The sequence below is a fragment of the Pelodiscus sinensis genome, chromosome 23 (assembly GCF_049634645.1).
Source record: "Pelodiscus sinensis isolate JC-2024 chromosome 23, ASM4963464v1, whole genome shotgun sequence".
NCBI lineage: Eukaryota > Metazoa > Chordata > Testudines > Trionychidae > Pelodiscus > Pelodiscus sinensis.
In genome coordinates, this window is record NC_134733.1 from 17558415 (window position 1) to 17665223 (window position 106809).

Below are 106809 nucleotides of genomic sequence, written 5' to 3' on the forward strand. Positions count from 1 at the left end.
TCAGTTTGAGGGCAGGATGGGGGTGGGAGAGAGGATACAGGCACAGGAGGGAGTGGGGTGCATGAGGATGGGGGGAGTGGATGGCAGGTGCTACCCTTACCTGGGGAACCTCCTTCTGGCAATGGCTCTTGGGGATCGGGGGTCTCTGGGTGCTGCCGCCTCTGCACACTCTCCCTCCACGCTCCCCTGACCTCCTGCCAACCTGCACGCTTCCCCAGGCCCCACCAGCAGCCCCAAGGTGATCTGAAATGCACAGGAAGCCCAGCTGTCACCACCAGCAGCACAGTGGAGTTAAAGAGGCTTCTAGCCACTCCTTCCTCACAGGTGCCAGCAATGTCTCGCCTCCCCCTGGCTGCAGGGATGCACATGCTGCCAGTTGGGGTGAATGGGTGGCTGGAAGCTGCTGTAGTCCTGATGGGGCATTTTAAATCACCAGGGGTGGCAGGTGGGGGTGGGGAAAAATGGGGGGAGCATGTGGGCCAGCAGGGGATCTGGGGGATGTAGGTCCAGGTGGCAAGTTTTCCCAGAGCCCAGGCCCAGAACATTCCTGGTACTGGGGCACCCATGAGAACAGGTGAGAGAGAGGAAGGTTAGACCCCAAAGGTTCCAGTCTTCTCCTGGGGGGAAAGCACTGACTGGAGCATTGCAGCCAGGTTTTTAAACACAGCTTGTCTCAAACTCATCCCAGAGTCCTCACCATTGACTCCCCAGAAAAATAAATGACCAGCCAGTACAGATATTTTCTTATAAAAATGACTCTCCCCAATGTATTTAGTAGGGATGTAATAGTGTAGTCGATTAACTGATTAACCGATAAGCAAAAGCTTATAGGTTAATGCTATAGGCTACACACATTTCTACCCCTCCCCGCACCAGTAAATTATTTAGCAGGCTGGCCAGCAGCCTGGCTCAGTCCTGGCTTGCAATGGGTCCAGGACCTACCCCTACTGTGGCTCTGCATTTAAAGTGTATTAGGAGCTATGCGGGCAGGCAGCCTGGTTCAATCCTGGCTCACACCAGGTCTAGGAGCTCAGAACTCCCCTTGACAGGAGCTGCTGCCACCCCGCACTGCTGCCTCTGTATCAGAAGCAGCAGCACAGGGTGAAAGGCAGCCAGTCCATGAGGGGAGCTGGTTTTTAAACTGGCTCTCCTCATGGACCAGTTCCCGCCTGGCACTCTGTGCTGCTGCCTCTGATACAGAGGCAGCAGTGCGGAGAGGCAGGGGGCTTCTCAGGAGTGGGGCCAGAGCGCACCCCTGGGTACTATAGAATAGTCGACTAACCAATAAGAATTAATGAGGTTAATTGACTATTCCGATATTTAACATCCCTAATATTTAATAGTGAGGGTGTGGTCACCAGCAATGTTCCTCTACTCTTTTCCATCCATGTTCAGAACAATGCTTATGTGCCCCAAGGCACGGCTGAATGTGCAGCACCAGGAGAAACAACAACAACAAAAACTAGCATGTGGGCACTTTGCTCATCAGCGGGGCATCATTGGAATCTCTCCTGAGTGGCTGCACAAGTGCCAGATTTCCAGGGAACGTTGGTCACCATAGGGAGTAGTGGTGTAACAGGATCCTGTGAAAACACGCAGCCCTTGTTATCACATAGCGCTTTCATCTTGAAAGCCCTGCTCTGTCCTTTCACCTTGGTGGAACCTAGGTGTAAGTTGTTTCGGAAGCTAATTAGAGAGATGAAAACAGATTTTTTGGGGTGCGGGGTGCAAGTTGTTTGTTTTTTGTTCTTTGTCCCATAATGGCATTCAATCAGCCTTCCTTATATAATAACTTCTGTTATATAATCTCCATTCTGTAAGGCACAGTCATTAACCTACTAGCGGGTATGGAAAAGACCAAAATACTGTCACATAATTAACATTACTAAATTGTGTCCTCAAATTAGAACATAAATTGCACTGCAGATTAACGAAAAGTGTGCCCATAAAAGATTTGCTATCCTGGATCCCTTGTACCAGAGGCACAAAAGCGGGGTGGAGAAGGGGGGGCTATTTCAGTTCAGTCCTTTCCAAAGGAGTAGTGTGAGGATGTATAAGGCTCTTTCTTCACCCGACCCAGTCTGGGCCTGGTCTCACGTCTCCGTGAGCTGTGAAACAATGTCTATGGTCTATCTGCAGATTGCTGTGATGCAGCCAGTCCTCTGCTATTTGTAGACGAGAGGGGGAGCATTTTTAAAGTAACAAGCAAGCTAAGCCAAAGCAGAGAACAGTTGGCTCTAAAATGAGTCTCAAGGAATCGTGCGCGCTTTGCTTTGGAATGCTTGGCTGACCCACAGCCACTCCAGCATGGCTGAAATCCTATCCAAGCCCACAAGCTAGACTGGGTTGATTCTGTGGCAAGGTCCTTACCCAGACCCCTCACCATGGGACATCTTCTTTGTCCACAAATCCCCAGAAGGCCCTTTCTGGTGCAGTCACCCATGCCAATTTCCCACCACCTTCTATTTACAGAGCTCTTGTTCCCAACAAACTCAGCCAGCCTCTCCTGGTTTGCGGGCACACTCAACTACACCCTGACACCTCCCCCTTTCACTTTCCCTCAGGCTGCCTTATCTAGCCCCCTGGCTAACGAGGCCCACAGCTGTTCCATTAGCCCAGTGGTTCTCAAACTTTTTGGCATCACGCCCTCTTTTTGATTTTTGAAAAACCCTCATGCCCCTGCCCCATAGTAAAACTTGTTGAGAAAAAAAAAAGGAACTGACCGGGGCAGCACAACTTGATGGGGGAGGGGGCTGGGTCACCTCGTGCCCGCCCCCCCCCCCCCGGAATTTCTTCAGGCTCCCCCCCAGGGGGGCACGCCTCCCCAGTTTGGGAACCCATGCATTAGCCCTTCAGGCCTGGGCTTGCTCAGTTGGCTGCAATTGGCCTTTTCAGCCAGGCTGTTAGTGGCAGAGCTCTGGCTTAGCCAGCTCTCAGGTGCTGTCAGGTAATTTGGTAGGTGGCGCTCTTCCCTCCGAAGTCACTTCTGCACTAGCTCTCCACCCTGCCCTGTTCAGAGCTGCCATCTCTAAGCAAAGCTCCTGATCATGCCTGATCAGAAAAGATGCCAGGGGCGTCTCTCATGAGAGTAGAGCTCTTAACTGACTCTCAGCCGGCAGGTAGAACAGAAGGTTTATTGATTCACAAGGACACCGCGTAGCACAGAATTGTTGTTAACACAGGAACCAGGGGCATTCAAGGGCCATTTCTCTCGGAGAGCAGGGACTCTGGGCCCCGTTCCCCCCTTTCTGTGCTAAGCCTCCTCTCTCATCCTAAACCAGCCGAGATGGACTCATCCACCCAGGCCCTAGTCCCCAGCCAGGTTTCAGCCCCGCCTCTCCCTTCGTTCCCCTTCCTGGGCCCAAGGTGTGTCACCTGGCCCTCAGTATGTGAGAGACTGGGCATTGCTTCCATAGTGAGTCATGACCAGCCTCCCCTTCCTCATCCAGATAACGTGGTGTGCCCAGGGAAACTGAGGCACGCACACACACACAGGCTACATCTACATTGGCATGATCTTGCGCAAATACTCTTTAACACAAGAGAGCGTCTACAGTGGCATGTGCCTTTGCGCTAGAGCATCCGCGCCAGTGTAGATGCTCTCTTGTTCAAGAAAGCTCTAATGGCCATTTTAGCCATCGGGCTTTCTTATGCAAGAAATTCATGTTGCCTGTCTACACTGGCCTCTTGCGCAAGAACAGTTGCTCAAGAGGGCTTATTCCTGAGCGGGAGCATCATAGTTCTTGTGCAAGAAGCCCTGATTTCACACATTAGAACGTCAGTGTTCTTGCGCAAGAACTCCCCGCCAGTGTAGACGGGTAGCATGTTTTGCGCAAAAGCAGCCGCTTTGGCGCAAGATCGAGCCAATCTCGACACAGCCATAGAGTTATTACAGAGCAGCACAGGACAGTAGGAACCACACGCAGCATAACGAAATAAACAGTCAATGCAAAACCAGAGCGACCACCGCAACCACAAGAGTGAACACCATCCCCACTACGTCATAGTCCTGAACTGGCTGCTCTGGCTAATGTTGGTCTCCATATGCTGCAGTTTGAGCTGGACTGAGCACTCTCCACATCCCATGTTCAACAGTTGGACCATGTTGCTGCTAAGCAGCGGACATATGTCACCCTGTATGTATGTATGTTCTTGCTAGCCCAAGAATTGTCAAGCCCGTTGGGATTCAGGTGGACAGAGGAACCTACATAGATTTAAGTTCCTCTCATCGATCATCTTGATCAGTAAGGTGGAATCAGTCTCCTCGCCAGTGCATGCGTGAAGCAATTGTCCAAAGAGGAATTCCTGATCAGTCAATGCCACAGGAGATCATTGAGTGGATTTACATGAGAACGGCCAGACTAGGTCAGATCAAAGGTCCATCCAGCCCAGTCTCCTGTCTGCCGACAGTGGCCAGCACCAGAGGGAATGGACAGAACAGATAACCATCAAGTGATCCCTGCCCTGTCACCCATTCCCAGCTTCTGGCAAACAGAGGCTAGGGACACCGTTCCACCGATCCTGGCTAATAAGCATTTCATACAAAGTACGGTGTTTTCAAGAGGGCACAAACCACTTTTGTGGCTTTGTTAATATGGTCAGGGCCGGCCTTATCATGAGGCGAACTGAGGTGGCTGCCTTAAGTGCCAGACTGTGGGGGGGCGCCACTAGGACCCAGAGTTTGGAAAATTGTGTCTGCTGCTGGTGGAAGGGAGTGTGGGGGCATCATTTGAGCTCCCCGCCTCAGGTGCCAAAATGTCCGCTGGCCCTGAATATGGTTGATGAAATCCCAAACTTTAAGACTGGCCAGTGGGATCAGAAAGAGTATGTGTATACACACATGCACTAGCTAGATGGGGCCAGGAATCTCAGGTGTTTCCTTTACTCCACAGTAGATTTCTCCTCCAGCACTGCCTGCTATATAATCTTTATTTGTTTTATTGCTTTATCTACAGTCCTCTCCTTTGCCTGATCGTTTTGAAGTCTAGCACTCCCTCAGGTTTATCTCATACACCTGCTTGGAAGCTGACATCTGGATACAAGGTGTTGTGCTAGGTCCTTAGAAAGGCCAATTTTTGTGCAGGTTTCACTGGGCTCGGTTTCACAAGGCTCAGTTATTCTGATAAGTAATTGCATTGTAGACAAAGCGCCTGCCCTGTGCAGCTCTGTCTGCGTCCAAGCTTTTCCTTAATGAAACCTCCCACTCGTCACACGGCGACCCCTGGTAGCACAAGCAGAGACCAGACTTCCAGGGTGCCACAGTGTGACATTCAGTTTGTGCGCCCCAACACTGGGGTGGCCAATAGGACACTGGAGTAGACAAGGTGCGAGTGTTTTGTCTGCCATGCTCAGAGCAGGACTCCACCACACCACCATTGACATGCTGTTAGCTGTCTAGCTTAGCACTCCCCCCACAGCTACTGCCACCAGTGTTGACCACGGGGCAAGGGCAGTGATTGGAGTTTTCAAGATAAAACTGCCTGGAGACAAGGTGATGGTGTTTGACCTGACAAAAGCAGATTGACATTTGCTTTATTTTTTCATTTAACAACAGAGGTTGTTTTGGTAGCTGACCAGCTCCGCTCCAGCTTCAAGAGTCAGGGGCTATTTGGGTAGGGCAGGCTTTCATCGCCCCACCGCGGACACAAGGGACACCCATGATATTTGTTGAATGGCATCAACCTCTTGGAATCAGGGATCACCTAGACCAGTTTTTAAACCAATGTAAGTCAATGGTAAGGATGTTTAGATCCATTCAGACGAGAGTGCTTATCCTGGCTCATTGCTGAGTTATTTCCAGAAACCCATTTGCAAGACGTTATCCTGACGCCTGACAAAAAGAAGGCGCCTTCATCAAACTTTATGAGGCTCGTGTACAAGTCGAGATAAAGCAGCACCACAGAAAAAGCAAAGACTCTGAATCACAAGTCACTTGGGCAAAAAGTGGGATGTTAAACTGCAAGCCGGAAACGCCACACACAGCTCCATAGCTCTGACAGGCACTAGGAGCAAATCCCCAAACCAGTTAGGGGCGGGACCAGCTTGGGGAGAGAAACCCGGAGGAGTTCTTATAGGTAGATGACCTTAATATACAAGAAATAATGACAACTTTCTAGAAGCAAGGCCTTGTAAACACACATCAATAGGAGAGATTCTTAAATCAATGTGGCTTTTCATGGGAAGTCGATGTAGGGAAAACAATATTGACAAAATATAGTCACTAACTTTAGAAAGAAGAAATCACTGTGAGGAATCAGTCCCTTCTTCTGGGTTGATACATACTGGAGAGATGAACCAGGACCACAGCCCATTCTGACTAACTGAGGGCTAAGCAACCGTATCCAAGACCCCAGAAGGAGTGTTATCCCTTAATTATTATTCCTAGCTGGATGTAAAGAGCAGCAACTGCAGAATGAGGAAAACTGATGGAATTTTCTTCAGCTCAGAAGACAGCAGCATATTCCAATTATTGACTAGGCAGGTGGAGATGGTAATCTACTATATATCTGAGAGAGTTTGTGCATCTGTCTGTGTAGCCATCCATGAGTCTAGTCTGTTTGTTCAAGAACTCCTGAATGGTGACAGCTAGGGTTCACATTGGGTATGGGTTATCAGAACCCAAGCAAGTTTGGTCATGCCAGGACAATGGGATGTGCCTGGAATTCAATTGTTTCTCATAAAATGGAATGAGAGGGATCTGATAGGAGGGACAGTTATACTGTAGAATGGCCACAGGGGTCAGTAAGAAGCCAGAGATGGGGACCAGGACAGTTATAACCCCATTGGGCCAGCAGGAGATAGCTGCCCCTGTCTCCACCCCTATCTACTAAATATTTCAGAGAGTTTGTTTGTGTGTCGGACTGTCCCCGCGCAAGGAGACATAGACCCCTCCTCTCTGACTGTACCTGCTGCAATAGCTATGGACAGACGCGTCTCACTTGGCCCCACGCTGCTGTAGTGAAAGAGGGCTGGGACACCTGGTTGCACCCCCCTCCCAGGCTCATGCTACAGAAAACATCAACCACTGTGTAGGTCAGTGTTTCCCAACCAGGGTTCCGTGGAACTCTGGGGTTCCACAGACCATCGTCAGGGGTTCTGAGAGAAATCATGGAATAAATAAATAAAAATTTTGAAACACCGCAAACAATTCCAAATATCGCTCTAAATATCACAGGAATTTTTGTCCGGCAATTGGCAATACTGGAGTAATCTTTGTACACTATCAACTGCCTCTTTGTTTTGGTCAGTTCGTATCTAAGGTAGGGGTTCCTCGGGATATGAAAAATTATTTTAGGGGTTCCTCCATGGGATAAAAGTTGGGAAATCACTGGTGTATGTGCTAGGACTAGAGAAGCCTCCCTCAGTGAGAGTCACAGCCGAAATTCCCATTCTGATCTAGGTATGGGTGCAGTGCCTAGGGAAACTGAGGCACACACAGGGCTACCACAGGACAGTAGCACTCACATGCAACGTAACAGCAAACAAAGCCAATGCGATCCTCACTTTGTCTCAATATATAGCTTAGCTGGTCTTTGTATACTCTTGTTAAACCTTCAAGCAATGTCAGAATATCCATACAATTAAAATGCTGCATCTGCTACAAATCTCTTTCACTCAGCTATCCCAACGATGATATGCAAATATTAAACTTGCTATTTAGAGATTCATCCTTTCCCCGCCCTCTTTCATCCCCATTGATCTAAAATGTATCTTGAAAGCCAATTTTTTGGCATAGGAGGTTACTAGGACATTGACTGCTCAAGGCAGATTTAAAAAGAAAAAGAAGGAACCTTTGGGGTTTTTCTGGGCCCAACCCCCTTATTGTGGGTTTTGACAAAAATAGAAGACATTAGAGGCAAAGAGAAACATGTTTAGCCCTGATTTACACTAGGCCATTATTTCAAAATAACTCCCCTTAGGTCGAATTTATAAGTGGAGAGTCCATAGGCCACTTATTTCAAAATCCATACTCCTGCTTTCCTTGGGGAATAATGCTAATTTCAAAATAGTAATTCTGAAATAGCAGTAGTGTGGAAGCTCCGGTGCCTCTATTTCGAAATAACTACTCCTGAGTAATTCAAATGAATTACTCCCCAGTGCTTCCAGGGGCTCTAAGTCGAGGTAGCACATTGACGTTAATGGAGCCTGTGTCTGACTAATTACAAAGCTTTCCCATAGCGGGGGACTTCCTATTTCGATTTTGTAACATTGGGAGTTAAGTCAAGTTTAGTTATCTTGAAATAATCTCCTAGTGTAGACATGCCCTTCGAGTATAAATATTTAGAGTACAAATCCATCTTTCCATTGCCACCATATAAACTTAATTCAGAATCAAGTGTCAGCACAAGAACAGCTCAAGACAAGAGTAGAACAAGGTACGAATGGGAAGCCATCATTGTGCAGGGCAGTTAGAATCACTTTTCATTGGGTTGCAGGCAGTGATCCTGCAAGCTGAGTGCTCGTGTGGCCACTCAGGAGAGATTCAATTCAAATGCCACCCAGCAGATTAGCAGAGCCCACAGCTAGGTTTTTTGTTTTTATTGGTGGTGCACAAACATTTATTCCACAACATGGATGGAAAAGCTGAGGGGGTGCATTGGTTGTGGGCCCCTCAGTGTTAGTCTACACAGTCTTTTTTTTTTTAAAGTGACAAAGCATATCTGAGGATATTGTACATGGCCAGTGAACATGAGTTTTGTTAGCTTCCATGTTAAGTACATGTTCATATAAAATATAGATACAGATCCAGGTGATCTTCAGAGGTATCCTTTTTGAGTGCATCGGAATATGTTGTGCAGGTGTGTGTCTAGAAGGAAAGCATCCTGATAGCTCTTGCCATTGTCTGGATTCAGGTATAGAATTTGAATAGTTCAGCCAAAAATTATTCCATTTGCCAAATGGCTCTCATGCTGTTCTTGCACCTAATGCATGAGCCACTTGAATCTACTCCTCCCCTTCTCGCTTTCCCCCCCAAATTTACACAAAAGGCTTTGATCTAAAAGAACACTCTGGCATGTGGGATGCTACAGAATTACGGCCTCTTTTCTAAGTTGTGCTTTGTCACTCGCAGGTGGAATTTAACCTGGGAGCAAATTTTTATTACTGAGGCAGGAAATAAATTGCAATGTCATTGGCCTCCAAATTTCATGAGCTAAGCTGCATGCTGAAACATGTTCAGTGAACAGCCCTCTGAGTAAACAGGTTTGTATATGAAGGGTGAAGATGGAAGTGGGATACACAGGGAGGCCAAGTTTGCCTGGGCCTCCAGGCAAGGAGCATGTGGGGACATCTCCATGCCACTGGAAAGGACTGAGCCATGAGTTTTAGAGGAGGGAACAGCAGCAGCTAGGTCTCAGACTTGCATGGACCATGGTGCTAGGGCCCCCAAGCCCTCAGAGTTACATGGAGTGTGCAGTGCAGCATGCCAGCAATTTAAAGGATCCAGGGCTCTGGACACTGCCTTTAAATCATTGGGCCCAATGGCAACTGCCCCCTTTGCACCCTGCTGTTGGCGGGCCTGGGGATACAGCTCCATGCAAGGTGCTTGCTTCTCCTTGCCCGGGGTGCAACTTCACAGAGCTTCTGGGGGGGGGGGGGGGGGGAGGAGAGAAGGGGGAAAGTAATAATTCTGCTTCACATTTTTGTTCTCTCAAAATGACTGCGGGTGACAGATGCATGGAACACCTTTCTTAAAGGGACCCTCTAAGCATCTCTCTGACTGCAAGTATTCCCATAGCAACCAGCTATGATGTCACAAACTGATGAACGAGCAGAAGCAGATGAAGTTGAATGAAATCTTGCCTTTAAGTAGTCTCAAGGCACAAAAGGAAACAGGATGAAAATGTATTTACTACGCAAGCAATACTGCTTATAAATGCCACGGTTTTACCTCCCCTCTAGTCAAAGGAATGTACTTGCCCTGGTATTTTTCAGAGATGGGTTCTGTTTGTAACTTTTACCTTTATGGGAGGGAGAATGGTGTGTAGATATTTCAGTGACAGAGTTTTCTATGAGCAGAGTATAATTTAATGGTTACTTAGGACATTCCTGGAAAGCAGGTCAGCTGACAGAATTGTGGCTTTTCACGCCAAGTAATGCAAATCATAGCTCATCCATTGCACAGGCAAAGGAGTCAGAATTTCTATGGTGCCCTTGATGGGACAGAAAGCCGCAGTCAAGAGCTGCGGGGTGCAAGCAGCATGGTCAGATACTTGCATCAGATTTACCTTAAAAAAAAAAAGTCACATCTTTGAACTGTCTGTGTATTTGTTACAGTGATTAGGAAAAGTGGCCACATCCATACAGGCTTTTTATGCCTAGAGCTCAGAATGCTTCACAGAGGTGGGTAAATATCTTTTTATAGATTGGAAAGCACTTAAGCCCTTGCTTAACTTAAATGAGATTTCAACATATGCTTAAAGTCAGCAGAGCTTTAAGCACATGCTCAAGTGCTTTTGTGAAATGGGGGTGGGGAAGTGTTTTATCCAAGATTACATAGCAAGTCAATGGGTGAGCCAGAGAGAGAACATAGGAATCCAGATTCCAATGCCAGTGTCATTTTAAAATAAGCAAGCACCTTTCAGTTCTTCTCTACATGTATGATAAAGCACAAAGGATACAAACCTAATCTTCTCTCAGTCTTCTTTATAGGTTACCTTTAAAGAGCTATTATCAACGGGGGATTCTCATCTTTACCCATCCTGTAGCACCTCACTTTTCATTCTTTATCTTCTAATAAATTACTTCACTTTTCATGATTTATGCTTTTCAAATTTGGCATTTCCTTCAGTTTGAGCAATACAATTATGTTGTGCTTCTCTTCATAAACAGTGATAGGTCAGTTTTTGCTTTGCAGGTAGAAACACAATCTTTTCTGAGACCATCACACTAGAGGGCATTTTCAGATTGAAACATTTCCTTTTGTCATGGAATCATTCTTATTTCTAGACTTTACAGTTTCCCATTCTTTATATGGAACACATCTATTTACCTGTGGCTGTCATTATAGTATCTTAAGGCCTCAAAGTCATTATGTGACCCTCACATAGCACACCTTGGTTTTAAGGGACATAAGAGAAATGATACTGAGATAGAGTAAGGCTCTGATTCCTGCAAGGAGAGGGGCATAAGCATATCCCCCCAAACTTACAGAGTCTAGCTGACCTCAATATATCTCACTGAAGGATCAGGCACTTTGCAAGTCACCCAAGGTCCATATATGAAGGCTTGGAAAGAACCAGGACTAAAAACTTGTCCCATACCCTCAACACAAGTTCATTTGCCTGAGCCCATTTTCCTTTACTGCCGTCTTAGCTCCCTTTACTTCCATCACAAGGAACCAACATGCTTTTGTTCTGAAAACAAACCGATAGGGAAGAAATGGAGATTTTCATTTTTATTGGATGCTTCCAATGTCATATCTAATAATATACAGATACTCATTTACCATTCACATCTTCCAGCCATTCAGTCAGTCACATTAAAATAAGAAAAAAAAATGCACAACTGAAATAAAATAAAAGTGTAAGCTGGAAAAATACAATATAAACTGTATCATACTCAAGAAACATTCTCTTTATAATTAAAATCCCACTTGTAACAATTAAAGTAGGATTTAAAAAAATCTTGATTTATTTTTAAATAGGTGGCCTTTATGTATATTTTTGCTCATTTGCATATATACAGTTCAGCAGGTTTCTCTGCCTGCCTGTGGCAGAACACCTGAAACGTAAAAACAAACACTGAAAAGGAAAATTATTAACAAAAAAGCTTCGACGTTCATCTTCTGGGAAAGTACAGTATGGTGAAAACTTGACACGCATGCTTCTTTCATCTGCATTAAGGCCTATGAAATGGACGTGCTTTAATAAAAGCAGACAGTGTGAAGAAAAGTCCTTCCACTTTTCTCTTCAAATTCCTGTAACAGCTCATCTATTTCATTTTCCATGTCTTCTGTGTGTTGTATCTGAGAAGATGAAAACCACGTCAGTAAATGACATCGGATGATGCTGATGGAGTTTGCAACAAAGCAGCTCCTCTTGCTTTATTTCTAAATCTGAATTTGGGGTGAGCCAGGAGTGAAAGTAACTTACATTTCTCACAAGTACTGTTGTATTGCAGGTTCTACTCTTGGGAAAGGGCTCAGGACAGGAGGTGTGGGGAGAGGGCTGGGAGTGTGGCTACCACAATGCCTGACCACCAGGTTCCCAGGGATGGGTTGGGTAGCAACCATGCTGCCTGGCTGCCCTAGCTCTGGGCCTGGTGCCTGGGTGTGCTGTGGTTGCTGGCTCAGGCTCACAAGGGCTGGGACCTCGCCGCCCTGCCCCCAGCTGTCTGGTGCTGTGGCCAAGGGCCTTGGCGGGGGGTGGGGGAAGGGAAATCACTCCAGCCTGGCTTGAAACAGACCCCAGCACCTGGGCCTCCCACTCCCAGCCCCCACTGGAGAAGCCCCTGTCCACAAGAGACCTGCTGCGGGACTGGAGCAGCCCCCTGCCCACAGCAGGCAGAGAGCTGCTCCAGCCCCCACCGCCTACAGTTAATCTTTCACATCCCTAATTCACACTGCAAGCAGAACCGTTTTTCCATCCCAGTGGCCCCATACACATTAGAAGGACCATTGGGGCAGGCAGCAGGTGACAATACTGTCGTCCCCAACCTAGTTACAACTTAAGTTCCATTTGGCAATGCAGACGGCACCTTAACCCTCTCTCAACACACATCCAAACTTTAGTCTGACTACAAAACACAAAGTGCCATCTTGTCCCCCTTGTCCTCCATTAGCTGTGGAGGCTTTTAACACTGTTTCTCAGTGTGAACAGGAATTATTTTTTTGTCTGAGGACAAGACGTATGACAGAGACAGACTGTATATGACCTAAGAAAATTAAATCTACTGCCCTTCTAGCTCAGCTCAACTCAACAGATTGGTGATATTTTTATTCTGGACTGAACTGGACAAGAATAGCACAAAAAACAAACCAAATTACTTAGAGCACATTCTTGGCAGCTTTAGACAGGAGCATACTCCTGGATCACGCAACATGAGGTGACCTCTCCTCCACCGGACCCTACATTCCATGTGAAAGAATCAGAATAACTGCAAGTTCTGCACTAGGTGCAAGCACACACAGGAGACTTTACAGCTCTGCCACCTCATCAAGCCTACAGAAGATTTTGGAGGCTGGAAGAACGTGTGTGGGCGGCATCAAGAGAATAGACCAGACTTCCCACGGAATATCCGCTGCCAAGATGGTGAATATCTAGGCTTATTAGCCTGTGGAATAATTTGCCCTTTGCCTTCCTGAACACGATGCTAGAGTCCTATAGAATGTAATGCATCCGTGAGTGAAGATACAAGTGTTGCTTAAATAAAGTGGTAGGGCTAAGAATACGGAAGATGGAAAACAGGGGGTACCAGCTGTTTAAGTATTTTCCCCCCCTCTCCATCACCACACACACGAAGGGTTTGTTCTGTGCAACACCCTGAAGAGAGAGACTTCTCATTCTTATGATGCTTCAAAATAAGGACAATTATTGTATATTAAAAGCTTGCTTTGCAGCAAACATAAGCACCTCAAAGTATAAATAGTTTCTATGCACACAATGTGTTCTAGGCCCATGTGGGGTTCAATATTTAATGAGTGCTGATGGGCGCAGGCTGGGCAATATTGGATTTAAACAATAGCCGCTAAAAACATTTTGTATCCATACCAGCACAAACACCCATAGCTAATTATATATTTGCTTTAAACTTTTTTTCCTCCTAGGAAAAACATTAATTCAGCGATGATTCATCCATCTACACAAATCCGCTCTGAAGAGAATTCTAGGCAAGGATTCTGGAAACGTCAGTATATCAGTATGGATTTTGCTTTAGGTAAAGATTCACACAGGTTAATTCCCTAGCATAGGCAGTGCTCCAAAAAGCAGCTTTTAAAATTAATTAAAAAAACAAAACAAAAGCCTTGTAATCAACTAAGACCTAGGTGCAAATAGGGCATGAGAACTTGCTACTTACACATTGACATAGTTCACAAATAAGGAAAGCTCCCAGAGTTGCCTCCTCATGATTATCTTGGATGTCCACGTTAATCACATGTACGGGTTGGCAGGTCTCCTGTTCTCTGGAATTTAAATCTAGTTGGGAACACCACACAAAACAGCAACATGTTAGAAAACTGTCACACTTCAAATGGGCATCTAAGAAAATATTTGTAAAGCCTTCCTGGGGAGGGAAGGCTTTAACAACAAAACTGGTCTTGTGCGGTCTCAGTCCTCCTGAATCTTGTTTTAAGAGGCTGAGCTAAGGTATGGTTTTCTATTTTACTGCACAATATCCCCAAGCATTGGGGAAGCAAAAGGAGACTGACTAAATAAAATAATTCAACCCTGCTAAAGGATATGGGAGCTCACATGCCCAGGCACAAAAGTTACTTGGATGATCATAAAGATCCAGGCCAAGATTTTCTGAAGGACTAGTAATTTTGGGTGCCCAACTTGAGATGCCATGATGAGGCCGGGTTCTCAGGCAGTGCTGTGCACAGACCTCTGCAAATCAGGTCCCTTTAAGCAAGGACTGACATTCACCAGTCGCTTTTGAAATAACTGGTCTTAATCTGTTTCACCCACAGATCAAACTCTTCCCTCGGGAAGCAGATTTTGCAAAGCTGTGGAATATCTATTGCTGTGGTGCCTCACTACTCTATTAGCTTCCTGTAGCGTGCCCTTCGTTAACGAGAGGCTCTTCTTCCTTCCCACCCACCCACCCACCTCCTGTAACCTCAGCTTGGCACAGCCAACCAAAAGCTCCAGTTAACATTTCATCATCCATTCACAGCAGGTGCTATGCAGCAGCATTCAAACCCTCTTTCATTTGCCTATTATGAATAGTCTCACACGGGGAAAGAGGTGCACAATGCAGAAACAGAATGAGCAGTTGCCCACCATCTCCGACTCTCCTGAAGGGAAAATGCTCTTCTAAAATACAAGGACTGTTCTCTGTGAGCAGCAGGTGCTGAATTTAGTGGCAATTCATTCAGCTCTCAGGGCACTTACACTCAAAGCCATCAAAGTGGTTCCAAGCCAGCTCCCTTAAAGCACAACTCTGTGACAGCACAACTGACAAATACTTGAAGTAAATACAGAGTAGCTGGCAACTTGCTGAGGAGGGACTAAATACAGGCAAAAACTTTAATTTAAATATATAAGATACTTGATTTGGTTGGCTGCTTTATAAATTTAAAGAGCGTCTCACCATTCACAGGTAAGTCTAGGATGTTTTCCACAGAAGTTGCGGAAGTCACGGAATTTGAGCGATCTCTATGACATCAGCCCATGGTGGCTGGGCACTGCAGAGTCCCCAGCACCCATGACCTAACAGGGTACTTCTGTCTGGTAGGGTACTCTAGAACTTGTGGCTAGCACAGGTGGCAGAGAGCCCCCTGCTACTCCTAGTGGGTCTCAGCAACTGCCTGGCTGCTACAGGTGGTGTGGGGACCCTACAGCTGAACTCCCCATTTTGTCATGGATATTTTTATTCAAAGTCACAGGCTTCCATGAATTTTTCTTTACTGTCCATGCCTTTTACTGTGACACAAATTCTTGGCTTTATTCATGGGATATTGCATGGCTAGTGGTTACTCAGGCTGGTTCTGTTCCTGGTACAGACACTGGCTGCATAGCCACAAGCAAGTGATTTAGCCTCATGGTGCCCAAAGTCTCCAATTCATAACATGGGGGTAGCCTCCCTCCCCTCATCAAATGAAAAGCACCATGCAAGTGCAGAGCCTTATTACATCTGTTCTATATTGTCATACTCTCCCTATGCCCCATCCATTCTCCATGCACATTTTAGCACCATTTGTTGGGGCCACGCACTGAGACTATTAAGGGTACTTATAAGGATGTTTAATACAGGAACTTTGTCTCCTGTGGAATAAAGAGACCCTCCTCATGAAACCAGAGTGCATTCTCCAGAATAGATGGCAAAGCTGACCAAAGATAAATCCAGGGCAACAGTTCCAGCAGAAACTCCTCTAGTGACTTTGCTAGCTGGGCTCTGACAATAGGTACAGAAGCAGGTAAAGAGAGCTTCAAGGAAGAAAGGAGCACCATGAAAGCTATTAAGCTTCAATTTATTTGGGAATGTCACCTCTTGGCTTTGTTTATCCCATCCACTAAGATGGAGATAGTAGGTCTCTGCCTCTCTAGCACATTAAAAGGATTATTTCAAGGCCTTTAGCCATAGAGAAGCTGTGTATGCATTGAACATTCATAACTGCACAATTGCTTACTTAGTGTGACATGAACCAGCTTTCACTTCTCTTAATAAAAACCAAACAGTCTTAACATTTCGTGATACCATTACATTTCAGAGACAGCACTCCTACTGAAAGCCATAGCATGGATGAGTCTGTTTATAGTCAGGTTGTAACGCAGCTGACTCCATATATCCACGTGCAATGTTGTTAGTTCATGACGTCTGTTTTGGCATACCTTCAGGTGAGGTATTTCCAGCAGAGACAGGGGAATGTTAGTACCGTTATACAAAGCACTGGTGAAACCTCATCTGAAATACTATGTGCAGTCCTGGACTCTATGTTTAAGAAAGAATAATTCGGTTTGGAAGAGGTGCAGAGAAGGGCTACTAGGGTGATCAACCAACTGGGAAACCAACCTTGAGGGAAACAAGAACTTAGCTTGTTTAGCCTTGCCAAAAGAAGGCTGAGGGGAAATAGGACTGCTCTTTATAAATATAACCGAGGGATAAATACCAGGGAGGGAGATTGGTTATTTTAATTAAGTGCCAATGCTGAAACAAGCAAATGGATAGAAACTGACCACCACCAAGTTTAGGTGAAGGTTTCTAATAGCTTTGGAAAAGCTTTTGAAGGGCAAAAACGTAAAGAACTTCAATACTGAGCGTGATAAGTTTATGGAAGGGAGGCATGATGAAACTGCCTATAATGGCCAGTCTGCAGTTTCTAGTACCAAATAACCCCAATGAAGGATGCTGGGAACTGGATGGGCAGGGCTCTGATTTACTACGAAGAATTCTTTTCCAGGCATCTGGCTGGTGGATCTTGCTCACTTGCTCATGGTCTAACTCAGTGGTCCCCAATGTGGTGCCCGCAGGCGCCATGGCGCCCGCCGGAGCACTTGTGTGTGCCCGCCAAAACATCTGGGCTGGCCCCGCCCCTGGCATGCGGCACATGCATGGTGCCGGCCCCAGGTGCGTGGCACATGAGCAGCTCCTGCTCCGGGCGAGCAGCACATGAGCGGTGCCAGCCCCCGGACACCCGGCGCGTGAGTGGCTCTGCCCCCGGGCGCTTGGCAGCCACGAAAGGTTGGGGACCACTGGTCTAACTGATCACCAGTTGAGGTTGTGAAGGAATTTTTCCCCAGGTCAGACAGACTCTGGGGAAGGGTTCATCTTCCTCTGTAGCACAGGACATGGATGTTTAAACTCATGCAAATGGTGGATTCTCTGTGCCTTGAAGCTTTAAATGATGATGCGAAGAGTCCAGTAACTCAGAGGTTAGGGGTCGATCACAAGAGTGGGTGGATGGGGTTGTGTGGCCTGTGACGTGCAGAAGGGCAAATTAGATGATCAGCCTTAAAGTCTATGAGTCTTCTCACTGTCAAGATTTGCCTGGGGGAGGGAAGGGCAATCATCACAAGGAGCAATGCTCTGTAAGAGCACCCACAACCCTCTGGCCCTGGCAGTCTTCAGCTGAATCAGTAACCCGTGGAAAATCCAGACAGCTCACCTAGAGCATACAGACCCAGTCAGTCATGTATTGTGGAGATGCAGACAGGCCTATATAGCTGGTGAGACACTGCTGTGTGGGGGGACAACCTGTGCTTGCCATAGTTAAGCCAGAGCCTGAGTGCTCTTAATGTAGTCTGAATTGTTGTAGAGACGGGCAACTGACACACATGAACTTTTGTACGGACTCATTTGCAAACAGCATCTTCTACTTTCAGGGAAGTAGGTAAGTGTTGTCTTGCATATCCCACCTACAAGATGACACCGTCGCCATAAAGCCAGGATGCCCTATATTCATCCTGTTGCATTTCCATCCCCAGAAGCATTTGGGATCCAAGTCTGGAAATGTACTTTACTTTCAGGGTAGCTCTTCCAACCCTTTATCTGCACTGCTGGCACCTGCACACCGACTAGCACTTCACAGATATGCAGTTGGCATTCTCTCAGCCAAATACCACCTTTGTGATGCATCTAACCCCAGGGACTGGTAGTTTTCCCATGCACATCTTCCAGCTGATGCCAGATAGGGAGGATACAAATGTTTCCAATTTGAGAGGGATTAAAGGTTAATTGAAGTAAACTTAGTTTAAACCACCCAAGATTCTTACCTTCTACTACTTGATCATAGACTCTCTCTTCACAAGTTAGAATCAAGTCAAACACATCTTTGCAGTTCTGGAATCTTTCCGGCCGTGGCTTGATTCTCTTATTTCTGTCCAACATGTGTAAAATTCCATTCTGTGTATATCTGAAATTTCTAGAGTTAAGTAACTTGAAAAGTAAAATTTGTATTTTCAGTAAAAAAAAATGTTTCTATTAATTTGACTTTGTTTCCTTAGAAGCTACTAATTAGGACAAAAAATCCCAAACAAACCCAAGGAGGAGCTTAAAAAAAAAAAGTCTCCTGTTTGAAAATATAGTCGGTGAACTTAACTGAATGCTACAGCAATCTCCTAAAAGTTCATAAAACAACACATTCAAGAAAACCCATACAATCTCTGGAATATACAGCCATCTTTGCAGAAATTTACTATTACTGTCAGTACAAAACCAAAGACGATACTCGAAGGCTCTTGGAAAATGAAGACGCTTAAGAAATTTCTGTCTTGCATGGAGTGGATTCATACTTGATTATCTGCCCTGTTTTATATATGTAAAAAAATGGTATATTTGCATGCAATATTTCCCTGTATGTTACATGGGCAATAAGGGTATGTCTACACTACAGCGCTAATTCGAACTAACTTAGTTCGAATTAGTTAATTCGAACTAAGCTAATTCGAACTAACGCATCCAGACTAAAAAACTAGTTCGAATTAGCGTTTTGCTAATTCGAACTAGCATGTCCACATTAAGTGGACCCTGAACCGGGGTTAAGGATGGCCGGAAGCAGTGCCGGCAGGGCATCAGATGAGGACTTAGAGCGTGGAGCTGCTGCCTCAGGCTAGCCGAGGGCTGAGCTTAAAGGGACCCGACCCCCACCCCGGACAGACAGTTCTCAGGGGTGCCCCACTTGCAAAGCAGTCCTGGCTTGGAGTGCCCTGAGTGCCCACACTGGGCACATCGCAGCACTTGGCCATCAGCCCAGCTGCACTTGCCGCAGGCTGCCATCTGGGGAGAGGGGGCAATTGGGGGGCTGTAGGAGAGCTTCCACCCCCAGAAGCCCGCAGAGCCAGCCCAGTCCTCCCCATCAGAGGCTCGTACCCCATTCCTCCCTCACCCCCTTCCACTTACCCTTCCCTAGCCCCCCTTCCTGATGCACAAAATAAAGAAAACGTGTGGTCAAAAATAGAATCTCTCTTTATTGAACAAAACTCGGGGAGACTGGGAAAAGGAGGTGGGAGAGGGGAAGAGAGAGGCTGGGAGAGAGGAGGGCAACTAAAATGACCAAAGGTTTGGAAGAGGTCCCATCTGAAGAGAGGCTAAAGAGACTGGGACTTTTCAGTTTAGAAAAGAGGAGATGGAGGGAGGATAGGATAGTGGTCTATAAAAGCATGCGTGGGGTGGAGAGGGTGCATCAAGAAAAGTTCTTCATTAGTTCCCATAATAGAAGGACTAGAGGACACCAAAGGAAAGGAATGAGTAGCAGGCTTCAAACTAGTAACAGAAAGTTGTTCTTCACAAAGCAAAGAGTCAACCTGTGGAACTCCTTGCTGCAGGAGGCTGTGAAGGCTAGAACTAGAACAGAGTTTAAAGGGAAGTGAGATCAAGTCATGGAGGTTGGGCCCATGGAGTGGAATTAGCCAGGGGGTAGGAGTGGTGTCCCTGCCCAAAGTTTGTGGAAGGCTGGAGAGGGATGGCATGAGACAAATGGCTTGGTCACTGTCTTCGGTCCATCCCCTCCAGGGTCCCTAGGGTTGGCCGCTGTCGGCAGATAGGCTACTGGGCTAGATGGACCTTTGGTCTGACCCAGTACGGCCATTGTAAGCTCAGGGGTCTCAGTGGACCACCTTGATTTTCATGCACACCTGCTCCTGGGTGGCCAGGCTGGCAGCTCTCCTGCCCTAGACGGCCACTTTCCTGTGCCTAGTGCGGAGGTCGTGGACGAGGTGCACGATGTCCGCACTAGACCAGGCGGGTGCCCGCCTCTTGTGGTCCTGGGCAAGCTCCCTGGAGCCGTCAGCCTGGTCCCGGGAAGAGGCGGAGGGCTGGGGGGGTATCAGGTGGCTGGCTCGAGCCGTGCCAGGTGCAGGGTCTGCTAGCTGGGTGCTGGCAGGCTTGCACCTGGCACGGGCATCGTAGCCAGCCCGGGCCCCTTTAAGGGCTCCGGGGCTGGGAGGGGGGCAATAGAGTTTCTCTGGTGTTGGCCAGAATGGCCACCAGGGAAAGCTGGGGAGGGTTAACCTCCCACTAGTTCAAATTAAGGGGCTACACACCCCTTAATTCAAACTAGTAAGTTCGAACTAGGCTTAGTCCTCGTACAATGAGGTTTACCCAGTTCGAACTAAGCGCTCCACTAGTTCGAATTAAGTTCGAACTAGCGGAGCGCTAGTGTAGCGCCTATCAAAGTTAATTTGAACTAAGGTCCGTTAGTTCGAATTAACTTTGTAGTGTAGACATACCCTAAGGGCCTATATATTACAAGCCAGTGATATACAACTCTTAATGCTAGTTGCAAAAATACACAGGACCTACTTAGAACTGGGTTTGTAGACCCGATCTTCCTAAGGGAATTAAAATACCCAGAGGGAAAATAGTGCCCTGAAAACGTGCCACCAGGTCTGGGTGCACCTGGAGAAAGACACTGATTTGTGCTTCCTGGAACTTTGTGTATACAATCTCCAAGTGTAAGGGATGAATTTCATCTCTTTCATTGTACCTATTTCAGTGGTATGACTATAGGGCCAGGATTCACACTGCATTCCAATTCCATACAGTAATGGGATGTACTGCTGTCAACACCATCATTATCTTCCCAGGCTTTTGCAGTATGCCCTTTCAGTGAGACATGCCAGCATCCAGAACTATTTCAACCTGTGGCTCATCTAAGCTTTTAGTCAAACCACAAAAGAATTAAACCTCTAAAATTTAATCACAGATTTTTTTTAAATCGACTGCTCAACATACAAAGTCTTGCTATATTTGAAACCATGATAAAAAAGGCCACTTGTTTATTTCCAGACATCCCATTTGTAAAAATAGGTATTTTCTGAAGGTAATGAACCAAACTTAAAGTCCTTTGGCAAAACCCCCTAGAGGCAAAGTTTCAGAAGTGAATTAGGAACATAAAATATGTATTATTCAATGCACATCTCTCTTCTCACCTTAGAAGCAGCAGTGACACTAAGTCTTTAGAGAATGCAAGTTGCATTGGTAATAACCAGTACAAAGGAGCACCCATTGTCAAATGTGACTTTTGTGTAAGAAAATTCCTGTCTTTACTTGCCAGACCCTTTTTGATCTTGAATCTTGCAAATGTTGACATGAGCAATCTATTCTTTACAGATTCATACTCTCCAAGATCTCCTCTAAGTTCTATTCTAAAGAACCCAGATTTAGTTTCTAACTCTTAGAAGTAATTTAGGACTCAAATCCCTGCATCTTTCATTCTGGTTATCCTGACATCTAAAAATCTCCTCAGCTGCCTCGGTAATCAGATTTATACAGACTATCCTAAATCTATTCTCCACAAAGTCCCTTCCTCATCATCCAAGTCACTCCCTGTAACTTACAGCAGATGCTCATGTATGCTCTCTTGGACTCTGAATTATATCTAATGTCTAATAAAACCATTATGAATTGCATTAAAAATTAACCCCAGCTTTTCCGCCTTTTGGGTGTTCTGTTGTATTTAGAGTGGATAGTCTATTTATTATTTCGGTCTTTTTTATTAGCTTACATTCTCTACAGTGTATTGCCCAGGTTGCTTATCCACCAAAGAAAATATTATTTGGAATTTCTTTTGCTCTTAAAAAAAAATTAGGCTGCCCATTTTGTATCATCAGCCAGTTGTCATCTCACTGCCCACCTCATGATAATCAGTCTTCAAGCCTTGTGCTATTCTTCATCAAAAATGCATCCACATGTTATTATGATTGGTCTGCAGAGGCCAATTAGTTATCCAGTCAAATAGTTCTGCAGCTGTTACCAAGTCCATAGTTTCACAAGGTCACTCTCCGTTACGTACTTAGAAAGTTCTGTTGGATTTACTAGCCACATTCTTCCTTTTGGATGTTAGTTCCCTGGACCTGCCTTAGACATATGCTCTCCTCTCTGTCAAGTATGCCCCCATTAGCCCTCCTTGCCAAGGTCTGCTTCCTTCAGAATCCTGCGTTGGAACCCATCTGGTCCTGGATTTTTTTGTCTACATACTCTCTTAATCACATGCTCTGGCACAAGTTCAGGTTCTCTTGGGTATGTTTCCTTCCTAAGATAAAATATGGCTCTGGCATCTGTCCTCTGCCTTAGTGTTCAGCAAAGAAAGCTAGAGAATTCAAATTTACTAAAAAGCCCACACAGTCAAATTTTACCTCTTCTGCCAACTTACTGCTACTTTCTCCAGGGGCCATCTGCCTGCATACAGAGTAAGAGGCCAGCAATAAGTATTTTAAGACTCATGCCATTTTCATGTATGCTCTTCTTATAAACATTGCACCTGAAAACAACTACACTGTACTTTCAACAAGTGAAGATGGCTATGGTGTGCATTTTGTATTCATGGTCAATTCCTTTTACTCATCACAAGCTGGGGCGAATTTCAAGATGCCTTGGTGGTGTGACACTTCCGTCACTCCCTCCTTATGCTTGCCCAGCAGCTTGAGAGTCACTGGAGTCAGATCTTTCTCTTCTGCCCAGTGTCCCATCCCCACCATCTCCTACCCTCTACATTCCACACATTTTTTGGCATAACCACCTCTCCAGATGATATCCAGAAAATTGTGCTCTGACTTATGAAAAACAATGCTAGCTTTCAGCAATAGCTGCCATCTTCCCACTATGATGCTCAGCAAGTCAATAGTAGAAGCATATGCATTTCTCTAGTATCTTTTCAACCAAGACAAGCTACTGCTTATCAGTTATATTATGTCCATTTTACATCCTTGACCCCACAGCCTTTTATAATGGGTTTGATTCTGATCATATCACACCGCCTTACTGAAGTCGATGAAATCCCATTGGTGGAACTGAAGCATGACTTGAAATAGCCCCAAATGTGTTTGACTAGGCAGAAAAATTGCCTGCATGCACAATTTCTCCTATACCCTTAGCACTATATACTATTTTATAGTCAATAGGTCACAAGCTATTTCCATGAACAGTCTCTTGATTTTACTGAAGACATATAAGTTCACTTCTCGGTACAGAGAAACTCTTTAGGTCTCCCTAAAATGTAAAGAACTCTTAAGGCATCAGCTTTCCATCACTCATTCCACACAAAGCCAAAAAGATCACAACAAACAATAAAACCCCTTGAATTTAAACTAAAGTTTGGTTTTAAAAGAGATCACCTCATAGCAGATGATTCTCAGTCCTACTTGGTGCATTGTCCAAAACAAGAGTAAACCCACCCACTTTTTGCCCCTCTAATTAGTTCATTCATAACCTCTCTACACATAGGATTTAGACACATACAACTATAGAATATTTCTGTGCTGTCAGTATTAGTTGGCTGATAATACATGCAAGTCCTCAGCAAAGTGAACATTTTACATATTACTAACTATAGGGATTGAAGTATCCTAAACCCTCACAAGCAGTTCAGCACAGCTGGCAGCGCGTGTGCTGAACAGATGATGGAGGCTAGTTTATTCCCAGCTCAAAGTCTAATTCAATGCCAAAGCCAGGGGAAGTACCTGCCTGAACATGCTTAGGCGATACCCATGTGTCACACTGACACCTCCTTTTCTTACTCCTCTCAGACAGAGCTTCTAGTCCAACAGTCATGCTTTCAACCATGCAAGAATCTATTCAGCACAGCAAGAGGCTTAGAATCTGATGTCAAGAGGTATTGTATAGTAAGGGCATACACTGGTATATTGCAATAAAGTTTTATTCTTGTACCAGTACTAAAGTATTTAAGATGGCCACAAATTCTTTGTAGCCAACTCTGAAGAGTGCAGCAATGTCCTACCATTATATAATCAGCCACTAAAATATAAAAAAATCTTGGTTTTCCAAGCTCTAGTGATTTGATTAAGGAAATTCAATAAAGCAATCACTTTCTCACCACTCAAACACCTACCCAAAATACCTTCTACAGGTCTGACTATATTGGATTTGTTTTGCATGAAGCACTAGCTAGTGGCCAACCTGTGCTGCTGGCTTCTCCTGTGCCATTGTTGCTGATTGTCTTTCTTCTTAATGGAGTCCAGCTCTCCTCATTTAAATGAGAAGGAATCTGGAGTAACTCCATTGTAGTCAGGTGGAAATGTGCAGATGTTGACACTATAAACAGAACGAGGCTCAATGAGTCAATACTTAAAGACAATGGAGTGCAACCTGACCTTTTTACAGATTCTCAGTTGGAATTCTGTGTCAACATTTATCTAAATTCTAAGTTTATCTAAACATTTTTGCTTCTTAGTTCAACAAAGTTCCAAAAGATGCATCTCTGCATATTCATCCTAAAGAAGGTCTCATTAAAAATTTAAAGAAATTTGCTTTATCTAAGTTTCAGTCATCGCTCTCCCTTACTACTTTGTGCTTTTAACCAAGGTTAGATGTGTGTTCTTTTTCCTATTTACAATTTCCCAATATAAAGTTTCCAGAGGCCTAAAGATTTATAGTTCCATGATTTGCAACTACAGGCAGTCCCCGGGTTACGTACAAGATAGGGACTGTAGGTTTGTTCTTAAGTTGAATTTGTATGTAAGTCGGAACTGGTACATATTGTAGGGGAAACTAGCCAAACATTTCTCCAGAGCTCAGTTTTATTCTCCCACACCTCACTTCCCTCAGTCCTTTATTCTCAAGCTGAGGTGTCTGCTGAGAAAAGCCGCTCCGCGTCTCCCTAGTCTGCTGGGGGGGGGGGGCGCTAGCTTCGCGTCTCCCTGGTCTGCTGGGGAGAAGCAGCTAGTGCAGGGTTGCCTCACCCCGTTTGTAAGTAGGGATCCGATGTAAGTCGGATCCATGTAACCCGGGGACTGCCTGTATTTAAAAAGTTGCCAACATGTTTAGTGACTCTCATAATAAAACACAGATACTGTGATTTAGGGTGTCTTTTTTAACATATAGCTTGAATATGTTAAAGCCAGTCTCTCTGTTTATACCACAATAAAATTATTTACCACCTTTGAGAACTGCAGCTATTCTATTTCAGAAATTAAAATAAGAAGATAGAGCATGGCCTTTAGTGCATGTGAGTAGGTTCTCTCCCCAGGCATTACAAAGGAGTCTAGTAAGAATAATATTATCCTTTGTGTAAAAGATGTAAAATACTGATAGTGCAAATTTCTGTGAGGTGGGATAACACCCTTCTGTATGGTTCCCAAATAGTTTTGCATCAACAATCCTGGAACAAGGCAATACAGAGATTTTAAACAAATGTGCGTTGCCTTCAGAGAGGGCAGAAGTCACAGCGAATCTCTCACTCAGGACCTGGAACTGGTACTAAGTATAGCAGCACTAAATGGAAGAGATGCCTCAGAAACTGACCTAATGTTAATATCCACGTATTTTCTATCCTCTCCTCTCATAATAAAGATGCCTTTACAGCCTTACCTTCACAGCCAAAAATCAGACCTAATCCAGCTCATTTGTGGATACCATTTTAAAGGATTAGGATTTTAAGTGGAGAACACTTGGCCTCCTTGTGGATCTGTACACAAGTTGAAACGCTCTAATGTGGAACTCTCTGGTCCGGCATGATTTTAGTTATCATGGGTGTGGCTGAGTTTCCCGCAGTCCCATAAAGTTTGTTTACAGCCACCAGGCCTGGCTTTGTGTTCTGTGCTGTTATTTAGTTCTAATTTACCCTTGACTGTCGTCTAAGAGCCCAGTAAGCAGTGAAAGTGTTGGTAACGCTGCTAGACAATACTGACCTCCAGTGGTTTGTCAAATTCTCTGGTTCGGCACCAGTCAGATCCTGAGGATGTCGAACTAGACAGGTTCAATGTGTACAATAAGAGGAAAAGAAGCTCAGGAGCAAAGACGAGGTGGCATTAAAGAGAAACTGCCAAATGCAAGTAAGGGGGCGGCGGGGGGCGGAAATTCCCACCATATAAGCTCACAATGATGTAAAACTCTGGTTTTACTTTTGTAGCAAGGTGACAGCAAAGCTGTGATCTTGGCTTGAGCATCAGATTTGGAGCACAAAAAGCATCTAGCCTGAACAGAGCCCATTCCTTTGGTGTTAGAATCAGGGTCTTGCATTTGATGGGGACAGCAGATTTCTTTTAAGCACACTGCATTGCTTTAAAAAATGGGGGGGGGGGGGAGGTCAAAAGTTTGCTGAGAAGAGAATCAGATTGGTAGAAAACTCTCAGATACCACAGAATAGATGTGTTCTGCACATGTTAAAGTGAGGCTAGATTCCTCACTTCATACTAGCAAGAATCAGCTGTAATTAGCTCAGTTAACTTCAAGGGGAGCTACTTCAAATTTACACCAGGGTAACAGATAAGGATCTGTCCCTCCTTTGGTTTGAAGCATGAAAGGGTTTGATCTCTCACACACACCCCCACCCAGCAAAATGGCTTCTGAAAGCTCTACCCAATGGTTCTCAAACTTTTTGACTGATTCCTTTCACATAGCAAGACTCTCTGAATGTAACCGCCCCCTTAAACATATTAAATCTATGACACTGTTTAAATGCTAGAGGCAAAGCACGGTTTGGGGTGGAGGTTGACGGCTCACGACCCTCCATGTAGTAACCTCGTGACCCCTGGTATGAGAACCTCTGGTTGAACCCAAAGCTAATGCGCAATGCTATTATTTTTTCTCATGAATTTACTACTGCACCATGAAGGGGTGAGCACCCCAACAAGGGAGATTGAATTAAAAGAACTTCTGCAATACCACACAAAATATACAGACATATTGTGTATTAAATAGTACAGCAGACTAATAAGCCTCCCATTAATAGCAGGACATTTGTCCAACTCCCAAAACTGTCCTGCAACCGGGCATCATGGGGAAATCTCATGGCATAGTAGACTAGCAGGAATACCGAAAGTCAGGACATAAGTACATTAGCAGATGTGTTCATAAAATGAGTCTAGCACATGCTTTTATCAGTCCTGTCAGTTACAGCTTTGCTATGTGTTTATTAAATCCAGCATGAAGACAATCCTAATTAGTACAACCAACTCAGTATAATCTTATCTTGCAATGAAAAGGGATGAAGTATTACACTAACATCCTGTTAGATTAAATAAAAAGCTACAGGGGAACTAGATAACTCAATGAACCAGTAATGAAATAGAGAGCTCTACACTATAAGGTTGTCAGAAGTGACCACTGTCTGATGGCCAGAGAAAAAAAATGGGACCTTCCAGTTAAGTTTCCAAACTTAGAAGAGACTACACCATGTGCGTGCACATCCTCCCTGCCACCCCCACACAAACACAATCTATTAGCACTTGCCTTTGGACCCACTGAGAATAGTCTTCAAGAGACCAAGAACAGAAACTGAACTTTCATACCCATGAATATGGACCATTCAGAGAAGGACTGAAGCACATTGGCCATGGCGGCACGTGGGAAGGATCCAATGGCCATAATACTCATTTTATGGATAAAGGCTTGCATCCGTCTCTAAGACTGTCACCCCACCACCTTTCAGAAGCATTAAAATAATGAAGTTACTATAGATATATAAAAATATAAAAATCAAAATAAAGGTTATCCTTGTCAGTGTCATAGAATATGGTTTCCTGTGCTACCTCAAAGCTAGACTGCGGCAAGAACTCTTTTTATATAAGCAGACAATTTTTGTAACAATGCTAGTTATGGTAAAGAAGAAAGTAATTTCAAATTCAATATAAAATAGGTCACGAAAAGTTGACCCAAGTCTGTTATTCCATTTTTCTTTGGGCTTGTTTTTGCCCTCTAGTTATAAAGTGGGGATCATGAGCCACCAGTTATATCAAAACAAAGAGGATCCTGTGTGAAACACAGCTGGAAGGACATTGTAGTTGTACTGCAATTGTTGCTGTATAGGAGGGTTGAATTCCACATTGATCGATGTGGTACAAAAACCTCCTATGTAGAGAGGACAGTAAAACACTGACTGTATGGTTTAGAGCAGGGGTGGGGAACTGAGGGCTGCTGATCCACTGAAAAATCAGTTGGAGGCCAGCTACCCCCCCACACACACGAGAAAAATAAACCCCAAACAAAACACCTCATTGACATGGCCCCTGACCAAGAAGCAGAAAGACACTTCCCACATTCCCTTTGCACACCAGAGCCTATGGGGGATCCAGGATAGTAGGTTATATGCTCCAGCCCCACACAGGATGGCAGGCAGCCTGGACCACAAGCGCAAGCGTCCCAATGTGGGGAGAGGGGGAGGCCCCACGCCTTGGGGGCCAAATCCAAGCAGCTGGGGGCCACATCCAGACCCTGGGCCTTAGGTTCCCTACCCCTGCGTTAGTGGTAAAGACCATCAGAGTTCTTCCTTCTTAAAATACGACACAGGACATTCTTCATCTCCATTTCCAGATGCAACTGACTCTGCATTTAGACTCCACCCACCTAAATTTTGTCTGCTCATTGTCTCTTGTGGTTAGCTGAGCATTTTACACACAGTGTATGTACAAGATAGATGGAGCTGCAGGATACAGTCAAAAAAGTTCCTTTTCTTTAAAAGCCCTTGGAGATTTACTTTATGACTGAATTCTAGGGCCTAAGTGACCAGTGATTTTGCACAACTAATTTGAGACAAGTTAGACAATACTGTCCTCCCGTGGTTTGGCAAATTCTCTGGTTCAGCACCAGTCAGATCCTTAGAAGGATAATTTCCAGACATTGCTGAGCACCCTTGGAGAATCAGGTCCCTTTAAGATGTGACAAGTCGGGCACCTAGGATAACTAGTAGTTTTTGAAAAAATTAGTCCCCTCAGTACACAAAGAAAATGGTTTCACCTTTAAGAGGAACAGCTCTTAGCCTGAACAATGGCATAGCTCACACGGGATAACTTTATTGGGTCACTACTTCAGCTGTAAACTCTTTGTGGGAGGGGCTTTTTTGTTCTCACACAATGAGGTCCTGGTACGTGATTAGAGCTTCTAGGCACAACCATAATATAAATAAGAAAAAAAAATTGCTAGAGTAACTAAGGAGGGGCTGAGGATAATGAAATGGGAGGAGCAGGAAATAAAACTGGGTTTGTAGAGGTCTGCCCAGGGATAGGATTTGAGTGAGGGAAGGAGGAACAGATCACTAATGACGGTACAGCCTGATAGCATGACTTTTCCATTAATTCATGTACTATTCATTCTTTGTCCAACTAGATTTAGAATAATCAGTTTCTTCATAGACATTTCAATAGCATCTGAGCTACAAAGCTCTAGTTAATTAGAGTTGGCACACACACAACAATGCAGAGATTATCTTCCTAGGCCAACTATGCTTTAAAACAAACAGCTGTAGTATCTGATGCATTTAAATTTCAAACACATCTAGACAATCGTGTTTATAGCACACAGTATGAAGAGGCAAGGGCAATACATGCCATGGGTACGTCATTCTGCCACCCCTTTCCAGCATATGAAGCCATTCTTGTATTAGAATATCCTTTCCTATTTTAATTTCTTGCCCTTAACTATTATGCTCACAAGGGGCTGCATTTCAGCCCGCTGTGAATATATGGTTTAATATGGTGTATGGTTTAACTCTGGAAAGCCTTTTGAAGACCACAAAAGGCATTATATGCAACAACTACTCTATTAATGTTCTGTACATATTACCAAGTGAAGCTTCAATCCACACAAGTATTTCAGATGTTCCATTTTATACATCTACCAAAAGAGACTTAAAAAAAAATTGGCAACTGAATTAAGATGAAAATGTATCTAAATTAAATAGATAGCTACCTAAAATATCCTGGTGATTATTTATTTAAAACATTGCGGTAAATTGTATCCAGCTTTTTAAGTCTGCATATAAGAAAGAGGTGGATACACTTTTGGTGAAAATATATTTTCATAACTATCCCTGGCATGCAGGTTTTTTAAATCTTTAAAAACAAAAATTTGACATGCAAAGGACTCATGCTCTGGGTACAGAAGTCAACATAGTGGTACAGATAATTTTTCGTTGTGGAAAACAAGTGTTTTCTTTTGCTATGCAGACAAGACATGTATAGGTGTTTGAAATGGTATTTACAGTTCTCAGCTTTCTGACTACTTTTTACAAAGTCAATATCGTGCGTGCGTCCTACTAGCAGAAATAAAATCAAACATTTCTAAACAGATGCCTAGGGGGAAAAAAACAACAAAACACAACAAAACCCTGAATTAGCTTTCCAGTAGTTTAAGAGCTTTCCTATTTTTCTCCAGGGAATAAGACTGAAAAAGAATTAAGATTCAAGATTCCCCACTGCAGCCAGTTGCAATTTACTTTTCCAAGAATATGGCTAGATGCACTTCAGTTTGCATGGAAACATGTTTTTAAACGCATTTATGCAATTCAGACTTTGTCTATAGAGCTTTTATTGTGTAATATAACTCAGGTTCTAAATATTAGATAGAATGACTTAAAGCTACTTTGGGATTAACAAATATTTGAGAAGTTTTTCTGCCTGAGTCAATGCCTCTCACAACGCTGGAATAAAGTTAAAATTTCAAGGTTACTTCTCATTAATGCCAATTCTTGATTTTTATATTACTCTGCATTTGGGCAATGAAAATAAGACTAGTCACTTTAGTTTTCTGATTCATGTGCTAGTAATACTACAAAGTTTGGCTTTGCTATCAGTGCTGGGGAATGTTAACATGGTTTTGTTAAGTTGTAATCACAAACTGCAGGCAACCCCCTGCACTTACGACCTAATTGGTTCCTGGAGAACCATTGTAATTCGAGCCGTCTAAGTTGAACCCTTATTTCCCATAGGCACAATGTTATAAGTGGCGGTTCCGTTCCTGGAAACCCATGTCCTACCTTAAAAATACAACCAGGCAGGGCGCTACTGTAGCAGAGCCAGCCACAGTTCCCAGCCCCTCCTGCTGCGATTCCCATGAGGCCACTTGGTGGGAGAAACAGCCATCCGCTTTGCTTCCTGAGAGGAGTTGTTCCCAGCATGCCAGGCTTGAGAGGCCATACTGGGTCGGAGCAGGGCAGTCGTCAAAGACAGGCTGTGCAAATGTCCCAGGCCTGCAACGGCACTGATCAGGACCTGGGGCAAGCTTGGCGGGACCCCAGTTCAAATGCTGCTGGCCAGCACTGGTATTGACACTTGGAAGTTTCCGTTGAAAATGCGGGGGGGAGGAGGGAGTCGTAAGTCAGGCTGTCGTAAGTTGGGGGTCGCCTGTATAGGAATCCTTTAACTGATCTTCGGTTTCGTAATTTTTTTAAAATAAAAATAAAAATTTAGGCCTAATGTAACAAGCGATCCCCGATATGTGTTCAGTTGTTCATAACCTTGAAATGATCTAAGAGGGATGAATGCAGTGGACTGGACTGAACGACCCTCTCAATATCCCTTCCGGTCCTATAATTCTACATTTCAACTCAAATAACCTTTGGCTTTCTTACTCCCAAACATCATGCAACAATCATCTTGCATTCCTCTGGTGCCTCACAAAAGTACTGGATTACACAGAGGAATTGTCTCATCCTACACTGAACTGCAGCTCCTCTGGGGTAAAAGACAGAAGCAGCCCAGTAATGTACAGTAACACCACACAAAAGGCTGTAATAGGAAGTGAAGATTAGCTTAAATATCAGGAAAAACTTTAACTCTCAGGGTAGGATAAGGTCTGGAACAGGCTACTAGGGAAGGTTGTGGAATCCCCATCACTGGAGGTTTTAAAGAACATGTTAGACAAATATCTGGGGATGGTCTAGGTTTACTTGATCCTTCTTCAGAAGGACGAAGAGAAGTTGACGTTCCTTTCCTATCCTGCCATCTCTAGTTTGAAACTGCAGGGGAGAAAATCTTGGGGGTAGGGTTATATGCAATTCTGAAACTGGAATTTAGAATGGATGGTGCTACCCTCTATCTTTGTGATAAGGGCCATTTGGCTACTGAATGCCACAAAGGATCAGCACCCCAATTTTAAATCATACCAGAAATACAGAGTGCCTCAGGTCTTCCTCAGGACCTGATTCCAGCAGAAATAGAGCTCCTACCCATTGAATCACCAGAACCACATGGTATTTCCTCAGAGATCTCATCACAGCACCAGGTGGAATGCTAACAACATGGGTTTTCAAAGAACATGTTTTGCTGGAGGGAAACCAAGAGCATTAAAGATCAAACCAAACCAACATACTCCTTATACTAATCTGTCTAAGGTCATATATTGTATTCTATTGCATTGGATGAACTTTCAGTATGAAAATGCAGAGCTATTCATTATGCAAATACACCTCTTCCAGGTTTGCCCAGAGTCATCTGTATAACTTCAGTTTTCTTCGGGGAATAGCTGTGCGATTAAGATACTCCTTGTGATGTCAGTGGCTTTTAATCTTTAATTTAAAGTTTTGTTCCTTAGTTCTCCTAACAAGGACTGTCTTGACAACCCTGGAGAATGAAACCCTGTGTTTATCCATAGAATGGGCAACAGCAAGGCTGGCTTCTCTAACAGCTCAACTTTATCTGGAGAGACCATCTCTGGCTTTCTTTAGTCTTCACACTCATTCAGCCTTTGTCCTGTCTTCTCCGTCTGCTGAGAAGGGGACAGGTTACGTCTCCCCACTTCTTTTCCTTATCCTGTGGGTCTTGCCTCTAACTTCTCTGTCCTCTCATCTCTAGCAAGGTAGTCTTTCAGTCCCAAGGAACTGTCTTTCATCAGCCAAGCCTCTGTTTACACTACAAGCTTCTGACACCATAGCATACCTAGCCCAGGCGTGGGAATAGGTGTGATCCCAAACTGACAGCTATGCCAGCAGAAGTCTCTACTCTAGACACAGCTATAGTGGTAAAACTGCACTTTTGTTAGTATGGTTTGTTTTACACCTCAGGGCTGGTTTTACCCATCCCCCCCACCCCCGTCTGTAAACAGGGAAAATAGGGAACTCCTTTGTAAGGTGCTTTGAGATCTACGGCTGAACAGAGTGACATACAAGAGCTAGGTGTTATTGTCATATTGACACAAAGTGCAACTCCACCTGTCTAGCTGCCCCAAACTAGGAGCACAATGTAGATATAGCATACTGGAATTCCTAGAACAGTTGTAGATTGAGTTCAAGTACCAAGCCCTGTAAAGACTTCCCTGCCTTATGCAACACACCCATGGTAGGGCCTAAGCTCTGGTCTTCTGTCCTATGAACAGAGCAGCACAATTTTGATTGCTCCTATGTGGAAAAGCTTCTCACTTGTTTTCGCATTTGGCATTTTAACGTAAATTGACTTCTAAAATTGGAGCCTTTGGAGGGAGTGTGAATGCTAACAGACAATCAAGTAAAATCCAACCCTCGGCTCTCATATCTGTGGAGGTGCAACTAGGAGTAATGGGATGAAATGGAGCAAGGTAAAATTGAAGATAAGTAACAGAGAAACACTTCCGACCAGCAAATGCTATTAGACTGTGAAATAGTCTCCTGAGGGAAGTAGTGGACGCACCATTGCCGGAGTCATTTATAAAACACAGACAGGGACAAAATCACCTCTTCCAAGGAACAGCTCAGCATTGGGTTTAGATGAGTTGCATATGCTAATGAAAAGGCATTTCCCATGGGACAGGTTTTCTTACTGTGCAGACTGGTCTGCAAACAACTTAGCACATAGGTCATTTGCAAAGAGGACAATTGCCCTCGTCTACTCCTCATGACTTTGCCTTTCCACTGCAAAGTTTAAAAGAGAAAAATAGAGTTTGTGTTGATCGGTTGCATTGCTTGCTAGCCTGCAACACTGCTAGTGCTCCAAGAGCAAGCTGTTTTCTACCCACACCTGGCCAGCTGTAATGGTACTAATGTGTCCCATGAGGTTTCTACTACTGCCACTCACAGCAAAAGCAGCACCAAAGCATTACCACATTAACAGCATTTTTGAAAGCCAAGCTGTACTGGGAAAAATCCTTCCAGATTCCATAGCTGCTGCTTTGCCCACTCAGCCTAGCAGGATTTTGCTGGGCCCCCAAGATTTCCCTCACAGCTCGCTTGTTAGCACTGTTTCCCACAGATTAACTCTGGGGCAGGATATTTAGAGTAAGCAGGGTGAAGGGGCTTCTAATCAGTCACCTAGCTTGTCAGCATTCTGCCATTCCCTTGCTAACAGTGAATGGCACATTCACTGGGTAGCAGTGGGAAGGGAGTTGGGAATGAACAAAGGATCAAGCATCTGAGATGAAAGGGAGCCCATCATAAGGTTCAGAGACGTGGCAGACTTTGCTTCCAACAATCTTTTGACTGTTTCACCATCAGAGGAGAGAGGCAGGGTGAGAGTACAACCACAGAAGATACCAAAGGTAGGCTTCCATTTAAGGTAGGGGAGTTTGGAGGGATGAGGAAGGCCACGTCTGGGTAGATTACTGCAATGATAAAGCCTTGAGTACAGGGATCGAGGCAGGAAGGCACAGCAGGATTTTAGGGTGCGCTGATGCTGACACCTCCCTGTGTCAGAGAGCTGTGGTATTTAGTTTTCTAACTCTGCACAGAACCTTGCTCTCTGGTGACACCAGTCACAATCTCTCAAGCTGGTTTCAGCTGTCCAAAACTGCTCATTACCTTTGGAAGGTCTCTGGAAGTAAAAGTCTATGAATGAGGACAGACATTTGCCCCACTGATGATCAGAATAAATGCAAGGGAGTAATCTGGCACAGGTTAGGAAATGCCCCACGGGAAACAAGTCAAGGGTTAATTTCCTATCCATTCCCAATCCAATTTTTCAAACAGCACCTGTCATGAACATGGCAGCTTTAAGAGTCTGCATAAGCCTGCATCATTGCAGAAGCAGACTTCTGCTGGCTTCAGCTGATACTTTCCTCCGTAGGAGCATCCATGGAAACTGCTCAACACCTACTCATAGCTACTCAGCTGAGCTGAGCTAGCTATTGCCCTAGTCCGACTTTCCCCCATCCTCCCAGCTCCAGTTGCAAAGAATGATTTGGGAACATAAAAGGGAATTTCAAAGAGATTTTCAGAACTGTATTTGGTAAAAAAGTAACGCATTGAAGAGCAAGGTCGGCTTATCAACGGGTCTGCTTTGTCATTGTAGTTCAGGGGTTAGCAAACCTCAGTTCTCAGCCCATCAGGGGAAGGTGCTGGCAGGTCGCAACATTGTGTGTATCTGGAACGTCTGCAGGCACAGAGCCCCTCAGCACCCAGTGGCTGTTGTTCATTGTTCACAGTCACCAGCAGTGGCGGGAAATGGAGGCCAGCACGCCTCTCGGCACGGCTGCTTCCTGCAGCTCCCCTTGGCTGGGAATGGCAAATTGCAGCCACTAGGAGTGGAGGGGCTCCGTACCTGTGGATGCTCAAAGTACACAAAATGTCCCATTGTGCCACAGTTTACCCTGATGAGCAAGGAACTGAAGTTTGCCAACCACTGAAATACAGGGTCAGCTTATGAAAGGTTAGTGTTTTGCCATTTTTACCTATTCATGTTGGGGGGAAGTGGTCAGCTTATGAAAGAACAGGCTAATGAACAAATACACATGGTAATTATTTAGCTGGGTTCTAGCTATTTCCTGACCAGCATGAAGAGGAGTTCCATTTTGAGAAGTTTTGTGTGCAGCATTACCCTACGTTGCCTACAGCAGTTTTAACATGCTTTCTAAACCAAATCCATTTCACATCAGTTCTCAGTGGGTCTACTCCTACCGTGAACATGCTTGTAATGTTGCTGGAGAAGGCCAATTCTTCCACTGGGCAGCAACAATGCATGAAAGTCTAACCTCTCTCTCGGTCACAGGACCTGGGGCAACAGCTGAGAAACTGCATCTTGAAAACATGGATCCCTCCTTATCTTTGCCGTTCCCCACTCAAAAAAAAAAAAAAAAAAAAAAAAAAAAAAAAGATAGCCAACTTATTTCTAAGCTGCCTAGCTTCAGTCCACAACTAACTGCAAATAGTCCTAAGATTCTTCTTCCACATGCTGCAACAGTAAGTTGGCTTCAGCAGATATATCTTGCTCCGAAAGGAGAGTTTTAGCAATAGGTTTATCTTTATCCATTGAGTTGCACCAGTCTAAAGAATCCATTCTGCAGTGCTACTGCATTCCCCTCACCTCCTATCTCCCCCCCCACACCCCAAGGTTGCCATCTAAAGCAAGTGCGTGCTGCTGCTCCATATGGAACTCAACATCTCTTATTCCTAATCAGAGGATTAACAACATTTTCCCCCTCTTGTTCATAAATTGCCATGGCAGTGCAGATGACAGTTTGCAGGCATTTGCATAATGCTATTTATAATCACACCCGGCCATTTGCTGCCTGCCCTTTATCTCAGAAATTCACTGTAGAGAATCATTTCAGAAAAAAATGCTGCTTTTTAAAGACATTTATCAGAGCTGATTAAGCACTTTTATCTGGGACAAAGCTCTTCCAGACACTTCTGGCACACATGCTGGTAGCATACATTAATGGTGAGATCAAGTAGACTGCGTTAAAACCTGGGGTAATTTCATATCTAGAATGTTTTGTTCGGTGCTTTTTTGGGGGGGAATACTGTTGAGACAAATTGTTTTCTTTACAGAGGCTACTCCACATGCATTTGCAACCAGCAATGCATTACATATCCCTCTCACTCCCATAATGGTCTTCCTACTCACATTGCCAGGTAGAGTATGCAGCATGATGATCCTTTGCCATAAAAAAGGATATGATCCTGTGAACTCCTAGGCCTCTCTCCCAGAATAAAGGAAACAGTGCCAGAACATTCACATTACAAGCACAGAGCAAGCACTTTCCCTATACTTGCTGTAAAATATATTGTCCCTCCAGTCTAAACAGCAAACTGAACCTCCTCGGCCTAGAAGTCCAGCTACACACCAGAGCACAGGATCAGATACGATGATGCTGACTCAGAAAGGCTCTGATTTTTCCAGCTCCTACCCTCTTCCCGATTCCTCCCTTCCCAAGATGGGTAAAAACGTCAAAAGTACCAAGTGACTTAGAAGCATAAATCTCATCCAAATCAATATAAATTTAGGGTCTTAACTGTCTAAGTCACTTCTGAACGCAAGACAGGGATTTTAGGCAATTTTGAAACGTTTACCCTGTGGGAATCTAAGATCCACCACATTTGCCTGCAAAGCACCTCACAAAACAAGCTACACAGAAGTTTATGCTCAATATATTTTAGGGAAACATGTAACTTATACCTAACCCTCCCTTAGATGCAAGTTTATTGCGAGAGGAATTTTGTTCTGTTCACACTGAAATTCAGCATCCTGCATCTTTTAAGTGTATTGTTACTTTACTCCACTTAACATTTGTGATCTGAACCACTGCTGAAAAACTCTCATCATTTAGGGAACACAACCAGTCTGGACTGGATTTGAACCAGAAGACTCCATTACTAGTTCCTACTGGAAGTCTCACAGAGATGCTTGTTGTAATCTGTTTCAATATCATACATGAATATATCAAATTTGGGAGCAACTGCCCCACAGACTTGGCAAAGCTCAAAAGTGCGCATGAATTTTTAAAAATTGAGACTCAAGACTAGGTTTTTTAAAATAAGAGGTCTTTCCTGTTAGCTTTCAACTGTAAGCTAGAGTTGCAGTCTGGGAAGAATATACCCACTGTTGGTCCAAGAGTCATTGACCCGCTTTGAAAGGTCTCTGCACACTTCATGCTTTGGCAGTGATAAAGTTATTTACATAAGCAACATAGTTGTTACAGGTGCTCTGTCTTGTCTAAGGCTGCTTAAGTAAACTATGTTGTGATGTGAACAGAAGAACAAACACGCAGTAATGGGGGATTTCAATCTGCTGATGTAGCAGAGCAGTGTGGTGCACTTAACATACAAGCTGGAGTGCAGGGGAAGGTTTGCTTTGTAAATGAAATGATAAATTATGCTATTGAGGAATGCACTTAACACATGTACACACCCATTAAATGGCTTGGTGATTTTAAAATGACGACATTTCACAAATCTAGATTTAATTTTTGAATAGTTCAGATCCCAAGAGCCCAACATAGCTCCAAGATGGTCACATAGCTCTGAAGAACTTAATTCCTATGTGACTTGTGAAAAATACCTGCTTTGGGCCACTACTGTTTTGCCTACATAGAGTTCCAATTCACCCAGCTGCTACACTGAAAAATTCTTTCTTCCCTCTTCTGATGCCCCATACGGTCTCCTTGGCATTTTCAAGGCAATGAGAGGCCAACCCAAATTCTTCTAGGGAACCATTTCTTGTGAACAAATGGATCTGCTGCTCCATTCTGTGATAAGAGTAGCCTTTAAATGGATTAGTTCCAACAGCTATTAGTCAAAATATCCAGCATTTACAATCATGCTAAATGTAAGGCTCAAGTGTCATGGTTATGAAAGAATATCTAGATATTGTAAAATTTTTGTAAACATCTGTATGCAGCACAGTTCTGGCCAAGGCAAGCATCTGCTACCAGCACAGAAACTAGACACCAACAGAACCGGCCCTTTGAAGAATGAACTTCAGACAGGACAAAGCTCAAATTAGTTCAAACATGATGGAGAAGCAGAAGGTATCTAAAATAAGCAGCGGCCAGGCAAAGAGCAACCTGAAGTAGCAATGACTGAAGTCTCAGCTCACAGTGGCAATTAGCTAAAAAAAAAAACAACAACAACGACAAAGTCTTTTCTACATGTAAAAATGGTATCACTTTCTCTATACCACTATAGTTAATGTGGTACAAACATCCCAGTGTAGACAAAAATTAATGTCAGTTTAGAGATGCCTTGTACAAGTATTCCCATTTCAGACAGGGAAGATGCTATATTGGCATCAGCTCTCTATACACTAGTTCAGTTGCATTTACACTAGAAGCTATACCGATTTCATTATTTTGGGCAGGAGTGAAATAGTTAAAAGTTGGTACAAGAATTGGTGTAAAGCAGACCTACAGTTCTACAGGACAATAGTGGATATCAGGACAAGGAAGAGGAGCGCTCATAGGTCTTGCCTAGAAACTTGCATGCAAACTAAAAATAGAAATAAAGTGGTATGACATAGCAATGTAATTGGTTATAAGAGTGAATCTGTTATCCTACTGCCACATTTAGAAGCCACTGTCAGCTAGCCTGAATCAGAAGCTTTCATTTAAGACATTTTTACGTAAAGATAATGGTAGGGAAAAGTGATAAACTTAACCTTCTGGAGATGCCTACTGAGGCAGAGCCCAGAGGAAGCATCTTTGGGAGATAAGTGTCAAAATACTGTCACAGGGCCCATGCTCATTGTAATTACTCTTCATTACACTAGGATTGATGGGAGGGTCATCCTCTCATGCCTTCACTCTTTTCAGAAAACCCTCAAGTGGAAAACGAGGCTCAGGCCCTGCCTGGATTAGAAGAGTTGCCAGTGTAGCTGCTGGCCAAACTTTCCTAGTGGAGACACCACTTACACCAGCAAACAGTTCATTTGCTGGAAGAGCTAATAGTTTCTCAAACTAACTAAGCTATTTGCATCTGCACTGGGGCTTCTGCTGGCAAAGCAACGTTGGTCAGGGGCACCATCCCCTCCCCCACACTTCTAACACAGCTACACCTAGAATCATAGAATCATAGAATAATAGGACTGGAAGGGACCTCAAGAGGTCATCGAGTCCAGCCCCCCGCCCTCAAGGCAGGACCAAGCTCCGTCTACACCATCCCTGACAGATGTCTATCCAACCTGTTCTTAAATATCTCCAGAGAGGGAGATTCCACCACCTCCCTTGGCAATTTATTCCAATATTTGACCACCCTGACAGTTAGGAATTTTTTCCTAATGTCCAATCTAAACCTCCCCTGCTGCACTTTAAACTCCTTGTCCTGTCCTCAGAAACCAAGAGGAACAATTTTTCTCCTTCCTCCTTGTGACACCCTTTTAGATATTTGAAAACCGCTATCATGTCCCCCCTTAATCTTCTTTTTTCCAAACTAAACAAGCCCAGTTCATGAAGCCTGGCTTCATAGGTCATGTTCTCTAAACCTTTAATCATTCTTGTCGCTCTTCTCTGTACCCTTTCCAATTTCTCCACATCTTTCTTGAAATGTGGTGCCCAGAACTGGACACAGTACTCCAGCTGAGGCAAAACAATTAAGTGTAGACCAGGCCTCAGTGGCAGTAGAGGAAACTGATGCAAAGAGAATGAAAGGCTCGAAGGGGGAGGAGGGAAAACAGGAAAGAGAGGACAGAAGAACGCTTCTCAGAGCCACGTGCACCAGGAAGCACTGCAGACACTGTGCAAGTTACCCGGGGGAGAGGCCAACAAGTAACCCCTTGGTTATATGGGGCTCAACACTAAAGAAACAAACACTAATGATTGATTGTTATTGTGCCTGATAAATATTGATGCAATAGTGTGATTGCTTAGAAAGAGTCATGATTGCCATACAAAGCAATGCATCTATAAAAGTTTAAGAGCACATTAATGTACAGCCGTTCCCTGAGTTGCAAATGGTCGACTTACGACTGTTCGCAGTGATGACCAAAGCTGTTGTAAATGGCGGACCCTGAGTTACCAACGTGATCCATGCTTACAAACACTGCGGTCGTGTGTAACTCTATGGGGTCCGACTTATGAATGAACCGAGTTACGACCAATTGCTTGGTCTGTAACCGGTTCGTAAGTCAGGAAGAGGCTGTAATTAAATTTACACTGGAACCCTTCAGAATGAAATTTAAGAGTGTTTTACAAACTACAGAGCACCACTGAAATGCAGCCAGATCTGGAATTGAGCAACTCTACCAATCACATAGCATGTTGCCTCAACATCAGTAGCAAAGAGAGAGAAGAGGTAGTCATTGTGGCTAAAGTCATCAGGTCAAATTCCTCAACGCCCCTTAGGATCTTAACTGTTTGCCTAGAGTAGATGTGACCAACAAAAAGTCTCGCTTTTACTTTGAGTATGCTATTTTTATGGACTATCTTTTAGTCTGCTTTTAAAAAAAAAGTATACATTCATCCATCAAAGCTGCCTGGCTGACACACATTTAATTTGATATCACTGAAATTCAACCAATCAAGGAACTTCGATATGCATCACACCATTTTTAAAGACTTCTTAAATATCAGTTTTACATATGAATGAGTCTCAAGCTCTGGATCTTTTGGGTATATCCCTGAGCTGCTGAGACTCACTATGACAAGAGGAAACATTTGAGGAAAATTTTTGAAGGAAAACAGGTTGATGTTTAGTCTTAAAAAGATAGTCTTGATCCTTGAATGGGGCCTGTAGTTAATGTTGCTCCTTGAAATGGAAATCCAATCTAATAGCCTTTCCAAAGAGGCGGTCTTTGTAGAAAAAGAGTCCAATTTTAAAAGCCTCTAGTAGTGAACAGTTTGAGAACTTTTTTTCCTTTAGGGTTCTGGCCCTTCTCTAGTGAGCTCTCATTCCTGTCAAAGACTAGAAACTTTCTGATATGCAGAAAGCTGGACCTTTTCAAGACTGTTCAAATCCCATTTTTTAATATTTTCCCTCAATTTAGTTTCAGACATCCAGAGTCTTCTAGTGAAGAAATAAACAGCAAAGAGTGAAATCTTAGCCCCATTTAATGCAAATCAGTTCTGCTGTTGACTTCCATACAGCCAGAACTTCAACTCAAGGATTTAAAGCCTTTCAAGTGTCAAGTATCAAAAGATTTGTGCAGCACAGCACAAGCTCTACTCAGCGGTCCCCCAGCAAAAGGCATGTAGCCATGCAGGCCGGCACCTTCTATCCAGGTGAACCTTAATGTGCTCTCCAAACCAACTACAGGAAACCATCACCCACCACTGAACGGCAGCCACTTTACAGCTGTCATCTTCCACCTACAGAGTATCTATAGACAACTGAAAATATAGGGGAAGTTTAGAGAGGCAAAATATCACCATCCAAGGTAGAATCTGGCCAAGATATTCTTATGGAACATGCAAGTCCTTTTAACCCTTTTGGCATTCAACCACTTTCTAGGGGTTCTGACAAGGAGATTAATGGACTCTGAGGCACAAAGGAGGGGTTCTGAATAAAAGGGAGGCCTGAAAGCGGGCCACACTGTCCCTAGCCACGTCCCCCAGTCTGGTCCCAGCTCCCAGGAGGCCTCTCTCTCAAGTCTTGAAACATCTCTGGTAACTTTTCTCTCCATTACATCTCAGCAGGGAAAACAGAGCTGAAAGCTAAAGCTCAACTGAGGACATTAAAGGTCAGGAGTGACGGGGAAGTGGAAGAAAGCAGAGTTTACTCAAGTAAAGAAGTCCTGAGAGTTAGGTTTCATTCAGGAAATGGTACTTCAAGCAGCACAGCCCCTTGAAAAATTTTTCTTGGGACAATGTTTTCGTATTGATTCAGAAAGGATAGAGAGTCACCACTTCCATTCCCTTGGCATTTTCCTTGGAAGTTTCTGATCCCAGACCTAACCTGGTTCTGCCTTGCTTTGCTCGTGATATCTACTGGACAACCAAAGCTGGTATGACCATTTTCACTGTAAGTTATTTTATATCCATTTAATTCTGTTCTCTTTACTAAGGTATCTCCCACACTATGTCTATTCACCCCCCAGATCCTGATGCTTTCTCCAAGATACCCTGGTAAAGCAGATGTATATTTATCTTTGAGATCTAAGTTCTGTAAATTTCATGAAAAATATTTAGCTGCAGTGGTATTTACATGTTCAATTTAAAAGGCTTTAGCTATTTTTGCTCAAAGAAAATGTGCATTTTCTGCAGGGCAATTTCAAATCATACATAAGAATAACTGCAAATAACCAAGAAAATAAAGTGTTCAGTGAACTAGATTGTACGGTTTTGTAAAGAATTACTCTGTTCTCAAGCTAAGCTCAGCCTCCATTATTGTAAATTGTAGGCAATCTTTATGTCAGCAGTATGCAAGTAGTATTAAGTAGATTCAGTCAGACAGTATTTTTTAAGTTACATTAAGGGTGTTACTGATGAGTGGAAGAAAATGTAAAAGACTAACATTCTTAACATATTGTCAGATTCTCCCCATCCCTCATCGCAGCAGGTGTGCAAGACTGTGTAGCAGGCTTAACCGAATTGCTGGGCTCTCTTCTCGCTGTGCTACTCCTTACTTCAATATACTTGTTATTGTCTGAAGTTCTATTTTAGTCCAATCCCACATTCATAATACTCAGCGGGAGCCTCTGGGTGCACAAAAAACACATGAGCTGCCCTTTTAGCACTGTAATGTCCTTGGAAGACAAGATTTTTTAAAAAGTCCAACAGCCATGCACTAGAGATTGGTCTGAGACACAAATAAATTTATACCTAATGCCTCCGTGGAGGTACTAATTATTAGGTGTATATAGTTTGCCTTTATCTCTATACATTTCAAAGTGTATGTGACATATCCCAGAGACATTTTACTAAGACTGAGACATTGATTACAAAATTCCCCTTACATTTGTGTCAGGAGCTTGACAAATCAGTTAAGTGGCTATAGCCTATCAAGCCAATCCGACTGCTACATCTGCACACAGGAGAGCCCCTAGAACTATCCATGCTGCTCTTCAGGTTTTATGTTTGTACATTTCCCAGTACAACAGGACTCCAAGATGGTACGATAATCAATATTTATTAACAAGGCTCTGCAAAGATCAGTGATCTTAATATAATGTAAGCCTAGCAAGTCCACTAGAAGCATTTACATTATGAGTCTAAGCTCTGTTCACCTACATAACTGGAAGGGCTCCCCACCCTAGATATCTTTACCAGATTAAAGAGATTTCATATCTCCTGACTGTAGATGATTAGGGCCCTAGCAAATTCATGGTCCATTTTGTCCTACTTTATGGTCAGAGGATTTAAAAAAAATAATCAAACAGGGTAGGCCCACTGGTCAGTGAGGAGGGAGTAACAGGAAACTTGGAAATGGCAGAGATGCTTAATGACTTCTTTGTTTCAGTCTTCACTGAGAAGTCTGAAGGAATGCCTAACATAGTGAATGCTAGTGGGAAGGGGGGGAGGTTTAGAAAATAAAATAAAAAAAGAACAAGTTAAAAATCACCTAGAAAAGTTAGATGCCTGCAAGTCACCAGGGCCTGATAAAATGCATCCTAGAATACTCAAGAAGCGGATAGAGGAGGTATCTGAGCCTCTAGCTATCATCTTTGGAAAATCATGGGAGACAGGAGAGATTCCAGAAGACTGGAAAAGGGCAAATATAGTGCCCATCTATAAAAAGGGAAATGAGAACAACCCAGGAAACTACAGACCAGTTAGTTTAACTTCTGTGCCAGGGAAAATAATGGAGCAAGTAATTAAGTAAATCATCTGTAAACACTTGGAAGGTGGCAAGGTGATAGGGAACAGCCAGCATGGATTTGTAAAGAATAAATCATGTCAAACCAATCTGATAGCTTTCTTTAATAGGATAACGAGTCTTGTGGATAAGGGAGAAGTGGTGGATGTGGCATACCTAGACTTCAGTAAGGCGTTTGATATGATCTCGCATGATATTCTTATCAATAAACTTGGCAAATGCAACTTAGATGGGGGTACTATAAGGTGGGTGCATAACTGGCTGGATAACTGTACTCAGAGAGGTTATTAATGGTTCACAATCCTGCTGGAAAGGTATAATAAGTGGGGTTCCGCAGGGGTCTGTTTTGGGACGGCTCTGTTCAATATCTTCATCAACGATTTAGATATTGGCATAGAAAAGTACACTTATTAAGTTTGCAGATGATACCAAGCTGAGAGGGTTGTGACTGCCCTGGAGGATATGGTCATAATTCAAAATGATCTGGACAAATTGGAGAAATGGTTTGAGGTAAACAGGATTAATTTTAAGACAGACAAATGTAAAGTGTACTTCTTATCAAGGAACAATCAGTTTCACACATACAGAATGGGAAGCAACTGTCTAGGACGGAGTATGGCAGAAAGGGATCTAGGGGTTATAGTGGACCACAAGCTGAATATGAGTCAGCAGGGTGATGCTGTGGCAAAAAAAGCAAACATGATTCTGAGATGCATTAACAGGTGTGTTGTGAGCAAGACACGAGAAGTCATTCTTCCGCTCTACTCTGCGCTGGTTAAGCCTCAGTTGGAGTATTGTGTCCAGTTCTGGGCACCGCATTTCAAGAAAGATGTGGAGAAATTGGAGAGGATCCAGAGAAGAGTAACAAGAATGATTAAAGATCTAGGGTATGTCTACACTACCCTCCTAGTTTGAACGAGCAGGGATTTAAAAATGGCGGCGCCCAGTTTATGCAAATGAAGCCCGGGAAATTCAAATCCCAGGCTTCATTTGCAAGTGCGGTATGCCTACATTACCCCGCTAGTTCGAACTAGCGGGGTAGTGTAGACATACCCCTAGAGAACATGACCTATGAGGAAAGCTGAAAGAATTGGGTTTGTTTAGTTTAGAAAAGAGAAGACTGAGGGTGGACAGGATAGCCATTTTCAGGTATCTAAAAGGGTGTCATAAGGAGGAGGGAAAAAACTTGTTTATCTTGGCCTCTGAAGAAAGAACAAGAAGCAATGGGCTTAAACTGCAGCAAGGGAGGTTTAGGTTGGACATTAGGAAAAAGTTCCTGTCAGGGTAGTTAAACACTGGAATAAATTGCGTAGGGAGGTTGTGGAATCCCCATCTCTGGAGATAATTAAGAGTAGGTGAGATAAATGTCTATCAGGGATGGTCTAGACAGTATCTGATGACCTCTCGAGGTCCGTTCCAGTTCTAGTATTCTATGATTTCAGCTATTTAAATCTGAAATTTCATGCTGTTTCAATTGTAGGGGTAGTGACCCAAAAAAAGGAGTGGGGGAAGTGGTGTCACAATGTTATTGTAGGTGGTGGTTGAGGATATTGCTCCTCTTATTTCTGCTCTGCTGCTGGCAGTAGTGCTACCTTCAGTGTTGGGAAGCTGGACTGCGCTAGCTGTTGGTCAGAAGCCCAGCTCTGACAGCAGAGCCAACGCCAGCAGCAATACAGAAATATAGATGGCATGGTATGGTATTGCCACCCTTACTTCTGCGCTGCTGCTGGCGGAACAATGCCTTTAGAGCTGGGTGCCTGACCTGCCATTGCTCCCCAGCCACACTGTTCTGAAGGAAGCGCAGAAGTAAGGGTGGCATTACCGTGACACCTTGCAATTCCCTTTTGGATCTTTTCCCCAGTCTGACACACTGGTTTCCCCTGTGAAATGTGTATAGTATACAAGAGACCTGATTTCACCATCCATGACACATTTTTCATGCTGTGAATTTGGTAGGCCCCTTTAGATGATGCATCAAATTCAGTACAGATTATACCTCCCTTAACCAGGACTCTATGGTCCAGCAACATCCATGGTCCAGCAGGACCACAGATGTTCCTGGATCACAGAGTCCAGGTAGAAGGAAGTCAAGCTGCAGGGCAGGAGTGGGGGAGGAGTAGAGTGACTCAGCCAGGAGCCCCATGTGAGGGAGGAGGTGCAGCAGGGAGCCCCGGCTGCCCCAGAAACCACAACAACCCCAGAAGCCGCAGAACCCCAGCAGCCAGAGCTCCAGCCTGGGAAGCCATGGCCAGGCAGGGAGCAGGGCTTGGCTGGAGTCCTAATTGGGGAACCGGGGGGCAGGGGGAAGGAGGATAGCATGAGCTATGTTGAGAGGGACCTCCCCTCGTGTGGCATATCCCCTTGTTCGAGACTAGTCAGGTCCTGCGGGCGCCCGCCAAGGGAGGTACAATCTGTAGTATTTGCATGACTACACTGTAGAAGTTGCCTGAGAGGAAACAAGGTAATTTGGGTAGCTAAAGCTGGAACATGTGGACCCTAGAACAGGGACAGACCACTAGAAGTGAAATTTTCAATGGAACAAAACGCAATCAGGCATCCTACTCCGTGATTGCAAATTCTTGCCATTTTATCACGAGTCTTGCAATATTTGGCATTTCTCAAAGTTCTAGGAACCATACTATTACATGAGAATTTCAGCTTTCACTTACAAAGGATTCTAGCCCTCATGGTTTCAAAGAGAAATTGAACCCTAGTGAATCAAACAGCAGAAAGCAAATAAAAAGAACCCTAAGATTTATATTTAAAATCTCCTGATTTGAAAGGTCTGACTTGTAATTTTTTCTGTACTTTGGATTAGTAATACTGTAGCTCCCATTGACTTTCAATTGTAGCTGGGTGACTAACTTCTGCTTGTGCCTTTGAAAATCTCCCCTTTCAGGCTTTGGTACTGAACTAGACTACATCTCCTCTTATCCTTCCCCATCCCTTTACAGAGAAGGCAAAAAAGATCCAAAACTAAGATAAGTGAGAGAGAGCAAGATGAACTTCAATTGCCAGTTCCTAGCCTCAACAATCATTGACAGCAAACAGCCACCAGCATACTTCTCCCAATATCTGCGAGTGAATCCAACAACAGAGACAATCACATTAACCTGGAAGTTTGAAGCTAGAATGATCAGCAGCAAAATGTATGTTGATATCTAACCTTTCAAATGGCTTTGCAGTTAATACTTTACTGAAGTGAATGGACCATATGTAACCAACTGGTAAAAATGCCAGAAGGTGCTGAAGCTATGCCTATGTTAGGGCTCTCACTAGGTGGAACTGAAATGAGTTTTAGAAAACTTCCCACTAAGGCATCTATCGTGTGGACACTGCCTTTGGATTGCACAGGAAGAGATGACTACTGTAATCCTGTAAAAACTAGGAACACTGGTTGATGCAAATAGGTGGTAGAGTTAGAGGTCTCAACATCTTGGTCTAAAAACACAGAATAGGTCTCCATTACACCGTTCAGATTGGGATCAGAGAAGGTGGTGTTGACTGGCAGTAGAGGTGGCAACATCAAGCCCAGTGAGAGAGTGGCTGCCAATTTTGAATACCAGGTAAGGGGAAAGCAAAATGGGAGAAAGTTTAGGAAAGGGAGGAGAGAAGTGATCCAAGACTACAAAACCTTTTCCCTTTCAAAAAGGGTATTTCCATCAACGAGTGAACAAACTGCACTTCTTATTCAGCAGTTCTCTGTTTCACCACTAAGACTATTAGTTGTTTAAAGGGACAAAATTTCAACCCAAATACTGCCTTAAGTAGAAATTTCATTTAATGGAAACTGTGTTTCTGGGTAAAGAAAGCTCACACTACATTACAGGAACTTACATGCCCATCTCTCCCCTGCACTCCCACCCCTACATCTTTCAGGACTAAGAATAACTCCAAGAGCTAATTATTCTGAAGCAGCATACTATTACTTATTGATATCACTTCCCTGTAAGGGCAATCATTAAGAACAGCAATATTAAGATATAGTACTCCTGAAAGCAAAAAATACTGACAAGTGTGGTAAAGGGGAATATTCCCCCCCATTTGCAAATCAGGTTTTGTAAAGTAGTTCCCATAATCTACACTTCACTGGCAGTTTCTCCTTGTCAATCAGATAAATTGTTGCCAAAAGTTTCCCCAAGTCCCATACAAGTTTATGCAAAGTATTTTAGACTCAATTTTTTTTCTTTTAGCTAAGGAACACCTATCATTAATCCACCAGAAAGAGCTTGGGGAAGTAGAACTATGGAAAAATTAGATGCTACATGAGGAGAATGAGCTTGTGGCAGAATCAACTGAGCTCCAAGTCTCAAGCCAGTTGGGGCCAGTCTGGAGCTATTAGAATCATTGTTGCCCTCTCCACTTTCACATCCCTGAAGGAGGGGTAAAGGACAAAGCATGTCACAGAAGTTCGGCTCAGCAGATGGAGGAAACAGCCACTTCCCCAGTGTCACATTGTCCGAAACAGATGTATAATCTTTTTTACTCTGTTGGTTCCTGTGTATGCAGATCCACTAAGTAGTTGAGATTCCCTGTAACACAGGTAGCTCTTACTGTGTCTACATACCAAAATGAGAAGCTTTAAAAAAAAAAAGTGAACTAGAATGCCTACCAATTGAACATAACAGGCCTGACTTAGTAGACCCAACGGAAACAGTGACATCACTAAAGTCAGTGGTTTTCTATAACCTTATGAACTATATAGAAAAGTGTAGGTCCCTGAGGTGGGAAAATTCACATGACACTTGAGAGTCCAAAGAAACAAGTGAAAGTTTCTGAATTGAGATGCTATAGTGAAATCTACACTAATACAAATCTAGTGCCTCATGATGTTCCCAGGCACCGCAAATCCCATTGGCAGTTATTTCATCCAATAGGTGCAGCAGAGAAAGCCTCCAGGCAAGTGGTTTCCTGTGCAGCCACTCTTCTAGCCAGGGGGAAGGAGAGCAGCGGAGCATGAAACTGCTTCCTCCCCCCAAGCCAGATCTGACCCACGAGACTCGCCCCTTCCCCCACCAGGAAGCTGGTGCTGGTACTCTAACCTCACAGGGGTGGGGGCCAAAGGGCTGGAGTGCTAGCATGGGCTTCCTGCTGCTGGGGGTGCAAGCCTTGTGCCCACAGCCCACCTGCAAGATGGTTGCCGACCACACTTTTTGAATCACCGTAACTAAAGCAAACATCCTCAGAGGAGGCATTATACCAAAAACTAGCACTAACACACTTATGTCTAGAAAGAGGTACAAAAAGGAAGATGATGAAGCTAATCAACTGATCCTAAAAAGTCAAAAGTTCCGCATGGAGCTAATGAAAGCGTAACACACTCCCAGAAGGCATTTATACCCCCAAGCAAAAAAAGAAGTTGGGAGAAGGTTGTACAAAATGGGTAAATGGCAAGATTCAAGGGGTTATTTGAGCTGCACGTTTCCTTCTGAAAATGGAACTAACCCCAGGGGATGTAAGAGACTAGTTGACTATCCGATAAGCAAAAGCTTATCAGATAGTCGACTAGCCCCTCAGGCAATGGGGTGGGGGGAAGCAGGAGCCAGCTTAAAAGCCAATTCCCCCCGCCCCCAGCACCATCTCCTGATTCCCGGTTCACACTCGGTCCCAGATGCTGTGCCTCTGCTTTTTAAAATGTATTAAGAGCATGCCAGGTCTTAATACATTTAAAAATCAGAAGCGCAGCAAGGGGGCCTGGCATGAACCAGGACAGCTGATTTCCGGCTTGTGCCAGATCCTCCTGCTGCGCTTCAGCCTTTTTACGTTTAAGGCTAGCATAAAGCGGGGAGACCTGGCATGAACCGGCAATGGGCTGTCCTGGCTCACACCAGGTCCCCCCTGCTGCGCTTCGCCTTTTAAATGTATTCAGAGCCTGCTAGCTCTGAATACATTTAAAAGGCAGAGCTGCTGCGGCTCCACCACTAGTCAATTAGTTGATTAAACTAGCTTTAACATCCCTAACTAACTCTAGTAAGGTCAACAGAAAGGAATATAAACATCTCATCAGGCAAAGTTAGCGGAATTAAGGAGGACTCTGAAGAGCAAACAGCCAAAAGACATGAAAACATAAAACAAACTCCTTAAGTTGGAAGCCAGAAGCATGCAAGAGAACAGGTTTGTCCACTGGGCAACTGGGACTAAGAGGACCAATTAAGGAGAACTGGAAAACTGAAGAGAAGCTAAATTATTCCTGTGCATCACTACACTGGCAGTTAGGGATACCTGTCCTAGTATATATATATAAGAGAGACGTGTAAGAGTTCTGAATGAAAACTGGCACTCAGTTAAACCAGCTACTGTACCAAAATGAAACAAGCATACATACTTTTAGCAAGGTGCTAGGTGTGGTCCTAGGTATTACAGATGAGTAAGCTTTACTCCTGTACCAACTCCGATCCAGTATGACAATTCCTTTGTTTTTTGGGGGGGAGGGGGAGGTCTTCTGAGCTAAAGATGCGATCCTGGTTCTTTCCTGGTTGTTGACATTGTCTGAGTTTTCTGAGCCAATTAAGACTAAGCAGAGAATGGCTCGAAATTTGAACAGGCAGGGGTTTGGACTACACTATTTCCAGATGGATTTCCAGCTCTTATTCTTGTCTAGACCACATTCCCTGTGATATACTGACAGAGTTGCTCTGCAACATCTCAAACTTAGGGCAACTTCTTCCAAGATTGGAGTAGTAGAAAAAGGCCACTTGGCATACTATTTACGCTCTTCCAATCCCTACACTGGTGACCGGGAAAAAATGTCAAACGAATCAGAGCAAATACCTAAGGAATTAGCTTTGTCAAAGAGCAGCACCCCAAGAAACTGAACCTTTGAAAACTCCGGATGGGAAATCCAAATGTTCCACAGGAAAAAAGCCTGCAATTGCTGGCTCCAGGACTTTAGAGCAAAAGCAATCCGTTCATCTTGCTTTATCGCAGCTATCACTGCTGCAGATGGGGGTCAGCAAGGAGAGTGTTCTCTGGAGCTATACTGATCCCTTTTTGCACATGTTCTGCTGCTCTCTCAAATTACTGAGCAAGAGAAGAACTTTCATGGATACCTTTTCTCTTGGAGTTAGGTAACTGCATCCCATAGAGGCTATGCCAGGGTGACTGGGTTTAGAAAGCCGCCTCTCAGTATTTGCCTGTGAACCAATCACGGGAGACAGGAGCAGAACATTTTCCCCTTTTCCTTGGAGGTGGGAGAACCCATGAGAGCAAAGGCTCAAGACACCTTCCCGTGTGAAACAGAAGACTTTAGGGAGACAAGCAATGCCTGCTCCCAGAACAGAGAGTTCTCAATGTTGATAAGATCTGCTTCAAACAAGAGAGGTATGTGAATGCTACCAGAGAGGCCTGCCCCAGTATAATGAAAATAGGAAGCAGCCAGGACACAAGAGTAAGAAGGGAGAGAGAAGGCCTAGGAGTTATGCTGCCTATGTGAGTTCCCAGAGATAGATAAACCATCCGCGAGACTCTCCAATGGGGAGAGAGGGAGAATGCTCCCTAGTCCCAGAAGTTAATAACTTTAAGCCCAAGGTAAAAGGTAATGGCTCCCTGATCCATCTCCTTAGGCAGGCCTCTGCGCACCCTACTCCAACAACTAAGGCAGCTCCTTAGCCTCCAGTTGTCCCAAACTCAGGTTTATCCTTTCACCACAGAGGTCCAACTGAGAGCAAGTATCAGATGCTATTTTAGTTTGCTCAAATTGTTCATAAAAAATGCTTGGCAACCAAACTAGGAAAACTTGTGTAAAGTTTTAGTTGGAAAAAAAAAAAAAAACAGTAAAAATATCAAAATTTGAGTTAAAAGTAAATTCAAAGAGGAGAGTTAAGATTGATTTGAAATGGTTACTGATTTATTGTTTTGGTGGCTTGAACCCAAATTGAACCCTAACACACTGAATGCACCTGAACCAAACCTAAATAAATACTGGTTCAACTCCCTGTTCTATAATGGCCATCTAACGAAGCAGGTCTAGATTTTATGGAGCAGAGCTCAATTCAACACTCTTGGATTTTCACTTTTCTTCTCCAGAAAACAAATCTGCATGTTTCAGATTCACTCACACACTTGGCTTTAAGCATCCTTCTTGACAAGGCTAGGGAAGTTACTTCTGGCATTGAACAGAACTTCTAGTGGTCTTTATATGCTTTCTCTTTCCTATCTGTCCCGGGGGTTGAAGACTCAAGAGTTGGAGTGCAGCTCACAGGGAGCAGTGAAGCTGTATGTATAAGCTGGTTAGTAGGGCAATAGCCTAAGCTAAAGGAGTGGAGCCAGGCGACTTGGAGACCGTAACAAAAACCCCACCTTTGGAAATCAATCAATGTTTTCATCTATGACCCAAAGCTTGGAGTTGGGGGAGGGGGGAGTAGAAGGAAGACCTGTGGAATGGAAAAGAAAGCATTTCATGACAAACAGAATAAATTAATATTGCAGGAGTTACTGCTGCAGAATTTGGCCCCCTTGTACTTTGGGCAACACAGGGCTGTGCACCAAAACTAATCTGATGAACCAGAAGGCGTCTGGCTTTGGGAAACTGAGTCTCTGACTAGTTACTTCTTGCATTTATGACTTTCTGTAGTGTGACTGTCTCTTTAAAAAAAGCATTTTCGAGCTAACCATTATGTACTTGGGAATGAGCCACCAGGCTTGTTCACAGAGCTGTAAAAAGGCGCTAAAAGTACTTAGTCCATCTTGCCCTGAAGATGATCATGCCTTGTGCAAAAGGGACAAAGGAGATCTGTACATAAGCACACTTCCCACCCACAACCCCAGGAAATTACCTGAGCTATAGAGATGGCAACAATCCCTAGGATATTGCTAGAGGTGAGAGAAAGGAATGAGCCTCTAACAAAAATATTAATCCACTGTGCCCAGAGATGTGCTTTTCTCTCCTTTAGTAACATCAATGGGTCATGAACTCCTTGATATTTTGGAGATGTCAGCTAGTCTCTCAAACGATCTCCTGCTGATTTTAACCAACCAAGGATGAGTCAGCTACTCCCCACCTTGCTGGAATGCAAGAGGAACTTTGCATGCAGCTCCTCGTTCTGCCACATCAACTCTCTCAAATTTGGGGATGTGCCCTAGTTACAGTCATCAGTGACTTGCCACGGGTATAGATGGCCAGTGAAAATTCCTACCAATACAAAGTAACTATTTGCACTGGCAGAACTTGTCTATCCTGGAAACAATGGTTAGCAACACTGCAAGGCAAACAGACTTGCCTATCTTCACTAGGAGTTGCCCCAATGAACCTGAAGTGATGGCTAAAATCAGGGGAAATGCTCAATGAAGCCAAGGCTGTAGTCAGCTCCACATTTCTGATGGTAAAAGTCTTCAACATGGAACATTTTGCCAGTGTTTTGTTAAGAAATTAATTGTAATCAAAAGCTATTTTTCCAAAAAAGTTTTAGAATACTATATTTTCCTGTCTGTAATACCCTTTCAAAGGTTTGGGGGGAAGAGCATCACAATACTGAGATTAATCTTTTCTAGTTGGCAAATTTTATTTTGTATTTAGGTAGCTGAGAAATTTAGAATAATTTTACATTCCATGTTTTAACTAGATGGATTCCAAAGCAGTTGACAAATGAATACGTAAAATTTACCACTTCTGAGATAGAAGGCAATAGTTTGAACATCATCTAGCAGCAGTAGTTCAGGAAAGGAAGAGGGTTCTCACAAGGGGGGGTAGTGACCAGTGTTCCCTGTAAACAGTACGCTTGTGCGCACCCACAGATTCAGATATCACTTAGATGATTAGCAGAGAGCCCAAACTAGGTCTTCTGTGAACCTTCACATATGCCTTGAGGTTCATAAAATTTATTTCGCATATGGATAAAAATTAGAGAAGAACATTGGTAGCGACCCCTTAGGTGATCACAAGATTATGTGAGGGTTGCAAGTACGTGCACAAAATAGAGACCAGCCGCAATAAGATATAATTTAAATCTAGTGTTAGATAAATACACACCCCGTCCATCACAATGTAGTGTATTTACTTCAACCGTATTGTAAATTTACAATGAACGAATCATTCCTAAACAAAATGCATCGTCACCACCTTAAGAAAACTGGATTGATTCTGGAGATTGTAATATAATGTATGCATGGCTGTTGTCTTGAGAAAAAAAAAGTGGGACAAACAGTAGAAGGCTTGTTTTGCAGCTGCTGAACTGTATTAAATGACAGACCAGCCAGAAAACTGAGCTTGGCCAAAAAAGAAATTTATAATTTAAGTCTGACTCATGTGCAGGAGTGGCAGTGGAAGAGCTATAGCCTCCCTCCCACCCCCCATACTCCCCAGAAGCAAGGCCCTACCTGAGGGATTTGACAAAAGTCAGTATGGCTGAAATTGGCATGTGTCTAGTTAACTGCTGGTAGCATTAGAAGATTCAAAACAGAATCCATAGGTGGGCTTCCCCACCTCATACAGATAGAAGTCTAGTGTACACTACATCCCTTTTCCCCACCTCAGGTAAAGACAGACAACTTCAGCTATGCTAATAGCATAGCTGAAGTCAAAGTACTTACCACAGCATCTTCCATGTGGTAAAGACAGCAGGAGCTGCTTTCCCATCGACCCCACCTACTCTTCTCATCCTGGTAGAGTACTGAGTCAACAGGAGAACACTCTGAGGTTAATTTATCACATCTAAACAGATGCAATAAATTGACCACCAGTGGATCAATAGCTGCAGTCATCATGTAGTGGAGAAAAGCCCTCATTTGCTCAATATAAATATAAACATTTGGAGTTGTATTTTAATAATGGAAAATGCAGTAGGTGTCTATTTGATGCAGGTACTGGCACCAATATTTCTACTTCCTTTCATGAACTCTTGATTAAATTTGTTTTCAAATTAAAGTTATGGACATAAATTATTAGTTTCTGTAGGTCATCTTGTTTCATATTTACTCTACTTATTTGCCTTCAACAGGGTCTAGGGCATAATTTCCAACTCTGAAGTATTACTTTTCAAAGATGACTTGGGCACTTATGAACCCAACCATGACTATACAGAGAGTGCTACAGCTAAACTGACAGAACAGCAGCACATCTAGTGAAGATACTTTATGCCAAAAGCAGCAGCATGACTTGTCAGCAGGAGACATTGTCCCACCAACATGAGCACTGTTGTATAGTTTTGTTGGGGGAGGGAATGGAGAGGGACAGTAGTGTTGTGGGTTTCCACACCCCTGAGCAACATAAGTTGCTAGTCTAGATATAGCCCAAGACACTTTTGAAAACAGGACTTCAACATTTTCAGAAATGTTGCTACTAGTCTCCCAATAATGCTCAGGGAATTGCAATCCATGTATTTCTCCCACTTGGAAACTGCAGCCCTGATTATGTAGCCTGACAACTATGCATTTCATTTTAAGTTTGACTATTCTAATTTTAAAAGACTGTAACCTCCTCTTACTTCATGAATATATGTATTCTTGCAGAGCCTACCTTCATTTTTGTTGCATCTTCCCACCTTTTCTGAACGGACAGCATGCCTTTTTAAATGAGCTGTTCTTGTTAAATTTCTTCTAGCTAAACACAAATATGTACCTACGTTTGTAATTATGTCCTCATTCAATGTGGAAGATCACTTATGGAAAGGTTTATAACCTACAGCCATAACACTTGAGAATTTGCACTATATATTCCACTACAAGATTAGTGCAATCCATATGCTTTTTATTTTTGTGGAACTGTGGATTCTATCTTGCTGTTCTTCATCCCTCCTACCCACCAATAAAAGATAGTTTTCACACACCTTGCCATTCTAAGCCGCTTTTTACCTCAGCTGATGTCCACACCATCGTAGAACTTCAGGACCGGTTGGGATGGCTGCTTTCCGGAGCATTTATCAATTCACTGGTTGGCTAGCAGACGATGTTACTGGAGTAGTTTAGCCAAAGCCTCTTACTGAATATTAAGTGTCTACAGTGATCCTATCCTCCCCATTGGTCTACAGAACTCAAACACAAACCCACTCCTAAACACAGGAGCAGAGTGCGCTGTATTGGACCTATACTCCCATAGGGATACATAACCGGCCTTTGTCACAGACTGCTGTTCCAGACAATGCGGAAAGGCTAAAGATGGCAGCTCTCCACACTTGACTGAAGAAAGCAGGATTTGGGAAACATGAGGACAAGACAAGGAATCTGGACCCACCCTCTCCCACATCCCTTTGACACACCAAAGGATAAGACAAAAGCACCTCTTACCCCCAACCCGCACCAAAGAGTAATCAGCTGCCCTAATTGAGTCCCACAATTCCCTGGTCCCAAAGACAGCTGCTCCTTGGCTCACAGGCAGAGATCAAGACGAGTCTCCGGTTTTCACTAATTTAGAAAGAACTTACCCACTCATCCTTAGCCTTGAAGTTGAGCTGCCTTTTGTACTGAAAAAATGTATGTTTCAAAGAACCTGAATTTGCAACATTTGAGGGCATAACATACATAAATAACTCTTCCCCCATTCCAAACTGGGCTTTAAATTGAATAGGAAAATCAAAATAGAAAGGAGTGCTCAATGTCACATTGCATGAATATCTGTGGCTCACAGCATAACCACTCCACAGTGGCCACAAGGCAACTACAGAGGAAATACTGGAGAGGGCACCAATTGGGTTTTTAAATGGTAGTCACAGCAAATTCTTAAATGCTTGTGAAAATGAAGACTGCACAATTCAAGCAGTCCTCCATTTGAAAAAGAATGCTTGCAGAGATGTGCAGCATCTCAATTTTAGGATGGATTGGCGGGGAGAGAATACTTTTCTTCCCCCAAGATGTGTTTATACAAAAGTTACATTATGTACAGATTCAGTGATGCCCTAAATTTCAAGTTTAAAATGACACTGCTACTCAGCCTTTTCATCAGAAATTGGTCCCCTAATATCCTTGCATAATATGGATACCAGTAATGGGGAAAACCATGTGGAAGGAAATTTCCAACATAGTGTCAAGTCTATCCAGTACAGTACAGCTTTATGGAGCTGCTCATTTTAGCTGAGTACATTCAGAAAACTCAACACAAAGAAAACCATCACTATTGGGGTCTTATGGAGCTCAAATTTAATGTTTTCTAGGTCAGCAAATACACAACTAAAAACCTGCTGACTCAAAAATCAAGCCACAGTGTAACCTCCACTAAGGAGCTCCTCTACATCTTACATGATCATTTTAAAAGTCTACTCAAGTCTTGCAGTACGTAATTTTGTTGAACCAAAAATTGAAGGCCCATCTCTTCTACAGAGCTACTGAATCTGTTGATTCTTGGGTGGCCACTTAAAATGGGTTTCACTGTATCCCTCATGTTTTAGTCCTCACCTAGTGCTTGTTTGCTTGTTCTCAGCCTTTTAAAAAAAAGTCAGCCATATAAAAATAAACATGTTATATAGTAGTGAAGCTTTAAAAGCTATTGTAACATTTAGCCACAACATTTTAGCTGCCATTTCCAGATGGCTATAGAGGATAGATATTAAATCTAACATTAGCAAGATTTTCTTATTTGACCCAGTATTGTCTTTTATGCAGATCCCCGACAGTTAAAAATTTAGGTCACGCAACCATAAAGCGTGGGAAGGACTACCATATTATACTTCATTACACAAACCCACTTCAGAGGCACCACTTTTTGTTACAGGAGCCTCTTAATCTACCATTAGGAATTAAAAAGTAAAACCTACATGAGAAATTTAGCTTTCCCTTTCTCACCAAATTGTATTTTTAATATTACAAATCAGATCCTGCATAAAGAGATCAAGTCCCCAAAAAAGTGCCCTGATCTTGCAGATTAAGATGTGCTTGGGTTTGTTTGAATATCAAGTATAGACATCCTAAAAATACTGTGTGCCCATGGCTGATGTGAAGAAAGGTAGTGCACAATACCCGTATCACCTCTGGTCTTTGGGAGTAAGCACCACATTTAATTGGGCTTTCTGTGCCCATTCCTGGAAATATACTTAAGGGATGTTTTTTGATATATGGCCAAAACCAGAAATTAACAATTAACTTCCTGATGAGAAGAAGAGAATATTTTATGGACTCTCCCCCTAGGCCACTAGTTTACTCTAAGTCTTACCTGTTTTCCTGACTGAACTAAATTTGATTTTAATTCTTTTGGTGGCAGTTCCTGGCCTGCCCATTACCAGGAAAGGGCTCTGCACTGGGAAAACATGGCCCACAGTGCAGTTAATGGATGAAAGTGTAAAACATTCATAGTTCTGTTCAAGAACCAAGTATGTTAAGTTACTATACACGAGGATTTTGAATGCATGCATTATAACTCAGTAGCAAGTTACAAGGGGAGTGTTAAATAGATCCTAAAATTATGTGAAAAGCCTGCCTAGAACCTTAAAAGAAAATCTTGCCATAGTCAAGCAGCTGTGTATTCCTTATGCAAAATAATGAATTACACCTTTCAAAGATGAACCATATTGGGTTTTTTAAAAAGGTCATTCCACGGGGATACAGTTCTTTGTCTTTCCTAAGCAGATCATTGTACATCTGATCATATGTTGTTTTGAAATCATAAACATTCGGCTTGTCTGGTGCTGGTCCTGGCAGTTTCACATGAGTCCCTGTTCCAAAGGATCGAACAATGAATCCTCGTTTGCTGAAAGACACAAAAAGGGGTTTATAATTAGATCGTACAGACTTAAAACCTACATGGCTAGGTTCTGAACAGCAATGCATTGGACTTGAAAAAAAAATCCTTAGAGACTTATCAAAATTGAATCCAACCTTCTAAGCACATTTAAGTCTTGGCTAAGTCTTGGTGCATAATACAAACTTAATTTTAAAAAGTATAGGGTATTTGTTGCAAAAAAAGTGGCAGCCAGAAAGTGTGACGTTGCGGGTAGTGTCTCCTTTGCCTGATATAATCACAACAAAATAAATTGGATTTTTTCCTTCAATCTCAAACTTTCCATCACCTTCTAGCAAAACTGCAATCACAAGGGTTTTGCTTAACTGTTTCTCTAATATCCTTATGCCAAGAGTTGTCTGTTCAACTGTTGAAATGGAAAGTTTGCAAAGAACCACCACAAACTATTACATAGCTGAAGACTATTTCCTGCTCTCTCCCAAATTGTGCATTGATTCACATGCAACCCTAATATGTAGCATAAACACACTGAGACAGAAGAGGGATAAGCTTTATTGAGGAGCACAGAAACCATCAAAGACAGACATGGTTAATAAACCTTTATTTTCAAAAATTCTGCACCTACTAACCAACCCTTAGAATAATCTCCCCATCTGCATGTCCCAAGGAAGATAAAATTAAAGTTTCAAAAGTTAAAAAGTATCTTTGTCTTCCTGATATTAGCAGTGCAAGCTACAAGTGTTAGAGGGACCCAAAATTTGGTATGGTGTATTGGTACAAATCATGACTACGCTAGGTGTTCGCACTTAAGCAAAACTGTAGATGAAAAAACCCAGTAAGTGCAGAAAAGGCCTTAGCTAAAAAAAAAAAATGACTATCGCCAATACAGCTGACAATGTGTAACTAGCCTTCCAAAATGGCAAAAACACTCCATTTTTGGCCAACCCCAAATCAATATTTATGGAAGAAGCAATAATGACAATGCTCCTGCAGATTTCAACTACAGATGTACACCGAAAACACTGAAGCTATCTAAGCCACCATGATGGATTTTTTAATTGTTACATTCTATCCATAATGGATGTACAAAGTCAAAGTTGTCCCCCATTTCCCATCCTTTAAACAAAGATTGGGTTTAATGGAGAGCAATAACTGACATCTTAGAAGAGGCCTTCAAGCGGAATTTGTAAAGCTATAAAGGCCCCTTTCACAATGTTTATTAAATAACTGCTAAATATATCTGCACCCATACAGTATCCTCTCAGACTACCCAAGGTAATGCATGAAATCCAGTGTGCTACTTTTGACAGCTAAGCAGGAGCTTCCCCTTCAGCTTGAGTTACTGATTTTGGCACTGAAGCTAGATCTCCATTTCAAACTCCAGCAGGAGTAAAAAACAGATAGCAGCTCCTGAGTTTGGCACCAGTCCTTGATTTGATGCCAGCACATTCCATCATGGTGAGTCAGTTGCAGCATACTGTATGAACGCTATGTACTGGATAGCCATCAGGACTAAACAGCGGCACAGACGAGGTATTGATTTAGATTAGTCGCAAAAGGAACAGATGAGAAATTTATATCAGCCTAAAATTTACCAAAATATTAGCGCACCTGTAGGTCCTATTTCCCACTATACTGTATCTTTGAACATGTAATCTTATACCAGAACAAACTTCTGTACACAACCCCTCTCTCACACAACTGAGACCGAAGGTGGGGGAGGGAGGTTTGAGCTAGATTGTCTGGACAATATGGGAGATAAGTTCCATGAAAACTGGCAACCTGGAGAGAGTTAAATCACTGAATTTACATTCAGTGAGCCTACGGTGAATTTCATAGGGGTGGGAGGACAGGACTGAAGAGATTTCACAGAAATGAGCAAATTAGTGTTGCTGCTGAATTTAAAGGGTCCTTACCACAGAAATTGGTTCTACTCTGACACAGGATGCACTGGCCTTGATTCCTGGATTATGTATATACACTGTCGTACAATAAGATGACCAGGTTTCTCCCTCTTCCATCCAATCAGAAAGCAAAAGTTATCCAAAAAACCATAACGCCAAGATCCAATTAAATTTTAACTTGAAGTATCTTCCCCTACCAAAAGTTATAACTGCATCACTGTATCTATACCCTTTTAAGGACAAAAGCTTCAAAGGGATAGCCGAGATAGTCTGTAACAGGAAAAACTTAAAGCACCTTAAAGACTAACAAAACAGGCTGATTATCAGAAAATTCTCCCTGACAGCAAGAACTATTATGGAATACGCTGCCGAAGAAAATGATGGAAGCACCCCTGCATGAACATTTAAATCTACTTAGTGGAATATGAGAAAATGTGCTGTAGATAACAATGCTGAATTGGCAGGGAGCTCGACAAACTTTCACTCCTAACCTTTGATTCAGTCCATCTGTTATCCGGACTCCCCTTTTGGCCCACAGGCCACTCAAAAAGACTTTACCACACCTACCATTACCAGAACTTCAAAGCACCAGAAGAAACACTGGTATCTATGTCCACCATGCCCGTGCGATTTTTGGCAAACGATACTACAGGGCTACCCAGCAATGCTGCGTAAAAATAATAGAACTCAGACAAATGTATCAAAAGACAAGAGGCAAATAGTTGGTCCAGGTCAGAGCAGCAGACATGCCACTTCTATGAGCAGCTGCATGGGATTCTAGTGGGGATCCAACCACTACCTCGAAATCGTTTGTGAATACCTTCCAAGAAACCCCTCAAGCAGACTCAGGCAACAAGGGTAACATTGTAGATGAGGAGAATGCTCAGCAGGCAAGTAGAACATCTGATCTCACTGACGGACAGGTCCTTTTTCTAACTTTGGACCCAATCCTGTCCCCAGACCTATTGTTGCCAGATCCTGATGGCAGGGCAGGCATCACCAGTGAGTTCACATTTGTAATTACACTATAGTGATTAAATGTAATTGGGTTTTAGCTCTGCTGGGCCCTGAGCAACGGAGATACAGTGGCATCTACCTACACAGTGACAGAGTCCCAGAAAAGTTTGTTAACCTGTCCTCCCTGTACATCTCTACAAAGCTCTCATTGAGATACTTTCTGAGAAGGATTGCAGAGTTTCTGGGGAGGGCTGCCTTATTTCATGGTAGGACGCCTTAACTTACTGTTTGCTTGGCATCTGGCATCACTGCAGGAGCAAGGCTGGCAGCTGAAGCCAGTGCATGCCAGGAGCTGGCTTATATGGGGCACACTGGCTCCCAGTCCCATTCGGGAGCCAGCTGTGCTGCAGGCTCTGCAATATAAGCCTTATACTACAGAGCTTACAGTGCAGGACAACAGTCAGCTCCCTGGAGTGGGGCCAAAAGCCAGCACACCCTGGCAGAACAGAAGAATGTACTGGAACTGATAAGCTGATGCTTATTGGTTAAACTCTTACATTGCTACTAACTATGCCTGCAACTTCCTTTCTATTGAGTTATGTCCGTGTTCCCTATTTGTGTTCTTAAAAAAAAAAATCTGAATTCAGAAAAGGGTCTTTATTCATTGTGCCAACTGCATTTGAGGAGGGTCTGATTAATTTACAAAGCAGTACCTATACAAAAGGGGGAAAGCTGGTAACAAGTAACACACAACTGTGTTCATTGTCCAGTCATTCATGAAATTGGTTTTCAAAGCCTCTGAAGCACAGTGCACCTCGATGTGCTCTTACTGCTCTGCTATTTGCCTAGCAACCAATCTGCCTCGACGTCCCATCCTGCCAGAAACTTCCTCCCATACTTTCACAGATATTATGCAACACACAGCAAGCAGCAGCAACAGGAATGTTGCTTTCGCTGAGGTCTACCTAATCAGTATACTTCATCAGCATTCTTTTAAACAGCTAAAGGTACATTCCACCATCCTTTGGCACTTGCTCAACCTATAGTTAAATTGCTCCTTACTGCTGCCTAGGGCTGTGAACAGGCAACCAGTTACTCAGTAGGTATCAACCATTACTTGGTAAGCATCACTTGTTATGAGTAACTGTTACCCAGGAGCAACCATCTAAGGCTGCTGGCTCCCAGTCCATGAGGGGTAGGAGTTGGCAGCCTCACAGAGGCTCACAGGCTGGAAGTCAGCAGCCCAGAACAGGGTGAGAAGCAGCTGGACTGGAGCAGCCCCTGTCCGCAGTGCAGGAGCCACGCCAGCCCTCCTAGAGCCCCCCCTTAATCAGTTAACTGGTTAAACTTAATGTTTATCTGGTTAATTACTTAAAACGGGATTTTATATCCCTACTGCTGTCCAGGCTGCCTGTGTATGGCCTCATAAGTTAAGGAAGCAATGGGTCATCTGGGTCTCAAATGGCAATTTTCCAGTCTGGGAACAAAGTTCTGTCTTGCAGCTTTTGGAAGAGACTGGATGCTTTCGGAAAAGACTGAACAGTCCACAGTCAGTGAAACGGCCCTGCAACACCATAGAGAAGTAAGTACTCTTTGTGGTTTATGTATTCTTTGGCAAGGCAGTCTGGTGCCAAAATAGGGATATGCATTCCATCTATCACCCCACCACAGTTAGGGAATCCCATCACGGTAAAGCCGTCCATTATGTCCCGCACATTTCCCATAGTCACTATCCTTCCTAGCAGAAGGGTATCGGTAGCTTTGGCTACTGGGATCACAACAGCCCCCCTGTAGATTTACCCACTCTGAACTGATTTGCGATTGATCAGTAGCAGTCTGGCATCGCAAACTTCCACAGGGTTATTGCCACTTGCTTCTTAACAGTCAGAGTGGGTCTCATTCATGCATTGCTGTGCGTCAGAGCAGAGGAAAGCAATTCTCCAAGTTCAATGAAAGTGGTCTTGCACATGTGAAAGTTTTGCAGCTACTGGTCATTGTCCCATAGCTGCATAACCATGAGGTCCCACCAGAATCAGCATTCCACTGCATCAACATGCCCAGCTGCTGCCAGTATACGCCAATTGCTCCACTGAAGGGATCCTGCACATCTGCGTGAATGGCCTCCTCACATTCTTCATTGCGCAGGCAGCTCCTGGCTAGGCTCTGCACAAAGTGTTTACAATGTTTGCCACAGTTTGGAGATGAGCAGGATCTATACTTGCTACGGTGTCTGAATAGATAACCAGGGGGAGAGGGGAAGAGAAAGGGTGTGAAACAATTGTTTGCCATTGCTTTCAAGCAGTGATGGAGAAAGGAGATAAGTGCATCATAGGAGATTGATGACATGCACCCAAAATCACCTGCAACAATGTTTTTATCCCATCAGTAATTGGATGCCTGATCCAGAATTCAAACATGCAGCAGGAACTGTGGAATGGCTACCAACAGTGCACAGCTGTTAAGAGTTGACATTAGCCATGGTAGAAGGAATGTACTCTGTCAACATCTTTAGTACAGACATGCACTCTTACTTTATAAAATCAGATGCTAAATGTCAACTTCAATAAATTCGACCTTATCTTATAGTGTAGACATACCCCAAACAGTTTTAGTACTAGCTACCTTACCTACTAAGTAAGAAAGCAAAAGTACATTATGGATAAAGATGGAGGCACGGACAACCAAACAAAAGCCATCCATTAATTTAGCTGCAAAGACTCTTCTGTTTTTGTCAGTTTTATTTCACGCCATTTGCCTCATCCTACTCACCAACGAAAGGTGGTTATCTAACCAGGAAAAAAAAATGTGCTACAAGACACAAGGGTTTGCAGAATGTGGGTTCTAACATAACTGACAGCTTCTCTTATGTTTGGTTCTCGCTTGTTTTAAGGAAAGTCCCTCTACAGCAGCTTTCAGGACACCTACTTGAAACGCACCTAGCAAACTCAGTATCTAATTAAGCAAGTGAGCAGTAAATAAGAGATCTTACTTTCTTAGAGACTCACCCACCACTTGAACCAAATCACAGATCTTCTGAATCTTTCCATTTTAAAAACTTCTCCAAATAAATTGATAAATATGCAAAGCTTAACCACCCCAAAGGCTCCCCAAAATGTCTGAATTTACTGTTTAAATTCTCACACATGCACTTTTCAAGAGATGGCTATGCAATTTCAGCAGTCAATCGGCTGTGCAGTGATAAGGACTATTTTATAGTTTCCTCCTTTCATTGAAGTCAAACCATGCTGTATTACAGATACAAATGCAGAACATTCAGCTGTTACAGATCAGACATCTGAAAGCGTAAGGGAGGAGTAGTATCAGAAACAACAGTACTCAATATTTTAAAACAGAATGTTAGTTTATTTTAAGTAAGTCTGAGAATTATGAAAACCATTTTTGTACCAGATACTGAAGAGGGTGTGCATTATTTAAATTTGATAGAAGTATAAACTTTGAATAGTTTAGGCAAAGTTTTTAAAACAGATTGAAAGTTAGTTTAACTACAAACTGAGTCATATGGCTGCTTCACTGGTTTGTGGCCAAAAGTCATATAAACCAGATATGTTTTGATTTTGCAGATATCAGTTTAATAAAGAGTAAGAGGTTCTGAAGGCCATACAAATATTAACTGCAGGGTACTATCTGATGTCTGTTCCCGAGGCCATTAAGGTAAAGGGGGTTTGGCAGGCGCACACAGTTGATATTTGTAGAGTTAAGATTATGAGCAGATTCACAATCTGTAGTTACAAATATTATACCACCTGTATCAAGATCTATCGCATCTACTATGGGGTGGGAAACCTTTTTTTGAGCTGGGGACCACTGACCCACAGGAAAAAAAAGTTAGGGGCCACACACCAATGAGAAGCAAAGAACTAACCCACCCCTCAAGTGAAGGGAAAAATAAGAGACACCCTCTCAGGCTCCAGCCCTGGGAGGAGAGGATAGAAACTCAGGGCTTACCCCAGGCCGAATGAACACTTCCGGGGACCAGGGGCTAGCAGATTTTGTGGAGCTGGGCCAAAAATGAGGGACTCAATGTGTAGAAGTGGGCTGGGGTGGTGGTGGTACAGGCTCTGGGAGGGAGGAAGGGTGCAGATGTGGGCTGGCTGGGGGTGCAGGTTCTGTGCTGGAGAAGGAAGAGGGCGGAGCACCTACCTGGTACAGCTCTGAGTGGGAGGATGGGTGCAATAGCTCAATGTAGTCTTGAGCTTGCAGGCACGGCCCCCCACCACTCCCAGTCGTTGCGATTCTTGGCCAGTGGGAGCAATATGGGTGGAGCCTGCAAGCAAACTAGGGACAAAGCTTCCCCGCATTGCTATTCCCAGACCCATTTCTTCTCCCCCTACCCCACCTGCTGAGGCTATTTATTAATAATATATGAATAAAATACCTAAGTGACACAAACATCTTTGGCCCCGACAAACTGCCCAGCATACATTAAAAACAAAAAAACCCTGTAACAATGACAATCATCAAGAACTTGTCCATTAGACTGCCAGAGATCAAAAGGTGTGAGGAATCTGAGCAAAGCGGTGTCTAAGAGTTAAAAGCATCTAAGCTTTCTAATTCTGATGTGATTTCTGGAAAGGCATTTCAAGCATCTGGCATGCTTTTTAAAGACCCAGAATTACAATTATCAACAAGAGAAAAGACTGAAGTTAGAGGCCTGAACCCCAGATCAGATGTTAACATGTATTTGACTACTTGATTTTCAGCACCTCAATTCCTTCCTCTCCAAGTGTCAAATTGCAAAACACTACAATACAGGTATTTAATTCTGAGTGTCCATTAACATCCTATTCCTAGGGGCTGAGTTCTTCGTTCTGTTGTATTACTCCAAAAACCTTCTTGGCACAGACTGTGAAGGATCAAGCTTTGTCCTAAACTCCAATGTGCTGCCACACTCCCACCAACAGAGTCTGTATTTGTCTTACCCCATTTTCTATTCTGTATTTCCATTTTTGCACTGTCCTATATTTTTACCCCCGTCCAATAACTCTAAGTGTACCTTTTTTTTTTCCTGTGCACAGTGAAGACAGGAACTATAAGGAACTAAGGTGATCCTGGTTAGTTTCAATGGGATGGATAGAAGTAGAAAAAAAGTACCTGACTTCCCACATTGGAGAGGACTCATTTTTTAAAGATCCCCCAAACCTTGCCATTTTAGCAGAGGCTAATTCCTCTGCTACTCATGCCTATGCCATTTCCCAGAATTATTACAGTTTCATTCCACTGCTTCTAGTGGGCAAGAGGTACAGTAAGAGAACCATGACAGATGGAAATTTTAATGACTAAATTCAAACTGAACTGTTTTCTGTATTCAAACTAATGTACCCCAGATCTGTTTTAACTTATTTCAACTGTATCAATATATTTCTACATGCAGAATCCCAAAAAGGCAGTGTTGTGGAGGAACTGAAACCAATCTCCCTTCATTCTTGCATGAATGTTCAATTTTTATACTGTTGTCTAGCATTCAAAATAGGGATGCAAGCAATTAGTCAACTAGCCAAGAAGCAAAAGCTTATGAGAGTTAACTATTTGCTCCTCCCCCACTTCCACCTCAATCAGAGGCAGCAAGAGGGAGCAATAGGAGCTAGTGGGGGTGAGACGGGGGAGCTTGCTTCCGCAGGGAGCAAGGGAGGCAGGTGATAGTGGGACCAGATGTGAGCCAGGAATCAGCTGATTCCTGGCTTGTGCCTGGTCCCAGACCCTACACTTCTGCTTTTTAAATGTATTAGGAGCAGGTAGGCTAATACATTTAAAAGTGAGAAGCAAGGCAGGAGGGGGGGTGGGGGAATCTGGTGCTGCGCGCCAGCCTTTTAAATGTATTAAGAGCTGATAGGGATGTAAACTTTAATCAACTAATCGACGGGGGGGGGGGGGGGGGAAGAGAGGGAAGAGACACATGCAGTGGAGTTAGCTCCCAACTCTAATTCAAATACATTTTCTCATACTTCAAAATAATTGAGATGTAGTTATGAGCAATAAAAAAACTGACCTGAAGTAAATGCCAGATTTACACCAACTTTCATTCCTGCAGCTATAACCACTAATAAGAAGTTTTAAAGTCCACAAAGACAAGTTATCACCTATGAGAACCCTTCAGATTAAAAAAAATCCTTCCATTAAATAAGGCTAATTTATAAATTCTGTACACTACAGGACGTACTATGGTATCAGGAATGACTGAATTGTGTGAATTAGACATTCGGTATCAGTGGAAACGTACAGGTTTATAAAATGGAGCTCCCTCACCCCCTTTCTTCTTTCCTCCACCCATATGCAGCTGAAATACAAACATCACTTCATCAAATAGTAGGATTTTACAATACAGCTTTTCCATAAAGATAATGGCATAAGAGAAGATTTTAGCACCTTACCCTTTTCTGGGGGATGCCATGAAGCAGGCTGGGGTTGGAAGGTCTGGGCGGGGGGGGGGGGGGGGGGAGGAAGAGAGAAGTAGGGTGCAAGAGCAGGTTGGGTTCCTGGCACAGCTCCCATGTTGGGTGGGTGGAAAGGGGGTAGTGGTGCAGGTGGTTCCATCTGCCTGTGCCCATGGCAGCACATCATTAATCCTGGCCAATGGGATTAATGGGGTAGAACCTGCAAGTAGCACAGGGACAGAGCAGATGGTAGGCTAAAGAAAAAGCAAGAAGCAGGGAGAAACACCACACAGATCTACTCCCACCCCTTTGCCAGGCAAAGCCCATGGGCTGGATCAAGGCAAGCCACAGGCCATATTTGGGCCCATGGTCCGTAGATTCCGTACCCCTGCTTTACAGAAAAGGATAATTTATACAATCTTGCAGTAACATGGTAAGAGTAAGATTATTTATAAAATATGGGGACTATTAAGATAATTCAAAGTATGCCATCTACAGCAAACTAGCAAATCTCGTATCAGTGTTGATGATTTAGCATTAGGCATTTGCAGTAAAGTTCCAAATGTGGTAATTATGTAAATAATTTTCATTCATGCTAAGTTATGAGCCTAGATAGGAAACTACAGCCAAAACGTAGTTTAACAATTTTATACATAGGCCCCGGTTCACACATGCCCAGCTTTAAGCACAGAGATATAGTTTCTGTGAAATTAGGGGGACTAATCATATGCTTACAGTTAGGCATGAAGTTAAGTACATTGCTCAATTGGGGCCACAGCACTTTCCACCCAAAGCATCTCAAAGCACTGAATACAAAGCAACTTGCTACTTCTAGGAACATACCAGTTATTTAATAGCTGGCAGCAGTACTGATTAATCACTAACACTTGAAAAGATACAGCAGTCCTTATAATTTTAGGTGCTAGAGATACCTAAAGCAGAAGAAAAAGAACTTTGGTCCCAGTCCGGTGCTCTCTGTAAGCTGAGCACTTGGGCAACCACCCTGCAGAGTTGTGAGTGCCATGCTACTGATTAGCAGAGTACCCAAAGCTAGCAGAGTGCCCACAGCTGGCAGCAAGTGTTTCTACTGGTGATGCACAGCCACACATGCCTCGATGCACATAACACAATTTATTCCACATATGCATGGAAAACGACAGAGGGAACATTGATTCAAGCAGATACATTACTATTCTGGAATCTTATATAGCTTGTGCTCTAAAAAAGGAATCCCGCTTAATCTTAAACTCAAAATGCTTCTGAGATTCCGCTCCCAAATGGCCAACACTGAACATAAAATAAAGAGGTGTAAAATAACTGCTTTGTTGCAACTGAATGCCAACAACATGGTTTAGGGGGAAAAGTAAAAGCTCAGTGCCTGAACAAGTTTAACACACACACTCTTAAAATGACTAGGAACAGCATTTCCTTAAATAACTTTTTCCAGTTCAATCTGAAGTTGGATCCCAGTAAGTCAGCATACACTTTACTATTAAAAATTCCATTTGCTAGATAAAAAAGGGCATTTTTTTTAAAGTATTGCTGGCTGATTTCTGACACTGAAATCTTCAGAAAGTGGACAACTTAATTTCAATATTCATCTTTTTAAATATATGGCTGTCAAATAAGTACACTTCTGTTAACATAAAAATGTAATCATGCTGGTATTTGCTCATTCTTGCTGGTTTCAAGCTATAGTTTAACACACATTTGGAAACTAAATGGGAACTATTTGACAAAAGTAAATCCTTCATTTAGTTTTGTTGCTGATTACCAATTAAGCAGTGTCATAGAAACTTTTACTGAAGCTTGTTGTAATTTGTACTTGTTTGAATGTGTGTTCCTTATGTGGTTACACCTCCAATATTACATACTTCGTGGTTTAAGACTACTGAAGTTTGTAATAAGCTTTCAACTCTCATTCTATTCACACAATTAACATACTTCACATCACATTTATTCTCAACACAACTTCCTAAAAAATAAACTTGTATGAAATTTTACACAAATCCTCACTCAAAAGCTGCAAAATTCTGAATAAACCACAAGTCAGCTATAAATACAGAAATCCTATTTTAAGAGAGATCGAGTTGGTGTTACATTAGCCAGAAAATGCAACAGATTAACTGTGTAAACATAGTAGGCATAGAAACTCTACACTAAGTTCAGAAGTAAATTTCTTTTTAGGAAGGTATTTTCAAGGCACTACTGAATATATAATTACATAAAAATTGGAAAAGATGTACTGATAATAGGAAATCCTTGTATCTGCAATTAGTGACAGAAAATGATAATTTCAATCAGATAAATCATTCATACTCAAATTAAAGAATTGGGCTAATGCTGACAGCCTCTAAATATCATCTTGCAAATTTATTCCAATTCCTTTAATCCAGTTTCCATTGCAATTCCCTGCAAACTTAATTTACAATTTTGGGCAATGCACCGTACAAGTCTATTCAGATCTGCTCATTGTCCTGTCTTGTGTTACCTTCAAGGTATATGTTATTTCCCTAGGTCTCAATGGAAAATGGACTTTCCCATACTTTTGAACCTGCCAGTGATTCTCCTAATTTGACCACCACATAGGCAGAGCATATTGTTGGCCCAGAAACAGACACTAGGTTCAGTAAATGAATTTATAACTCTCAAGTGAAGACCAAAGAACATTTGGACTGTGACGCTTGTATAAATTTGCAATAAAATAACTGCAATTGCTATAGCTCCTATATTATGCCTACATACTAGAAACTTCAGGCTGCCTTTTACTCCCCTTCACTGGCTTATACCTTCATTCATTCCTATTGTTAGCATATACAAACATATAGTCAAACTGCCATGCTGAGATTATATGATTTACAAAATGGTTTCAGTAATGAATTAACCCTGCTGTCCTGAAGACTGTAGCTGTAAAATACAACTTTGTTTATTTACATAATTTTTTTTTTTTGGCAATGATTCCATCTTAAATGTGTTTTCATAAAAGGAAATATAAGTTTGAAACATTTCAGTGCAGAGGTTCTATGTCTGCTTTATATATCTTAATCTATTGCAGTTTCACATACTATCACCAAACTCAAGGGACAGCTGATATTTCATTATATTTTTATTAAAAAAGTTAGAGGATTCAGAACCATGATGAAACTTTTTTACTGCTACCTTCATCCTCTCTCCCATTCCCTTCTACCATTGCTAGACTCCATTGTTTTACTCAAAGTACTTGCAGGAAATGTTATTTTACAAGTTCATGTGACTCCAGTCCTAACTGGGGCTTTTAAGAACTGCTTCTATACAAAGTTACATCACAAATGGCTCAGTTTCTTAAACTAGAAGAAATACATGTTCATTAGGAGTCTCCACTAACAAGTTTTAAGTCAAAGTTATTCTTCTCTCTTCCCTAAATGGCTACTGTTCTTGAACAACCTTAAATCAGTTAAGGAATGGCAAACTGACCCCAAAGATCTTGACTTCATTAGTGTATTGTAGATTTTTGTATTTTATTCTCCTGATCCGAAAGTGTAAAGGTAAGCATAATATAGGAGAATGTTATTACATACATATATGCAAAGGAACCATCATCCACTGTGCAAATTCCCATAGCTAAACTAGTTTTATGTAGTATTACCGCATAAAATATTATGCAAGAGAACAATGTGTCATGTTGTAGTGTATGCCAAGTGAAAACCATAATTTCAACACAGGATAAGTCAGGTGTGGCTGAGGATGGTTACAGAATGGTATCTGGTGTGGCAACTTTTGAGACTCAATCATTTTTTATTTAATCAATATCGTTCTAGGGTTGTGTATGGTTTTATATTTCAACATGCTACATATGTGGAGTATGGCTTTTGTATCAGTGCTGTGGTTTTAAGAAGTTTAAATTTAGTTGCAGTAAGAAATAGATAAAGGACTATGTCAGAACATTGAGAAAGCCACTGAAAAACCAGACATTAATGTTTGATGTTGGAGTACATTTGCATCCATAGAGAATAAAGAATACAGAAGACATAGACAGCTGTCCCTATAAAGCATAAGCAGGGCTCGATGATGGCAGCGAAAACCACTCACTAGCCCCGCACTGCGCATGCGCGAGACCCGCACAGTGCATGCACGAACCACCGGTGAACGGGGCGACCGGCTGTAATCTACTCGCCACGGGCAAGGAGATAAACGGATTTTTCGAGCCCTGAGCATAAGTGATACTGACATTCTGTACAGCTCTGTGCTGAGAAAGTCTTAGCTAAGTTTCCAAACTAAGTCTTATATCCCACCCTATATGGAATCCACTATGCTTGAATTTTATAACGGTCAAAGGTATTTGAGAAATCTATAAACCAAGATGCATCTTTAAGTTTTAACCCCTCCCATTAAATAAAGAGACAGGATGGGAGCTTACAGCAGAAGCAGAATTTAAAATAAAATGTGATCAATTTGGAATCATCCCAAATCATGAGGTTTCTATATGCAAGAGCATGATTTACTGGGGAGACAGAGGAAAAATATACCAGAAAAATGGTTTTATCTGGAACTGGCATTTCTGAGTCCAGATTTTAGCCAAGGGTAAGATTTCAATTTTATATCAAACCTGTATGAAACAATGATAATTTCAAACTTTTTAAAAAATAAAGCATAAGAGCCTATTACAATAAATATAGTGTCAAAACTCACAAATCTTGTATTAAGATTAACAAAATATATGTTTTTAAATTCTATAGTGCTTAATACCAAAGTGTATACTCAATAAGTCAAATACATTTCATCTGGATGAGCACTGATTAGAGGAACATGTAATGTTTTTTAGAAATGCAGACAGAGTAAACTCTTTTGTTTGGACATTTTTTGAGGAACATTCAACTAAGGATTTATTAAATACAGTGTATTGATCAAGCAGATGAGTAAATTTAAGACTATGGCAGTAGTGACAAATGTTTCATCCACAAACTAAAGGACTAGAATAAATAACATTGTCAAAGTGAGAAGATTAACAAACAAAAAAAATCTAATTTTTAAATAAAATCTGTACTCATTTTAGAAGACACTGTAAAGCCTATGAGTGAATACTGAAATTTGCAATAAGTATAAACAATATTTAATATGAATTTTAGTAAAATTTCCTCAACACTAAGAAAAGACCCTTAATAGGGTTAACTGTATTCTTTGTTTTTCAGTGCAAATATTTTAAAATAAACTGCAAACAGAATGAACTTCTACAATCCTTCAGAGCACCACATTTCAGGAAACTAAAGTATTTTTATACTTGTCTCATATATCAGTGCTCACTGTTTCAAAAGGACAGTATCCTGCATTATAAAACTTAATTTTGTATTTTATATTGCATTTTATAAAGTTTCTATATGCCTCTATGCTAATTTAATATTTCAATAAAAAGTTTTGTTCAATTTAAAGATTCCCCATGTTATTTGCCACAATATTTAGTTGCAGTGAGCTTTGGTAAAACATGTACTGTAGGGCACAATTCCCCATTATCAAGATAGACTAGATCAGGGTTTCCCAACCTATGGGTCGGGACCCAAATATGGGTCGCCATTACATTTCAAAAGAGTCACCAAGTGTCTCCGTCTCCCCTCCCCCCCATTTTTGAATTGTCTTGGGTCACCAAGTCTTCCTGAATTGTCAAAATGGGTCCCCGTCTGGAAAAGGTTGGGAACCGCTGGACTAGATGATCAAGTGAGCATTTTCTACATCTGACTTAGGAGCCTAAAAACCACAAATTGAAGTTCATTAGAAAAATGGATATTTTCCATTGTCCACATTAGTAATGTGTAAAAAGCAAAACAGCACAAATGAATATCAGAATGGCCATCTTGAATCAAACCAATGGTTCATCTAGACCAGTATCCCATTTTCCAACAGCGGCCAATATCAGTTGCTTGAGGGAATGAACAGAAGAGGGCAATTATCGAGTGGTCCACCCTTGTCGTCCAGTCCCAGCTTCTGGCCGTTGAAGTTTAGGGACACCCAGAGCATGGGGTTGCATCCCTGACCATGCTGGCTAATAGTCATCGAAGGCACTATCCACTGGGAAATGATCTAATTCTTTTTTGAACCCAGTTACCCTTTTGGCCTTCAAGATATCACACAAGTTCCATGGGTTGACTGTGCATTGTGTGAAGTAACACTTTCTTACATTTGTTTAAAAGTTGCTGTCTATTAATTTCATTGGATGCCCACAGGATATGTTATGTGAAGCGGTAACTAATTACTTCCCTATTCATCTTCACCACACTATTTGTGATTTTACAGACTTCTACCATACCCACCTTAGTTATCTCTTTTTCTAAACTAATCAGTCCTAGCCTTTATAATTTCTCCTCACATGGAAGCTGTCTATACCTATTACCATGGTTGTTGCCCTTCTCTGTAGTTTTTCCAATTCTGACTTTTTTTGAGATGTGAAACCAGAACTGAATGCAGTATTCAAAGCAGAAAATATCATAATGCCATGTCTCACTATCCATCCCTTTCCTAATTGTTCCTAATATTTGGTTAGCTTTTTCGATTGCTGCTACACATTGGGCCAGAGTATTCAGACAACTATCCATGATGACTTCAAGATCTTTCTCGAATGATAAGCTAATTTGTACATCATCATTTGTAGGTACAACTGGAATTATATTTTCCAACATGCATTACTTTGCACTTATCAACACTGAATTTCATCTGCCATTTTGGAAATGGAAATAGTAAATGATTTTCATAATTGAGAGCTGATTTAATATTAGTATAAGATTTTTTTATCCAGACTGTAGACATTTAATACTAATTTTAAATGGGTTGTTAACTAGTAACTTGTATTGTTTAAAACCTAAGTTTCGTGCTAGCAAGCTAAAAAGCTTCTTTACAAGATCTAAGACCAAAAGAAACTTTTTTTTTCAATCCCAACAGAACTTGCAGCATTGGGAACCTGAAAGTGAAAGTGACTTCATCCGTTTCTCTTGTAGGAGCTGAGAGAAATACAAAGAGCAAAAAAAACAGCAAAATGTGAAAAGTACATTGCATCTTTTAAATTCCTTCACTTTTAATAACGTATATCATTTAGCAACAGAAAATGCAGTGATTGTTTACAACAGGACGCTTACGATATTATTGTCTCAGTAACTCTCGCAATGAGTTTGAATATTACTAACAGGCTATGTTGCCTCGCACCAAGATGGCTGCCACAACAGGGATATTTTACTGTTCACGTGCCATTTGTACTTTAAAAACCGTGTTAAATCTTTATTCCTAATCTGTCCGTTCACGTGATTCAAGAGAGACGTAGGGTACGTCCTTGTGCTAAACACGGGAGAGTCAACACCACACTTTCTGGCTAATCACTTCCCCTCCTGCTCTTCCTTCCCCCCGCTCTGAACTCAGTGAAGAGTTGATACTTGCACCAGCGACTATGCGAGCGGCCATATTCTCCAAGGGGAAGGGAGCGGAGCGGTCGGTGCAGGTCTCCTCTAGCCCGCCGGTTTGGCTGGAGCCTGGGGACGGCGCTGGGTGCGCCCGGATCAGCTGCGAGGAAGGCGGCGGTTGGGGCTCGTGGGTTCATGCTCCGCCGGAGCCCGGGCGTCAACCCCGCACGGCCAGAGGGGCGGCCTCAGCCCGGGTGTTTCTAGCCGGGAGCGGGCCTGGACTCCTGCGCAAGGAGGTGGAGGGCGGTTCTCGGGCACCCACCCAGCCCGGGACTGGGGGGGGGATGATCTCGAGGAAGAAGCCGACCCCCCCCACCACCACCACCACCACCAGCTCAACGCGGGGGCGGGCCCCGCTGGAGACCGGGGTCACCCTCCTCTCCCCCCCCCCCCCGACTCCCGCGCGGGGCCAGGCCCAGGGAGAAGCGGGCGGAGCTCGGCTCTGGAGCGCACGGGGCCGGGCGGATTTTACGCCCCCGCCCCCCCGGTGGCTCCCGGTTGGGGGCTCAGCGGAGAGCGGGCGGGCCCCGCCGCAGACCTGGCAGCCCCTGTGGGCGCGAAGGGGCGGGCGGGGAGGGGTGGCGGCCAGGCCCCGGTTACCTAAGGATGTTGTGCGCCTCCATGCTGCGGTTCTGGTTGCTGGAGCACACCACGGCCACCCGGAGCGGCGAGGAGGGCATGGCGGGGCGGGGAAGAGGCCCAGCTCCCCTCCGCCGCTAGCGTGGCTCCCGGTCCCAGCCGTCCGGCTCCGGCTGCGGCTCACATAAAATGGCGGCCAGAGCGCAACGACGGGCGGTGCCGAGACGTGTCACCAGGGGCAGCGTCGACCTGCTTCCCCCTAACCATAGAGAGGCCGCGCGAGAGCGGAGGCCTCCGCATACCATCGAGAGGAGGCCCGGATGAGAGAGCGCCACCCCCAGGGAGGTCCGCCAGCCGTAGGCGTGCAGCCAGAGGACCGGCCAGCACGCGTCATAGGCAAGGGGGCGGGGACAGACAGAGACTTCATTCGCGAGCGGAAGCAAAATGCAGGACAATGTAGCACTTTAAAGACTAACAAGATGGTTTATTAGGTGATGAGCTTTCGTGGGCCAGACCCACTTCCTCAGATCAAATAATGGAAGAAAATAGTCACAACCATATATACCAAAGGATACAATTAAAAAATGAACACATGAAAAGGACAAATCACATTGCAGAACAGGAGGGGGATGCGGGAGGGGGGGAGGAGAGGGGGAAGGAAAGTGTCTGTGAATTGATGATATTAGAGGTGGGGAGAGTGGGATGTTTGTGAGTTAATGGTATTAGAGGTGATAATTGGGGAAACTATCTTGGTAATGGGTGAGATAGTTCAAATGTTTGTTGAGTCCTTTTTGGAAAGTGTCGAATTTTAACATGAATGACAGTTCAGAGGATTCCCTTTCAAGTGCAGATGTAAAAGGTCTTTGTAGCAGAATGCAGGTGGTCAAGTCATTTAGAGAGTGTCCTTTCTGGTTAAAATGGCAAGAAACTATTTTCTCTTTGTGATCTTGTCTGATATCTGTTTTGTGGGCATTAATCCTTTGGCGAAGTGTCTGAGATGTTTGTCCAATGTACATAGCAGACGGACACTTTTGGCACATGATAGCGTAGATTATATTTCTGGATGCGCAGGAATGTGTGTTCTTGATCTTATAATTCACTTGGTTAGGTCCAATAATGGTATCAGCAGAATGAATATGTGGACAAAGCTGGCAACGGGGTTTGTTGCAAGGGAAGGTACCAGGGTTGGTATTAGTGTGGTATGTCCTGTGGTGGCTGGTAAGAATCATCTTGAGGTTAGGTGGTTGTCTATAGGAGACTATGGGTCTGTCTCCCAGAGCCTCTTTGAGTATGGTATCCTGTTCCAATATAGGCTGTAGTTTATTGATAATGTGTTGGACAGGTTTAAGTTGGGGGTTGTAGGTGATGACAAGTGGTGTTCTATTGTTGGTTTTCTTGGGTCTGTCTTGAAGTAGATGGTTTCTAGGTATTCGTCTGGCTCTTTCAATTTGCTTTTTTATTTCTCTGGGTGGGTAGTTGAGATTTATAAATGCTTGGTAGAGATCCTGAAGCTTCTGGTCTCTGTCAATGGGATTAGAGCAGATGCGGTTGTATCGAAGGGCTTGGCTATAGACAATGGATCGTGTGGTGTGTTAATCCTTTGGCGAAGTGTCTGAGATGTTTGTCCAATGTACAGTTTGTCCAATGTACAATTCGCGAGCGAATTGCCTTAAGGCTACGTGTTCGAATCCAACCCAAGGCGCTCAGGCATCAACTCTCGCTGAGGGCTTGGTCATGAAATGAGCTTGCTAGGTCTTAGACTAGTCCCTAAGTGACAGTGTCACCAGGGTTACTGAGCTGATTTCCTTACAGAAAAGGGGTCTGATTGGTCATTGTCCTGATTCTCACTGCCATTTACAGTTCTAATATAGAGGCATTGCATGCACATGATTACACAAGGGGCAGAGTGGGGAAAAGAGTTTCTCTCCTAGGGCAGGGGTGGGCAATAATTTTTTATGGGGAGCCACTTCAAGATTTTGGTAAGTGATCAAGGGCCACATGTTTCTATGTGCGATGTCTGGGATGGAGGTTGGGTACAGATGGGAGCTCAGGATGGGGGATTGGAGTGCAGGAGAGAGTGTAGTGTCTGAGGAAATTTGGGTTAAGGAAGGGGTTGTGACTGGGGCAGAGGATTGTGGTGCAGAACCCATAACTTGGGGCAGGGTGTTGGGGGGCAGGGCCCAGGATGGGGTACCACTGCAGGAAAAGATTCTGGACTGGGGGAGGGGTGAAGGAGGCAGTGCAGGGCCTGGGAGGGAGTTGTGACCTGCGGGAGATGGGATGCAAAGGGTTTAGGTGACAACCTGGGGCAAGGGATTAGGGTGCAGGGTCAGGGAGGGGGTTTCAGTGCAGGAGAGGATTCTGGCCTGGGGGAGGAGCATAGGAGTGGGGGTGCAGGGTCAAGAGGGAGTTGTGACCTGGAAGAGATGGGGGTGAAGAGGGTTTGGATGATGACCTAGGGTAGGGATTTGGGGTGCAGAAGGGGATGTAGTGCCAGATGCAGGCTCTGGCCAGGAGGCGCTTACCTAGGCAGCTCCCAGCCAGCAGCCTACTGGGCCCTTCAGGCAGGCTCCCTGCTTGCTGCAGCCCCAGGTTCTGAGCAGCTGGCTGCTCCAGGTGACTCTGTGCCACACACCAGTGCAGGGAGGCTTTGGGTGCTGCCCCAACCTCCAGCATAGTCTCCCCCCCCCCCGCCCCCATCACTCAGTGCAGAAAGGCACAAGGAACAGCCAACCACTTTGATGGCCTGGGATGCTCCCTGCCTGAGGGTCCTGTCAGGGCAGGCTGCGTCAGCCAATGGGCTGTATCTTGCCTGCCCCTGTGCTAGAGTATCCTTATATTAGGCTATAGTTAACAACTAATATAATCAGGGCTCACCGTTCTGCTCGTGCGCAGATTGCCCGAACCCGGCTCTTCCGGGTTACAATTTACTTGCCACGGGCGAGTAGATTGTATTATTTGTCAAGCCCTGAATATAACTGATTCCAATATGATGACCACCTTATAAATACAACATAGAAACAAAGTGGGTGAGGTAATATCTTTTATTGGACCAACTTCTGTTGGTGAAAAAGATGAGCTGAGCTACACGGAGCTCTTTTTCTGGTCCTGTAGCTCTGTGCAACTCCACAGCATGTTTCTTTCACTGACAGCAGTTGATCCAATACAGGATATTACCTCACCCATCTGGTGTCTCTCATATCCTGGGACTAACACGGCTACAACACTGTAAAGATAATTTAATGCACTTCTTCACTTTTATTCAGTAACACCATCACGCCAGAGGAACAACGTTTCCTCCCACCCCAGTTATGTCTTCAATACAATTCTCAATGGTAGCTGGTCCAATTAAACCCTGACATAAGTTCAGTCCTCTGATAAGCAATTTCTGTGCACAACAACCAATCCATATGTGTAGAAGTCCCAAACAGTGACCCACACTGGCATGAAGGTTGCCAGGTAAGTAATGGGAAGTTCTCTGTGCAGATGGACGCTTCCATCTGGCGGTGTTACGTTCCTCACATGCGTTGCATAAGCAAGCCTCCGCCTGCACTTACTTGATTTATACACATGCATTTTCTGAAACTACACTAAACTGTAAGGCCTAAGGTTTTAAACTGCAACTTGTGATCTTTGTCAAACTTTGTAATTTTTGTAACTCTCAGCCAACTAGCTTGTAACTTGCTCTAAACTGCATTCTTTCCTGAGTGTGCATGTGAGAGTTTTTGTGTTTGAAGAAGACTGGGAACAATGGCCACATGGTAATGAGTCATCACAGACTGCTGCTTTTGCTGGATAAAAGGAAGTCTGGGCATACTCCCTGATGATGAGGTGAATGAGTTACAGGAGCCATTCAGACACTATATAAAGAGAGGGAGCACATGTGGGACTCCCTCTTTCTTCCCCTGCTCCTGAGAAACTCCTCTCTACAGCTAGCGTCTCTCCTCCTGCCCAGCTTCCCCAGCCATGATGAGCAGACAGACCCACCAGGATCTACATGTCTTGGCTCCTTCTGCAACCCATATGCCTGTGTAAGTGTGTGAGTGCCCGAGGGCAGGAAGGAATGTATGTGAATGAATGGAGAGGTAGGGATGTGTGTTTGTGTGTGTAAGAGAGAGATAGCTCTGTATCTTCTTTAGTTTATACCTTTAGTGGCAGCTCTGTCTTCTTTGGTTTAACCTTGTAGTGCAAATAGTGGCGTGCTAATTCCTCAAACAAACCCATACTAGTGTAACCCTGGGTGCTCTCCAGTGAGAATATTTTTCGGGTAACAGAAGCGTCCATCCGCACAGAGCACTTCCCATCTGGCAGTGCTACACTCCTCACATGAACTCCTTTAAAAGGACTTGCTGTTCTGTCTCTTTCAACAGACTCTCAGTCACTGAAAGAGGAACAGGAGCAGCCCGAGGCCGGCTGCAGCAGCTGGCCCCCTAGGCGGGGTGGCGCAATCGGCATCTCTGCCTGCACGGCCATTAATGGCCGTGACATCATCACGGGGCACCGGGGCCAGCAGCGCCCTAAGCAGCTGCCTAGCTCGCCTAGGCTCACAGGCCGCCCCTGAAGAGGAACGATCCACCAGACAATACCATCTTGCCATACAAATGCTGGCAGAGATCTCCAACACACTTCGTAAATGCTGGTGGAACATTATGACATTCTGGAGCATTAGTGTCAATGCTGCATGAAAATAATTTCTGGTGCTCTGTCAAGGTGAAGGCCAATTCTGATGGCATTTCGAGCAGGCAGTTTATCTCTCTAGGCCACTTCTGACTTCTTCTTAATCTCTTGGATTGGATCTAGAGGCGTATAGAGGAACTTCTCCTTGATGTCATTCACCATCTTGCTCTTGGCCCTGCTCATGAGAGAACGGCCACTTGTTGAAGGAGCCTCATGAGATATTCAGTGATATCCCTGCCTGCAACATCCAGCCTGGAGACAGTGTGAATTAAGCAGTGTCCCTCGTAGATGGGCACTGCATGGCTACCTGCCTCTCCATAGGTCATTACCATTCCAGTGGTATGAGCCGATGCATGCAATGCCAATGTCACCTGGACAGATAGATACAGACCTGGTTTCTTAAAATGCTCGTTATTTTTCTTGTTTGTATAGAGAGGATTCAGAAAAGGCTCACACATTAGCACTGGCCTCTCACTGGTATCTATTCAAAGTTGTCTCCAGTGCCTCTCTCTGTCATTCCAAGCACGGTGGGTGGAGGGAAATCGGGTGTGAGCCAGGAATCAGCTGATTCTTAACTCACACCCAGTCCCGGGCTATGCCTCTGCCTCTGCCTCCCATAGAGATGGTGCTGGCAGGAGAAATAACTCAGTGGTTTGAGCCTTGGTCTGCTAAACCCAGGGTTGTGAGTTCAATCCTTAAGGGGGCCATTTAGGGATCTAGGGCAAATCTGTCAGGGATGGTACTTGGTCCTGCCAAGAGGGCATATGACTGGACTTGATGACCTCTCAAGGTCCCTTCCAGCTCTGTGAGATGGGTATATCTCTATATATTGGTGGGTTTTTAAACTGGCTTCCCCAGCACTGGCTCTTTTCCTTTCCCCCCCTCCCCAGCATGCTGATAGAAGCAGCAAGAGGGGGGAAGTCACTAGTTGACTATCCAATACACATGTGCTATGGGACAGTCAACTAATCACTTACATCCCTAATTTCAGCGGGAATCCCATCTGGACCTGCTGCCTTGTTGTTCTTCATCTGCTTGATGACATTGTATACCTCATACAAATTGCGAGGGTCTCTGAGCTCATCCCTAGAAGGTCATTAGGGGATTTGCTTATCTGCAACGGTGGAATTACAAGTCAATTAAGATCTTCAAAATGTTCTTTCCTGAGAAAATTAAGGGCTTCATTGTCCTTCAAGAAGCAGTTATTTAATATGTCTTGAAATTTCAGCTCCGCATACCTTCTTGAAGTGACATGTTCCCAGTCAAGACGAGGATGGTAGAAATCCTCCATTATTGTTATTTTTTTTGCCCTCTCTAACCTCCCTGATCATTTCAAATTGTGTCACTGCCCTTCTGCTATATGCAAGGACTTTCTCTCCATAAAGCTTTTTTGATATTGTTGGATTCTTTCAAGGTCACTTCCTTTGACTCTCTGCTTTCTTTCACATAGAGACACTCTTCCACCCACACCACCTACTCTAGCATTCCTACGTATTTGTACCCACTGATTATCTTCAATTCACCAGTTTTTTGTGATGCCTATTATGTCAATATGCTCATTTAAGGCCAAGTATTCTATTCCACTATCATAGTAATTAGACTATTAGCATTTGTACATCATCGCTTGTGCATTTGCTTGGATTCACTTGCTTGCCTTCATGTGTGGTATTTAAATAGGACTCTTTTACATTTGACTATTCCTCACTAGCTTCCATTGTAATTTACCAGCTTCATTTTGATCCTTTTTAGTAGGCACTAGAGTTCTCCCTTTAATAAATGCATTCCTAAGGGATGTCTCCGCACAGGCCATGTGATCCTTCACATCTGTCAGCTTTCTACAGTCCCTTGCTTTAAAACAGTCCTTTACAACCTTTTCAATTTTACATGCCAGCTGTCTGGTTTCATTTTGAGTTAGGTGCAGCCTGTTTTTCCTGAACAGGCTCTTCCTGTCTCCAAAGGTTTCCCCAGTGAATCTGAACCCCTCCTATCTTTATGTTCTCCACCCAGAGTCTCCAATTCTGAGTCCAGATAGGTACTGAACCCCCTAAGATCACTCTTCTTGTCATAATTTACCTTATTTGCACACACATTTGTTGATTTGGCTTTTAATTAGCATGTACACTCCAAGAATAATAATAAGAAAGCCATTTCAAGCTTCATTAGAAACACAAGTGGGAGATAATCGGTATGTGTCTTTGTCAAAAGGACAACATTAGTGAAGGGGATTTGGGGGTAGATTTTCATAGTTAAACAGCACTTGAGCCTTGACTAAATCTACTCTTTTGCTTTTAAATTGTTTAGACAAGTATTTAAAACCCCCAAAAGAACACACACTTTTTTGAAGTGTTGGCTTGCACATTTTCAAGTTTGAAGGGACTCTCTTGCAGGCAACTCTTGATCTTTATAAGACCCAAACACATGAAAATAAATAGTTGATGACTCAGTGTATTGTCCAGTGAATAGATTTTATTTCAAGCTTCCAGAACATTATGGTGAGTGCGGGAAAATCAGAAAGTGAAACTGACAAGAACAGTTCCTGCTTGTTTAGAGTAGGGATATTAAATATCGATTAACTGAATAGTCGAGTAACCTCATGAATTCTTATTGGTTAGTTGACTATACTATAGTCCCTGGGGGTGGCGCCAACAGCAATGCAGGTTGCCAGGCAGGAGCTAGTCCACAGGGGAGCCAGTTTAAAAACTAGCTCCTCTTGCAGACCAGCTGCTTGTTGTCCTGATAAGAGGCAGCAGTGTGGGGTGGCAGCAGCCTCTGTCTGGGATCTGAGCTCCTGGACAGCGCAAACCAGAACTGAGCCAGGCTGCATCCAGCTCCTATGCACTTTAAATGCAGAGCCACAGTGGGATTAGGTCCTGCACCCAGTTTGAGCAAGAAATGATCCAGGCTGCTGGCCAGCCTGCTAAACAGATTACTGGTTGGGAGAGGGGAGGGAAATGCATGTAGTCGATAGCATTAACCTATAAGATTTTGCTTATCGGTTAATCAAGTATACTATTACATCCCTAGTTTAAAGAGCAATAATGTCTTCTTTTGGCTTTATGAATCTTGCTTCTGCTTGATTCTTTAAATGCAAAAATGTCAGCAACATATTGAAAGAGCTCAAGGCAAGTAGAAAGCTCCTTGATGTTCCTGTTGCAATTCATGGAATGGGTTTCCTAATTTGCCTTCCATCTAGTTGCTCTTAAGCATTTCCTAAATAGCATGAGTGCTTTGCAGCAGCACGTTGGGAGCTCGAGATACCTTTCTGAGCTCTCTACTAATTCCAGAGGCTTGATCGGGCACCTCTGCTCAAATCCATTACATGAGTCTTTAGTACGTCATTTACCCTCAAATTACAAACACACTGACTTCTAACTAAGGCAGCACTTGAGATAGATTACTTTATGGTAGTGTTGTAGATTACTTTATGGTAGTGTTGTAGACATGTTGGTCCCAGATCTGATAGACACAACGAGGGTGAGGAACATTTTTTTATAGGATCAACTTCTGTTGGTGAAAGAAACATGCTTTTGAGCTACACAGAACTCTTCTTCAAGCCAAGCCAAGGTGGTAAGAATGTCACAGTTGAATGCTGCAAGAGGGAACAGATTGTTAAGCATAAAGAGTTAAATCATGTTGAAAGAGACCATTCAGGATGAAGGGGATAATTAACATCTCTCCAGGCTAGGACAAAGGAAGGGTAGTGTTGCTCACAGACTCGCTGGGCCCCTTGCCAAGAAGGGAAGGGTGGCTTTATGCCCCTGGAAAGGCAGGGCTTTGGGCAGAAGGGGTGGGGACAGGACTAGCTTCCTTTGTGAGTGGAAGGAATAAACTGAGGCTGCTGTGGGGGACACAGGGTGTGAGTCTTGCTTGCAAATGGATATATTCTTGGGGGGGGGGGGGGCAAGAGAGAGAGATGTCTCCAAATCTTGAACAACTCTTTTTCCAACATTCGCTCATATCAGCAGCTCGGGTGATGCTGACATATGCTCCTCAGAAACCCATGTGCATCTCCTTGGTATTTGTCCCCGCATGCTAGGAAGAACCTCCACCCTGGGCCAGCGCCTATGGCATCACTGCTATTAGAAGCACACAAGCTGGGACGCAAACCACTCCCCTGCAATGCAGACAGGTGTGAGCTTAGCTCCCAGAGACTGGGGATTTGAGCCTCCTCGCAGTTCTTCATCTAGACAGCCGGTTCTGTGCACTTCAGCACACAGGGAGAGTCGGAAGCTGGGCAGGGGAAGGCAACATCAGCACCTCTGGGACTATGGGGGGGCCCCTACTGGCCATTCATGTCCCCAGACAGCAATGCACTGTTGGCCACTGATGCTAGGGCAATGCTGAGGCTGCAGCAGCTGCTGTGGAAATGGTCTGCTGCTACGCCACAGCATCAGGGAGAGGATTCCTTCCCCTCCGCACCAAAACCCCCGCAGCCTTGCTGCTCTGACCTTTTACAACCCCCCCACTCCCCCAACAGAATCTCCTCACAGGACTGCAGGCTGGGAACCAGCTGCTTTAATCAGCTGCATCACACCACACTGTAGGGGGCGGGGAGGGGATTCCTACAACAGGTTACAGCTATGTCTACACGGGAATGATTTTCCGGAAATGCTTTTAACAGAAAACTTTTCCGTTAAAGCATTTTCAGAAAAGCACGTCTAGATTGGCAGGACGCTTTTCCGGAAAAGCGCTTTTTCCGGAAAAACGTCCATGGCCAATGTAGACGTGCTTTTCCGCAAAAAAGCCCCGATCATCATTTTCACGATCGGGACTTTTTTGCGGAACACACTACTGTGCTGTCTACAGTGGCCCTTTTCTGGAACAGTTTTCCGGAAAAAGACTTTTGCCCGAACGGGAGCAGCATAGTTTTTCCCGGAAAAGCACTGATGATTTTACATTAGATCATCAGTGCTTTTCCAGAAATTCAAGAGGCCAGTGTAGACAGCTGGCAAGTTTTTCTGGAAAAGCAGCTGATTTTCCGGAATATCTTGCCAGTGTAGACACAGCTGATGAGTACAGGAGCAGCTCCAGTCCATCAAACTCTGGGTTACTCCTGTTAACCTTAGAGGAGAAGCTCTGTTAGTCTGTAGCTGCCAAACCAACATGGAGTTTGCTGGCACCTTAGCCACTAGCAGATTTATTAGGGCATAAATTTTGTGGGTAACACCCACTTCATCAGATGAATTGGAGTGGAAGTTAGAGGCATGTATATATAAGGCCAACAAATGAAAGAAGTCACTTGTGTAAAGGGGGCAAATCAAATCACGGTGCAAGTGGCTCATTCACAGCATTGGATGTGGAGATGTGACTATCAGGAGGGGGAAATTGCCTTTGTAGCGCATTAACCAGTTAAGATCCTTATTCAATCCTAAGTTACCTTGTTACAACCCTTTTCATTGTGCATATGAAAGGACTGCCTAGTGGTCAGAGCAGGGCACAAAGAGCCAGGATTCCTGGATTTATTTCAGGTTCTGCCACAGACTCCCAGTGGGGCCTTGTGCAAGTCCCTTTCGCTCTGGTGGCAGTGGCTAGACATATGAGGATGATAGCAGGCAGAACTATCACTTTTATTTTGGCCAGTCCATTGTTCCCAGCCCCCATCTGACTCTGCTCCATGCAGCCACCTTTAAATCATGATTGAGGAAGCATGTGGTAGCACGGTCAAGCATACACATCATGCCAAGGGGCGGGAGCAACGCACCCCCCAATCCCAGAGTGGCACTGTTCATAGGACACTGCTGTGATTGTCTCACTCTGTGCAAATAGATGCTGTGGCTGGCACAGTCATGTCATCATCATCATCACACCTAATCATCATTTGCATGGAATGGATGGGCCGGTGTGGCTCTCTCACATCACTACCTCCACCGAACAGATGTTCTTCCACCACTCACTCAAGGGCCAGGCCTTTTCTATTCAAGGCACGTGCTCCCAGATCTCGCAGCTGGAGAGCTTCTTGGAAAGCAAACGCGCGGCCTGCCCAAACCCTGCCTAGACCAAGCTTGCAAGGAGGAGTGAGAGCCAGCATTATAAAGGCATGTGTCAAGGCTTTTCCCTCCTCTGGCACCTCAAGAGACCTTAAAAATACCTTGCCTCTATAGGCTTATGCTTAAAAGCTCCTCAAGCTCAGATTCCCCACCCAAATGCAATAAAAATAAAATACCCCTTGAAAGCCAGAAAGAAGCACTTGGAAACTTCTTGCCAGAGGGGATAAACCCCAGCTCTTTAACCTTCCCTTAGGAGAGTGATTTAAAACAAACTAATCTATTAATAGCTGACTTTCAGTTTCAGTCACATGGATGCAGAACCTCCTGCCTTCTAGGACACAGGAATCAGATTATAGTTGTTAAAAGGTGATTTTATCATTAAAACAAAAACATATACATTGGGAAAGCATACTTGGTTGCTAGGTGTTACAGAACTTAAAAAAAAAAAAACAGATTAAAGCACAGACACTTGCTTCCCTGGGATTCAGTTACATTGGGTGTGTGTGGGTGTGTGCGTGGGGGTGTTAAATCAGCACAGAGAAGTCCCACAAACCAAGAAAATAACCTGATCACATCTAACTAAACATTCTTTGTTCTACTTACATCTCTGTTGTTGCAAAGTTTGTTTTCTTAGGCATGGATATTGCTGGGAAATTCTTGCTTTATTCCTGCTCAATCCATTTGTCTTCCAGCTCCTCTTTGAACTCTCCCACAGAGAACACTGAGGCAGGCAAACCTGTTTCATTTCAGCTTCCTCAAACTCTTCCCATTGGCTCTCCTGTCTTTCTGCCAACACTTCCAGGATAGCCACTGTTCTGGGTTTAACCCTTTAGTTACTGAATGCTGGGCTGTTTAGAAAAGGGTAGTACCCCTCCTATTCATCACAGCATGTGATGGGACAGAGGCCGGTGCTTGTTATCCTTTTTTATGGGAGTAAACAGGGCTGACTTAGGCAGAAACATTACTCTAATTATACAGTAAAGTAAAAGTCCTAGCAGGTACTTAGCTATCTACCCACTCACAAGGCAGGATTAAGGACTTGACCCTTTCTTCTAGAGTGTCTTGTCTCCGAGGATTTGGACTTTATTTAAAACCTCTCGACCTCCTGCATGCAGTGGGAAAGTCCAACCTTGGAGCCCTGCAGAAAACTCAAGTTAAGTGGCTTGCTCACCATGAGTCTATGCCGAGTAAAAAGCCAGGTGTTGTGGTTCCCAATCTCCTAGACAAGATGACATCCAGGCATAAAGTGCCAGGAAAGCCTCCAGGTGCTGGGTATTTAGCTCAGCTGCTAGTGAGACCAGGCCTTTAGCTGAGCACAGGTCTCTTTCGAGTTGATTGCTGGCGGAGAAGCTTTGCCAATTTGCCTGTCCCTCCCATCTCCTTTTCTAAACAGGATTCACAAGCACAAACCTTCCCACTCGGCACCATTTTTATACCATACTAGCTGATTTACTTGGTATTCCTTGGTAACTCAGTTTTTTTTTTTTTAAGAAAAGGAAAAGGAATAGGCTTTATTTAAATGATTGTACTTTTTAAAATATAGTATTTTATGAAGAAATCTTTATTTTGGTTTTCTTAAAGATTGTTAATTTTCTTTTAGTTTTTTATGGAAATTCTATCAAGTGGTTTTTTTTTCTTTCCTTCATCCTTCTAAACTGTTATCATTCATTCTGTTTTAACAAAAAGGGCTATAGTCAATTTGGTTTCCAATAATGTTTTCAAACCTTAAGCATTGATTTACCTGTGCAGTAAATAGCACTGCTCCAAATTTCTCCATTTTCTCTCTTTCCTGCAAGGCTTATTGAGAAGCAATCCTATTTCAGGTACATCCTCTTATTCTGGCTCAGAGCTGAGGGATCTGCCTCCCATCTCCACACCAAGCCACCTTCTCCATTGTCACATTAAACTGGTAACATCTGGGTACTGAGTGCTCCCCTGTATGTAACCACCCTTTGAACCCCCCAAACTCCCCCCTTGCTCACACCACACAGCATGATTCTGCAAAACCAGCAGATGCCAAGCAATGTTCTCTAATTTTGTCCATCCATGCACAGAATAAAATTTTGTTCTGTGCACCGATGTACATGCATCATGGCAGCTGTGCACCACCAGTAGAAACACACTGCTGGCTGTAGGTGCTCAGTTGAATCTTTCCTGGGTGGCCACCCAAGCGCTCAGCTTACAGGGAACACTGAACTGCCAGGTTTCCCATTACAGCACTTTTCAGCCATTGTTGCCTTAACACTCCCTCCCCCCCTCTCTTAACCTTAAAAAAAACCCCACCACCAACGGCTTCCCTGCAGTCCTGAGCTCAGTGATGGGTTTTCACTGGAAGGCACGGGGGCCCAAAGTTGGACAAGGCGAACAAAGAGCATTAATGGACACAAGTATCTGAAGTTAAGGGCAGCAATGAAATCAGCTGGTTGTAATCTTGATCAATGTCTGTAATTACTGCAGTAGCACACACAGACTCTGCCATCTGGAGAGAGCACAAATGCTAACCTAATGAGAGGTTTTCATCAACATTTAAAAAGGAGCTGACTCCAGAGCTGCCTGGAAGAATTTCTGCCTTACCAAATGGGTACATAGCGACCATTGAAAGAAAACAACGGCAAGCTCTCGAGAAGCTCCTAGGGAATCGCCCATTCCTTTCATCACTTCCGAGGCATCCAAAAGTCATGGGACTTAATCAAGCCCCTCTTGGCTGCAGCTGTTGGCTTAGCAGTTCACCTATAAGGCAGGAGGCTGTGTGTGAATTGAGGGGGGCTTGTCACAGGACAGATGAATGGGGGCCAAGCAAGACTAAGTTCATCAGCAACCCAACTGCAGCTAGGCCAGCTGCTCTGCCAGAGGATGCCCTGATGTAGTCGGATCTTGCCGGTTTGTGTGGGTCAGTCCTGAGAGAGACTCCTCATGCACCTGCAGAGCTGCACCAAGTGTGGCAGCTCACTTCAACGGTGATTCCCTTGTCCCCTGCACCAGCACTGAAGCAGCACAGCCCACCCTGGTGGGGCTCGGTGGGGCTGGGGAGGGAAGCATTGTTCAGACAAGATGGAAAGCCACGACCGACTGACCACTATACCCAGTGACGCCTGCCAAGATTTTACGTGTTGTTTGCTCACGTTCCTTCAAAGCAAAGCTCACGTCTCCCAGGGCCGGAGTTACGAAGGGCTTTAGGTGACTAAACTCTTGCCCTCAACCTCCCCAGCAAGGCTCTTCATTCCAGCTCCCAACCTCCAACCTAATCTTGGATGCAGCAAAACATACCCCGGCCTTGGGCTGCCCCTCTGCTCCAGCGCACTCGTCACAGCTTGCTGACATATCCATGCACCAAACAGCCCTCTCCTCACGTATCCAGCCAGAGATGGGCCAAAGCCACAAGCAAAGGTCCAGAACCAAACTTTGCTCCAGCCAGAGGCTGTCTGGGTTCAAGAGTCAGTTTGGCCCACTGTGGAGAGAAGAGGCAGGGGTGAAATTTTGAATCTGAACTTTACCAAAGTCTGGGGCAGGGTCATTTCCCAGAGGGTCGGTTTAGCTCATCATCTAGACATAGGGACCAATGGCTTGGACTCCTCCAAAGGCTGGTTGGTCTGGATCCCAGTTGGATTCAAATCCATCTCTGAGCACTCCAGGAAGGATTTGGAATACAAGCAGGACCTCCAAAAACTGGGATCCTCTGGCAACATCCATGGTACAGCAGGACCAGGTATGTTCCTGACTCAGAGAGACCTGGCGACCGGGAGTCGGGCAGCAGGAGGACTTGCAGCTAGGAGGCCAGCAGCCTGCCTAGGGCTGATGTCAGTGGGACGGGCAGCCCGAGCAGGGCTGGTAACTGGGAGCCCGGCCAGGGCCAGCAGTCCAAATAGGGCAGATGGCAGCAGGGCTGTAAGAGCCAGTGTGGGAGGGCCAGTGGCCAGGAGGGGGTGGCAGCTGGAGCCCAGAGCAGAGCTGGGCGGGGGGGGGGGGCCAGAATTGACCTCTGCTGGTCTGGCAAACTCCCTCACTCAGGACCAGTCAGGTCCCAAGGGTGCTGGAGCAGGAGGTCCAACCTGTAGGTGGTTTCTGCTTGCTCAGGCACTCAACTGAAAGGCTGGCCTGGCATCACAATGCTTCAGCAACAAACATGCCCCCTAAGGTCAGGACTCCCCAGCTGTGGCAATGGCCTTCTGTGCAGGGGAGGGGGCCCAACTCCAGGGCAGAATGTCACTCACAATCCCTTCCCCAGGCGAGATCAGCAGGAGATAGTGCTCAGTCGGGGAGAGCATCCAGACAAAGCCCAACCCCCCCTCCAGGGACTACACTTCACTGGCCCCTTTCTTAGCCAGATCCCCCCCATTTAGGGGAAGAGTCTCACTCCTGAGGCATGAAGCTTTAGGCACAGAGTGAAAGGAGGCCGCTCGCCAGCAGAAGCCTCCTGGGTTTGCCCTCTTGTGACAAGATGCTGCCGCTGCAACAAGGCTCCCTGCCGGCATCACAGCCAATACCATGAGAGAGAATGACAGGACACAGATCAGACATCCGAAAAGGCATCACATGGAAGCCTGTTGGGGAACATTTAATTTGCCCAGGGACTCAGTAATGGGTCTCCAAGTCACCATGGTGTTTCAGGCCAATTTCACAAGCCAACTCCACAGGGAAGCCTTAAAACTTAACTTCCTTTACAGGTTTGATTCACAGAGGTATAAAGACATTAGGGTGTGAAATGTAGCAGGCCATCCAGCCAATGACATTAAAAACAAACAATGGGAATTTAAGAACAGTGAGTATCTTCTCAATCAGCTCCTTGTACCTGAAGCAAAATGCAGGACAATGTAGCACTTTAAAGACTAACAAGATGGTTTATTAGATGATGAGCTTTCGTGGGCCAGACCCACTTCCTCAGATCAAATAGTGGAAGAAAGTAGTCACAACCATATATACCAAAGGATACAATTAAAAAAATGAACACATATGAAAAGGACAAAGCACATTGCAGAACAGGAGGGGGATGCGGGGAAGGAAGGAAGGTAAGTGTCTGTGAATTGATGATATTAGAGGTAGGGAGAGTGGGATGTTTGTGAGTTAATGGTATTAGAGGTGATAATTGGGGAAACTATCTTGGTAATGGGTGAGATAGTTCAAATGTTTAAGTCCTTGTTGGAAAGTGTCGAATTTTAACATGAATGACAGTTCAGAGGATTCCCTTTCAAGTGCAGATGTAAAAGGTCTTTGTAGCAGAATGCAGGTGGTTAAGTCATTGAGAGAGTGTCCTTTCTGGTTAAAATGGCAAGAAACTGTTTTCTCTTTGTGATCTTGTCTGATATCTGTTTTGTGGGCATTAATCCTTTGGCGAAGTGTCTGAGATGTTTGTCCAATGTACATAGCAGACGGACACTTTTGGCACATGATAGCGTAGATTATATTTCTGGATGCGCAGGAATGTGTGTTCTTGATCTTATAACTCACTTGGTTAGGTCCAATAATGGTATCAGCAGAATGAATATGTGGACAAAGCTGGCAACGGGGTTTGTTGCAAGGGAAGGTACCAGGGTTGGTATTAGTGTGGTATGTCCTGTGGTGGCTGGTAAGAATCATCTTGAGATTAGGTGGTTGTCTATAGGAGACTATGGGTCTGTCTCCCAGAGCCTCTTTGAGTATGGTATCCTGTTCCAATATAGGCTGTAGTTTATTGATAATGTGTTGGACAGGTTTAAGTTGGGGGTTGTAGGTGATGACAAGTGGTGTTCTATTGTTGGTTTTCTTGGGTCTGTCTTGAAGTAGATGGTTTCTAGGTATTCGTCTGGCTCTTTCAATTTGCTTTTTTATTTCTCTGGGTGGGTAGTTGAGATTTATAAATGCTTGGTAGAGATCCTGAAGCTTCTGGTCTCTGTCAATGGGATTAGAGCAGATGCGGTTGTATCGAAGGGCTTGGCTATAGACAATGGATCGTGTGGTGTGTTCTGGATGGGAGTTGGATGCATGTAGGTAACTGTATGAGTTGGTGGGTTTTCTGTAGAGAGTGGTGTCTAATTTTCCATTGTTGATTTGTACGGTGGTGTCCAGGAAGTGGATCTCTCGTGTAGACACTCTAATTGACTATTTCTTCCCCTCCCTTTTCCTCTCCCCTCCCTCCCTATTTATTTAGAAATGGGACCTTTAATAACTTCATTTTGTGGGCTGTGCCCACAAAAGCTCATGAGACCATCTACATGTTTTATTAGTCTCTAAGGTGCTGCAAGACTATTTGTTGGTTAAGTTAAAGACTAAGTTGGCTAGCCCTCTTGGCGGGGGGGGGGGGGGGGGGGAGAGAAGATACAGTGTAGCTGTACCCTTGGTCCCTGCACGGCCAGAAGAGACCAACTTGGTATTGGCTCCAGAGGGCAGGACAACTGTTTTTCTGCATTGTTCCTCCGGTTTCCCAAGCAATGCTGGGTAACTCCAGCTAGTACCAAAATAAGAGTGCTCACACATTATTTTAATAAGGACTAACTCTTGTTTAGCTGTACTCCATTACTCTCTACATGTTAATCTCTAGGGCTATGTCTAGACTGCAAGCATCTTTCAGTAAAGAGCATCTAGACTACAAGCAGTACTTTCAAAAAAGCAAGCTGCTTTTTCGAAAACACGCAGGCAGTCTGGATGCTCTTTTGAAAAAGTACAGCTTGCATTACATACTGCCTTTTTTTGAAAGGCACACCCTACGTGTCGCACCTCTGACCCAAAAATACTACATCCAAGATAATTTGCATGGTAAGATCTCTGGGAAAGGGAACAGGTTTTGCTCAGTGTAATGCCCTGTGTAAATAGCCAATGTTACTAACAGGTTTAATAAATAGATCATAAATAATGATATGAATAACTTTCCTAGCAGTACCTGTATTTGTTCCCAAATATGCCTCATTTAAACACTATGGTCCTATATCTCTTACCCTAGAATACACTGACAGGTAGGTGCAATCTACTAACTTGTCTTGTAAAATCAGCACCCTCCAACAGGTAGTTGTAGCAGCTGTTGCTTAAGGTTCTTTTCTGACACTAGATGGCAGCCAAATGTCACCCTGAATTCAGGCCAGGTGCATGCAGAGAGATGAGGCTGCAACATTTAGATGGAGCTAAATTCTGCCCATGTTACAAGCAGCTGGGGGGGGGGAAGATCCTGGATCAGATCCCTTCTGTCTCGGAGGACAGGAGATTATCTTGCTGGGATCCCTTCAGTTTAAAACAGTCACAGATGCCTCCCTCTTTCTCTGTACTGTCTGGCCTGGTGTTCCAGGTTCCAGTGGCAGGCATTTAAAAAGGGAAAACTCCCTGTTTACAGAACAAAGAGCAAAACTACAGAGCCCTTCTGGGTGCCTGCTGAAGTGTGCTGGGCCCGGTGTGCATCTTGAGGGAGATAAAGAAAAAACAATCACAGCTCTGTCTCCTCCCACCCTGGTCCACCATCCCCTCTCTCTGCTTTGTTTCTCATTGCTGGCTCACCTAGGGCCACACACACCGCAACTAGCAGTGTCATCTTTCCGGGGACAGTGGAAGGGCCAAAAACTCCCTGAATGGCCCATGGAGTCTTGAAGGCCCCTGTCAGTCCTAGAGGTGGCCCCTCCAGAGCCAGGATAAACACAGTCAGATCAGCGTGCAGGAGGGCCACCTGCAATAAACGGAGGCCTTCGGTCGCCAGCGCAGGCAATCCAGCATCAGATCCACACACAGCACTCACAACGCAGACCTGCTCCGATGTGAATTCAGACAGACCCATGGTAAAAAATACGAGCTCTTTAAATGTGACACGAGGCGATCGTTCCTCGCTCAAGGCCCCGTCTGGCCTGCTTCATTTTGGGCGCCATGCTGAGGTGTTATTTAATATTTGCTGCTGAAGCCATGTACCAATGAAAAATGATGTACCGCCTGGCCCCCTGGGTGATTAGTGTCGTTGGAGGGAAGTAGATGGCAGTGCCGGCTAAGCAGGCCTCCTGCTCCCTGCGTAATTAGAAAACAGAGGGGGAGAGAATGCTGGTTACTCCAGAGCTCCCTGTGACGTTGCTGAAGCAATTACACTGCATCCCAGCCAGGTGTCAGAGGCATTAATTACCAGCCCTAGTCACTCCTCTAGCTTGTCGCAAGGGTGCGGAGTCCCCATTTTAATACATTCCGCCTGCACCTACCCCCTCTTCCCTCGCCTCCGAGGCTATGTCTACATGGGGTTTTGCACAAAAACTCTGTAGTGGAGCGTCCACACCTCAAGGGCATTTTTGCGCAAGAAAATTTACAGTGAATTGACAGAATGGGGAGGAAGGGGAGTTGCGGTATAGATATTCCTCTTTCTACGAGGAATAACTCTTTTGCGCAAGCGTTCTTGCACACACAAAAAAGCATGTGGGGGGAGGTGGACAGGAAACAGGGTTTTTTTTGCACAAGCACAGCCTGTTGGAAGAAGCACAGGTGCCCTGGAATCAGAGCTTTCTTGCGAGAGCGCGTCCATGCCGTCTGGATGCTCTCTTGTTCAAAAGCGCATCGCTTTTCCAACGTGCTTTTGTAGTGTGGACACACTCTTGTGCAAGAAGTTTGTCGAAGATCTCTTCCGCAAAAAGCTTTGTGCAAGAAACCTGCAGTGTAGACGTAGCCTGAGTGATCAGAGCAAATTTTGCATGCAAGAGGCCATGGTGAGCCTGCTGTTAAGAGCTCTGGGCACATTGGCACCTATCATGGCAAAGCCACTTAAAGAGCGAATCCTGTGAAGTGTGGAGTACCTTGCACTCCCACTGAACTCAAAGGGAGTTTAAAAGCACTGGGGCTGTGCAGGCTTGAGCTCTACATTGCTATTTGCAGGTTTTATGACTATTAAAATGGGGACTTGGTGCCCTTGTGACAAGCTGAAGAAGAGACGCCTCTGCATGCCGGCCTGAGGGGGACACCAGCTGGCCAGCCATCCAGACTGTGCTTGGACTGGTTGCTCCATGCAGGCAGGACCCACATGGCTCACAGGGGCTTCAGCTAGGGTTGCCAGATGGGGACGGACGGACACACACTTCTGTTGGGGCAGGGGGAGACCAAAGTTGTTAAAAAAAAAAAAAATCAGCATGGCCTCTTTAAGAGGCGGCTTTTTGGGGGGGGGGGTGGCTATTTTGTTCCTGCCAGCCACAAGACAAGCTCCTGCAGAACCAGGTAAGCAGCGGGGTGGGTGGGCATCTGGGGGCCCCGGTTGCTGAGTGTGTCGTAGGGTTGCTAGATGTCTAATATCGCCTCCTGGCAGAGGAAAAAAACAGAAAATACTGGACATTTTAGGTGTCTGGTATTTTCTGATTTTTTTTTTTACTGAACAAGCAGCAAAAATACCGGTCTGTCCAGGTCAATACTGGACACCTGGCAACCCTAGCTCCAGCATGAAGCTTTATCAGAGAGCATCTCTACTACCCTGGCCACAGCCTCTCCTGGGTCCCCAACTCCCAAGCAGACGAAGGCTCACCCCAGATAATCCATCCAAGGTTCTTCACTCAGCCCAGTGCATGGTGGGCAGGACTTGTGGAGCTGGAATCAGTGCAGCATGAAGGCTCATGCAGTGTAGACGTAACCCAGACCACTCTGAGTTCTGTACCCCAGATTTCTGTCCCAGCACTTGGATTTAAATAACTGAGGGGGTGACCCACATTAGCTATCATCTTTGGAAAGTCATGGAAGAGATTCCAGAAGACTGGAAAAGGGCAAAGAGTGTCCATCTATAAAAAGGGAAATAAGAACAACCCAGGAAGCTACAGACCAGTCAGTTTAACTTCTGTGCCAGGAAAGATAATGGAGCAAGTAATTAAAGGAATGCTTATTACGTTTGCAGATGATACCAAGCTGGGAGGGCTTGCAACTGCTTTGGAGGATAGGATCATAATTCAAAATGATCTGAACAAACTGAAGAAATGGTCTGAGGTAAATAAGATGAAGTTTAATAAGGACAATTGCAAAGTACTCCACTTAGAAAGGAACAATCCATTTCACATACAGAATGGGAAGCAACTGTCTAGGAAGGAGTACTGCAGAAAGATCTAGGGGTCATAGCGGACCACAAGCTAAATAGGAGTTGTTTTGCTGTTGCAAAAAAAAACAAAAAAACAAAAAAACCACACCACACAAACAAACCACCAATCCCCCCCTCCAAAAAAAGCCAACACACCCCACAACATGATTCTGGGTAGCATTAACATGAGAGTTGTGAGCAAGACATGAGAAGTCATCCTTCCTCTCTACTCTGCGCTGATTAGGCCTCAGTTGGAGTATTGTGTCCGGTTCTGGGCACCACATTTCAAGAAAGATGGAGAAACTGGAGAAGGTCCAGAGAAGAGCAACAAGAGAACATGACCTATGAAGAAAGACTGGAATAATTGGACCTGTTTAATCTGGAAAGGAGAAGACAGAGGGGATGTGATAGTTTTCAGGTATTTAAAAGAGTGTCACAAGGAGGAGGGAGAACAGCTGGTCTTTGGCCTCTGAGGATAGGACAAGCAGCAATGGGCTTAAACTGCAGCAAGGGACGTTTAGGCTGGACATTAAGGCTACGTCTAGACTGCAGGCTTCTTTTGGAAGAAGCTTTTTCAGAAGAGATCTTCCAGAAAAATTTTGAAAGAGCGTCTGCACAGCAAAAGCACAACAAAAAAGTGATGTGCTTTTTTGAAAGATAATGGCCAATCAATGTGGATGCTATCTCGCATTTGACCACAATAATCACAACTGAGTGGCCACCAGGGCACCTGTGCTTTTTCCTCGAGGCCTCTTTAAAAAAACCAAACCACACTCTTCCGCATCCACACACCTTTTTCGGAAAAAGGCTTTCCTCATAGAAAGGTTTACCACTGTTGGAAAAGCCCTTCTATTCTTTTGGCTGTCAAAAGAATGTAATAGCAGTGTGGACATAAGTGTAGTTTGTCTGGAAAAAGTCTATTTTTCCAGAAAAACTCTGTAGTGTAGACATACCTGAGGAAAAACCTTCCTAATTGTCAGGGTGGTTAAACACTGGAATAAATTGCCTAGGGAGGTTGTGGAATCTCCATCTAGCACTACTCCGAGAACTTAGTCCATGTCTACACAGCAGGCAGTTATTTTGAAATAATGTCGAAACACTATCAAGCTAGAGGACTTATTACTCCAACTTCTGTCACCCTCATTGCATGAGGAGTAAGGGAAGTCAGAGGAAAAGCGCTCTATTTAGAAATACGCACTGTATAGACTCTCCTAATTTCAAAATAAGCTACACAATTGATGTAGCTCAATTCACGTAGCTTTTTTTGAGTTAAGCCCTGCTGTGTAGATGCACCCCAAGTCCAGTATCCATCTTAGCTATACTAGCACCCTAGGGAAACTGCAATGAATTTGTCCATACTCAACTGAGACCTCAAACTGACAAGAGCTGGCATCACAACCAGCAAAGGGAAGAGAGCAGACCCCTCCCACACTACAAAAAAGTGCCAAGGGTCAACCTTTGCCCAGAAAGAGGCCATGGCCCTTGGGCCTAGCCTCTTTGACAGCTGCCATTCTTGGCCAACATCAAGGACTGACCTGGCAAACTCCAGAGCTAGAAGCAGATGGGCCCGTAACAGACTCGCATCCTCTGTGGAGGGGGTACATCACACACATTGACCAGTGAGTTAAAGCGGATTAAGATACTAATTTCCCAGCTCTCCAACCCATCTCCAGCTCTTCATCCAAAGCAACTGCCCTCCTGGGGCAGCATTGGCAGAGATGCCCAGCTCAGGCAGATTGCAAAATGGCCTCCCACCTTCTCCAGCCATCTGTGGTGTTTCCTGAAGCTCCTCTGGCTGCTGGGTGTTGTGGACCCAGCCAGCTATAACGAAATGGCATCCTCACACCATTCACTTTCCCCCTTATAAAGTGATCCTGTTGTCCCAGCTGCATTCTTTCCACACCAGGTCTGACAGAAGCGCTGGACTCTGCCAGCAATAGTCTGGCTGTGGAACATCTGTAAATTCATTTCTCCTGCCTGAGGGGGGCCGCCTCTCAGCCTGGAGCTCGTTGAGAGCTTTCCTCTCCTACGTGACAGCCAGGACAACAGCTCCCGATTCCCCAGTCCTGTGTCTGTACCACGGCACATAAGGACCCTCTTAAATCAACAGGCAGCAGAGGACGGGGGTCCCTTGAGATGGGAAACCTTCCAGCTGAAGTCACATCATATGATTTAACCACCACTTACATCCTCCTATGTCTGCAGTCCAAATAGCTGGTGGTAAACACAGTGCCCCTGGGAAGGGAGATGGGACCATCTGCTGTTGAGATGCAACCAAACCTCTGCATTCTGCTTGTGAAATTTGGGGTCTCGGTCCAGAGGTGGGTCTGGAATAAACTGGGGGAGGAGGGGGATCATGGAAAGGAGAAGGACCCTGGCAAGTCCGGGGGGGCACACACAGCTGGGGGACTACAGGGTTTTGTTTCCTTAACATCCGTTTCCTCACTGCTTGTGTATCATTGACACCAGTGCCCAGAGAGTGGAAAACGCTGCCAAAGCCTGTCTGAATGCCGGGCTGTACGGAATGAGGGTCTTTGGGTGGCTCTTACCTGCCAAATCCCAGGCTGGCTATCATGCCCAATGACTTGCTGGCCTGCCAAAGGCAGCACACAAAAGCTGGACAATGCCCTCCCCTTCTCCCATGTGGGCAGCTTTCATTTATTTCATTAATAAACTGAAAACAGAGCCGCCAAAAACGGTTCAGGCTCCTGACAGAGTCCCAAGGAAATCATGGACCTTCTGCAAAAATAGTCACTTTGTCAAACTACCCCCTTTTCCCCTGCCAATCCCCCAAACTTCCATTGGGGGAAAAAAACGTTGACAGAACAGTTTCACACACCCTGTTGCAATGGGAGAGGAGGGCTCCCAGACGTGCAGTACTCACCAGGTGGATAGACTATGCCATAGCAGTGGGCCAGAAAGGTTAAAGCTTCTTTACTGCTAAAGGTAAAGAGTCTGGTGCCAAGCTTGGCACAGGGCCCCTGGGCCAGATTATTAAGGGCATTTAGGCACCTAACTCCCATTAACTTCAGCAGAGAGAACCTTTAGGACTCGCCCTGGCTAATAGTGAGTCCGTTGGAAGAGCCAAGCTTAGCGCTAAGGGACAACATGGCAAAGCTGGTTCAGACATAGGTGCCCGAACTAAGAGTATGTGGGTGGGGGGGGGGGGAGAGAGGAGTGTATATTCTGCAGCACCCTCTGGCTTGAAGCAGTTTCTATTCCACTGAGTTTGGTTCCACGGCTCTCAGCATCCCCACTATAGAAATTGTTCCACCTCCCTGGGTTCATATGAACTCTTTGCAAGGGCTTGCTGCAGGCTGACTGTGCAATCCAGTCTTTGCCCATCCACCTCCCACCATTCCCAACCTAGTGGGTCACTTGTATCAGTCTGGGTCCCAGCCAGACTATAGGTCCCCATCTCCTGCAGGGCTGGGAGAACTAGCTGCTACCCTGCCCATCCACTGATACCAAGTTGCTTTGAATATGGAAAGAAACCCAAGCTGGGCAGCTGTGAAGCAGGCTGCTGCTTTGGTTCGAGTGGAACTGATCTGTGTTATTGCTGCTCTTATGAAGTTGCAGCTATTTAATGATAGCAATAAGCAGAGGCCGGGTGACGTACCCTGGGCTGGGCCGGCTCAGTGCAACAGCACAATAAATTAGCTGGCAAGTTATTAAACCGAGAACGGCTCTAGATTGCTTTAGGAATCTCTCCAGCTATCTATAGTGTGTGTGCGGGGTCTCTCCCGTGTGTACTTACTGTGCCCTCAAAAAGCCAGTTGTTGTTAATTAAAGACCATTTGATTATTAAAAAAGCGGGAATGATTATGAATTAAAACCCCGTGTCAGTGATAAACTTAACTGGCTGCTAATTAATTCCAAGCGACAGAACCCATAAATGTCTCATTACACTCTTGTTTGTGGATCACACTTTTATGAGCCTTTAATCAACTGGAAAAAGGCTGCTGAAGATGCTCCTTGGCACGCCTAAAAACTAGAGGGATGATGGGAAAAAGGTAACCAGAGACTACATTGAGGGGGTGGCAGAAATTCAATCACATGGGATGCAAAGGAACCAAGCCCCCATTCACTGAACTCCTTAGTAACTGGAGCTCAGGTGCAGTAAGTCATTGAAGCCAATGGGACTGCGCTGGTCCTGTGAGCGCCGCACTCCCAGATGGGGTAGGGCCTCAGGTGGAAGAGGCCAGGCTGGTGCAACCAACCTTCAGCGCTGTCCAGACCGCGTGGCGCCCCCTGTTGGCCCTCAAAGCTGGCTGGTACACGTCGCAGGGCTCTGGAGCGTGTGCAGCCCTCTGGCAGTGATTCTAAAGGGCCCAGGCTCCAGCTGCCTAGCAGCAACCAGAGTGCTGGGCCCTTTAGAATCACCAGGCCCCCTTCCCGCTCCACCTCAGTGGGCCTGGTGTGCTCTCACCGCCATGGGACGTTTAGCTGATTAACATGGTGTGAAATGTAAATGGGTGCGTAGGGGGGGTTGGTTTAGTTTAAACCCTTCCCAAGTCACAAACTAAACCGGCAAAAGGCCCCTGTCACGCAGCTATGGGGATGACATTGTCCCGGGTGGGGTGGGGTGGTCTCCCTCACTCTTATCGCCATTGTTCCCACCTTTCTCCCCAGCTGGTGTCTCTATTCCCACCCCAAAGTCTGTCTGCTCCTTCCCTCTAGGCCCGTGGTCACCAACCAGTAGATCGTGATCTACTAGTAGATCTCAGGGGCTCTAAGAGTAGCTCTTGAGCCCTCTCTGAACTGCCTGCCTGCTCAGTACATTTACATTAAATTTCCTCATTTGAGGAGCAGCTACTCACCAAGCAACAACACAGGTGAGTAGCTGCGAGGAATGGTGGGAGCTGGGAGGTTGGGAAGGCTGAAATACCCCAGCCAGCTGACTCTGGCTTTCAGCTGAAAGAGGCTGCCCCGCGCTCCAGCTGATCGGCAGCTTTTCCTCTGCACCTGCCCACGTGGAGCTTGGTGAACCCTGGCTGAGCACCATGACTAGCTGGCCGGGCAGTCACTTCTCTTCCCTCCAGCCTGGCTGCCCTGTGCTCAGCCCAGGAAGGCTACATCTAGCTCCAGCTGTGCTGGAGCAAGCTGCCCAGGCTGAGCGCAGGATCACAGATGCCAATCTGATGGACTGTATATGACTAGCAATCTCAGACTACAACCCAGACTTCTGTGACTGAACAGTATCTGCCAGTGTCTTGGTCTCACACTGAGACTGTGTTATTGGAAGAAAAACTATATAATCATCAATACTTGATTTTAGATTTACAAAATAGCAGAGAACAAAATGTAGAATTGTAAATGCTTTCCTTGACACTTAAATAGCATGAATTAAAAACAGACCATTTATTTCATAACTATAAACATGTGATTTTAATTTTATATATTGCGTAATTTAAAAATAAACTGTTTAACAGAGTGTATAAGGGCTGGGGATAGCAAGTGATGGACAGGAGACTAGAGAGGGCAGGGCTTCAGGAAGGGGCGGGGCAGTAGATCTTCACCTGTTCTGAGACTTAAAAAGTGATCTTGGGTGTAAGAAGGTTGGAGACCACTACTCTAGGCCCTGAATGGGGATCCTATAAGCAAGGCAACATAGTTCAAAACTCAACACAGGACCCACAGCTCACAGTCTATTTGTGGGGGAGTAGATAGTGGAAAGGTTTACATCCCCCTGCAAGGGGATCCAGACCCTCCCACTCCACTGGACCCCAGCCCAGGGCCCTGTTAGTGCCTTACTCTCACCACTGAGTCAGCAGGGAAATCCTAACCACAACGCACTGACTCCATGACAGCAGCTCACTCACCTGGGAGCCATTGACGCTCCTGGGCTGCTTCCTGCTTCCCCAGTTTTCAGTTCACTAGTGAGCCTCAGTTTCACCACCACTCTCTGCATTCTGGCTACTGCCCCTTATTTCCAAATCCAGCATGGTCTCTAGAGGCACCTGGTCCCCCACCTGGGAAGGGCATCCCAGACTTTAGGTAGTCACTGACACTTGCAGGGAGCTAGCTTAGTACATCCTCTCCCTCTGGCTGCCAGCCCCAACTGAGCTGAGCCGCTCCCTTTTATAGCACTGCAGCCAGAGCATGCCCAGTAAGGTACAGGGGGTGTGGCCTCCTCTGCTCTCAGGGCTGAGTTAACTCTCTCCTGCTAAGTGTGGGGGGAGTACGCCCCATCACAGCCCTTTGTACCAGAATGACCGCGCATCTAGGGTTAGACCAGTATAAGTAACTTGGTCTAACTGGTCAAATGTTCCCATGTAAACAAGCTCTCAGGCATGCTGGTCTAAACCTGCAGTAGCTCCAGTGAGTTAGCCAATGTTCTTGGGAACAGAACTGGCCTTCCCCATGACTGTGCTACATGAGCCCTTGCACAGCACCGGTCAGACCCCCAAAGCTGTGGCCCAGCATGCACGGGGCTCGGTACAAGGCCTGCTATGGATTGTCTAGAGCAGGGGTTTTCAAACTTTTAGGAACCCGCAGCGCCAGGTAGATTTACGCAACCTGAAGCCGGCACTGCCGTATCCTCACTGCTATTTTTAGTGAGCAAGCTCATTTAAAGCTCGGACAAGCACATCTCCACAAGCAGCAAATCACGGCGCTGGCAGCTGTAAAGGACATAGCCACTGCACCCAGGAAACCAAGCTTTGTTGAATGAAAGTGGAGAGTCTCACATGATCACATGACTCAGGGAGCTGGGGCTTTGGGAAGACCACCAAAGGCAGGCAGCCTACGAGAACCAGCAGCAGTGAGGACTCAGCAGGGCTGAGTACAGTAACTAGTTAGCGTAGTGAGTGACAATAAATTCACCTCCTTTCTCTGTTCACGTATGCAATTCCTCCCAATGGGGGTAAAATTCAACTCTCTACAGAGGAACAGCACAAGTCCTGAGCAACCCCTAAAGCCCTCATGGGGTACACAAGTCTTGTGCTGGCCCCGCCCAGGGGTGACTTTCACCCTCCTGGGGTCTGCTCACTAAGTCTAACTCCAGGGACACCTCACAAATACGTGGCTGCGATTTTATAACCCTCCGTAGTTGAACAGCAAGCCAGGATGCTGTGCTGTCATTCGTCGCATGAAGCCACATGTTATTATTTCTCGTCCCTGACTCGGTGAATGGAACTCTCACACCACTCGTGCTCAAGAACGGAGAGTCCATCTGGCACAAGTGTTCTGGGCCTGTGAGTATTCAACTTGCTCCCCCCCATGTGGGGGGGGCCAGTTGCCCCAGGACACCTCGCTAGTGGGGCACCGATTTAGTCCCTCCTCCTCTCCCCCATCATCCCTCGGCTTGCTTGCTCCTCCTCCGCCCACTACTGCTGGCTGGAGTCTCCTCTCCTCCCCCAGCCCCACCCTCCTCCATCTCTGCTGGCGGGTTAGTGCACACGGGGGCCGGGCCCCAGACTGTAGGGGGTGGGGGAAGATGCAGTACAAGCTACCGCTCACCCTTCCTCCCAGTGTCAGGCTCAGCCGTGCACCAGGTTCGGGGCCCTGCTGCACGGCAGTGGCGGCAACAGGGAGGGGAGGAGAGGAAAGGGGGCGCAAATTTTGCTTTTGCCCCGGGTGCATAACACACTCGCTACGTCTCTGCTCCCCGCCCCTCCAGTCCAGCCCAGTCCAGACAGTTATGGGAGCAAATTCAGCCACATAAATGAACCCTAAAGGGGGATGACGCTGCCACAGCAAATCCACTTTCAAATTGAAGCTAATGCCAGGGGGGAATTATTTACGGTACCCACCCATTTCTGCTTCCCCCAAACCCACCTCTCTCAGGCCCATATGCAGGAATTTCTGGGGGGGGGGTGCTTTTTTTGTAAAAGTTGACCACAAGGGCATGAATGCACCCTCCATGTTCCCCGAAGCAAGAGGGAAGATCAGCCCCAGCCTTCCCCAGCCGGCCAGAGCAGTGCACCATTCCTGCCTGGCCCTGGCCAGCTGGAGCATGCTTACTTGAGGGACCGTGTGTGTGTGTGGGGGGGGGGGGTGCTTTCATACCCTTCACCACCTCCCCTCGCTGAGCTACAACCTCATACGGAGTAAGAGCTGTCAGTGCTTTTGCAGCCCATCACTTTTCCTAATCTTCACTGTGATCTGGCCTCCAATCGAACTGCTTATTCAATAAAAAGGGCAATTGAGGGAGACTATCATAAAATGATCAAAGCCCACTCTTAGCTCAAGGTCAGTTTTATTGATTTTTGGGGTTTTTTTTTCCTCCTTGGAAAAGAAAATGAAACTTATTTTCAGTCTCTCTGATAAGCCAGAGCAATTCTCGGGCTACTAAAAAGGAATGCAGCAGCAGCATTTTCTATGTGAGCCATAATTATCTGGAGCTGCTTTTAGGGAGATTAAAGCCTTATTAAAGACAGCTCTAAAACGGCAGAGATTATTACACCTGTGCAGCACTTAATAGCCATGCACAGACTTCTTGTGACTTTGGAGATGACAGACACGTGCCTGCCACTTCTGAAGTGAGGCTGTGCTGGGCTGTCAATCAAAAGGTTTCTTTGAATCATGAGGAAGAAAAATACTCCACCATGTCAGAGAGGGCAGCATTAAAAAGTTCTGAGCTGCCTTTGTCAAAGCCCTTTGGAACGTCCTTGAAGTCTTAATAAAAGCCCAACCGCACAAAGGTAAATGTCAAAAAAGTCACCGGGGAAATCAGTGGTAGGTTGGCGGCAAATTTGGGAAAAGCAGCTAAAACCCTTTGAAAAATTACACATTCCAAAAATGGGTTTTTTTCATTTACAAATTAAAACACTCCAGATTTGGCTGCTTCTTCACACAGTCCACTGGCAACCTGTGGGACTCCCCGCTTCAGGGAGTCAAGATCAAAACTAGTAGGACTGGGTTATAAAGGAGGGCTGGGAAAGGTGATGATCTGTTACAGGCATCACCACATGCTAATGTGAGGGGGAGTCAAAGCACTGGCTGGTGCAGCAAGGCTCAGGAGGAAAATTCAACTCCTGTGTGCAGCTCCACACAGCTGACTAGATGAATATTGGGGAAGCCCCACACCTTTCCCCTAAAATGTTAGGCACTGGCTCCTGAGGAGAAGCAGGATCCTAGGGGGATGAACCCATAGGTTAATTTCTACCCCCATTTTGCCCTCATGCATAAACTAACACATAGAAGGGAACAAACTAATCCATATGCCACAGAGATTGCCCCTCATCCCCAACTCTTCCATGCACCCGGCTCCTGGCATGCAGCCCCCGCTGCTACTCCAGTCTCTGCCACCCTTCCACTGCCCCTGCAATGAAGTTCTCCTTCTCTCAGCTCCTCTTTCGTCCCTCCCCGCAAGCTCCCAGAAGGCGGCCCAAGGAACAAAACGGGCACTTTCCTGTGCTGGCTTTGGCATGTGGGCTCACCGTGTCCATCGAGCAAAGCAGCGGCCATCACCCCAGGCCTTACTACTTCATCCAACTCAACAGACTCAAAAAGACGCCTCAGGAGCCTTGGACAATACAGCGCAGACGGCATGTCAGCTCCTGGAGAGATTAGACAGCGTTTGTCTCTCTTGGGCTTCAGCTGGCTTCTGCTGGGCCTCTAGATCCCGCTCCTTTTGGGAAGGGCCTGAACCAATCCCTGGATCTCCATA

The 106809-nt window shown here is 44.5% G+C and overlaps 1 protein-coding gene and 1 pseudogene across 1 annotated transcript; both read right to left on the reverse strand.

Annotated features, from left to right (window-relative positions):
* Window positions 1–11380: 11380 nt before the first annotated feature.
* SSU72 (SSU72 homolog, RNA polymerase II CTD phosphatase) lies at window positions 11381–76826 on the reverse strand. Its single transcript, XM_075906504.1, has 5 exons — window positions 76575–76826; window positions 59169–59312; window positions 18375–18514; window positions 14017–14135; window positions 11381–11965 (listed from the first exon to the last, which is right to left on the reverse strand). Exons 1-5 carry the CDS (start codon window positions 76652–76654, stop codon window positions 11864–11866), a joined length of 585 nt encoding a protein of 194 aa, XP_075762619.1. The 5' UTR covers window positions 76655–76826; the 3' UTR covers window positions 11381–11863.
* Window positions 76827–81097: 4271 nt separating this feature from the next.
* LOC142819453 (actin-related protein T2-like) lies at window positions 81098–81688 on the reverse strand (annotated as a pseudogene).
* Window positions 81689–106809: the final 25121 nt, after the last annotated feature.

Coding starts and splice junctions, on each gene's coding strand:
- SSU72 (XM_075906504.1), bottom strand. CDS start 76,654: ATGCCCTCCTCGCCGCTCCGGGTGGCCGTGGTGTGCTCCAGCAACCAG. Junction 14,136..18,374: donor CTATGATCAAGTAGTAGAAG/GTAAGAATCTTG, acceptor GTTCCCAACTAG/ATTTAAATTCCAGAGAACAG. Junction 11,966..14,016: donor TTTGTGAACTATGTCAATGT/GTAAGTAGCAAG, acceptor TCATCTTCTCAG/ATACAACACACAGAAGACAT.